Here is a 121,642-nt window from a genome sequence, read left to right as displayed (position 1 = left end):
GAGGTCAAAGGTGACCGACTCCATTTTGAAATACACAAAATATTTGTTTTAACATTAAAATCATTAACATGTAATCATAAATATACAGCAACACTTAGGTATTTTATACTTAACCACTAACAGTGTCCAGTTAAATCAAGCAACTTCTACCGTGGCTGCACTGAAAGAAGAGAAGGGATTTTTTTTTTATCCTATGTAATACAGTTCTCATTTTAAACTCTTTGGTATTAAAGGAATCATCACTCTTTTAGCAGAAATTGAAATATGCACCTATGGAATTGCTTCATTCATTTATTAAAATATGAATGATCAGGGCAGGGCTACCATATTCCAGTTATAGACATGAGAGAGATTTTCATGTTAGTGGAGGGAGATCACACAGGACTAGAGGGCGAGTTGGGTTTATCTCTTCTGATTTTCTGCTACCTTCTTCACAAACACCCTCTTATTCTTGTGCCACTTTTTCTTCTCTCTCTCTCCCCTATTTTTCATCTTCCTCAGACTCACCATCAGTAGCAGAGAATTTTACACTGAAGAATGTCCTGGAAGAAATAGCTAGGAGACAATGCTAAGAACCATCCCCCAGAAAACTGCAGGTAGAGATGAATTATTGGATTGGAATCTCACATTGATTTCAATGGAGCAGTATTTCATTCTCTGGCTCTGAGCTTGTCCACACACAAACTCACTCTGAAATAACTACATTGGATTCAATTAAAATCTCTTCTTATTTCACAGCAACTCAATGTGGACTGTTATTTCAGAATAAAAGTGTCCTATTTAAATACTGTCTTAAACTAAATGGAAATATGTCCACATAGACTTGCACTGAAATAACAAAAGGTGTAAGTTAAAATGATTTAGTTATTTCAGTGCAAGTTTGTGTGTAAACAAGACCTCTGATAAAGTTGCTCCCTCTCTAGATATTGCTAAAACTTATCTTTGATTCTTATATAATTATGCTAATGAAAAAAGTCCCATGCTTTTTTTTCTTCTTAATCTAATGGTCTTGACTGCCTCAAATATCAAACATTTCTTTTCAAAACTAAAACAAACCAAACAACCCCGCCCCCAACCTGAGGGAAGTACACGCACACTTTTCTAGTCTCTCAAATCTCCTCTCTGAGACACTCTCACCTCTGACACACAGATCTTTTAACACATACTGAAAGAAAACCATTTCCTTGGAAACCTTTACTACATTTTAACAAGATGTTACACATACACACCCTAATCCACCCCATTTGCTCCTACATTCCAATCATCAGCTTGGCCTGAAATACATGGCAGAGAGGGATTGTGGGTGCTGAACAGGGAAGCATTCACATCAGTGATTACTCCTAAAAGCCCACTTCTGCAACACTGAATATTGTGATTAATGTGCACAAGCCTTGTCAAGTAGTATCAGGCTAAGCAGTGTTAGGCCTAAAACTTCCAGAAGTTGTAAGAAGTGAGTACAGTTAAATTCTGCAAGCATAAGCATAATTTAGCTAGAAAGCTTTATAGACTAAAGAGAAAACTCTGTAGAGATAAATACAGATTTGTGGTTACTATGCTCTGCAAGCAAATACCTCTTTAAGCTAACTTAAGCATTTTTGAGTCTAGCAAATTGACCACAATTAGCCGCATAAAAAAAAAAAGATGAGCTGAGCACAGGTGCACAGTTCATAAAATCAAGACAACCACAAATACCACACTGAAACATTTGGTCACCTTCATTGGTTGACCTGTTTTGAAACACGGCTAGCAAATACCATATAAATAAGGTGTAAAGATGCAAGTGTTTGTGTGTGTGTGTTGACCTAAAAGAGATCACTCTTTATTAGGCTTACGTACACCCCCTGAACCAAAGAGACTTGTGCTTCACTGACCATCTGTACTTGGCCAATGCGGAAAACGGTCAACTAAAGGCAACATATCTTTGGAAGAACGCAGGGTAAGATTTTGGGCTGAAGAGGTCTGGTTGTGCTCGAGCTAATTAATCTTAAGTTTGTATTAATACTATAGTTTAATTATATTAGTAAATTGTTTAAGTTGCTTAAAGATAGTAGTAGTCAATAGTTAATCAATATATAGAAACTGTATATGTTTTTGTACCTTGTTATAGATGGGTACAGCACTGGTAAAGCTAGTAGTTTGTAAACAATAATAGCTTTTGTGGAAGTAGAGCAAAAACTGACAGGAATTTAAAGGGAATTTCAATGCATGACATTCTCTGTTAGCAAGAGTCAGGCTAATAACACAAGATTTGTAAAAGTAAGGATTGTGTAAGATGAATGAAAAAGAACTGTTTAAAAAGTTGTTATGACCTTGTGTTAGATATGGAATGTAGACTGTAGTCTAAATAAAAGTAAAAAAAAATAAAATATCAAAATAGCCTATGTATAAACAAAATGCAGCTGTTGCTTATTATTGTATGTAACAAAAGGTATAAATGCTGTAATTGTTTACCTGTAGAGAGACTTGCCTAGGAGGGGGAAACCCTGCATCCTAGCGCACTCTCTCCCTCTATGTAATTGCTTGAGAATAAAGTATCCGACTTTGCTGCACCCAATCAGAAAGTAAGAACTATGTTTTTCTCCAACACTTTGCATGTCGCTGTGGCTGTCTTCAGTATAAGTTGTTATTCAGTTTATTATAAAAAGCCAGTAAAAGTTTATACATTGTTAAATAAATTAATAAAAAGGTTAAAATTAGTAAACTATAGTTAATTAATGTATCAGTATTGCATATAAATTTGTGTTGGCTGGGAATGGTTACAATACATGTGAAGTCACTAGACACATTCTGTCTGTGTTGCCTTTATGTTGTAAGTCATTAAAAACCTTTCTTAAGGAATAATTAGTTGTTTAGTTTCTCTTTTGCAAACACTACTCAACCTTATTACATCTGTGTTGGGTGGTGGGAAGTAGCAATCACCCAGAGCCCCACTAGGGCCCTAACGTGAGCCCACCTAGGGCCCTAACGAGTGCCTCCTCCTTCCATTAATCTCCAGAAATATATATGTGTGTTTTATATGTAGCTGTCGGGCGTTACAAGCTTCCACAGTGCTATGGCCACTTGCTTCTCAACTGTGAGAGCTGCTCTCATTTTGGTGTCTTTGCACTTCAGGGCAGGGGACAGCAAGTCACAAAGTTCCATGAAAGTGGCCCTATGCATACGAAAGTTTTGCAGCCACTGGGAATCATCCCAGACCTGCAACACTATGCGGTCCCACAAGTCTGTGCTTGTTTCCCGGGCCCAGAATTGGCATTCCACAGCATGAACCTGGCCCAATGCCACTATGATCTCCCAATCGCCACATGCCATGCTTCTAGAAACGTCTGTGTCCATGTCCTCATCAGTATAGTAATCGCACTGTCGTCGCTTCCTCGCCCAGTTTTGCAGGTACTGCACATACTGCTGGATAATACATGAGGTATTTACAATGGTCAAAAGTGCAGCGGAGATCTGAGTGGGTCTTGCCGCGCTGTGGTGCCTGCATGGGTAATCCTGGAAAAAGAGCGTGAAATGAGATGTTCGGTTCAAGATGGCCGATAAAAGGCGGTAAATGGTTGTCTTCTGTAGCTTTCACAGAGTTGGGAAGCTCATTAGAGCTGCAAGAGCAGGAGAGCAGAGTTTGCAGCAGAAACTGTGTGGCTCTGTTCACAACGGCTGAAAAACAGCAGGGAATTGTTGCCATCTGCAGCTTCCACAGGAACCCATGACCAACAACATGGAAAAAGTGGCGGAAGCTGTGCAGCTCTGTTCATGATGGCCAAAAAACGGGGGGGAATGATTAGATGAAAGAGTAGATAGAAAGACAAGAGGACATGCGAGCTGGATTCATAGTACCAGGAGACTACCGTCTGCTGGTAGTATGGCGTCTGCTGTAGCTTTCACGGAGGGAGGAGCGAATTACGGCACACACCCAGAAACACCCACAGGAATGTTTTTGCCCCATCATGCACTGGGAGCTTAACCCACAATTCCAATGGGTGGCAGAGACTGCAGGAACTGTGGGATAGCTTCCCACAGTGCACTGCTCTGACATTCAATGCTAGCCTTGGTACTGTGGATGCACTCTGCTGAATTCACGTGCTTTAGTGAGGACACACAACACTGAATGTATAAAATTGCTTCCGAAAATTCAAATAAAATAAGTTTCAATTAATTTTGTACTGTAGACGTACCCTAACTCATTAGATTTAAACTCAGGCACTTATAATCAAAATTACATCCTTTAACTGTAACATGGCAGAAGCACTTATTTTCATGGGTTATATTATAATTTCAAAATTACACAAAACCCTTCTCCTTTTAGGTGCATTACACATCTTGTTGCCTTCACTGTATGATCCACACACTGATCATAATTCAACTTGCTCTTTACCTCATCTCTACATGCTTTGTCCCTTATTATCTAATTTGGAGTAGATAGTTTTTAAGTGTTTTCCCTCATATATTAATTGGCTTAGACATTCTGCCTTTGCCTACTGACCTATTTACTTATCTTACTCAACATCAACATTCTGGTTTCCACCTAATAATTTATTTCCTTCCCTACTCCTATCTTCAAAAATGTGGCCTTCCTCTATGTATTAATCACTTATGTCGGGCCAGGTCTTAGCTACAATCCCCGAAATTTCCCCCCCCAGCAGCACATTCCCAAAACCACAGAGAAGGTAATCATTTAAACCACCATTAAAATGCAAACCAGGGGGTGCAAGCTCACCTCCTCTTTTATGCTATTAGAAACCCCTACCCCAGTATCAAAGCTCCCAATATATCCCTTTTGTACATTTCTTGAGAACCCAGGGCCTCCACATTGCAGGGCAAGATACCCTCCCATTCCCCTACTGGTGTTACTATTTGCAAAACAACCTCTCCCAGACCTCCCTTCCCAGTGTTTGGGGTAAAATGGATTATTTCAGCCTAAAGTGAATTGGGTTTTCCCCTGGTGCTGTCCAATTAGAGATGTCAGTCCACAAATGAATACAAGGAGGTTTACAGATGGGAAAAGAACTAAAATTAAAACTAGCATTTGTCACCCATCTGTAATCCCAAAGTCCCCTATTTGTTTTCATTTTTTTTCTTCCACCAGCAGACGGTCCCTTGTTGTGGTCTCTGAGTGGGATTATTTTTGTCCCATTGATATTTAAATACTTCCAGGAAGCACTGGCAGCATTGCTCCAGGCTTTGCTGGTCACTAGGGTCAACATTAATTTCTACTGTGTCCTTCGCTTTGCACACCACTGTCAAATTTAATATCCAGAGCAGGGGAGAGACGACAACACAGCAGCCCACCATGGCAGCATTTAATTTCAGAAAGGTGAAGCACTGGCAGGGCGGGAGAGGAGTTGGTAAGCAGGACCACCAGTGGGCAAAAGGCACAGTGGGAGGGAGGAAGAGGGGGGATTTGGCAGCCGGTGGGTGCTCAGCACTCACTAATTTTTCCCCATTGGTGCTCCAGCTCCATCAGGACCAAATGGGATTCACCCAAGAGTTCTGAAGGAACTCACATGTGAAATTTCAGAACTACTAACTGTTGTATGTAACCTATCATTTAAATCAGCTTCTGTGCCAGATGACTGGAGGCTGCCTAATGTGGCACCAATTTTTTAAAAAGGTCCCAGCGGTGATCCTCGCAATTACAGGTCGGTAAGCCTGACTTCAGTACTGGTCCACTGTAGCCTTCACTGCTTCTTCAAGGCTATGCCTGTGACTGCCCAGGAAACAGTTCAAGCACTCGTTGAAGGTGTTGATGGCCAGGGAGAAAGCAGCTTCCTCCTTATTCATGAGCTGAAGAATTTCTGTATCGATAGTGACTATGGAATTGTCAACCAGCATGGTGACCCTCAAGTAGTGAATGGGAGCCCTGTCACAGGCAATACTGTGCAGATAAGTCCTCTCTCTAAGGAAGCACATGTTCCTGGGTTGGAAGAGCTTGCTGGCATATGGAAAATCATCTGTCAAGATGTAATAAATGTTTCCGTCCCCTTGTGAAGGCGGATGGCTGCTTGGTACAACTGTATAGTCATCTTCACTTCCATTCCATCCTGAGAAGTTAGAAAACCACATCAGGACAGCACAGGGCAGCTAAAGATTATTCATTATATTTTATGGTAGCACCCGTATGAGCTAGCTGCTTTTCAAACACACAAAAAGAGACCGTGCCTGCCTTGAGGAGATCACAAACTAAGGACACATCTACACTTGCAAAGTTATAGCGTCGGCAGTTACATCACCGCTCAGAGAGCACCAAAAGAAAACCACTGTTGTGTGTTCACACTGACAGCTGCCTGTGTAATAATGTGTTCACACTTGTGCCACTTGCGGTGCTATTCGGAGTGCTGCATTCTGGGCAGCTATTCCACAGAGCACCTCTTTCTCTTTTGCCGCTAAGACTTGTGAGAAGGCAGAAGGGGTCATGGGGCATCCTGGGTCCTGTCCCAATGCCCCGTGATGCATTGCTTCGCATCCCAGCAATCCCTGTCCTTCCATCCGCATTTGGGGCCATCTTTCAACAGTTCGTGTACTGCGTGCCCTGCCCTGCCACTTTCTGGCTGCAGGAATGGATCCCAAGCTGTTGATCAGAATGCTGCTGGCTCTCACCAACACGTCACAAGTGGCAGTGGAGTTATGGCAGTGGAGGGGGCCATTTGGGGAACTGGGGCAAAAAATCTGTCTGGGGATTGGTCCTGCTTTGAGCAGAGGGTTGGACTAGATGACCTCCTGAGGTCCCTTCCAACCCTAATATTCTATGATTCTATGATTCCTTAAACTACTAAGGCAAGAGGAGTGTGACATTGATCTCACCATGAGTACTAGCTACGATACAGGAATGCTTGTGGCATTCACGGAGGTGCTGACCACAGTGGAACACTGCTTTTGGACTTGGAAAACAAGCACTGAGTGGTGGGATCACATCGTGATTCATGTCTGGGATGACAAGAAGTGTGTGCAGAACTTTCGCATGAGGAAAGTCACATTCTTGGGAGTGTGTGATGAGGTCACACCAGCCCTGCGGTACAAGGACATGAGAATAAGAGCTGCCCTGCTGGTGGAGAAGCACGTGGCTATCACACTGTAGAAGCTGACTACTCCAGACTGCAACCGATCAGTTTGGAGTGGGAAGGTTGATTGTTGGACTCGTATTGACGGACATGTGCAGGGCCGTTAATCGCATCCTGCTCCAAAAGACCATGACTGTGGGCAACGTGTGTGAGATTGTGGATGGCTTGGCACAAATGGGCTTCTCTAGCTGTGGAGGGGTGATAGATGGCACACATATTCCAATTCTGGCACCAGACAACCTAGCCACCGAGTACATTAATTGCAAGGGGTATTTACTCAATGGTTCTCCAGGTGCTTGTGGATCACTGTGGGCGTTTCATGGATATTAACGCAGGTTGGTCCGGAAAGGTGCATGATGCATGCATCTTTCGGACCACTGGTCTGTTCAGGAACCTGCAAGCAGGGACTTTCTTCCCAGACCAGAAGATCACCATAAGGGAAGTCGAAATGTTCATTGTGATCCTGGGAGACCCCACCTACCCCATAATGCCATGGCTCATGAAGCCATACATGGAGCAACTTGACAGCAGACAGGAGCAGTTCAACAGCAGGTTGAGCAGTGCAGAATGACTGTGGAGTGTGCATTTGGCTGTTTAAAAGCCTGTATGGGAAGCTGAACATGGCCAATGACAATATTCCTATGCTTATAGCCGCATGCTGTACACTCCATAATATTTGTGGAGGGAAGGGTGAAAGCTTCACTCAGGGCTGGACCACAGAGGCTCAGCACCTGGAGGCTGAGTTTGAACAGCCAGAGACCAGGGCTATTAGAGGGGCACAGCGCAGGGCCATAAGGATCAGGGATGCTTTGAGGCAGCAATTTGAAGCTGAGAGCCACTAACGTTTGTTGCTATGCTTGGGATTGCAGTGCTTGTGATGCTAGGAGGTGATTGGTGCACATGATGCAAAAGGGGCTGTGACACAGTTGTATGTTGCTTTGCAGGGCTGTTTTTGCTTTCACTGAATAAAATAAAGATTGATTTCAAACAAACACAATTCTGTTATTGAAAGACAACAACCAGAGGAGAGAGTCAAACGAAAAAAATCATCAGCAGGGAGAGGGATGGGGGAATGGAAGGTCTCAAGAGGAGAAGGGGTCCCGAGACTGCTACAGATTTATATATATCCAGGGATCAGACCCAACCTTCTCCTTTGGAGTATGATGCAGCAAATACTGGACTACACCAGGGCCAAACTGCAGAGGGATGGGTGTTGGTGCAGTGGGTAATGGGAATCCACATTGCTGGCCTGTGAGGAGGGAGGAGTGGAATGCTGTGGGTAGAGAGTGGAGCCAGGAGGTTGATACAAGTGTTGGTGGTATGGGGGCCAGGGGGCAACATGGGAAATAGTTTTGCGACAGCGGCTGCAGGGGAGGATGAACACGGAGCTGGAGCGTGTCTGCTTGGTGCTCCATAACTGTTAAGAGCAGCTCCGTGGCTTCTTTCTGGAGTGCTGCATTCTCCTTTCATTTTCTCTTCTCACTATCCTGCCACTCCTTCAGTTCCTGTTTCTCAGCAGTGGAGTACATCATAACCTCATGCATAAAGTCCTCCTTAGTTTTTCTTGGATGCTTCCTAATTCTTAGCAACTGTTCTGTCACCGATGACAAAGAGAGAGGCTGCGCTCCCAAGGTCATCGCTGTGAAGTTTAAATGCAGCATTTTACAGAAGCAGTATTGTTTACAACACAGACAACACTGATTCAGTGCTTTAAAACACAGCCTGTACTCACACACCTGTCACTGACTGGCTGATCCCAGGCAAGCACATGTAAGCAGAGTCAGGATGAGCTCTACCCTGACATCTGGTGGTGAGTTATGGTGAGTGTGGAAAAGAATTTCAAGGGCTGATCTTGTTTGCATAGGCACACCCACCCCGCCTAGCATAGCCCACCACAGCCTAAAATGGTCACTTTGACAGCTGTGGGATCCTCAATTTCTCTGTTATTGGGGTAGGAGGAATAAAGTGTTGTTACCCTGATTATGTGAATGAAGGACTATGAGACTGTTTTACGACAGAGGGTCTCACCATCAACTAAGTAGCACTTGCTAGACAAGGGACATGGGTTCCAAAATGCAGTGAATTGACAGAGGGCTGGGGCTGTTAGGAATCTAGCTAAAAACTGCTGATCTGAGTTCACTTTGGGTCAATGGTGTACTAATACTTGGGCTCCCCTACTACAAGCTGAAATCATTAAAAGAGCTAAACTTACTGAGGTAAGTGCTGTGTTAACTAGTGGGGGAGCCTGAAGATATATTGCTAAGAGGCTAGCAGAGAAGTTTGCAGGACTGTTGGCCCCACAGAACAGTGAGCAGAGTGGAACTGAGCAGGTTGTGGGACAGTTGGACCGACCCATGGAACAGTGAGTGAGCAGAGCGGTTTGTGGGGATGGCTGGAGTGGCTCACAGGTCGGCTGGTGGAGTGGAGCTGTTCGTGGTGAAGGCTGCAGCAGATCTCCATGGAGAGGTGGGGCAGTTGGCCTCAGCCCACATAAGGTGCCCCTTAACACCCTGTGTGCCCCCCCCCATTTCTACCCAGGCTTGAGGGGTAAAACTCTGCAGATGAACTTTTGAACTCTGGGGCGGCACTGACCAGGGACAGAGACCTTGGGGTGATTGGACTTAAAACCCTAAGGGGAAAAGGACATTGCCAAACTTACTTGGTGGGTCTTTTGCTCATGGTTTGTTATGAATCCTATTTAGAGTGTTTCCCCAATGTGATGCCACATTGCTTCCCTCCTGGATTAAAAGGATTTTGCTACACTCAGACTCTGTGCTTGTGAGAGGGGAAGTATTGCCTCTTAGAGGCACCCAGAGGGATGGTATGTAATTGTCCCAGGTCACTGGGTGGGGGCTCAAGCTGAATTTGCATTGCATTGTTGAAATGGAACCCCTGGATACTGAACCCAGCCCTTGTTGCTGCCAACTCAGAGAGGCAGAAGGGTTACACACACATAAGCCACAAGACCCCCAAAATAGTGAGTAACCACAGGGGCAAGGTAATCACTGTCCCTGGATCCTGCTGTACACTGGGCATGTGGCTCTGGGGCAGTTGGGGAAAGCCAGCACTGTAGGGTGGGCCTGATAATCATTCCTATCTCCACACTTTCTGCAGGATGTGATCATTATGAATATCTCACTGTTGAGGGTGAGCAGGGAATCAAGTGAGGGCCTAGTTTAAGCGGCGAAATGGGCTGTTGATAGACTCCCACACTTCACAGGAATCTCCCTCAGAGCTCTCCAGGAAACTCTCGTGGAGATACTGGGCAATCCGCTACCACAGGTTCCTTGGCAGGGCTGCTTCATTTCTTGCCCCATTAACGGCAACTTTCCCGCACCACTGCACTGTCACGGGGTGGGGGACCATTGCTGCACTCAGGCGAGCCACATAGGGGTCAGGGCAGAAGCCACAAACTTGGAGAAGACCCTCCCTTGATTCCCTGCTCACCCTCAGCAGTGAGATATCTTCCATAATGATCACCTCCTGTGGAAAGTGTGGGGACAGGAATGATTATCAGGGATCCTCCAGGAGAGCGAAGAAGCTCATTGGAGGACAATGTGTAAGAATTTTGTCACGCGATCACCTGTGCTGGACCTGGCCCACGGTGAGATAAAGGAGCTGTCTAAACATCGGTAGTCTCTCTCTCATCCCCATCATGGATACATTTCTTCTGTTTGTACAATTAAATCTAAATGCATTCATGAACACTAGAGACTAGATGTGTGTCTTACTCCAGGCTTTTCTATAAAAGATAGTTCAGACCCAGATTCTCTTAATTCAAATTAAATGTAAGTTAATTAGACTAATACTTCTAAAACACTGTGTTAGATGAATGTTGAGGTAGCAAAGCCAAGCCCTCAAAAGTTAAGAAATATCAGAATTAATGTTGCTCATGCATTATGATACAACCTTTAATTACATGATCACATATTATATTTTCCACATGTCTTGTAGCAGGGTGGTCTCCTGCTCCTGCCCTGAAGGGCTTAAAACAGCCCAGGCGAGGGCTGGGGTTGGGGCAAGAAGCCTGGGCTGGTTGGGGAAAGTAGGCTCAGCTGTGGCCATGCTCCAATCAGGCCCAGCTGGCCCCTATAAGAGGCAGTGAGCCAGGAGCCCAGGCAGTCTTCCTCTGCCTGTACAGGGAGAAGGACCTGGCTGCAGGGAGCTAGAGACCGAGTACCTGAGGGGAGCAGGGCTGGGGAAAGGCAGAGGAGCTGGGGAGCTCCAGCCTGGAAAGCCCCAGGCTGCGGCCTAGCATAAGGCCAACAGATACTGGGGGTTGCAGAGGGCAGCTCAGGGGTAGGTAAAGGCAGCAGGTCCAAATCCACCCTTGCCAGTGATGAATAAGCAGATACTGCAGCCTGCCCCAGGGCATGGGGCTAGACAATGACTGGCAGTAGCCATATACTGAGGTGAGGTGGGAATAGTGGATGGGGGTTCCCTGGGGAGGGGAGACCCTAAGACTGAGCGGGTTCTGCCAGGGGGAAGTACCCCAGGTAAAAGGGCACCGAGTCTAGGGAGGGACACAGGGGCCAGAGGACAGGCAGATCACCGGCCTGCAGAGGGCGCTCCGGAGCTGGGGTAGGAGGAATAAAGTGCTGTTACCCTGATTATGTGAATGAAGGACTATGAGACTGTTTTACGACAGAGGGTCTCACCATCAACTAAGTATCACTCGCTAGACAAGGGACATGGGTTCCAAAACTCAGTGAATTGAGGGGTGGGGTGGGCATGGCACCCTCCAGGGGAGTTTGGGGGGAGCAGCCCCTGGGCACGGCTGGCTCCTGGGGTCTATAAAGGCTCATTGGGATTTGCCCCTCAATGAACTGATGTGCGGGGGGGGAGGAGGGGGCGCAAGGTGGAAGTTTCGCCTAGGGCACAAAATATGCTTGCAGCGGCCCTGCTTGTACCTCATCGTATACTTCTGTGTTCAGTCTTTTCACAGGTTTGAGAGATTACACAGTGTTAAATCTGATAGGAGAGTGAAACAAAAACTTTAAAGGGCAAACATTTACTAAATCTATATACCTATATAGAGAGACATAAATGCACAACAGGTTACTTATATAACCCTTCTGTCAGATGTTGTTGGCAGCAACAAGGGCCAGGAATTCCTTTTAAAATTACAGAACAAAAATATTTTATGCCTCCACCCAGAAACCTGGGAGAAAACAACAGTGCCTTTAATAGGCAAATCTTCCCCATTCTCAAGCACAAGTATTTAGAAAACAAAACTTTTATTAGGAAGGTTGTCAGTTGGCATATGTGTGTGTTTTCACGCTGTGCTGTCCCAGCCCTGCACAGAAAGCTGGCTCAGCAGACCTCAATAGCACTACCCAGAAAGACCAGAGGCTCGGTTCAGTGATGAAGGCTCTGGGCCAGGTTTATTGTCAATGAAGCACAGAACTAGCACACCATAGGAGCTACAGGGACACTAACATGTATGTCTGTGACAATGAACCAGTTCAATCAGCAGCAGGACTTTCTGCTGTCCCCTCAGCTAGACAAAGGTGCCCCTCCTATGACTTCCCTTCTCATACATTGATACAAACAAGTTACATGATACACTCCCGACGTGGTTAGTTACCCTACATCTGGCACCTGTTGGCTCAAACAAAACATCCCTGTGACTGGGTGCACTTACTTCTCGTGAGCGCCTCCTGTCAAACAGGTGTGAACGTGCGCTCTCTGCTTGCAGTGCCCCTTGTTGGCTGTTACTCTCATCAGCAGGTCTACAGGGGCTCAGCCCTGCCAAGTCATACACAGTCTAAACACATGAAGGACCCCTTTCCGCGGTAACCAGTCCAACAGGGCCTGTCCCTACCCCCTGGTTACCACTGTTAGCACTGTCTCTGGGCTCAGTCCTCAGCCCCTTCAGGGCTAGCTTTAAATCCCGGTCTGCCCTGCTATAGAGCCCTGCCCCCAGAAGGGCTGGAGACTCCAGGTCCTTTATTAGTTCTCTGGTGTCCTTTAAGTCCTGCCCTTCTCTGGGGCCTCTAAACAAGCCCTTATCCGCTTCCCAGGGCTTTGGCCACTCCGCCAGTGGCTGCTGCCGTGACTCCGGGTCCCGACCCAGGGACCCTATAAATAACAGCCACATGCTGCCTCTTGTGATAGTTGCTGCTGCTCTTCCTTGGGCCGCTTCCCATCTAGCCCCTTCCTCTCCTTGGGTTCTCTGTCTGTTGCTGTTTGAGCCGGTCTCGCCCAGGCCTCCTTGCCTGGAGAGTTTCCCAGTCTGTCCTGATTTCTCAGGGTCTTAGGCCTCTTCACCTGGAAAGCTGATAACAGCCTTTCCCTGCCTGTGCAGGGTTTCTCCCCAGTCCCTTTACCCGTGGAATTTCATAGCATTTGAGCTTTCCAGTCCTATCCCTTCTGTTGCCAACCAGTAACTAACATGCTCAGACCCTGGAGCTCCTTTTAACTGAGCCTTTCAGCTCTGATTGGCTGCTTTCCACCAGCCTTTCTAGGCAGGCCTGGAGCACCTACCTTTACTGTGCTCCTTTTCTGGGGTGGTAGGACAGCAAGGCCTCCAAGGCCCCAGTACACCCCATCACAATCCCTGTCCCTTATCCTGTCCTCCCATCCCTGTTTTACTTGGGTCAGTGTGTTCTGCACCATCTTCCACCATTGTGTTTATGCCCTAACACTGTGTTCGGATGTACCTGTGCTAGCTTTCTGGAATGCATTTATGGGAATACCTCGCCCCAGGTACTTCTTAGGAGTGTCTATGTTTTAGTAACACTCGTGCCTTTGCCAAGCTCATGTACCAGAGAGTGAACTTGTGAGCAGGCGTTTGCTGTATGACAGGGCCTGACTTCTGCTCATAGCCTCGCCTGGCTTTTGCTGACTTTGGTTCAGGCCTCAGGCCTTGCGCTCCAGGATCTCTCTCTCTCTCTCTCCTACTTTCCCCTGCTTTTTGTCTTTTTATGGAGAGAACGTTCCCCCGTTGTCCCAGAAAAGCATAAGGCATGGACTGAAGGATCTAGTTGGCTAAATACTATTATTCATGCCCCATCTCTCCTTGGGTCTGCATATTCCCAGGTATGACCAATAGACAGATTTTAATTTTCAATTGTTTTTAGTCCTATATAGTGGGCCTGGGAAGAAGGTCACATTCTCTCTTTCTGGCTCCTCTGGAACATTTCCCTTCTCCAACTTGCTACCAGAGAGAGAGGAGCACTTGTGTCACCAGGGCCTGAGACCGGAAACCGCAGGTAAGGTGAGTCTGCTCTCCACAAAGGCGGGGTGGGAAGTGTATTAGCTCCACAGAGCTCCTCACCTGCAATTTCCCCTGCAATTAACTAGGCAGCCGGAGCTTGACATCGTCCAGTCTGCTGGTCACTAGCTATTCACAGTACATCCTGTAGTCCCCGTAGAGATAGTTACACTGTGTGTAGCTTGCTCTGCCTGTATAGTTTGGGTCCCGTGCTGAACTTCTGGGACTTGTAGCTGTTTTTCCTTTTCACTGAGAAGAAAACACACCCCCCCCCCCAAGGAAACAGCAGCAATCACATGCAACAGTGATTTGTAGACCTAGGAAGGGCTGCGGCTCCCCAGGACACACTGCGAGCAGCCAGCCACCCTGGGACACTCTCCCTGACTCTCTCACAGCTGATGGGTGTATCTGGTCCCATCACAGCTCTGGGGAGAAGGCTGGCGTGGGAAATAGACCCATCCTTGGGTTCAGATCTCTTCAGTCCTGACAATCTCCCCTCATCTCAGTCGTACCCCCCTGTTGCTTCTAACCTTTACTGATCCTAGCCAAGAAATCTGCTGACTTGGCAGCCATTAGCTGAGACACTGAGTGCAGGAAGCAAACAAGAGGGGACACTGTGATGAAGTGGGATTGTTCTTAATGTTGCCTCTGAATATTGTGGGGGTGCCTCATGTTATATCCTTGGGGCATCCGGTGTAGGAAGCAATCACTTGAGGCCAGAGAGCAGGCAGCTAACCAAAACCTCCATTTTATTTACAGATATACAGAGAGCTCACTCAGCTGGTTGAAACCGGCTGAGCTAATCCATAATAATCTAACTCAGTTGCCATAGCAACAAAAACCATGACAACCAAATACACAACATATTCCTCCCCCCCAATAAGAACATCTCCTAAATAAAACACACACTAGACTAGAGAAGGAGGGTAGACTGCCTCCATTCCCGGCTAAACCCTGGGGATTATTTTGCCCCATAACCGTGGGTTCGCCCTAGCTAAAGATCCAGCCGATGAGGAGGCCTTCTGTCTCTAGGTGGATTACGGCGAACTTCTGGTGTTATTGCACCCGAAAGCACTAGGGGCTCAGGGTCCGCAGCACGAACAGGTGAAGAGGTGGTATCAGCTCGTGCTGGGCAAAGGGGTATCTCAGCCGCCGGCAGTAATGGAGGAGAACAGTCAGAAACAGGTGACTCGTGATTCGGTCCCTCACCAGAAGAGGTGAAGTCAGACCCCTCAACTGCAGATGGGTCCTGAGGACTGGCATGACCTGGCAACAGCTGATCTACATGTCGCCGCCAGGTAAGATTCTCTGCAGTCCAGACTGTGTAGGAAACAGGTCCTGTTTGAGTGATGACTGTGGCTGGAACCCATTTAGCTCTGGAAGTATAATTCCAAGCCAAAACTGGCTGTCCCGGGCTAACGGTTCGATCTTTCACTCTGGGTGCCCGTCTGATGACTTGATATTGCTGCTGATGTTGCACAATTTGTCGGGGTTCAGAAGGTTTCAGCAGATCAAAGCAAGTGCGCAGCTGTCGTCCCATCTTTAGAAAGGCCGGAGATGCGTGGGTCGTAGCATGAGGTGTGTTTCTGTAGGAAAGTAAAAAGGTATCCAGACGCTTTTGAATGGAGTGTTGTCCCCTTGCTGATTTCAAAGCGTTTTTCATTGTCTGCACAAATCTTTCAGCTAATCCTTTGGTGGACGGATGATATGGTGCTGACGTGATGTGGTGTATCCCATTTGCCTTCATAAAATTTTGAAACTCCTGAGAAACGAACTGCGGTCCGTTGTCGCTCACAAGTTGTTCTGGCAGACCAAAACGACTAAAGAGTCCTCGTAGTTTTTGGATAGTACTCTCTGCAGAAGTGGACTGCATTATAGAGACTTCTGGCCATTTAGAATGGGCATCTATTGCCACCAAGAACATGCTTCCTTCAAGGGGGCCAGCAAAGTCAACGTGAATACGTTGCCATGGGTTTTCAGGCCAGTCCCATGGGTGTAGGGGTGCCCACTGGGGTGCATTCCTCACACCCTGACATGACATACAAGCTTTTGCCTTCTCTTCAATAGCGCTGTCCAGTCCAGGCCACCAAAAATAGCTTCGTGCAATTTCCTTCATGCGCACTATTCCACAGTGACCGGAATGTAGCTGTTCTAACATCTGTGATCTCAGCGGTGGTGGAATAATGACACGTCTCCCCCACAACAAACAACCAGATTGGACCGATAACTCCGTCCACTTGGACATGTAGGGAACAAGGTCGGATGAGACCGGAGAGGTTTGTCGAGATTTTCCATGCATCACCAGGTCCATAACGTGGGACAATACTGGGTCAACGCGAGTTGCCTTCTTTATCTGAGTAGCAGTGATGGGTGTATTCTCTACCTGTTCAAAGTAGAAGATTTCCTTTTGGGCACTATCTTGGTGTTTGACCGGCAAAGGCAACCTTGAGAGGCCATCTGCATTGCCGTGCAGAGTGGATTTCCGATATTTGATTTCATATGTGTGTGCTGAAAGTAACAATGCCCAACGTTGCATACGACTAGCAGCTAATGGGGGAATGCCTGTGTAGGGTCCAAAAATTGATGTCAGAGGTCGATGGTCTGTGAGAAGAGTAAATTTTCGCCCAAACAGGTACTGATGAAACTTCCGAATTCCAAAAACAATTCCTAATGCCTCACGTTCGATTTGGGCGTAGTTAGTTTCTGCTTTGCTTAGAGCGCGTGAAGCAAAAGCAATAGGTCTCTCTTCTCCTGAAGGCATAATATGTGACACGACTGCTCCCACTCCATAAGGGGAGGCATCGCAGGCCAATTGCAGTGGTAAGGATGGATCAAAGTGCGTTAGAACTTCAGAATTTAGCAATTCATCCTTAGCTTTGTTAAACGCACAGGCTTCAGTCCACTTCCAGGCCTTGTTCTGCCCAAGGAGCTCATGAAGTGGTTTTAGCAGTGTGGCTAACAGTGAGATGAACTTTCCATAATAGTTCAGGAGTCCTAGAAACAAGCGCAGCTGGCTTACATTTTGAGGTGGGGGAGCCTCCACAATAGCTTTAACTTTTGCAGGGTCCTTATGAAGACCTGCAGAATCGATGATGTGTCCCAAATATTCAACAGAGGGCTTGAAGAATTCACACTTGTCTTTGCGAACTCGTAGGCCATACTCTTCCAGTCTTTGTAGGGTAGCCTCTAAATTCTGTAAGTGATCCTCTTCATTTCTTCCAGTGACCAGGATATCATCCAGATAGCACTGAACTCCTGACAAGCCACACAAGATCTGGTCCATAGCCCTCTGGAACAGGGCGGGAGCAGATGTTATTCCGAAGGGTAGGCGACAGTATCGATAAAGCCCCTTATGAGTCACTATAGTCAACAGCTCTTGGGACTTTTCATCGACGTGCATCTGTAAATATGCTTGACTCAGATCAATCTTACTGAACTTTTGTCCCCCAGCCAGGTCTGCGAAGAGGTCATCGATGCGGGGAAGCGGGTGTTGCTCTGCACACAACACTGGGTTGACAGTGACTTTAAAATCACCGCAAATCCAGAGAGAGCCATCTTTCTTCACTATTGGAACGATAGGAGTGGCCCATGAGCTATGGGTAACTGGTATTAGGACTCCATTGGTGACCAGGCGCTCCAGGTCTGCTTCAACTTTCGGCCTGATGGCATATGGCACAGTTCGGGCTTTCAGATATTTTGGTGGACTGTCAGGTTTAATGTTCAATGTCACAGTGATTCCCTTCATACTTCCCAAATCATCTCCAAAAACAGCAGCATGTTTCCTTAGAATAGGGGTTAGACTGGTTTCTTCTTTAGTCATCCGGTGCACTTCTGCCCAGTTCAGTTGAATCTTCCCAAGCCAAGACCTACCCATTAAGGCTGGGTAGTCACCTCTCACCACAAACAGTGGCAATTTAGCCACCTGTCCATTGAGCTCCACCTTAACATCAATAGTGCCCAACATGGGCACAGCTTCACCTGTATACGTCTTCAGAACAGTTTTTGTTGCCTTAAGCGGAAGATGCTGTAGCTTTTCCTTATACACAGTCTCAGGAACCAGCGAGACAGCTGCACCGGTGTCTAGTTCCATGCGTATAGGTTTGCCCTCCAATAAAGGGGTTACCCCGTATTCATGTGAGCCCGCTGCCAAAGACAAAACATGCAGTGGCACTTCCTCTTGTGAGGAGGTGTCACCTTGATCATCCTGGGTCTGCTCTAGGGTATGCAAGGTTCCTCTTTTTGTCGGCCAGACCACAGGCCTCTTTTTCTTTTGTTTACAGGCATACTCAATGTGTCCCTTTTTGCCACAGTGTCGACACACCAGGTCCTTACACCAGCATTCTGATGCCTGGTGACCCAGCTTACCACAGCGGTAACATTCTTGACTCTGCACCGTTTTGTGGGTCAGTTCTTGTGACACTTTTTGCACCCTAGGGGATGCACCGATGTATTGTGCCTCCCTTGTATCCAGTTCCATGGAGACAGCAATATCAACAGCCTTCTGTAATGTAAGCTGAGCCTCTGTCAGTAGGCGCTTCCGTATAGCTTCACTGCAGAGGCCACACACTAACCTGTCACGCAGGGCATCATTTAACATCTCCTTAAATTCACAGTGTTCTGCTAGCTTTTTTAAAATGGCTACAAATTGTACAACTGTTTCATCTTCCTTTTGTTCTCTTTTGTGGAACCTATATCTTTCAGCAATTACCAGTGGTCTTGGGGAGAAATGAGACCCCAGGATTTCCACAATGTCACTGTAAGATTTAGTCTCAGGCTTAACAGGGTGTAGTAAGCTGCGTAGCAGAGAGTAGGTTTTAGCCCCTACAACAGTTAAGAATATTGGCACCTTCTTTGCTTCTGTAATGTCATTTGCAATACCAAAAAGCTCAAAACGCTCAGTATACACATGCCACTGCTCTGTATTCTCATCAAAAGGCTCCAGGGGCCTGGTCAGAGTAGCCATGATTTTTAGTTTCACTTTCACAGTCAGTGCAAACAAGCAGCTTTTTTTGTTTGTTTGTTCTTTACCTTAACTTCTACTTCCTTCTGTTACTGGAGCAGCACTGAATCCCACCCTCGTCGCCAGTGTTATATCCTTGGGGCATCCGGTGTAGGAAACAATCACTTGAGGCCAGAGAGCAGGCAGCTAACCAAAACCTCCGTTTTATTTACAGATATACAGAGAGCTCACTCAGCTGGTTGAAACCGGCTGAGCTAACCCATAATAATCTAACTCAGTTGCCATAGCAACAAAAACCATGACAACCAAATACACAACACCTCAGTTTCCCGTATGCATTTCTTAAGCCTCTAGGTGGTGGGATAAAGGCCAGTGTGCATAAATGGCCGACACTCTGTCTTCTGGTGACTAATGGCTGGGGCCCTTCCCCCCTGCAAGGTGATAGATAAAGGTGTTGGAGGACAAAGAGATCAGGTGACCTCCTGGCCCAGAAAGGGACAAAGCAGAGGAAGAGGGGCTGTAGGGGAAGTCAGTTTGGAGCTGGCTGGGGACGAGAAGTGAGGTGCAGACTTGGTTGTCTGGCTCACTGTCCCCCCAAATTAACCTGGCTGAGGGGTCCTGTTCTCTGTACCTACAAGCTCTGTTTTAGACCCTGTTCCTGTCATCGAATAAACCTCTGTGTTACTGGCTGGCTGAGAGTCACGTCTGACTGCGAAGTGGGGAGGCAGGACCCTGTGGCTTCCCCAGGACCCCGCCTGGGTGGACTCGCTGGGGGAAGCGCATGGAGGGACAGAGGATGCTGAATGCTCTGCAGTCAGACCCACGAGGTGAAGCCGTGTGAGCTTCTTGCCCTGCAGACAGTCTGCTCCAAGGGAGAGGAGGCTCCCCAGAGTCCTGCCTGGCTTTGTGAGGAGCAGTTCCAGAGCATCGCCCGGGGACTCCGTGACAGACGCCAAATAGCCTGACCCAGAAACATGGAAAAAGACAGACTTGGATTCTTCATCATTTTGCAGTTTATGATGGAAACATTCTTTTTACTTATCTGGAAGGGGAACGTGACAGTAAACTGCTGAGAGAGTTTTCTGCTCAGGTAGAACATTATTAATTCTCATCATTTATTTTGCAGTAGCTCAAAGAATCTCATTGCACTTGGTATTGGACAGGCACAGAGAGAGACACAGCTTCCAACAGAACAAATGTTTACCTTAAACTCAGAATTCAGTGTCATTCATTTCAGGAAGATTTTAGAAACCTGTCAGCCACTGTTTAATTGACCTGGGTTTCTACTGCGAAAGAGCTAAACCCTTAGACGTTGTGAGTAATTTTTATGTGAATCTTTTAGTAAGACGCGAATTTGGTATAAATTCAGACTAGCCTTCTATACAATTGTCAAACAGGCTTTTAATTTAACCTCCTGTTGCTACAGTGGGGACTAATGAAATGGGCTTTGCTTGTTCCTGTGCTGTGCATTCCTGAGGATATTGCTGAGGAATAGAAAAGGCAGCTGACTGGTGCCACCGTGTGGCATTTGCTGTTCACACCTAAAGAGGGACTGTTTTATGCCTAAAGTAATTTAAAAGTTTGGGGTCAGATTCTGCTCTGTTTTAATCCAGTAATAACTTCACTGAAATCAGCAGTGATCATCTGAATTTGCATCAGTCTGGCTGAGGTCATGGGCCTGTATTACTGTAAAGCTCCTGTGTGATTTCAGCACTTTTTTATAGTGAAAATTCAAATTTTGAAATGAGTCTGATTAGCCAGTTTGTTTACCTGCCGTGTCCGCAGGTTCGGCCGATCGCAGCTCCCACTGGCTGTGGTTCGCCACTCCAGGCCAACGGGGCTTCAGGGAGCAGCGCGGGCTGAGGGACGTGCTGGCTGTCGCTTCCTGCAGCCCCCTGTCTGGGGATTGGTGCCCCTTTGAGCAGGGGGTTGGACTAGAGACCTCCTGAGGTCTCTTCCAACCTTGATATTCTATGATTGGCCTGGAGCGGTGAACCATGGTCAGTGGGAGCTGCAATTGGCTGAACCTGCAGACATGGCAGGTAAACAGTCCGGACTGGCCCAGCAGGGGGCTTACCCTGGAGGGTTGCATGCCAAAGGCTGCTGATCCCTGGGTTACACAATCATACCCCACCACCTTAATTGATTTACACCTAGCAAAATTAATTATGTAACAGACTGAAACAATCAAAGAATCAGACAGAGACCGTACAGACAAAACAATAAAGAAATGAAGGTTTCACAATCACAACTATTGGTAAGTGAGTTCTTGGCAGACAGAAAGCTATTGCACTATGTTTAAACATTCTAGGATCTTGTCTTTCTCTGGAGGTGTTAGATTGAATCCCCTTCTTAACAGCCTGGCATTACCTTGTTTCAGTGTGACTGGTTTGGGATGTGAGGATGTGACCGTTCACTTCCCAGCTTATGGCTGCCCCAGCTGCTTAGCCAAAGGACTGAGCCTAAGAACAAGGCCTCAGACTATCCTGGTGTGAGAAGGCCCAGATACAGGTGGACTGTGATTTTGATTCTTTGTTTTTATACCCGTGTAACTAGCTAAGTGATAAGAATGCACCTAAATTCTTAAAATTATAGGCCTTCAGGCCTGAATATCTATATTCTAACACCAGCCTGGGCTCCTCTGGCCTCAAGGGGAGAGTGGGGGTCTGGCCACAAGTGGGAGAGGGGAACCTGGGGGCCAGGGCCTCAGGTGGAAGGGGTGGGGCTGGCAGGCTAGACTCCCCAAAGGGGGTGTTCACCCACTGCCCATGGTCAGCCTGAATCCTTTTGCCACAGATGAATTCTTTAAACCCAAGACAGCCAGCAAACCCTATTGAATCGACATCTTTAGTACACAAAACATCAGAAATGTGCACTTCTACAGGTACCCCCCAACCCAAGCAGGGGCGGATTTACAATGACACAAATGGTGCTGTGGCACAGGGCTCCCAGCGACAGGGGGGCCCCCACACTGGAGCAGCAAATCAAAGAAAACAAATGCCTCGTTTTCCAGCTTTGGACTGTATGTTTATGTTTGCCCTTGTGGTAATGCCCACATGGTATTTAGCTGGCACATGAAGGTAAGGGACAAGTCCATCATGAAGTTGAATGGCCCTCTAAGGAACACTTAGCTCACAATAGACCCTGGAAAACAACCTGGCCTGTCTACATGTGACTTAATAGACTTTTGCACACACAGAAGAGGAAGGGGTGGGATAGAGATGCTTGGGGACCCCAGAAAGAAGCACCAACCAGGGAGGGGTCGGGGGGGGCAGTTCAGCCTGGCAGGGGGCTGCTTCTTTCTGGGGCTCATCTCTGATCTCTCCCACCCCAGGTGGTGTTAGAGTCCCGGTTCCTCTTGGTGAGTGACTCAGTGCCTGCCCAGGGGAGCCCCCCCCACCACCCGTCACCTTCCGCTTGCTGGGACACTTCAAGGATGGCAGCCATGGTGGAGAGGAATAAAGACCAACCATTCTACACTAATGAGGTGTATGAAAAGGCTGAGAAGCTTCCAAAAGGTAAAAGAGATGTTTTGTGAAAAAGATAAAAGACCACACTGGTGTGCAAAACAGGAGTCTGAGCTGAGAGAATGGATAGAAACACAGAAATCCTATGAGAAAAAAACAAAAAAGTCTAATTCCTGGAGTTTCTCTCTCCCAGTGCCAAGTATCTCAATGCCAAAATATCAGTGGTTCTGAAATGATGGTCACTGAGCTACATCTATTGTCTGGTTCTCCTGTGGTTTTACCAGGCTTAGTAGAGGCTCAGGAATTAGAGATGGAGAGAAAAGAACTTTTCACTCTTCTTAAGTAACATTTTCAAAGCTCCTCAGGGTGTGTCTACACAGCATTTTGGAGTGCGTGGGAGCATGTCTCTCAGCCCAGGTTGATAAAAGCCCAACCAAACCCTCAGGCTCCAGGACCTGAGCTTCAGCTCGAGCTGAAGCTTCCCAGAGCTGTCTCTAAAGCTGGTTTTAGAGCACTATTGTGAGACCTGCTAGCCCAGGCTGGGATGCTTGCTCCAACATGCTGTGCAGACGTACTCCACGTGACTTCAGAGCCTAGGTCCCATCTTCTCCAGGTCTTGGGGAACTGAAACTTTGGAGGATTGTTTCCGATAGTATCTACTCCAATGTTCCATTCCATTCAGTCTTAAACAAATCACTACTGGAAATCATCTGTTTGTTGATTAAAGCCCTTGGCCATCTGTTAAGAAAATGTCCTGCTATCGTAATTGTTCTTTTCTTCAATTTCACCTAGTTATAACTATGTATAAACCTTTGGCCCATCCTAAACAATTCAGGTCTTCCAAATGCCCAATCCGTTTTACTGCTCGTCTCCAGCACCCCTGTAATTCACCTTTTCCGGTAGAGAAATGCCAAGATCTGAAAGCACCATTCCAGGAGTGATCGATCCAAGGGTTCTAGCCAGCTCTGTCACCTTCCTGCTCTGGGACATGATGGCCCTGCAGCCCAAAGGCAGATTGGCTTTGTCTGCTAACACCTCACATGGCAAACTCATGTCTAATGTGTGTGTTTCCCTCACGTCCCATAATCTCTAAAAAGTCATTAAAGGAATTTCACTGTTCCATAGCCCTACAAATTCCTAAGTCCTACATCTCAACAGCTCATATGTCCTCACCCTATATTAGTGCAGAATGTTTATACCGAGATCAATAAGTCAAACCATTAATTAGCATTTGTTCTTTACTAATATTATGAACTGAGAAATCTGTACCAAAGACACCTTATTGTGAAAACATGTCTTAGGAGACTGCTGCAGTATAAACCTCTCAAAATTAAACAAACACTCTTTAGAGATATGTCGGAATTATTTTATATTAATGTTTTGATTTATGATGAAAATGAAATTGATCAGGTAATCTAAGCTTCTGATGTATGAAATATTAGACAGTTGTAGTGAAAAATAGATGAAATTACCATTAATTTGGTTGAGTGAGACTTTTTTTATGTTATTGATACATTGGTTGCCAAAGCTTGTAAAAGCCTGCAGAAGATTCACTTACCTTTAAAGTGAGAGAACCTAACAAGCATTCTCCTTGTTCTTCTAAAATATTAAAGAAATAATCATTTCATGGTAACAAATATTAGAATTGTACATGCAAGACTAGGTCTGGATTCTGCTTTCTCTAACTCTAAATTGATTTGTCTTTAAAAACTATGCTTACAGTTCGCACTTGTATTTCAATTAGTTACAATAAAATACTTTAATCTCTATTTTATATGTGGTTACAAATATAGGATTTTTTTTGTTTTGTTCTCTTAGGGTGAAAATCATCCTAGTGCAGAGAGTATCAGAGAGGTAGCCGTGCTAGTCTGGTTCTGTAAAAGCAGCAAAGAATCCTGTGGCACCTTATAGACTAACAGACGTTTTGCAGCATGAGCTTTCTTTTTTTAACCCTGGTTTATTATTGGCCTTCGCAACATCCCCTGGCAATGAATTCCACAGGTTGACTGTGTGCTGGTTAAGAAGTACTTCCTTTTATTTGTTTTTAAACCTGCTGCCTATTAATTTCATCAGATCACCTCTAGTTCTTGTGTTATGTGAAGAGGTTAATAACACAGCCCTATTCCCTTTCTCAGTACCATTCATAATTGTACAGACTCTATCATCGTCCCCTTAGTCGTCTGTTTTTTTAAATTGAACAATCCTTGTCTTTTCAATCTCTCCTTGCATGGAAGCTGTTCCATACATTTTTGTTAGCTTCTCTGTGCATTTTTCATTTCTAATATAGCTTTTTACAGGTGGGGTGCCCAGAACTACATGGCATGGATTTATATAGTGACAGATATCTTCATTATCAATCCCTTTCCTACTTGTTCCTGTCATTCTGTTAGGGTTTTTTGACTGCCTCTGCACATTGAGCAGACGTTTTCAGAGAACATGACTCCAACATCTCTTTCTTAGGTGATGATAGCTCATCTCAATTGATTAGACTTTTCCTGTTGTTATGCATACTTCCACCTTTTCATGTTCTTTGTATGTATAAATATCTCCTGTCTGTGTGTTCCATTCTATGCAGCCGAAGAAGTGAGCTGCAGCTCACGAAAGCTCATGCTAAAATAAATTTGTTAGTCTTTAAGGTGCCACAAGTACTCCTGTTCTTTTTGCGGATACAGACTAACACGGCTGCTACTCTGAAACCTTTCTTAGGTAGTAACAGCCAGTTTAGACCCCCTCATTTTTTATGTATATTTGGGATTATGTTTTCCAACATGCATTGCTTTGTACTTATCAATACTGAATTTCATCTGAAATGTTGTTGCCTGGTCACCCAGTTTTGTTAGATCTCTTTGTAATTCTTTGCTTTCAATTTTGGACTTAACGACCTTGAGTAATTTTGCAACATCTGCAAACTTTGCCTTCTCACACTTTACCCAGTTTTCTAGGTCACTTATGAATGTTAAAGAGCACAGGTCCCAGTACAGATTGTTGGGGGACTCCACTATTTCCCGCTTTCCATTGTGAAAACTGACCATTTATTCCTACCCTCTGTTACCGGTTAATGATCCATGAAAGAAAGGACCTGCTCTCTCATCCCATGACTGATTACTTTGCTTAGGAGCCTTTGACGTGAGACCTTGTCAAAAGCTTTCTGAAAGCCCAAGTACTCTATATCCACTGGATTCCCCTTGTCCACATGCTTGTTGACACCCTCAAAGAATTCTGATAGATTGGTGAGGCATGATTTCCCTTTACAAAAAACATGTTGGTTCTTCCCCAACAAATCGCTTTCATCTGTGTGTCTGATAATTCTGCTCTTTACTATAGTTTCAACCAATTTGCCCGATACAGAAGTCAGGCTTACTGACATGTCATTGCCAGGATCTCCACTGGAGCCTTTTAAAAAAAATTGGTGTCACCTTAGCTACCCTCCAGTCATCTGGTACAGAGGCTGCTTTAAACAATAGTTTACATACCACAGTTAGTAGTTCTGCAGGTTCATATTTGAGTTCCTCCAAAATTGCTTGGGTGATACCATCTGGTCCTGGTGACTTATTACTGTTTAAATTGATGGATTTGTTCCCAAACCACCTCTACTGACACCTCAGTCTGGGACAGTTCCTCAGATTTGTCACCTAAAAAGAATGGCTCGGGTGCAGGGATCACCTTCCCGCCTTCTGCGGTGAAGACTGATACATATTCATTAAGCTTCCCTGTAATGGCCTTGAGTGCTTCTTTAGCACCTTGACTATTCAGCGGTCCCATTGATTATTCGCCAGGCTTCCTACTTCTCATGTATTTTAAGGGGTTTTCTCTGGTCTGTCTTCTCCCGGGGTGGGGGCTGGGTGGAGGGTTGGCTGTTGTGCATGATGGAGGGGAGCTCGGGGACAAACAGCCCAGACACTCTCCTTCTTGCAGCCTGCACCCTGGGCTGTATCTCCTGCTGCTACACTGGTGTCATGTGCTCTCCAGGCCTGGCATGGGGGTGGAGTGGGGAGCTCTTGGGCACTGGGATTGGTTTCCTCATTTTGGTCCTTGTGCCCCTAGGCTGGGTGAGTCCCGACTGTCTCTAGACTGTCCCCTGCCTCAGGGGACCCTGGCACATCATCAGTTCATGCTGTGCCCCCTCTGGGGTGTGTTCATTCAATCTGGTCGGCACATGTACCCCAGGTGTCCAGCTCAGCACAGAGTAGCTGCCGGGGTGCTGATCTCCTGTCATTTCATTTCTCCAGGATGGTGCTGGCCTGGGGGTGCTGCCCAGGGGCCCCACATCCCCTCTGGATAGTTTGTCCGGCACAAGGAGAAGCAGGAGGTTCGAGTCTGTTTCAAGAGGTGACACTAAATTGCTGCTGATTGTGACTGGCAGGTGGGGTAGCCAGAGAGCCCCTCCTAAGGGCCTTAAGTAGCCAGAAACAGAGAGTTCACCAGTTGCTGTAGGATGAACAGGGGGCAAGGAGCCAATGGTCTAAGGGGCTTTGTGTACAGGGGATTCACCGAAGGAGGAGATTACCCAGGCTGAGATGCTCCACACATGCATTATGTAATCTGTTGGTGAGCCCAGCACCAAAGCACGGTCTCCTGCTGACATTGCTGGCTCGTGGCGTTTAATGGACTGCAGGCAGGTGGCAGCATTTCCCGCCTCTTTTCCCTGGCTGGTTTGGGCCACAGGTTGTGTTAGCACCACAGCAGCCAAGGCAGCGGGTCTCTGGGGGACTTGGCTTCTCTCTCCGTATCAGTGACGGTCCCTTCTGTCCCCACCATCACTATAGTAACCACATCCCTGGGGGTCTCCTGTGGGAGGGGAGAGACAGCAGCCAGGGTTACTGTCACAGCAGCCCACGCTCTGCTCTGCCCCCGAGCCGTTCTGGTGGGTGGGAGGGAGAGAGCTGCTCCGGCTGCATTTATTCCCCTCATACCAGCTGGGCTGGAGGTCCATGGGATCACACAGGCTAGAGCTGGAAAAGCCGCATTAGCTCCCAGATAGTCCAGCCCCAGGGCTCATGGCAGGGTTGCCCCTGGCTTTGTCCTCAGCTCCATACTCCAGTGGCTCAGTGGTGGGATTAGAAACATTCAGCTGGGGAAAGCTGCCCCCTCCCGTCCCAGGGAGCAGGCACCAGAGGAGGGAGCACAGGAGAAGTTCTTGTCTGGTCTCCCCTCCAGGGACAATGAATCCACCCAAACGGCACACAGCATGAGGGGTCAGAGTGTAAAGGGGGAACAAACACCCCAGACCAGGCTTGTAAAGGGCTGACTCTGACCCAGCCCCAGGCACAGGGAGTGGAGTGACAAACAGCCCAGACGTTCACCCATCCACGGCCGCTGGGCTGGGTTGTTCTTGTAACCCTTCTGCTGCCCCTCTGAGTTGGCAGCAACAAGGGCCGGGTTCAGTATCCAGAGGTTCCGTTTCAATAACACAATGCAAAACCGGCTCGAGCCCCCACCCAGTGACCTGGGACAATTACATACCACCACCCCCCGGGCGCCTCTAGGAGGCAATACTTCCCCTCTCGCAAGCACGGAGTCCGAGTGTAGCAAAATCCTTTTAATAAAGGAGGGAAACAATGCGGCATCACGTTGGGGAAACACCACAAACAGGATTCATAACACAAACCATGAGCAAAAGACCCACTTCCAAGTAAGTTTTGGCAGTGTCCTTTTCCTCTCCGGGTCTTAAGTCCAAATCACCCCAAAGTCCAACAACCCAAAAGTCTCTGTCCCTGGTCAGTGCTGCCCCAGAGTTCAAAAGTTTATCTGCAGAGTTTTCCCCCCCCCCGGTGGAAATGGGGGGGCACAGGGTGTTAAGGGGCACCTTAGGTGGGCCAAGGCCAACTGCCCCACCTCTCTGTGGAATTCTGCTGCAGCCTTCACCATGAATGGCTCTGCTCCACCAGCCACTCCACTCTGCTCCTTCAGCTGTCCCTACAAACTGCTCTGCTCGTTGTTCCATGGGCTACTCCAAACATCCAGCAAAACTGCTCTACCAGCCACTTAGTGATCTCAGCTCAGTAATTTTAGCTTGCAGTAGGGGAGCCCCAGTGCTGGTGCACCATTGGCCCAAAGCCAATCCAGTTCAACAATCTTCAGCTAGTTTCTTCATGAAATGAGTAGCTCTGCCATTCAACCCTGAAGAGAATAGAAAATGTAATTGAGAATTCAGGCTCTCCAAGAGCATTGATACCATGAGAAACACATACATAGATCCAACATTTCTCAAGTCACTGGGTTTTGGAACCCATGTCCCTTGTCTACCGAGTGTTACTTAGTTGATGGTGAGACCTTCTGTCCTAAAACAGTTTCATAGTCCCTCATTCACATAATCAGGGTAACAACACGTTATTCATCCTGCCCCAATAACAGAGAAATTTGGGATCCCACAGCTGTCAAGGTGACCATTTTGGGCTGCCGTGGGCTCATGCTAGGAGGGGTGGGTGTGCCTATGCAAACAAGATCAGCCTCTGAAATTCTTTTCCACACTTACTATAATTTGCCACCAGATGTCAGGGTAGAGCTCATCCTGACTGCTTACATCCTCATTCATTCCCAGCCATGCCACATCCCTTCCATACCTAGGGCTAAATTCTCCCCTGGGGTAACTCCCTGGAGACAATGGGGTTGTATCAGTGGGGAATTTGCCCCTGACTGTTTGGCTTTGGTTTGGTTTGGTTCCAGTGTGTCACCGTCGGGGGCAGGAATGGGTGTCCCCTGGGTTGGGTGGTGCTGGCCCAGCTTTGGGTGCGGTGAAAGAATGAGCAAGTGATGGGGGCGTTTTCAGTGAACTGCCTGGGCCCGAGGGCAGGGAAATCCTGCCAGATGCCAGTGACAGCTCCGGGGCATATGGCAGGTTGGCCCAAATGAATCCTTTGATGGCGATACACTAGCCATGACTCCGGGCCCTGCTGCGCGCGGTATGACCACAGCTCCTCTGTTTTATCGCAACTTTCACAATTTTATCATGACTCTAGCAGGTGAGGGGTTGCTTTATTATCTGTCTCAGGAAAACATGATGGCAGGGGCCACACCTCAATTTTCCCTTGGTCAAAATGGCTGCCATCTCCTATTACTGTCAGTGGGGCTAAAGGAGCAATATGGTCACCATGACCCTATGGCAAGCAGCAGAAAGGGGTGGGACTGTGTGTGGGGCTGCAGGTGGAAGAGGTCTCTCCACTTGCTCTGACCCAGGGCCCTGGGAAACCTGAATCCAGCTCTGTGTCTAACTGAGCACCCTGTGTCTTCTGGCAGCTCCAGTCCCCCAGCTGAGAAGGAGGAGGAGGAGAGGATCTTTCTAGGGGTTGACAAGCTCCAGCAGCCCTAGGGGGCTATTGAAAGCCCCCTACACCACAGTAAATGGTCAGCTCCTGGCACCCCCAGATACAGGCTGCACCAGCACTCACACCTCAGCCTCTGTAGGCTCTGCTCCCTCTGCAGGTTAGCAACAGACATGGGCCCCCAGGCATCTGAGCATCCTCAGCGGTGTCCAGCCCTGGAGCCACTGGGCACTCACAGAATTGTAGACCCGAGGTTCCGAAAGGCGCAGTACAGCACCTCTCACTAGTTACCCTGGGAACACAGCTCCGTGTAGCACTCGGCACTGAGATTCGTACATAGAGAAGGTGAGTGTACATGTATTAAACAAAGATCAGAGTCTGATGGCAGCTGGCAGCAGCACTGGAAACAATGGGTTACAGATCAAATAAAGCGATAGCCGACAGTCTAAAGCCTCAGCTTAACTCATGGGACAATATGATGTCAGAAGAGCAGAAGCTCCCCCAAAATCCTCCCCATGTGTTCCAGCCTGGCGTGGCTGTGAGCTTCCGTTCTTGGAGCAAGGCCACTGTCAGCTCACTTCCTATGTGAAATATGTCATGTGTCTCCCTGCGTTCTCCTAATAGACCTGACTAATTCGCTGATCTTAGACCTAAACCAGACCCCCTCCTGCTGCACGTTCCTTCCTTTGTGTGATCTCTGATCGACTTTGCAATCTTGATTAGCTGGTGATTCCGTGTGCAATTTGACTTCCACTGTCAGACACATAATACACAGGGGTCAGCCAGGCATTGTCTCCTGTCCCTCATCTGAACAGAACCTGTCACTCTCTGGTGACCTGTCTTGCAGACCTTGTACGTTCTCAGTGTGTGTATACACACACACACACACACACACACACACACACACACACACACACACACACACACACACAATCTCCTTACATATTGTCTGCACATACACCTTGCAATGATTATGAGGACCAGCATGACACAGGCTTGCAGTAGACACCTTGCACGGCACTCTTTGCCAAACGAGTATGTAGCTACCAGACCCAGGGGGTCCCTGTAACCCCTATGCACCCCCCTGCCAGTTGGCACCAAGAGGTCCCTCACAGCCGCCATCCTACGTGTTGTTAATTGTCTGTATTGTGGGAGCACCAAGGGACCCCAGTCTGGGCTGGGACAAGGGCCCCATTGTGCCAGGCGCTGTACAAACAGAGCAGGAAGAGGGGCCCTGCTCAGAAGGCCTCGCGCTCTAAGAGGAGACAGCAGGTGGGTATGGACAGGCAGGGACCCAAGGAGCTACTGCAACTGTTATAAGCAGCATAAGCAGCAGTCGCACCCACCAGCTGCCCAATCAGGCACCTCAGCCAGCCTTTGGAAATGACTAATGGCTGAACCACCCCCAGAGGGGAGTTGGCTGCTGGGCGATTTATCCATTCAGCGCTTTCTGCTCCATACGAAGGTCTCTCTGGTTTCCTTTCCCCCCTCCTTCCACTGTAACCCTGCTCCACACGGTACAAACCCCGTTCTCCCCAACAGCCTCATCACTGTCCACTGAGTCCTCCCAGCCAGTACCAGACAGTGACTAGAACAAGGGAGCCAGTCTCCGAATGATGGTGGGACAAACCCGTGCACAGCACACTGGGGGATACTTTGGGGTTGTACACACGTGTTTGACCCACCAGGGTTCCAAAATGTTAGTTTTGCTTTTGCAGGAAATGTGCTTTCAGGGCTCTTGCTAATGCTCTGATCCTGCCTGTCTCCTGCAATCCCAGAATGTAAGAACCAGTCACCTAACAGCTGATCTCAGTTCCCAGGGTCGGTTCCCAACATCTGCTGGGAACTGTGGGGCAGGGGGCTGCTCTTAGCTGTGGGTCAGTAGCTCGAGGCAGCTAACACACCTGTAACACTACTCCAGACTCTCCATGGAAAGTCAATAGGAGTTAGGTACCTAACAGCAATGGAGCCTGGAATTCTGCCCCAGATTGCCCAGGCAGCCTGCTCACAGCTCTGCCCCCAACCTCCAGAGCCTTCCTGCTCTGCCGGGGCACCAGGATTTCCCCAGAGTTCCCCTCTGCAGTGTATTGAAGGGAGGCTGCTGGAGCTTTGGGGCCTCAGACTGGGGTTATTTATAACGGGGTTTTGCTCTGCTGCCCCACCCCCGTCTCACCCCCCGGCACTCGCTCATTCACTCCCCTGCCCACGCCGGCGACACCTGCTCCCGGTGCTGCAGGACCAGCCTGGTTCGGAGGATCTGAACAGTGAGCTGATGAGGGCAGATCCTGTGTGCGCTGCACCCCCTGCCTGTGACGTCACCGTGGGGGTATTGCTGGCGCAGCCCCTCCTGGTGCAGGGTCCGTCCCGTGGGACTAATACTCACATGGCAGCTCTGAGTCTCCGTGTCCCGTCACTGCCCCAGTGTGGAGGCTGCAGCAGGCGCCGGGCTCACACTGTGCCCTCACGCAGGGATGTGACTCACCAGCCTGGTGCCCTAGCGCTGGCTACCGGGTGGTGACGTATGGAGCCACATGGTCCTGTCACAACATGGACTCAAACCTCCTGGGATCCTGCTTGTGTAACCCTTCTGCCAGGTGGAACCAGCAGCAACCTGGGCCAGGTTCCTTTCCATCAATACAACACAGAACCGGCTCAAGCCCCCACCCAGTAACCTGGGAAAATTACATCCCATCCCTGGGTGCCTCTGAGAGGCAACACTGCCCCACTCACAGGCAGAGTCTGAGTGTAGAAAGAAACTTTTAATAAAAGGGGAAAGTAACAGTGTTAATTTGGGAAAACACCTCAAACAGGGTTCACAAACCATGAGTATAGACCCACCCCCAAGTGGGTTGGGCAGCGTCCTTTCCCCTCAGGTTCTTAAGTCCAGCAACATAAAAGTCCCTTTCACGTGCCCGACCCTTCTCTGCACCCACTTACAGTTGTTGCCCTTGGTCAGTGCAGACCCAGAGTTCAGAGCAGTATCCGCAGAGTTCACCTCCCCCCTGGGTCGGGTAAAGAGGCACCTAACTCACTCCGCTGCTTGGGCACTTGCTCACCGCCCCTCTCTGCTGGCCGCCTGCTCGCTGCTCCCACCACCCCTCTCCACCACAGCCCTGCTGGCAGCTCACCGCACCTCCCCACCACCACCCTGATGGTCTCCGACTGTGCCCCCACCTCACCAGCTGACTGTTACTGGCCCTCTGCTGCTACCTGCCTCAACCTCTGCACATCAGTCTCTTAGTAATGTTCAACTCTCTACAGGCTGGGAAAAAACACAGCCCCCCACCTCAAGTGAATGCAGCTCTCAGTGATTTCTAGCTCTGGGTAAGCAGTGCAGAACCACAGTCCTACCACATCCAGCTTCAGTGCTGAACAAGCAATTAAAACACCAAATAGTTTCCCTATGAAACCTACTTAGCTCCCTTTTTCAACCTGTGGGTGAAAACCAATTGAACCAGTCACAGAAGGCCCCTCAGGGTGGGTAGCAGAAGCAGAGAAAGAGAAAAGGGGGGAAAAGCACACAGCCCAAGTTTTAGTCTTGTGTTCTCTCTCCACGTTCTTCCCTGCTAGGGCCACAGCGCTGGACTCGGTTTGTTTTGCTTGATAATTAATTCATTAGCCGGGCTCTGGTGTTTCCAGGTCACTCAGTGCTGCAGGGAGCAGCCTGCTCTGGAGATGGGCAGGGGGCTGGACAGGCCTTTCCCATCTCTAAGGGTTGGGACTAGAGGAAAATCTCTCTCCGCAGCGGGGAAGGCAGAGAAACCAGGTCTCTCTGTGCTGTGGGCGGCTGCTCACTCACTGCTGAGGTTTGGCGCCACTGTGTGGCCGTTTGCTTCCCCAATTGATGATGTGCGTTAATTGCCATTGTTCATCCAGGCTGCTGTTAGGATACGAACAGCGGGAAAGACCAAGGAGTTATTCACAGATTGTATCTTCCCCCCGGTTGATCTTGGGCTGTTTCACGTAACAGCAATACAGGGAGGAGACAAGGACCAAACAAGAAGCTCGGTAACTTTAGGGTCAGATTCTGCCGGCACAAGTGGCCGGGTGACTCCGAGAGCAGCCGCACACAGGAGAGCAGAACTTGGCTTCCCGGTGTCTCTTGCCTTGTGCGGCATCCGCCTGGGGGATTATCAGCAGGGACTGAACCCAGGGGGCTGACATCTAAACCCAGGAGCTGCAGCACTTCGCCAAGCAAGTAGAGACACAGCCAGTGCTCTAGGCAGGGCTGGATTTATACCTTACGCGCCCCTAGGCCCAGCATCTTCAGCGCTCCCCACCCCCAGCCGACCTTTGTGTTTTCTGTACGAAATTAAACTTTTAACCCACTTTTAACCCACAGGTGCCTCTAGAACACCAGTGCCCCAGGCAGGTGCCTACTGTGCCTAACTGGAAATCTGGCCCTGGTTCTAGGAATGTCGTGAACACACCGATACAGTCGGCAGGCAGTGGCTAGCAGTAGTTAGCGACGTAGGGCTCAGCAGTTATACCGAGGAACACGTAAATCACCAAATTTCTTATTACAGCCACTTCTGATCATTGAACCTCAGTTTCTTAGCACCTAACCCGGTGTCAGGGATTTTTCTTATCCCGGACGGCTCAGGTTTCATTGTCCAACCGCAAAGAGACAGGCAAAGACCAGCAAAGATCCAACTATCAAGTTCTTTATTGTAGCATGCCATACAACAGAGAACTGCCCATCTCACTCCATACAGAACCAGCCCCCCCCTGCAGATTTAGACTGCCTTTATTAGTTATTCCGTCACGTCACAGCCACTTTGTCGCATCATCACTGTATTTTTCCTGCTATATTTTCCCAGCATAGAAAGGAGGAACAAAGAACAACTGTTATGTCTTGATAAGCTTCATGGTTAGTACAAAAAAGTACAAGTTGCTTCAAAAAACTTCTGCAAGCATTTTCCCAGCCTTTGCAAGTATTTTCTTATCTAGCAATGTCATGCAGTCAGTAACCATGCGTCAAGTGCCTGACTATTTCAGCCAGTATATTTTTTCATTAGGCCTAGCTGGTTGCTAACCAGAACAGACCACCAAAGCCAGACTCATCACCAGTCATCACATTTCCAGGATTTCCTCCTGGAGGAAGGATGCACTTGTCTGTAAGGCACCTCTAGGAATGTGGTCCCTGCTGTCTGAATGGTTTAGCATGAAATGGACAAGCTTAAAATATCACAAGCAATTGCTTAACGTTTTCGTTCCAATCTCTCTGGGTCTGTCCACACGGCAATGTGAGGCTCAACCCTAACCCACATTGCATCCACACATCAATTGTGTTAACCGAGGGCTCAGGGTCCCAGGGTCCTGCAGGGCTGGAGGGTCTGAGCCTGTGTTAAGCTGGGACCTAGGCTGAGCCCTATTACTGTCCTGTGTGCACATGGCCCCAGCTTGACACAGGTCCCAGAAGTCTTTTGGATGTATCCCAGAGTTCCTTGGGGCAACTTCCTTAGTCCTCTCTGTGCCGGCAAGCTGGGGTTCCGTCTACTGCACTCTAGCAAAGGGAAACCACATCTCCCTGGAGGGCAGCAGCTCAGTCAGCATTAACCCATTGTCTGCTGAACACGGGTCTGCAAGCACGACACCAGAGAGCCTGCAGGGTTGCAATGGAGACCGATCAGAAGAAGCTATTTGCAAAGAGCTGCTCCCTGGTCACAAGAGCACAGCCAGATTGTGGTGCACACAGCCGGGGTGCTCCTGCATGCACAGCCCCAGCATTGGGGGTGCAGGGGGGGAGGGGTGGAGAATGGATCAGGGACTAAAGGATCCCCTGCAAAGAGGCGGAGTGGCAGAGCTCCCAACTCAACACGGCTGGGGAAGGATGACCCCCAATACTTCATCGGCCCCCGTGCAGTTTGATGGTGCATGCGAGGTCACACCAGTGGGTGGGATCACATCCGAGGGGGCAGGGTCACACCAGTCACAGAAGCACCAGAACGTCTGGTATTCCAGGAATGTGAGTGGCCCCCTTACTTGGAGCTTACATTTGAGTCACCCAACCCCAGGCACCTGACCACTCCTTGACCCTTCCCAGCTGTGTCTAGTTATCCCAAACACCTCTCTGGGGCAGCTGGGAGAGGGAGAGCATTGCCCCAGCCATGCTATGGGGCTCCTGGCTGAGCCTTTGCAGGAGCTGTGGTCTGGGTTTTTTGTACTTCGATCTCCCAGAACAGCCCCTTCCCCGGGACCAATGTCCTCTCTCCCAGTGGCTGCTTCCAGGCCTCCATCCCCTCTTCCCTGGACACATGGAATGAGTAACTACCTCCTCTGGCTTAAAGGGCCAGACCCCCATTACAGGCTGCATTGCTGGAGAGTCTTTGTGGGGCAGGAGAAAGCTGATCCAGTGTCAGTGCGAATTCCCTTCTCTGGCTTCAGCATCATCGATATTGGCTGTTTGTCAAAACCTGAACAGACCTCTAGTACCACAATCCCCCACTATTAGCTATGGTATGTTTTACAGCCGCTAGTAACCTGTGCAGAGCAAAGCCTTGAGTTGAGACCCTTTTGCCTTTTCTCTTTCTAGCTTTGTGAGGTGTCAGACAAACCAGCTGCCATGCTGTGGGATACATCACAACCTGAAACCCCAGGGGCATGTCTCTGCACTGAGCATTGTACGTGCAAAGGAGTAGCTGGGGTGCTGCTAATGGACAACAGCCTGGTCTCATCTCATCTGTAGATCTTACTTGTTTGAAAACTCCTGACCTCAGTCACAGGACCCTGTGTCCTGCGCAAGGCCAGCTGTTTGCATTTCTCTGCTATGGAAAGAACAGAGAAAACATGTGCATTGTTTGGGTTGGGTTTCTGGGTCAGGTCTGGAGCCAGGCATTTTGGTTTCTTGATCAGGGATCAGGGAAAATGATCTTTGCTCTTTTTTGCAGAGGGTGATGCTGTACGAGTGTCTGGCAGAAGGTCTGTCTGGGTCTGTCTGGGTGATGCTGTTCCCCTGTTTACACCACAGAATGTGTCGTGTAATCAGCAGAGCTGGAGTGAGCAGATGCAATTTTTTATTTGATAGTATCTCTCTGTAGAGCAGTTTGCCCTCTGCAGAAGGAGCTGCTGCCCCCTTGCCAGGGGGGCTGGCAGAGGAGGTGTCCCGAAGCTCCTTGTGTCAAAGCACTGGAGGGGTGATAGACAGAGGAGAGCTGCGCTGTGGGTTCACCTCGCTGTTATATTGCTTATCAGAGCTGAGGTGCTGAGGGGAGAAGGAGCTGGGAGCCAGTTCAGATCTGGAGTGGGGAGCTGGGAGGACCAGGAAAGGTTTCTGTTCCCAGCAACAGATGAAACCCTTAGTTTTGGGGTTTGTTTCACAATCTTCTTCTGTGAACAGACTCTTTAGGCTATCAGGTTATATAAGCTCAATAGATGTGCATGTGCACAGAAAAAGCTTTACCGGCATAGGGTGAGTTCTGTCTACAACACTGTATCCAGTTGTACTTACCTAGTTGTACTTTTTACAGTTATTCAGTAACTACTACTACCCTAGGAAGATTTCAGGGGTTGCTTGCAATGGAGTCTGGTCACGCAAAGAAAAAAAAGCAGCATCAATAGGGTTTACATCAGTGGTTCTTAACCTGGGGGTGTGAGATCCCCTTTCTGGGGGTGTGTAGTGAGGCGGCCTGGCTCCCGACCGGCCCAGAGAGAGAGGAACCAGAACAGCCACCTCAGTGGGCGGAGCCGCCTCAGTGGGCGGAGCCACCGCCGCCTGTTCCCGCCCCCCGGAAGTCAAGGGGCGGGACAGGAAGTATAAAAGCCCGGCCTCAACCCTCAGTTAGAGCCCAGCGGCCGGAGAGGACGGACGCTCCTGTTCAGGCTCCTGACCGGCCGAGCCTGCCCAGAGCCAGGTACCCGGACGCGGACGGACCAAGCCTCCCTCGAGCAAGGTACCCGGACGCGGACGGACCAAGCCTCCCTCGAGCCAGGTACCCCGAGGTGGACTGGCCGAGCCTGCCCCGAGCCCGGTACCCCGAGGAGCTGCCCGAGCGTTCCTGTGACCCGAGTCCAGAGGAGCAGCCCGACTTAGACCGCTTCCAGCTCACCGAGGAGCCCATGATATGGGACCCCGCTGCCGAGCCCAGCGACGAGCAGGTACCCGAGGAGGGGGAGATGGAATGCAGCCCGGGGGTAGCCGAACCCTGTCCGGCTGAGGGCACTGACGTGCCCATGTCAGTGTGTTGCGGCCAGGATCCCCACTGACTGCAGCGGATCCACGCCGCTGTTAGGGCCCGGGCTGGGACACAGTGGAGTGGGTGGGCCTGTGTCCCCCCTGCCACCCCACTCATGGGTGGCAGCCTCCCCCTCCTACCAGCGTTCAGGCAGAGAAGCCTGCACTTACCTGGGCTTCTTGAACTGCTGCCATAGCTCAGTTCCCGTTACAAGGCCCTGAGCCTTGAGCTATTGTTTGTTGCCCTGCCCTGACTGAGGCCTGGGCCTCCTGAGACTGATGCCGCTGCTTAGCTCCTGCTACAAGGACCTGAGCCTTGAACTATAGTTTATTGCCCCACCTTGGGGCTTACTGACTCTTGTGGCTCAGCTCCTGAGACAAGGACCTGAGCCCCTGGGACTATTGTTTGTTGCCCCACCCTGACCTAGGGCTGGGGATTACTGAACTATTGTTATTACTCAGCTCCTGATGCAAGGACCTGAGCCCTGAACTACTTTGTATTGCCCTGCCCTGATTAAGGGCCTGGGCTTCCTAAGACTATTATCGTTGCTCAGTTCCTGAGACAAGGACCTGAGCCCCTGGGACTATTGGTTGTTGCTCAGCCCTGCTGTGAGGAGCTGAGCTAGAACTGCTGTGTTGCTGCCCCGCCCTGACTGAGGGCTTGGGCTTAAACTAGTGACTTTGTGTGCTCAGCCCTGCTGTGAGGAGCTGAGCTAGAACTGCTGTGTTGCTGCCCCGCCCTGACTGAGGGCTTGGGCTTAAACTAGTGACTTTGTGTGCTCAGCCCTGCTGTGAGGAGCTGAGCTAGAACTGCTGTGTTGCTGCCCCGCCCTGACTGAGGGCTTGGGCTTAAACTAGTGACTTTGTGTGCTCAGCCCCTACCTGAGGGTCTGAGCTAGAACTGCTGTGTTGCTGCCCCGCCCTGAGCTAGGGCTTGGGCTTTACAGACGTAGACTGCTGCTCAGCCCTGTAGTGGGATCTGAGCTCCCTGGATTCTGGTGTGCTGCCCCGCCCTGACCTAGGGCTTGGGGCTTACTGACTCTATAACTGCTCAGCTCCGGCTGCCAGGACCGGAGCCTAGACCTAGTGTCTGCTGTCCCGCCCTGACTGAGGGCTGGGACTCCTAGCAGGAACTGTGTGCCTTCTGTTCTGCCCCTGCTTGAGGGGCAGAACCCCAAAAACCCTTCAGAACCCAGAGACTGATAGGGCCGTGTAGTGAGGCGGCCTGGCTCCCGACGGCCCCTGAGACGGCACGGCCCCTACCGCGGACTATTACAGGGTGTGAGATTTTTTTAGATGGTAAATCATCGAAAACACAAATTAAGCACCTGCACGTAAGTACAACTACTTTGTTTAATCAAACCAATGTATTTATTAACATTATACATTTTTAACGAGTACTGTCATATACAAACAAAAATGTAACATATTAACTAAGGGGTACGAGAACGTATTTTGAGAACCAAAGGGGTGCAGGCTGCAGTAAAGGTTAAGAACCACTGGTTTATGTGAATGAGGCTTCAGGTAGCTCAATTTAAAGCAACTTGTATAATCAAATGAACTGGGAATGTTATAATAAAAACCTGCTGGATACCTTCTAGTGTTGAAGGGCTCAGCAATACCAATAATTATACAACTTCTTCATTTCCTGGAGGGGGTGATGTTGCACTTCCCAATGGGACCATCACTGAACTCCAACAGCTGCTAATCCACCTGAGGTATTACCGCACAGCCTTGCAGTGATGTGATTCCTGAATCCAGATTTCAAACAGACGTTTTGCTTTCATTTAGGATAAATTTTCAATTCTGTGTCAGAAGAGGAAAAGACAGCATCAGGTAATCTGCACAGGTAGGATATTTATTCCCTACCAATGTGCATTGTCTGACTTGTTCTGAAGCCAGTTGGTACCATCCTCACTCCCACAAACCGAGACAAAACAGTGTCATTACTAGGGCACCATCTCATGAAACTTGAACATTTACTTAAACACACTTGATCTGTGCTGCATGTTAAAATGTGTGTAAAATCCCCATCTCCGATGGAGCAACTGGGGAAAATCTCCCCTAATTCTGCCCCAGCTTCTTCCCTCACCCCAACCCCTGCAGAACATTGATCCCCACTCTCCCACCCCACCAAAACATCCCTGTTTTCCCTTAAATCTTATGTGACTTCAGGGGACATTGTGGGAGGTTCTGTACCAGCTCTGAGGGCCTTTCCCTGTTTGCCAGAAGCTGGGATTGGGCGACAGGGGATGGATCACTTGATGATTCCCTGTTCTGTTCATTCCCTCTGGGGCATCTGGCACTGGCCAGTGGCCACTGTTGGCAGACAGGACACTGGACTAGATGGACCTTGGTCTGACCCAGTGTGGCCATTCTTATGTTCTTATGAACATGGACAAGGGGACTGGGCCAGATAAAGGGGTTTCTCCAGCCTAGGGGATGCCGGGTTTGGGAGTGGTACCGTTTGAGCAGTGGGCAGATAGTGGATAGAGCTTGTGGGGGATCCTGCTACCTGCAGCAGCAGCAGCCATGCACCAGCAAAGATGATACATTAATATTGTAACTAGCTTTCATTTGAATGCCCCATTTTATCCCCCCTATAACTTTAGCCTGGAAAATGTGTTAGGCCTAAAAAATCCCAGATTTACTTTGTTTCTGAGGAGTCTGACGATAACTCGTGAAATGGTGTTTGAGTTACTGAACATGAAAACATTCCCCCAATTTGACATTTTCACATTTGAATGTTTTTGTGTCCCTCTAGCTCAAAGAGGCATGGTTTTACGAAAGGTAGATCGTGCCAAACCAACCTGATCTCCTTCTTTGAGAAAGTAACAGATTTTTTAGACAAGGGAAATGCGGTGGAGCTAATATATCTTGATTTCAGTAAGGCGTTTGATACGGTACCGCATGAGGAATTACTGGTTAAATTGGAAAAGATGGGGATCGAAATGAAAATCCAGAGGTGGATAAGGAGCTGGTTAAAGGGGAGACTGCAGAGGGTCGTATTGAAGGGTGATCTGTCGGGTTGGAGGGGGGTTACCAGTGGAGTTCCTCAAGGTTCGGTTTTGGGTCCGATTTTATTCAATCTATTTATCGCTGACCTCGGAACCAAAAGTAGGAGTGGGCTGATAAAGTTTGTGGATGACACGAAGTTGGGAGGTATTGCCAATTCAGAAAAGGATCGGGATATCCTCCAGGGAGATTTGGATGACCTTGTAAACTGGAGTATTAGTAACAGGATGAAATACAATAGTGAGAAGTATAAGGTTATGCATTTAGGGATGACTAACAAGAATTTTAGTTATAAGCTGGGGACGCACCAGTTGGAAGTAACGGAGGAGGAGAAGGACCTAGGAGTCCTGGTTGATCGTAGGATGACTATGAGTAGGCAATGTGATGTGGCCGTTAAAAAAGCTAATGCGGTCTTGGGATGCATTAGGCAAGGTATTTCTAGTAGAGATAAGGAGGTGCTAGTCCCGTTATATAAGGCGTTGGTGAGACCTCATTTGGAGTATTGTGTGCAGTTTTGGTCTCCCATGTTTAAGAAGGATGAATTCAAACTGGAACGGGTACAAAGAAGGGCCACTAGAATGATCCGAGGAATGGAAAGCCTGACGTATGAAAGGAGACTTGAGGAGCTCGGTTTGTTTTCCTTAACCAAAAGAAGGATAAGAGGAGATATGATTGCACTCTTTAAATATATCAGAGGGATAAATACCAGGGAAGGAGAGGAATTATTTCAGCTCAGTGCTAATGTGGACACGAGGACAAACGGATATAAATTGTCAGTCAGGAAATTTAGGCTTGAAATTAGACAAAGGTTTCTAACCATCAGAGGAGTGCAATTCTGGAACAGCCTACCGAGGGAAACAGTGGGGGCAAAGGACCTTCATGACTTTAAGATTAAACTAGATAAGTTTATGGAGGGGATGGTATGATAGGATAACGGGTTTAGTCAATAGGTCAACTACATGCCACACTGGTAATTAGTACAAAGGGTCAATGATAGGGTATTGTTAGCCTTTTTCCAGAGGGTCTGGCTGAAGAGTCTTGCCCGCATGCTCAGGGTTCAGCTGACCGCCATATTTGGGGTCAGGAAGGAATTTTCCTCCAGGGTAGATTGGCAGTGGCCCTGGAGGTTTTTCGCCTTCCTCCGAAGCATGGGGCAGGGGTCGCTTGCTGGTGGATTATCTACTACTTGAAGTCTTTAAATCATGATCTGGAGCATTCAACAGCAGAGTCAAGGGAGAGAATTATTTCAGGAGTGGGTGGATCGGCTTATGTGGCCTGCATCTTGCAGGAGGTCAGGCTAGATGATCATAATGGTCCCTTCTGATCTTGAATTCTATGATTCTATGAAGAGCAGCTTGTTTGTTTTTTCAAACTTCCTGTATTGTTAAATCACCCTGAGAGCTCATGCACTGGCGATATTTGGTTAAAAATAGACTGTAATTAGGCCGTTATTTAATATTATTTTTGTTGGGGCCCAGCCTGGTTCCTGTTGGTAATGATAAGAGTGGTTTCTCCTGGGCTTCGATGTGTGTGTGCTCTGTAAGGGAGTCCCTCCTTGGTCCCCTCCACGTCTCCCTAAACACACTGTTTTTGGCTGATCTCAGGCCTGCCGACTGGGAGAGGGGGAAGGAGGCAATTGCCCTGGGGCCCGGGCAATTTCAAAGGGCCCAGGGCCCCAGCCATGCAGGAATGATTCAAGTTGGGTGACCAGATGTCCCGATTTTATAGGGGCAGTGCTGATATTCAGGGTTTTTTCTTATATAGGCTCCTATTACCCCCCACCCCCGTCCCGATTTTTCACACTTGCTGTCTGGTCACCCTAGATTCAAGTGCCACCTGGCTGATTACCAGAGCAAACCCCAAAGCACATGTTCAGTTGTGCCCCTCCCCCACATTGCCCCATCCTGCTGCTGCTCTCGGGACCCTCACCCGAGCTGTGCAGAGTGGGGTACGGGGTGCTGATGTCAGGGTGTCCCCTGCCTCTGTAGCCCATCTCCGCAGAGCAGGGGAGAGGTGACATGACACACAGGGGCAGCTCCAGGCACCAGCACACCAAGCACATGCCTGGGGTGGCAAGCCACGGGGGGCCCTCTGCTGGTCGCTGCGAGGGCGGCAGGCAGGTTGCTTTGGCAGCATGCCTGTGGAGGGTCCGCTGGTCCTGCGGCTTTGGTGGACCTCCTGCAGGAGTGCCGCCGAATCCGCGGGACCGGGGACCTCCCGCAGGCAAGCCGTGCTTGGGGCGGCAAAATACCTAGAGCCGCCCCTGACGACACAGCCTGGTTCAGGAGGACTCAGAGCTACTGCAGTCTGCTCTGTGGTAAGTGTCTGCCTTTCATAAAGAGACAGTGTGCTGATTCTGAGATTTCCCCAGCAGCCAGCTCCCAGTCTCTCTCTCTCTCTCTCTCTCACACACACACACACACACACACACACACACACACACACACACACACACACACAGAGACTGTCCTGTCCTGTCCTTGTCCCTCTCTCTGTCTCTCTCTCACACACAGAGTCTCTTTCACACTCACCTCCCAACACATACTTGTATTCTTGTTGTTGTTATTTCTTGGTACTTCCTGCAATGCACATATATTCTCTGTAATTTTATTCTTTTAAAGTGTGTTATTTTTGTATTTTAACTGGTCTGTACATTTTATAATTTTTATTTCTCTTACACTTTAAATTTACTTATTTGAGTAGTGAGTTCTAAAATGTCTAACCTGTGCTGGCTGAAGTAATTATCCTTATGGTAACTTTTTAATCTATCTATCTATCTATCTATCTATCTATCTATCTATCTATCTATCTATCTATCTATCTATCTATCTATCTATCTATCTATCTATCTATCTATCTATCTATCTATCTATCTATCTATCTATCTATCTATCTATCTATCTATCTATCTATCTATCTATCTATCTATCTATCTATCTATCTATCTATCTATCTATCTATCTATCTATCTATCTATCTATCTATCTATCTATCTATCTATCTATCTATCTATCTATCTATCTATCTATCTATCTATCTATCTATCTATCTATCTATCTATCTATCTATCTATCTATCTATCTATCTATCTATCTATCTATCTATCTATCTATCTATCTATCTATCTATCTTCATCTATCTATCTATCTATCTATCTATCTATCTATCTATCTATCTATCTATCTATCTATCTATCTATCTATCTATCTATCTATCTATCTATCTATCTATCTATCTATCTATCTATCTATCTATCTATCTATCTATCTATCTATCTATCTATCTATCTATCTATCTATCTATCTATCTCTCTATCTATCTATCTATCTATCTATCTATCTATCTATCTATCTATCTATCTATCTATCTATCTATCTATCTATCTATCTATCTATCTATCTATCTATCTATCTATCTATCTATCTATCTATCTATCTATCTATCTATCTATCTATCTATCTATCTATCTATCTATCTATCTATCTATCTATCTATCTATCTATCTATCTATCTATCTATCTATCTATCTATCTATCTATATATCTATCTATCTATCTATCTATCTATCTATCTATCTATCTATCTATCTATATCTATCTATCTATCTATATCTATCTATCTATCTATCTATCTATCTATCTATCTATCTATCTATCTATCTATCTATCTATCTATCTATCTATCTATCTATCTATCTATCTATCTATCTATCTATCTATCTATCTATCTATCTATCTATCTATCTATCTATCTATCTATCTATCTATCTATCTATCTATCTATCTATCTATCTATCTATCTATCTATCTATCTATCTATCTATCAATCTATCTATCTATCTATCTATCTATCTATCTATCTATCTATCTATCTATCTATCTATCTATCTATCTATCTATCTATCTATCTATCTATCTATCTATCTATCTATCTATCTATCTATCTATCTATCTATCTATCTATCTATCTATCTATCTATCTATCTATCTATCTATCTATCTATCTATCTATCTATCTATCTATCTATCTATCTATCTATCTATCTATCTATCTATCTATCTATCTATCTATCTATCTATCTATCTATCTATCTATTTATCTATCTATCTATCTATCTATCTATCTATCTATCTATCTATCTATCTATCTATCTATCTATCTATCTATCTATCTATCTATCTATCTATCTATCTATCTATCTATCTATCTATCTATCTATCTATCTATCTATCTATCTATCTATCTATCTATCTATCTATCTATCTATCTATCTATCTATCTATCTATCTATCTATCTATCTATCTATCTATCTATCTATCTATCTATCTATCTATCTATCTATCTATCTATCTATCTATCTATCTATAATAGCTAGGGGGGTTGTTTTTTGTTGTTGTGTCTACTGGTGGTGCACATCTGCACATACCTCGGTGCACACAACAAAATTTATTGCTCACTGAATGGAAAAAAAATAGAGGGAACATGCCAGCAGCACAGGCACAGCACCACCCAAATGTCAGGCGGCCCGTGTCGTAGGGGCCCATTGACTGTTCTGCCCTGGGGCCCAGAATTGCTGTCAGCAGCCTGGGTGATCTCATTCAGTGATCACCTCTATGCTGGCAACCTACAGACAGGCCAGAGTAGATGGCAGCTTCTCTGCCTAGGGCCCAGGAAGGAGTCCAGGGTGGAGGGAGGCCTGGGCTCCCGTACACACCTCCGCTCCACCACCTGGAGGCAGGGAACAGAAACCCCAGTGTAGTGGTGCAGTAGCCCACTCCAAAAGGGGAGGGGGAAAGCAGCCTTAGGGAGGCTTCACAAACCCCCACCCAATTAGAAAGGGCCTGTGGGGAGCCAATCAGGGCCCGTCTGGGCCCTATGAAAAGGCTGCAGAGTGAGAGGAGATGAGTCTAGGCCTGACCAGCAAGGGTGAAGGCTGGCTCCCTGTGGAAGGAGCAGCACCTCAGACAGAGCAGTGCTAGGCAGGCTCAGGGGAGCAGAGGGAGAGCTCCAGCCTATTACCTGCCAGGCTGAGACCCCTGACAAAAAGGGCTGAGAAGGTGCAAGGGCCAAGGGGAAGTGGCCTAACACGAGCCGTAGAGGGGAGAGAAGGAAGGCAGGACATGGCTACTGCCAGACAGTCCCTGGGTCGGGACCCAGCATAGTGGGCGGGCCTGGGTCCCCTGCCTTCCCCCATTGCATTGCACTTGCTATGGAGGGGTGTGGCCAAGACAGACTGTGGTTTGCCCCTGAGGTGAGGGGCTAGATCTTGAGGCTGCAGTTGGCCATGGAGGCCAGTGCAGAGACTGCGGACGGACTGCTGATACCCCCAGAAGGGGGCAGAACGGAGTTGGGGACACAGCCCGAAGCGGACGCTGTGGTCCAGGGAGCGACATGGGTCCAACTACAGGCTGCGGGGACAGAGTAGAGCAGACACCAGGCGAGACACCAGCTGAAGGCAGCGCACTCAAACTTGACTGAGATAATTCCCGGACTGACCAGCAGGAGGTGCTGCAGTGGTGAGTCTGTGCCTTGTCACACCCAGCAATCAAGGGGGCAAAGGGACTGGTTGAAGCCCCTGAGCCAAGCGGTGAAGGGGCTTGTGTGATTTGTTTACACTCTTGTTTTGTCCTGGCAGGGCAGGTGGAGGGTCAAGAATTCTTGCACTGGCCAGAGAGCTCAAAGCACCAAATTGCCACCTCATTAAAGCAGCCAATTACCAGACATGGAGAGAAGCTGAACCAGCAGTCACTCTGGGCTGAGAGTCGGGTGAGCAGCCCTGTTACGCTCAGATTCAGGAATCAGGCTTTTCTCATTTAAAAATGTCCAGATGCCTAGTGTCTTGGAGTCACCAGATCTAAAGTCAGCAACTGACAGAAACAGGCTTCCAGAATTTCAGAGTAATGCAGGATGTCCCTTGCGCTCAGGTGTGTTTAGAGACTGAGGTCTGGAAATTTTGTTAGCTCTTAAGGTATGTTTAAGTGTTTGTACAAAGTGTTCCACTAGTCCCTTTGTAGCAGGGTGGTGTGGAGCTGAACATCTGTGCTGAATTCCATTTAAAGATGTGATGCCTGTCCTTCATCCGCACAATGCCAAAATGACCTTCATGAAGAGTTTCCAAACCCTGAGATTGAAGTGATTTCAGAATGATCACTCGTATTCCCCCCTAAAACACAACTGTGATTCACAGATAATTCACACAGATGAGACACAAATGGTGTAAACTGGGGATTCTTTTGATCCAGTGCTATGCCTTGTAGTGCCATCCCATTCACCAGAGAAAGCACATCATCCTTAGTGTTTTTTTTGTTGATGTCTGTGCTAGTGGCAGGTAACCTAGCCATCAAATTGAGAGAAAGAACTTTGTCTGAAGTTTCTTTGGGTTGACAAGAGCTTGGGCATGGCAGCTGTGACTGCCCATCAGCATTGATGTGCTGAGCCCCTTTATTGAACTGAATAGTAATATAATGTAATAATTGGAGATATACCAATCTCCTGGAACTGCAAGGGAGCTTGAAAGATCATTAAGTCCAGCCCCCTGCCTTCAGTAGGACCAATTTTTGCCCCAGATCTCTAAGTGGCCCCTTCAAGGATTGAACTCACAACCCTGGGTTTAGCAGGCCAATGCTCAAACCACTGAGCTATCCTTCCCCCAGTATAGGAATGAGCTAAAGTAGCAAGGCCCATCGTTATATATGAGCAGCACTTAATGACCTAGTTCCATGTTTTGGTCCAAAAATTGAAAGTAACAAGCAGTGTTCCTTCAGCAAGGTAAAATGTCTACCCAGATAGGTATGGAACTTCCAAATTCTAAAGATAATGCTGAGAGCTTCTCAATCTATTTGTGCATACTGTAATTCTTCTCAGGCATAGTGAGTGTTCATGAAGGGAAGGCAATTAGTTTCTCCATGCCATTAGGAAAAATGTGGGGAAAAACTGCACCAACTCCAAATGGTGAAGCATCACAAGCCAACTGCAATGGTAACAAAGCACCAAAGTGTGTAAGAGCATTGGCTGATATCAACAGTTACTTTGCTTCCTTAATTGAACACTCACAATCTTTAGTCCATTTCAAGTTTTTATTTGCCCGTCACAGTTCATGCAAAGGTGCCAATACAGTTGCCAGATTAGGCAGAAATTTATTGCAGTAGTTAAGCAGTTCTAAAAAATGAATGTAACTGACATGTTCTCTCACAATTTCCTCAAGCTCGTTGCATCGGTTACATGTCCAAGGTATTCAAATGAAGGTTTGAAAATCTCACGTTTGTCTCGGCACACTTTCAGTCCATGGTCTTCCAAATGTTACAAAACAGCATCCAAATGTCAAAGATGATCCTCTTACTCCTTTCCTGTACTAAGAATGTCGTCCAAATAGCACTGAACTCTACAGTCCCTTCAGAATCAGATCCGTGGCATTCTGGAACAGGGCAGGTGCCCAGTGTGATACTGAAAGGTAATCTGTGGTAGCAAAATGTAACACACACACACACACACACCCCTCCTGGGTGTGGTGTTCTGTCCCATCGAGTGGCACTGAGACCACTTAGAGAGAGATCAAATGAGTCTGCTCTACAGCCTTACCTCAGAACCACCTGGCTTTTAGCTCCTGCAGTAGAGGCTCATGAACTAAGCACCCGTAGGCCCCAGGTTCAATCCCGCCCATCAACAACTGGGTTCTTTCAGCATTACAAAAACAAGACTTTGCAAGATGCCAGGTCAGTCTTCATTTCTACATATGCACTGAGCAAATCCAATTTACTGAAACACTGTCCTCTACTAAGAATAGCAAACAAATCCACAATATGAGGCAGTAGGCACTGCACATACAACTGGATTCAGTGTCACTTTGAAATGTCAGATGGAGCTTTCCTTCTTGATCACTGGTATCAAGGATGTAGCCCACTCACTGCTGCGATGGATGTAGCCAGGGTTGAAAGTAACTTACATTTCTTACAGAGCTGGGGGTTGGGGTGCAGGAGAGGATATGGGCTCTGGGCTGGGGTTGTGGGCTTTGGGGTGGGGCTGAGGATCAGGGGTTTGGGGTGAAGGATGGGGCTCTGGGCTTGGGAGGGCTCAGGGCTGGGGTTGGGACTTGGGCTTACCTTGGGCAGCTCCCGGTCAGTGGCGCTAAGGCAGGCTGCTTGTCTGTCTTGGCTCCGTGCTGCACTCTGGAAGCAGCCAGCACGTCTGGTTCCTTGGCAGGAGGGGGGGGGGGCGGGCAGCAGGCTCCACGGCGTGCACTCTGCTCTTGTCCACAAGCACCAGCTCCTCAGCCAGTGCTCAAGGCAGGGGCACTGTGCAGAGCCCCATGCTCTCCTGTCTAGGAGCCGGACCTGCTGGCTACTTCTGGGGTGCAGCGCGGTGCCAGGACAGGTAGGGACTAGCCTGCCTTGGCGCCACAGGACTGCTGACTGGACTTTTAATGGCCTAGTCGGCGGTGCTGACTGGAGCTGCCAGGGTCCCTTTTTGACTGGGGATTGGGGGAGTTGGGGGGCTCAGGGCAGGTGGCTGGGGGGCGTGTGTAGGGGGGCATGTGTGTGAGGGGATCAGGGCTGAGTCAGTCCTGGTTGCAGTCAGCAACCCTGCCCTGTGCTGCTCCTGTTCCCAGCCAAATGGGAGCTGTGGGGGCGGTGCCGACAGGCAAGGCAGCACGCAAAGACTGACCGCTACTCCATTCCCCCCAAGTGCAGCGCGGGGCCAGAAGGACAGGCTGGGAGCCCCACACTACCAGAAAGAGGGAGTCTGGCTGGGAGCGTGTGCACCTTCACCTGCAGTGTTAGGGCCAGTCAAGCACTGGGGCTGCCAGCCTGGCTCCCAGCCCCTGCCCAGGGAGCGCGGCTGCCAGCCCCCTGCCCCGGTGTCACTGGAATACAGAAGAAGCAGCCCCGTCTACTTCCAAATCCCCTGCAGCAGTGGGACTCTACTTCTAGCTCCCTGGCCCCAGCATCGGCACCGGCTTTGTGACCAGGGGCTGCTAACAGGGAGTTTCGCAAGGGAGTTCTCCAGGTGAAGGAGGAGCTAATACAGCATCTGTGGGGTAAGTGACTGTCTGTACTGTGTGTTTGTTTGTGTTTGGGGGTTACTTGCTGTGTGCTGAGCTTGTGTTTGTCAGTCTGTTTGGTTGGTTGGTTGTTTGAAGGACCGTGTGCTGTGGCTGGCAGTTGGAGGCCGTGAGCTTCAAAGGAAGGTTTGAAAGCTCGAAGTCTCTGGTAATTGGCTGAGCCTTAATCAGTGGGTGGGGCATTCACTCAGGCCAGGGCTTTATAAAGCCGCGCACAAGTGACCAGGGGCTGCTAACAGGGAGTTTCGCAAGGGAGTTTGGAAGGGGCGGGGGTCCCTTGCTGGTTCTATCTGTGCCTCTTTAGTCCCCTTAAAACCTGTAAACCAAACTACATTCAAAACTTCTCGCTTTAAACAACCCTTCAATTAACTAGGAGACAATGCAGGCAGAAGCCCAGCTGCAGAGTGGGGGCTATCCAGTTTATTGCGCTGAGTGTAGCATGTATGATTACCTGCCCTGTGGGCGGGTGGCGTATGTGTGCAGTCGGTGCAAGGAGCTCCTGGCCCTCAGAGACCACGTACGGACTTTGGAGGCCAGGGTGGCGGAACTGGAGGAGCTAAGGGAGGCAGAGAGGTATGTTGATGAGGCTTTCCAGGACACTGTAGAATTGTCCCACCTCTGCTCAGACAGCCCCTGTGCTGTTGAGGAGGATGAAAGGCCCAGGGAAGCAGAGCAGTCAATGGGAGCAGAGGGAAACCTTTCCATAGTTGGGACCCTCCTTCCAGATGGTGCTGGGGTTGCCTCTCGCACTGAGGTTACCTCTCCAGGGGAAGGAACTCCAGTTTCTAGGAAAAGGCAGGTGTTAGTAATGGGAGATCTGATCATTAGAAACGTAGATAGCTGGTTTGTGATGACTGGGAGAACCGTATGGTGACTTGCCTGCCTGGTGCGAAGGTTGCGGATCTCTCGAGGCATCTAGACAGACTTATGTATAGTGCTGGGAGGAGCAGGTGGTCGTGGTACATGTAGGTACCAATGACATAGGGAAGGGTAGGAGAGATGTCCTGGAAGCCAAATTTAGGCTGCTAGGTAAAAGACTGAAATCCAGGACCTCTATGGTGGCATTTTCAGAAATGCTCCCAGTCCCACGCGCAGGGCCAGGTAGGCAGGCAGAGCTTCAGAGTCTCAATGCGTGGATGAGACGATGGTGTAGAGAGGAGGGGTTCACGTTCATTAGGAACTGGGGAAACTTCTGGGATGGGAGGAGCCTATACAGGAGAGATGGGCTCCACCTAAACCAAAGTGGAACCAGACTGCTGGCACTAAACATTAAAAAGGTTGTAGAGCAGTTTTAAAACTAGGAGATGGGGGAAAGCCGACTGCTGCAGAGGAGCATGTGGATCGGACCCAGACTTCTCTTAGGGGAGAGTCTAATGATAGAGAATCTCCAAGTTATAGTCAGGAGCAGAGGATGGAAGAGGATAATGTAAGAGCCAGATCAGATGATAAACAGTCACATAAAAAAGAATCTGGCACATCAGAAAAGGGCAGACAAATAAACAGGGACAAGTTTTTAAAGTGCTTGTACACAAATGCCAGAAGTCTAAATAATAAGATGGGTGAACTAGAGTGCCTTGTGATAAAGGAGGATACTGATATAATAGGCATCACAGAAACCTGGTGGATTGAGAGCAATCAATGGGACATAATCATTCCAGGGTACAAAATATATCGGAAGGACAGAACAGGTCATGCGGGGGGGGGGGGGGAGTGGCACTATATGTGAAAGAAAATGTAGATTCAAATGAAGTAAAAATCTTAAGGGAATCCACATGTTCCATAGAATCTCTATGAATAGAAATTTCATGCTCTAATAAGAATATAACATTAGGGATCTATTATCGACCATGTCATAAACAGTTAGTTAAGGGCTAAGGTCTCTTTTACCTGTAAAGGGTTAACAAGCAGTAACCTGATGAACACCTGACGAGAGGACCAATCAAGGGACAAGATAGTTTCAAATCTCTGTGGAAGGAAGGCTTTGTCTGTGTTCTTTGTTTAAGTGTTCGTGCTCTCTTTGGATCTAAGAGAGGCCAGACATGTCTCCAAGTTCTCCTGGAGTATTTCCTACTATCCAGTATAGTGAGTATTAGTTTAAAAGGCGGATTAGTCTTTTGAGTTGCTTTCTATATTTGCAATTGGGTGTTTGCTGAAGGAATTCTTTATTTCTGTTTGCTGTTACTTTGATTATGCTGAGGAGGAGGGAGGGGAAGTCTCTCCAGTTTTTATAAGTTAGACCCTGTATTTTTGCATCCTGGTAATACAGAGAGAGTGTACTTTTTTTTCTTTCTTTAATAAAATCTTTTCTTTTTAGAACTTGATTGATTTCTTCTCTTGTTTGGATTTTCAGGGGAAGGGGAGAGGGAAAAGTGAATCCCTCTTTGGTTGATTCAAGGAGTTTGAATCAGGTATCTCTCCTAAGCACTAGGAGAGGGGAGGAGGGAAATGGTTTGTTTCCCTTTGTGTTGAGATTCAAGTTTGAATCTGTGTTCCCCAGGGGAAGTTTGGGGGACAGGCAGTGTGTTACCCACTTTAAACTTAACTGGTGGCAGCGAGAAGCAGATCTAAACTAGGATTTTAGTTTAGAGGAGTCCATGCAGGTCCCCATCTTGGAACCCAAAAGCTCCAAGTGGGGGAGAAGACCTATGACACCTGACCAGGACAGTGATAGTGATGATGAAATGCTAAGGGAGATTAGAGAGGCTATCAAAATTAAGAACTCAATAATAGTGGGGGATTTCAATTATCCCCATATTGACTGGGAACATTTCACTTCAGGATGAAATGCAGAGATAAAATTTCTCGATACTTTAAATGACTGCTTCATGGAGCAGCTGGTACAAGAACCCACAAGGGGAGAGGCAACTCTAGATTTAATCCTGAGTGGAGCGCAGGAGCTGGTCCAAGAGGTAACTATAGCAGGACCACTTGGAAATAGTGACCATAATACAATAGCATTCAACATCCCTGTGGTGGGAAGAACACCTCAACACTGTGGCATTTAATTTCCAAAGGGGGACCTATGCAAAAATGAAGGGGCTAGTTAAACAAAAGTTAAAAGGTTGGGGGGGGATAGCTCAGTGGTTTAAGCATTGGCCTGCTAAACCTAGGGTTGTGAGTTTAATCTTTGAGGGGGCCATCTGGGGCAAAAATTGGTCTGCTAGTGAAGGCAGGGGGCTGGACTCAATGACCTTTCAAGGTCCCTTCCAGTTCTAGGAGATTGGTATACTCCAATTATTATTTATTTTATATTTATAGGTACAGTGACTAAAGTGAAATCCCTGTAAGCTGCATGGGCACTTTTTAAAGACACAATAATAGAGGCTCAACTTCAATGTATACCCCAAATTAAAAAACACAGTAAAAGAACTAAAAAAGAGCCACCCTGGTTTAACAACCATGTAAAAGAAGCAGTGTGAGATTGTCAAGGTTTCCTCCCCCACTCTGAACTTTAGGGTACAGATGTGGGGACCTGCATGGACCCTTCTAAGCTTAATTCCTAGCTTAGATCTGGTAACGCTGCCACCAGTCAGAAATTCCAGTGCCTGGCACACTCCCTGTCCCCCCCAAAACCTTCCCCTTCCTGGGTTGCCTTGAGGCTTTTCCACCAAGTCCCTGGTGATACCGATCCAACCCCTTGGATCTTAACACAAGGAGAAATTAACCATTCCCCTCTCCTTTCCCCCACCAATTCCTGGTGAGTCCAGACCCAATTCCCTGAGATCTTAAAGCAAGAAAGAAAAAATCAATAGGTTCTTAAAAAGAAAGCTTTTAATTAAAGAAAGAAAGGTAAAAATTATCTCTGTAAAATCAGGATGGAAAATACTTTACAGGGTACTCAGATTTTTATGACCCAGAGGAACTCCCCCTCTAGCCTTAGGTTCAAAGTTACAGCAAACAGAGGTAAAATCCTCTCAGCAAAAAGGAACATTTACAGGCTGAGAAAATAAACATAAGACTAACACGCCTTGCCTGTGCTACTTACAAGTTTGAAACATGAGAGACTGATTCAGAAAGATTTGGAGAGCCTGGATTGATGTCTGGTCCCTCTTAGTCCCAAGAGTGAACAACCCCCAAAACAAAGAGCACAAAACAAAGAATTCCCTCCACCAAGATTTGAAAGTATCTTGTCCCCTTATTGGTCCTTTGGGTCAGGTGTCAGCCAGGTTACCTGAGCTTCTTAACCCTTTACAGGTAAAAGAGACATTAACCCTTAACTATCTGTTTATGACAGATATAAAAAGACTTCCTTTAAAAAGTGGAAGTCAAATCCTAGTGAGGCAAATAGAAAGGAGCATAAACACTGCCAACTTAAGTGCAAGAGTGTAATAAGAAAAGCCAAAGAGGAGTTTGAAGAACGGCTAGCCAAAAACTCCAAAGGTAATAACAAAAAGTTTAAGTACATCAGAAGCAGGAAGCCTGCTAAACAACCAGTGGGGCCCCTTGACGATTGAGATACAAAAGGAGCGCTTAAAGACGATATAGTCATTGCGGAGAAACTAAATGGATTCTTTGCTTCAGTCTTCACGGTTGAGGATGTTAGGGAGATTCCCAAACCTGAGCTGGCTTTTGTAGGTGACAAATCTGAGGAACTGTCACAGATTGAAGTGTCACTAGAGGAGGTTTTGGAATTAATTGATAAACTCAACATAAAAAGTAACCAGGACCAGATAGCATTCACCCAAGAGTTCTGAAAGAACTCAAATGTGAAGTTGCGGAACTATTAACTAAGGTTTGTAACCTGTTCTTTAAATCGGCTTCTATACCCAATGACTGGAAGTTAGCTAATGTAACACCAATATTTAAAAAGGGCTGTAGAGGTGATCCCAGCAATTACAGACCGGTAAGTCTAACATTGGTACCGGGCAAATTAGTTGAAACAATAGTTAAGAATAAAATTGTCAGACACATAGAAAAACAAACTGTTGAGCAATAGTCAACATGGTTTCTGTAAAGGGAAATTGTGTCTTACTAATCTATTAGAGTTCTTTGAAGGGGTCAACAAACATGTGGACAGGGGGGATACAGTGGACATAGTGTACTTAGATTTCCAGAAAGCCTTCGACAAGGTCCCTCACCAAAGGCTCTTACGTAAATTAAGCTGTCATGGGATAAAAGCGAAGATCTTTTCATGGACTGAGAACTGGTTAAAAGACAGGGAACAAAGGGTAGGAATTAATGGTAAATTCTCAGAATGGAGAGGGGTAACTAGTGGTGTTCCTCAAGGGTCAGTCCTAGGACCAATTCTATTCAACTTATTCATAAATGATCTGGAGAAAGGGGTAAACAGTGAGGTGGCAAAGTTTGCAGATGATACTAAACTGCTCAAGATAGTTAAGACCAAAGCAGACTGAAGAACTTCGAAAAGATCTCACAAAGCTAAGTGATTGGGCAACAAAATGGCAATTGAAATTTAATGTGGCTAAATGTAAAGTAATGCACATTGGAAAAAATAACCCCAACTATACATACAATATAAAGGGGGCTAATTTAGCTACAACGAGTCAGGAAAAAGATCTTGGAGTCATCGTGGATAGTTCTCTGAAGATGTCCACGCAGAGGCGGTCAAAAAAGCAAACAGGACATTAGGAATCATTAAAAAGGGGATAGAGAATAAGACTGAGAATATATTATTGCCCTTATATAAATCCATGGTACACCCACATCTCGAATACTGTGTACAGATGTGGTCTCCTCACCTCAAAAAAGATATACTGGCACTAGAAAAGGTTCAGAAAAGGGCAACTAAAATGATTAGGGGTTTGGAGAGGGTCCCATATGAGGAAGATTAAAGAGGCTAGGACTCTTCAGCTTGGAAAAGAGAAGACTAAGGGGGGGATATGATAGAGGTATATAAAATCATGAGTGATGTGGAGAAAGTGGATAAGGAAAAGTTATTTACTTATTCCCATAATACAAGAACTAGGGGTCACCAAATGAAATTAATAGGCAGCAGGTTTAAAACAAATAAAAGGAAGTTCTTCTTCACACAGCGCACAATCAACTTGTGGAATTCCTTACCTGAGGAGGTTGTGAAGGCTAGAACTATAACAGCGTTTAAAAGGGAACTGGATAAATTCATGGTGGTTAAGTCCATTAATCGCTATTAGCCAGGATGGGTAAGGAATGGTGTCCCTAGCCTCTGTTTGTCAGAGGATGGAGATGGATGGCAGGAGAGAGATCACTTGATCATTGCCTGTTAGGTTCACTCCCTCTGGGGCACCTGGCATTGGCCACTGGTCAGTAGACAGGCTACTGGGCTAGATGTACTTTTGGTCTGACCCGGTACGGCCGTTCTTATGTTATGTTCATCCTGCACTGGCTCAGGAATTTTGCAGCTGCCTATAAAGTGTATTCAATTGAGCCCTCACTGAATGCCTCAGTTATCCCTGTTACTAGAAAGCCATTCTTAGGGTCAATATTCATCTCCTTGCATCAACCCCATAACACATGTACAGCCATTATACTAATCGTAATTTCCCAAAAATATAACAATTGTTTTCCCAAATTAGTGGTTTACTCAAGAAGTACTTGACCCAGGGACTCTGGATGAGCCCCCAAAAATGTAACCCTTCTGCCAGATGGAGTCGGCAGCAACAAGGGCCAGGTTCAATATCTAGGGGTTCTTTTTTTAATAATACAACACAGAACTGGCTTGCCCTCCCACCCAGTTGTGACTGTCATGGACTCACAGATCGTGCCCACTCGTGGCCCCGTGCGGTCCGTGGGGGGTGCCCCTTCCAGTGCGACAGCCCTTCTCGGGGGTCCACTCTCTCTCAGGGTCAGGCCCCTCCACCTCCTGCAGCCGCACCTCTCGGAGCCTTAGCACACCTGTTTCTCGCCGTGGGCCCCCTCAGGGAGTCCACGCGCTCTGGACCCCCCAGGCCTCCTCACCCCTGAAGGGGTTGATGCCCCCTGTTCTCTAGACCGGAGTGACTCTCAGCCAGCATAAAACAGGAGATATATTGAGAGTTGAACACAGCACAAGAAACTCTCAGGGCCTCAGGCCTGGCCTCCCTCAGCCCAGCATATCCCAGTCCCCCTGCACCCAGGTGGGCTCTGCCTGCTCCCCTTCTCCAGCCCAGAGCCACCCTGCTTCCCAGCTGGGCCTCTGATATCCCCGGCCCCAAGCCCCCTCTGTCCATTGTCTTCTCTCCAGGTAAACAGGGTCGTAAACAGGAAGGCCTGGGTCTCCTCTCCTCTCAGCCCTCCTCTGGCTGGAACCGGCTGGTCAGGACACCGGGGTCCTCTCCCCGCAGCCCATTGTCCTCCCACTGGCCAGAACCAGCTCTCCAGGTCACCAGTCACTGGGGTCTCCATCCTCCAGGCCATCAGCCAGGGTCCCAAGTTCCCTTTCCAGTCCTCTGTAACAACAAACTCCCTCTCCCCTCACCTCGTTAAACCAGTAACACCCAAGGATACTGAGTCCCACTCCCTGTGCATGCAAACTACTGGAAAACACAGACAACCCCAAGAAAAAACCCCCACTTTGTCACAGTGACGTTGCAGTCTACATGATTTTATAAAAATATGCTAATGGGTGAATATAATGTAACTGGAGAATGCTTCATGCAAAAGGTCTCATGTAAGGTATCATTACAAAGCTTATTGTCTACTGAGTGTGGTCATCCTATTTGTATAAATGTTCCACTCTTGTATCTGAAACTAGAAATATGAAATATAACTCTGAGGGCCTATTGTAATTATGCAAAGTGTGGGCCATTAATGGTGGTTTGGAATCTTAATGACTCCCATTAACCAGGACAATTGACTGTGGATGGCTCTGTTTGCAGGCAGCCTTCCTGTGAGTCCGGCTGGGAGGAATGAAGGCTTGGAGTCTTGCAGTGACATGTGATTATGTCACGTTGTTGCCGGCTCAAAGAGCCCGAGGCGGAGCAACAGCAGGTTCGTTGCCCAGTGTGCATAGCACTAATTATCACACCAGGGTGGAGAAGCAAAACCAGGTTTATTTGAGCCCAAATAAGGTGCCAGGGAGACATAGCAATCTCAAATCCTGCACACCCGCTCGCAGGCGGGGTCCCAGCATTTATACCCCCCTTGTTTGTGTAAGCCTTTTGTTCGGTTTTCCCCCTCACCCCTCCCTTCCCAACAGCAGTTACTTAAAACATTACATTTCAGCGTGTTAGAAACGTTCTCATCCGCATGCTTATCTCTGGCCTTCACAGAACAGCACAGACGCATGTAGACTTTTCTCCCCCTCTCTCCCCCTCCTCCTGCATCTGCAAGCTGAGATTGCTGAAAGTTACACATTTTGCTTGCTGTCTCTCAGCAGCTTAGGCTGGTTAAAGTTCACAGCATGTAAGAACTCTGGTTCACTGCAGGCCCAAAGTCACAACTTTGGTTTACTCAGGCCTAGTGACACCAACAACGTGAACTGGAATCCATCTTTAACCTGGTGCTTTTCCAGTGAGAGGAGATATGGGAACCCAGAGGGACAAAGGATTCCCGCAAAAGATATCATAGAATCTCAGGGTTGGAAGTGGGTGGAACAGGAAAAAGAGGGAACCATCATGAGGAATCCCCTAGCTACCACCTGAGCTGGAACAAGGGCTCTACCAGGGGAAAGAATTGTGCCCAGGCCTGGAAGGTGTCCAGTCTGAGAACAAAAATTACTGAAGCATCTCTGAGGGTGAGATTATCTGTATTCAGTTTGACTATGACTAGACATAGATTTGCATGTTTTATTTTATTTTGCTTGGTGACTGAAGGGTTAAAATCCATGTGCATTTTATATAACAACCTGGTATATGGATTGTGCCAGCTCTTTCTCAGACCCAAAGTCCAGAGTTTGGTCAAGAGACCAGAGGCCTAGCAAATAGTGATTAGCTAAGAGAAAGCTGGGGTCAATAGATAATCTTGTTTTGCTAAAAAAGGCCTGGTCAGCAAATAGCCAGGTGCTGGAGCTAAGAACTAAATAATTGTGTCTTATTCAGAGTTTCAAATTGAACAAAGGATCCCTGTTCCTATTGTGTCAGTCTCTTCTGTAGGGAACCTTCTTCCCACAGATACAACCTTGAGTTTATGAAAAGTTGGCACATGTCAGTATAAGATACGGCATCCTCCCACCTCCCTTCCCAGGGACCAATGCCTGCCTTAAAACATAAAGGGGACAATCTTTATTGCCATATACTTTCACTGTTTCTTTGCTTTAACCTCTAGGAATGTACCTGGTGGACAATCAAAGGAGTTGCTCCATTCCTATGGACCTCAAATCAGAATTCAACATATATATTTTATACTAATAACATTTTATTAAAGTATTAATTAAATGTTAATTTGCTAACTTGAGACCATGGGCAGAGACATTATGTAACCTTTTAACCATTGGCTAATGTGCTATCTTGTCTTGCTGCAAAACCTATCCCGGGGTGTGGAACTGCCTACCCCATCACTTTCCCCCACCCATGGAAAATCTATATATTCTATAGTAATCAATTGATTGACAGTGTCTCTGAGCCTAATAAGCCAGTTGACACTCCGCCAGCGCTGTGTGTAATAAACTCCTATGCTTGGCCTCTACACGGTGTGGATTTATGTCCTTCAGTGACTTACTTTGTTCTGTCTGTTACTACTTGGAATCACTTAAATCCTACTTTCTGTATTTAATAAAATCACTTTTTACTTATTAATTAACTCAGAGTATGTGTTAATGCCTGGGTGGGCAAACAGCTGTGGATCTCTCTCTATCAGTGTTATAGAGAGCAAACAATTTATGAGTTTACTCTGTATAAGCTTTATACAGGGTAAAATGGATTTATTTGGGTTTAGACCCAGTGGTGAGCTGGAGACGCTTCGCACCGGTTTGCATGAACCGGTTGCTAAATTTAGAAGCCGGTTTAGAATGGATTGTTAGGGTTACCATACAGCCAGCAGCCCCCGCTGCTGCTGGGAGACAAGACACCTCGCTCTGTGTAGCTAGAGCATCCTTTGCCTGAGCGCTACCTTCCCCCATTTGCCCCGCAGCCCCCCGAACCTCATCACACCCAATTCCTCTCCCCACCCCCAGCCTCATCACCCCCGGATTCCTCCCCTCCCCCGACTCCTCCCCTCTGAGTCTCGTCTTACCTTGGGCTCCGGCAGGCTGATTGAATCAAACTGCAGCTCTCAGCCTGCCAGAGATGATTCAATCACTCTGCGGGAGCCCAAGGTAAGAGGAGACTTGGAGGGGAGGAATCTGGGGGTGACGAGGCTCGAGGGGGGGAGAGGAATTGGGGGTGATGAGGCTGGGGTGGAAGAAGAGGGATGGGATCCCAGGCTGACAGTGAGTTCCCTGTCTGTATGTTCTAAATAATACCAGCTGTTCCCCTAGCCAGGGGCGGCTCTAGCCATTTCACTGCCCCAAGCACAGCGGCATGCCGTGGGAGGCGCTCTGCCGGTCACCGGTCCCGCGGCTCCGGTGGACCTCCCGCAGGCGTGCGTGCGGATGCTCCACTGAAGCCGCGGGATCAGTGGACCCTCCGCAGGGACGCCTGCGGGAAGTCCACTGGAGCCGCCTGCCGCCCTCCCGGCGACCGGCAGAGCGCACCCCGTGGCATGCCGCCCCAAGCACACGCTTGGCGTACAGCCTGGAGCCGCCCTGCCCCTAGCAAAATCCTCTCCTCTACATTTCCTTTCTATTTTTGCCTCATTTTCTCCAGTTTATAGTTCTGTTTTTAAAGCCTATATTATCTATTCATGTTAATCTGTCTTTGTTTCAGACAGGGTTAAATATGTAACTTCTTTTACATAGAAAAATAGCTAGAGAGATAATGGTAAGACTATATCACCCAGCATTCTAAAGAGGATCTGTCCTTTACACTTTGTGACTAGGAAAAACAAAACTTGTCTTTGAATTTTATTAACCAATGTAATTGCTTTTAACACATCAGGAAGAAAGGCAATGACTTTAAGACCTGTTTGTATAATAATGGAAATACTCTAGTTTCTCACTGGCTAACTGTTAAAACATCATTTCTTTTGTTTACAGCCACTGGCAGTAGCTATATAGTCCCCTACCCCACGATGGTGTTCTGTAACTTTTGCCATGGCTACGGTCTAAATTCTTGCCAAGCTTTTCATCATATCCACAGAACAGAGATTAAATTAATGTAACTGCTAGCTTCAATTCATACTAGTGCTTGTAAAAACTGCTTCATCAAAGCACTTCGTTCAATTTTGCAATAAATATCAGAATCCAATAAAGACTATTAAATCTGACTTATTGGCTACATACGTATTATATTTGGAGATGCAGTCACCTATTATTCAACAGTGAGTTTCGGGGGGCAGCTGTCAGGGGGCAGGGGTGTGGAGGGGGTCAGCAGTCAGGGGACAGGGATCAGGTGAGTTTTGTAGGGGCGGGGACCTGGGGGTAGTTAGGTGGGGGATCTTGGGAGTCGGTGGTCAGGGGACAAGGAGCAGGGGTGGGGTTGATGGATTGTAGGTTCTGAGCAGGGGTGGCTCCAGGCCCCAGCACGCCAAGCGCGTGCTTGGGGCGGCATGCCACGGGGGGTGCTGCCGGTCACCGGGAGGGCAGCAGGCAGCTCCGGTGGACCTCCCGCAGGCGTGCCTGTGGAGGGTCCGCTGGTCCCGCGGCTCCGGTGGAGCATCCGCTGGCACGCCTGCGGGAGGTCCACTGGAGCCGCGGGACCGGCGACCGGCAAAGCGCTCCCCGTGTTGTGCCGCTGTGCTTGGGGCGGCGAAATGGCTAGAGCTGCTCCTGGTTCTGAGGGGGGCAGTCGGGGGCAGGATGTGGAGGGGTGTTGGATGGGGAGGACAGCTGTTTTGGGAGGCACAGCCTTCCCTACCTGGCCCCTGATACAATTTTGCAATCCCAATGTGTGGGGCCAGCTTTAGGAAGTGTGGGGCCTGATTTGAACAGTTTTGACAGGTCCCCGGCAGGGATGAACTTAAAAAAAAAAACACGTAAAAAAACACATGGGGCTTACTCACCGGGCGGCGCTCCAAGTCTTCGGCGGCACTTTGGTGGCAGGCATTCACTCGCTCTGAGTCTTCGGTGGCACTGAAGGACCCGCTGCCGAAGTGCTGCTGAAGACCCAGAGTGAATGAAGGACCGGCCGCTAAAGACCCGGTAGGGAACCGGTTGTTAAGATTTTGGCAGCTCATCACTGTTTAGACCCCATTGGGAGCTGGGCATCTGAGTGTTAAAGACAAGAACACTTCTGTTAGCTGGTTTCAGTCAAGCCTGCAGCTGTTAGGGGACGTGGTTCAGACCCGGGTCTGGGTTTGCAGCAGGCTAGTGGGTCTGACTCAAACCAGACAGGGCACTGAAGTCCCAATCTGGGAGGGCAGGGAAAGCAGGGGCAGAAATACTCTTGGCACATCAGGTGGCAGCTCCCAAGAGGGTTTCTGTGATCCAACCCGTCACACCAGTAACCTGGGAAACACCAGTAACCTCTAAGAGGCAATACTTCCCCTCTCACAAGCAGTGAGAATCTGTCTAGAAAATAAAATTTTAATAAAAATGGGAAAGTAACCCAGCATTAATTTGGGAAAACACCACAAGCATGATTCAGGAGCTTATGATCATGAGCAAAACACCCATCCCAGAGTACATTGGGCAGTGTCCTTTGGCTCAGGTTCTCAACTTGCAGTGAGAAAGTCCAACACACAAAATTTCCTTCAATGTGCCCTTCCCCTCTCCCTTCACCACACCCCACTCACAGTTGTTGTCCTTTGTCAGTGAAGACCCAGAGTTCAGAGGTGCAAACTCCCCTTCCAACCCGGGAGGAATCACATTGTGCGCTCCACTGGTCAGCTGCTTGCTCAGCCGCAGGGCTGCCCAGAGAATTCAGGGGGCCTGTGGCAAAGAAATTTGGGGCCCTTCTATAAAAAAATTGCAATGCTATATTCTTCTGGGGGCCCTTGCAGGGCCCACAGCAAATTGCCCCACTTGCTCCCCCCCACGGGCACCCCTGGGAAAAATAAACCTTCCGCATTTCGGCACAAACCGTTTTGAGAAAACTTCTTTACAAGGTATCAGTGGTTCTCAGCATCAGCTAGTGATAAAAGGCCTTAAAGCTCATTAAAAGGGTTGGACAAATATTTTCTATCAAAACTTTTTCTGGATCGAAAACTAGGGGTTTTTAAAAAGCAGAAAAAAATCACGGACAATGTCTGCTTTCCTTCAAAATTTGTTGTGGTTTTTTTGATTGGAAAGCTAAAATTAGTCTGCCAAAACCTGAACATGGTTTGAGGTTTCAGAAGTGTGCGGCCAAATATTTGCTGTTTGCTGTGTTTGATTGTTTAAAGAAACAATAAAAAAATTCTGCTTAAAAAAAATCCAAAACTTTTGAACCACCTCAGCTTGTAACCAAACATCTGAGCCCATCCAGGCAGAGATTTTTCCAGGTTTCTGATACTCTGCTGGCTTCCTTGACTCCTATCTGTCTCCATAACTTTGGCTTCATTTAGGTTAGAACATAAGAACAGCCATACTAGGTCAAACCAAAGGCCATCCAGCCTAGTATCCTGTCTACTGACAATGGTCAATGCCAAGTGCCCCAGAGGGAGTGAACCTATCAGGTAATGATTAAGTGATCTCACTCCTGCCATCCATCTCCACCCTCTGACAAACAGAGGCTAGGGACACCATTCCTTACCCATCCTGGCTAATAGCCATTAATGGACTTAATCCCCATGCATTTATCTGTTTCCTAGAGACTGGCTCCATGTAGTCCCTCACAAACTGGAGATGGTTACTGTGGGTTTGTCTTTAGTATAGCTTATGTACATACTCCACGACTGAGCATTTGAGCTTGTTCCAGAATCTGGGATGAGCCAATGTTGTCAAAACTGAAATGCTCAAAGTAGCACTTGCACGTGAATGGACACAGGGTGCTAAAATTAAATTCATCCAGAGGTTCTCAAACTGGAGGTCAGGACACCTCAGGGGGTCACGACATTATTACTGGGGGTCATGAGCTGTCAGCCTCCACCTCAAATCCCGCTTTGCCTCCAGCATTTATAATAGTGTTAAATATATAAAAAAGTGTTTTCAATTTATAAGGGGGCGGCTCTAGGAATTTCGCACTCAGAGGTTTGCTATGTGAAAGCGTCACCAGGACAAAAGTTTGAGAACCCTTGGTAGGGTTGGGAAGGGTATTGCTCTTCTCATGTGATCCCTCCCCCGAGTGGCTAATTTTAAATGAAGCTACCCTCCCCTGACATGAATCTCCCTATGGCGCTGAACATGGCCGGCTCCAGACCCCAGTGCACCAAGCGCGTGCTTGGGGCGGCGTGCCGCGGGAGGGCGGCAGGCGGCTCCAGTGGACCTCCCGCAGGCGTGTCTATGGAGGGTCCGCTGGTCCTGCGGCTCCGGTGGAGCATCCGCAGGCATGCCTGCGGGAGGTCCACCAGAGCCACGGGACCAGCGGACCCTCCGCAGGCACGTCTGCAGGAGGTCCACGGGAGCCGCGGGACCGGCGACCGCCAGAGCGCCCCCCGTGGTGTGCTGCCCTGCTTGGGGCAGTGAAATTCCTAGAGCCGCCCCTGGCACTGAAATTACATGTAGACTATAATTTGGCATTTGAGAAGTGAAAGGGATGGGAGCCCTAGTGGAAAAGCTAACAGCTTGGCTCTCCTGCAAGCCTCAAACTGCTGCATGAGCTTTAAGGTAGGGAAGGCTGTGCCTCCCAAACAGCCTGGCCCTGCCCCCTATCCGACCCCCACCCACTTCCTGCTCCCGACTGCCCACCCCCTTCAGAATCCCTGACCCATCCTGCTCCTTGTCCCCTCACTGTCCCCCAGAGACCCCCACCCCCAACCACCACCCTGGGACCCCACCCCTGCTCCCTGTCTGCCCCAACCCCTATCCACCCCCCCGCTGAGTCCTGAGTCCTCGAAACGCCCACAATCCAACTCCTCCCCATTCCCTGCCCCTGACCGCCCCCAACTCCCTGCCCCTTAGCCAACCCCTGGCCCCAGCCTCTACTCCCGGCTCCCTCCTCACCCGGAGCCTCAGCGCCTCGCCCAACAGCTGCAGCGTGTCTCCAGCGGGGCCTGAGCTGCGTCCCGCTCAGAGCCGCGTGGTGAGGGGGCGGGGCTGGGAGCTCCACGCCGAGCGGAGGCAGCTGAGCTCAGCCCAGAGCTCCCAGCCCCACCCCTCACCACGCGGCTCTGAGCGGGGCAGGGCTCAGGGGCCCCGGCGGAGACACGCTGCGGTGCTGATCTGAGGACGCCGCTTGATGCGCTGAGGCTCCAGGAGAGGGGCGGAGGCAGGAGCCTCAGCTGTTCTCTCAGGGGCCCCTTTGGAGCCCAGGGCCTGGGGAAAATTGCCCCACTTCCCCCCCCCCCCGGGCGGCCCTGTTCGCTGGCTCCTTTTCTCCAGCTCATTTACTCCTGATGTCGTCTGCTGAGGAGAGGGGACCAGAGAGCCCCATGGTGCATGAGCCAATGTGGGGAGGGGTCACATAGCAGCTTTAATTTACAGATACATGCTGTGGAGACCACAGCTCCCAGCATGCAATGCTCCTCCTCGAGCTGCATGGCCTAGCTGAGCACCCTCGCACTCAGCACCACCGTTCTGGTGGCCCCACAGCCCCATACACGGTGGGAGATTTGGTCTCAGCTCCTGGTGCCGTATCACAGACCCACCATGACAGCTGGCTCTAGGGCCTGGCTGTGCCATGGGGGGCCTCTGCTCTGACGGTGGCTCTGTAGTCAGGGCTGAGGCATGCTGTTATCTGGTGCGGAGGGGGGTGATTTGCAATGTCGCTGCCTGTGCAGCACCTATTCTTTGCATAAAGAGAGGAATTTAATTAGCTCTTTAATGAGCTGAAAATCCGAAAGGCCTCCTGCGAAAAGTGGAAACATGGACAAATTGCGAAGGAGGAGTACAAAAGAACAGTGCAAGCACCTAGGGCCCAAACCAGAAAAGCAAAGGCACAAAATGCGAGTTACACTAGCAGGGGAGATGAAAGGAACTCGAAGTGGTTCTATAAGTACATTCGCAGAAAGAGAAGGAGAAAGGAGAGTTTAGACCCACTGCTTAGTGGGGAGGGAGAGCTAGTAATGGATGCCACCAAGAAGGCTGAGGTGTTTAATGCCTCTTGTTTCTGTCCTCACTAAAAAGGTAAATTGTAGCCAGATACTTAACACAATTAATATTAACAGCAAGGGGGAAGGAATGAAAACCAAACAGGGAAAGAACAGGTGAAAGACTATTTAGATAAATTAGATGTATTCAAGGCAGCAGGGTCTGATGAAATTCACCGCAGGGTATTTCAGGAACTAGCTGAAGCTGTCTTGGAACCATTACTGATTATCTTTGACAACTCGTGGAGGATGGGTGAGATCCCAGAGAACTGGAGAACAACCATGGGATCTCTCATTAAAAGGGGAACAAATTGGCCCCGGGGGATTATAGACCAGGCAGCCTAACTTCAGTATCTGGAAAGATACTGGAACAAATGTTTAACCAATCAGCTTGTGAGCACCTGGAGGCTAACAGGGTTACACGGAATAGCCAGCAGGGATTTGTCAGAACAAATCATGCCTGACCAGCCGAATTTCCTTCGGTGACAGCGTTACTGGCCGAGCGGCTGCAGGGAAGCAGTAGATGTGGTAGGTCTTGGTTTCAGAAAGAGGCTCTTACCTTCTGCTGGCAGGGCTGCGTGGCGGTGAGGACTCTGTTAAAGGCCCTGTATCCTCCTGGTTCCTCTCAACAGAGCTGAGCTGAGGCTGACAAACAGTGGACAGTGCAGAGCTGAGGTGGTGACTTTGAGGTGCCTGACAGCACAGAGGTGGCGCGAACACACGCCCTGGTGCAGAGGTAGCTTGGGCGGAAGCTGCACAGAGCAGTAGCCTCCCCAAGGGACTCCAGTGCAGGCCCCTCTACCCAGTCATTAAAGCTGAAACTACCCCAGCTGGGTCTGGTGGTAAAGCCCCTGGAGCTGCCCAGGCAACAGGGACCTGCCAGAGCCCCGGGGCTTCCCCACTGCAGGACAACAAGCCCTGAGTGGGGGAGCTGGGGGAGGGGCCAGGGTGCACCAGCTGCTCACAAATGCCAGAGGAGGCCAGAGGCTGGAACTATTGTTGAGGTGCCCCAGGGGGTTGGCATCTTACCTAATATTATAAATTCATTAATTGCTGGTTTTCCTAAGTTTCTGTTCTCCCCGACCTCATTCCCCTCCCCAGTCATATTCTCTTTGTTTAAACCCCCGGACTCCGTACCTGCAAATGGGGAAGCATTGGCCAGCCAGGGCACTCAGGGTGGGGTCTGTAGTTTCCCAGATTTCCAGGTGGGGGCTCGCACTGGTGCTGGGGATGGATGCAGAGGAAAGCAAAGCACAGAAGGGAGAGGGGATTTGGGGACTGTGCGCAGGGGATGCAGAGGTGGAAGAGGCGGTGGGGGGGAATGTGGAGGAGAGGAGGTAGAGGTAACTCTGGTTGCTTTGCATTGCTCCAGTGACGCAAAGCAGGTGACCGGGCACCCTGTGTGCACTGTTCTGCACTGCTCCGGCACGGCACTCCAGTGACTGGGACCACACAAGTTAAAAATCAAAATAAAATTACTTACGAATGAGCGTAGTAAAAGAATAACACAGATATTTGGAGAGTGTGTGTGTGAGGGGGTGTAAAACCAGCCCCAACAGATGTTTATCCAACCTGTTCTCCAGTGATTAGTCTTTCACAACCTCCCTTGGAAGCCTGTTCCAGAGTTTAACTACCCTTATAGTCAGAAAGTTTTTCTTATTTTGGAACCTAAATCTCCACTGCTGGAGATTAAGCCCTTTGCTTCTTCTCCTACCTTTAGTGTAGAAAGAGAAAAATTGATCACTCTGCTCTTTGTAGCAGCCCTTAACATAGCTGATGACTGTTATCTTTCATTTTGATAAAAAATGCTGAACTTTTCATTCAGTGAAAGTTTTGATAGTTCAACTCTTTTAACCGGCTTTAGGCTGAAAATAAAAAGTGGAGTCGTGTGTGCAATACTGAGAAAGTTCAACACCCCACAAGTGTACCCCAAAGCCATTCAGCAGCCCCACCCCCTCATCCTACCCTGGCACCCTTTCCTGGGCAGTACTATCTGGGGTATGGTGTGGTGCTGGGCTGACATGGGAAGGATTGGCTGCCAAGCTGAAAATGACACCAGAGAGCCCTGCACCAGTGCCCCAGTGCTGATGAATCACTTCTCCACCAGGAGAGACTTGCTGAGTTCCTGCCTGGCACCAGACGGCATGATGGACCATGGCTGATGTATCCCCGTGGCAAAGAGCTGTAAGATGGGAGTGGGGAGCTGAGAACAGGCATGCTCGATGCATGGCACAGGCACTCCAGCACCGATACAGGAGGGGATGGGAACATCCATCAATAGGAATGGAGCAGCTCACACCTCTGTGAGCCTCCTGAGGCAAAGATTGTAACTTGCTAGAATGCAGTTTTAGCCACTAGAGAGCGTGTCTGGTTTGTTTTACTGTAGCCTTTCCTCTCTCTTTCACTCTTATTTGAAATTGCTCACAGGTCTGTTCGTTAATACATGTGCCCTTGTTTCATTGCAAAACCCGCTGAGTGCTGCATGCTAAGCTACCGGGTAAACCCCCCTCAGCTCACTTGCAGGCTGTGGCCACTGGCTCTCTGACATAGCCAACTTGATAACTGCTGGGACGTCCAGGGATGGGGACTGGACAGTTCTGGGGGGACGAGACTTGGAGCTGGAAGAACTGTTGGTGTCGCCCTGCGAGGAGTAATTGGGCTGGCCTACGCCAGGGTGAGGGCACTGGGCTGTGAGCAGCATGGACGCATCCAGGGTTACAGGGCAGGGGTGACACAACCCTCACTGGACTGGGTGAACCCCAGAGCATCTCCCCGTCACTGGAGATGTGTAAGAACAGGCTGGACAAACCCCAGACAGGGATGGTCTAGGACCAGGTTACCTTGGCCCTGCCTCAGCACAGGGGCAGGACTGATGACCCCTCGAGGGCCCTTCCCTCCCGATGTTTCTGTGATGCTGTGAACCAGTCTCCCCTTAACAAGGAGGTGCCAGCGTGAACACCGCCAGCCTGCGCTGTAGCTGTGAATTTCCTAGCGGGGGCAACGGGGGAAGCCAGACAAGAACCCCAGAGCTGCGATCAGAGTACACAATGTTCTGTAACAACAATAATGCAAACCCCAGAGGGAGATCGGTACCATGGGAGAGAGGAAATACACACTCCCGGCTGGGAGCTATGGGCCTATCAGAGCCAGAGAAGGTCAAAGGGGCAGGAGGAAATTCCATGGCTCTCCAGACCTGGAGGGAAAACACTGCCCTGCTATGGGCTCATGTCAGAGCCAGGGCTCAGCTCGTTCTCAGGAATGGGATGTTGACACAATGGCAGTTTGGCCTGGGAAAGGACACCGCCCGCCAGGATTTGCCCTCGTGGTTCCCTGCCCCTGTCGTGAGATGGTCCCCAGGGACACATCGGTATGTCATGGAATCTCTTCTCAAGCCAGCTCCTGCTGGCTGCTCTGGTGACCAGGCCCAGAAATCCCATCACAGAGTCAAAGTGTTTAAAGCCAGCAGGGACTCCTAGATCATCCAGTCTGATCTCCTGCATACCACAGGCCACCCTCACCCGCCAGCACCTGCATGCTGAGCCCAAGGCATTGCAGCCTCAGAGGATTAGACTGTTACGTGCCACAGGCAGAGAACAGGAGGGGCCGAGGTGCACCAGTGCCCGAGGCCCTGCCACGGCAAGGAAATGATGAGGTGAGATATACCCAGATAATGCAGGCAAGTGACCTGCACCCACATGCTGTAGAGGAAGGTGAAAATGCCCAAGGTCACTGACAGTCTGACCTGGGGAAAAATTCCTGATCCTGCATATGCTTGCAAGAGACTGGATAGACCCATAAGAACCCGACCCATCCCCTGATCTCAGTGGGGCTGGAGCCCCCACTCAGTGCCTGGCCAAGGGGCGTGTTCACTGCTCTGCCGGGCCAGGCTGTGCTGTGGGGTTTGGGGATGGGGATGGGTGTTACTGGGGAGAGCGGCTAACAGCAGCCCCTAGCACTGCAGCTCTGACAGCATCAGGCTAACAGCGCACCTGGGACTCCCTGGCTCCCATGGCCCTTCTGCAGGTCCCTCCTCAGCACAGGGCGTGTGGCAGGCAATGACCCAGCTGTACCCCCCTCTCCTGGCACGGGACAGATGGAGGGGAGCAAGGAGCAGCCAGAGAGGGGATGATGGTGCCACCCAGCCACTGAAACACAAAACAGATGCAATCAAACCCCCGACCCCAGCTACTGCCTGCAACGTGCTCCCAGAGAGCGAGCAGCCGCAGGGGGAGGAGGAACGCAGGGATGAAATGGGGAAGCAGAGGAGAATACACTGATCTCTCTCCATGTTCTCCCCTGCAAGGGCCCCAGTGCTGGGCTCAATTGGCTGGGCAATAGAGATGTAAGCAGGGTCTGAATGAATGCTTCCCTGACAGCTAGCTGGGAGGGGAGAGACTTGGGTGTGTTTATGTGTAGCCCTCTGTGCACCTAGGGGTTCCTTTTCAACCTCTTAAGCCCCCACCCAGTAACCTGGGACAATTATACATCACCCCCTGGGTGCCTCTAAGAGGCAACACTTCCCCTTTCACAAGAACAGAGTCTGAGTGTAGCAAAAGCCCTTTAATAAAGGAGGGAAACAATGCAGCATTACTTGTTGGGGAAACACCACAAACGGGATTCATAAATGTAACTCATGAGCAAAGAAAGACGTCCAGCAACCCAAAAGTCCCATTAATGTGCCCATCCTTTCCCTGCGCCTCACTCACAGCTTCTGTCCTTGGATCATGCAGACTTAGAGTTCCAAGGTGCATCCGCAGACCTGGATCTGGACAAGAAGAAACCTTACACACTCCACTCCCCAGGTACTCGCTCGCTGTGACAACACCCCCTGGCCATGCCTCTCCACCAGCTGTCCACCATGTTTTCAGGGCCCCGCACTTATCACAGCTCTCAGTGATTTCAGCTCTTAGTGGGGGAGCCTCACCGCTGATGCACAGACTGGGGCAGGGAGTTGGGGTTGGGGGGTGGGGTGAGGGCCCTTGGGTGGGGCTGGGAATGAAGGGTTGGAAGTGCAGAAGGGTGCTCTGGGTTGGGACCGAGGGGCTCAGAGGGCAGGGGGGCAGGGCGCAGGAGGGGGTCAGGGCTGCAGGCAGCGTTTACCTATGCAGAGGGGTAGCCAGGGGGCTCCACACTCTGCCCCATCCACAGGTGCCACCCCTGCAGCTCCCATTGGCCACAGAGGTTGGCCATGGGGGGGACATACCACCGCTTCCAGGAGCCATGCAGAGTCACGGCCCTGAGCCATGTATGTCCTGGACCCTGCTCCGCAGCAGGAGCTTGAGGACCATAGCTTGTCCACCCCTGCTTTAGACCTAGACCTCAGTGGCCACCCCCATCTTTTTGGGAAGGCATTGCCTTCCCTTGCCTTCGTTACCCACCGCCCATGGCCAGGTAGTTGGATACAGCTTCTAGGTTGCCATCTGCGTGTCAAAAACAGGAACACGTCTGTTAGCTGCTTTCAGGTAAACCTGCAGTTTTGGGGCAAGTAATTCAGACCCTGGGTCTTTGCTGGAGCAGACAGAAGAGTCTGGCTTAGCAAGACAGGGTGCTGGGTCCTGAGCTGGCAGGGAAAGCAGGGGTAGAAGTAGTCTGGGCACATCAGGTGGCAGCACCCAGGGGGTTTCTGTGATCCAAACCGGCACAGGTAGTTAACTGAAAAATTCCTTATGTACCCCGTGTGTTGCAGAACAATTTGAACTGCAACAAATTAAAATAGACATTGAAGTACCTGTCATGACCATCATGCACAAGAGGAAGAATATCTTGCTAAAGGTATGCTCTAAATTTTACTTTATATCACTTTGTTATGCTTTGGCAACATCAAGAAGCATTGCCCACATAGGTGTGCACAGCACATTTCATTAGGGTGTGCACCCAGGGAATTTTATTTATTTATTTTTTTAAAAAAAGGTGAACAGTCATAAAGGACATTTTTAATTCATCAAAAACTAAAGAAACAAATTTAACTAAACTTACTTTTATAAAAATTAACTAAACTTTACTTCAAAAATTAGAAAAAACACCAATTTTTTGCTGCATATACGAAGATAAAGATCATGGAAAATTGACTGTGTCTTTAACCAGAGCTAACCCAAATTGACCAAAACAGATTAAGGTTTCTTTTTCTTCCTATCCTAGAGAATGAGATGTCGCTCATCAGGTCTCATGGACTTAAATTCCTCAATCACATCATTGTAATTAACTGACGAAGTCAATTCTTGTTCAATGTACAAAATCACGAGTGAGTCGAGGCACTGTTGGGACATTGTACTTCTTAGTTTATTTTTACAAGTGCTAGTTTTTTCAAAAAGACTTTCACATGAACAGCTTGTCTGCTCCTTTTCTTATGGTTACAACGAACTGATCCATATTTTTAAATTAAAAGGTGGTATCAAAACATTGAATTCAAACAAAGCCATGGGCTTGTTATGCTATTTCAGTATAGTACATGTGACAAAGATTACAAACACTGTAGACACTGCGCTGGGCACGCCTGACACGGCCACTTATATAGATCAAAGAATTGTCTAGAATAGTAATTTGGAGGGAAGGGGAGGACCAATGGTAATGCGATGCCACAGTAGCGGGGACACATGCTACAAGCAAACACAGGCTTTCTATATAGAGCGCATCATGCTATTAAATTAAAATGCAAAGCCACTTTTTTTTGAGGGGGGAGACATTAGGGCAGGGGTGGGCAAACTTTTTGGCCCGAGGGCCATATCGAGGTTCCAAAATTGTATGAAGGGCCAGGTAGGGAAGGCTGCGCCTCCCGAAACAGCCCTGTAGAGCGAACACAGGTGAGAGTGAGCTAGACTCCATCTGTTCTTGGGTATCAGCTCAGGCCTAGACTACAGTTAAAATGGAAATGGACCTGGTTACTCCAGTCAGGGATGGGAAAAAGCCACATGCTTGAGTGTTGCTAGGAAGCCCCAACCCTGAGTGTAGCTACTGCTGGATGGGCAGCTACTGTCACTTGGGGAGGTGGAGTCCCTACAGCCCCAGAAAACCCCTAACGCTCTCGGGGTGCAGCGCAGCAGCCGTGTTAGTCTGTAGCCGCAGAAAGAACAGGAGCACGTGTGGCACCTTAGAGACTAACACGTTTATTTGGGTGACAGTTTATGCTGAAATAAACGTGTTAGTCTCTAAGGTGCCACAAGTTCTCCCCGTCTCGGGGCATGCGCTGGTCATGCCAGGCCAGCCGCCACCGGGCCAGTGCTGTGCAGTCCCCGCACAGCGAGGGGCTGCCCACGGCCCAGCTTGGCCTGCCCGGCCGGGCACCCACCTCCTAGCGGAGCTTTCGGGGCTGCAATCAGTGCCCCCCGCCCCGGGCAGGGAGAAGCTGCATTTACGAGTCAGGGGCTCCTGCCCCGCCCGCTCGGTGCAGAGGCCGGTGAGTACACGACGCTGCTTCACCGGCTGCAGTTGGAGAGAGAAACTGAGGCAGGGCAGAGCGACTTTAGCCCCGCCCCGGAGCCCGCCGGCCCCGCCCCCCACCCCGGGAGCAGGCTACGTCAGATTCACAGGCAGGGCTCCCCCCAGAGAGACATGGTATCGCCCGTACCAGACCAGGTTTCGCGGCTCCACTATTGAGAGCAGCTCGATGCTGGTTGGGAGTCTAGGACGGTCCATTTCCATCGCGGGGGGTTGGGGGAGCTTGTACTAATAGCTACTGGATTTACACGAAACGGAGTTTTACATCTGCGGAAGTGTTCCTGTGTCTCGGACCGGAGGCGGGGCAACGGGAACCCCCGCGGCCGCAATGGTTTAGTCCAACCTCTCCCTTTCTCAGGCCAACTCAATCCAGCTCCCTCCCGTGCGGGGCCGGGTGACTTGGTTCTGCCTGGGCGCGTGCGTCTGTGCCATTGGTTCCGCCCAACGAAACTCCTCTCTGGGGGAGAGCTCGTGCTGTTGGTTGCGCCCGGCCCACGGGAAAGGAAACACGACTGAGCAAACGGGCTGCACGTGTGGCTGGGGTGTGGGACACGTGTGCTGGCCTAGGGCTGCTGTTCTAGACCTGTCCGGCAGTGAGAGAGAAACCATTTCCTTCACCAGCCCTATAGCGCCCACAACGTGCATTGCAGGAGCTGGGGCTGCCCCCAGCCGCGCCAACATTTGGGAAAACCACCACAAATCAACCACTGGTTTGGACTAGTTCCCTGGGCTTTATTGTTTACATTATTTCATCTACTTTAAAAGATTCTGAAGGCACCGAGCTGAGGCTGAGACCTGGTTTCTATGTGGCAGGCTGATTCTTTGGGTGCTGTTAACTGGACTCTGCAATTTTTGGTTCAAGACAGAACCTTCATCAGGATTTTTTGGGCATCTTCTACATCACTTACCAATCTGTTCAACACGTAACGCCTGGTCAATACCCTTTGAACTTGCAGGGAACTAAGCACTGATAAAAAATTCAGAGGACGAGTGTTCACTGTATGATAGACGTAGGCCTGGCTGGAGCCCTCAACATAACTAACGATGGGAGCTAGAGTAGGCCTGGCCTTGGCAAAGTAGCCACGTACCAGGTATTAGCTCACACCAAGTGAGCACATTCCTGGCCTGAGAGAATAGTACAGGAACCCCGAGCTCTCAAGTAACGGTGTAAACACATTCCTAGAAGATGGCATAGGAGCACATGGACCATGAGTAAGACAAGGTTGGGGTGACTGGATAATGGATAAGGATGCTTTGTTCAAACCAGCAGGTACAAAGTGTAGGGTTGGTAACTAACCACATCAGGAGTGTAATATGTAACCTGTTTGTATCAATGGACAAAAGGGGATGTCATAGGAGAGGCATCCTTGGCCAACCGAGGGGGAGGCATCCTACTGCTCTGACTGAGCTGGTACCATTGTTGCGGGAATACGTGTCAGTTTACCTGTACCCATGGAGCCAGGGTGCTAGTACTGGTCTTCATTGACAATAAACCTGGCCGATTGCCTTCGCCACTGAACCCAGCCTGTGGCCTTTCTGTCTGAGTAACATGGAGGTCTGCGGAATGAACAAGCTAGTGCTGCTGCCATCGGAGCTCCAAGAACAGGAGCCACGCTGCAGCAGCAACAACAACATGCCCCAGCACTTCACAACAATATATAGACGTGGGCCCAGATTCTCAAAGGCATTTAGGCGCCCAACACCCATTGACTTCAATGGGCGTTAGGTGCCTAAATATCTTTGAAGGAGCTGGACCTTGGTTAGTAGATCCAGTACAAACTCTACTGTGATATCACTGGCTACTGAAGACTTTTTATATAACAGATTTGAGCTCAGCACCAGGCTTGCCAATCGTCACCCAAGCTACAGCCCTTGCAGCCATGCTGCATTGATGCCACCAAGATGGTGCATCACAAGCAAAAGGGAGCCCTGTACAAGGACTGGCAGCAATTACAAGTTGATACAATTGCCACTTTCCATATCTGCTTCTTCAAGAAACCCCTTTTCTTCATCGTTGTGGAGGTGTTTGGCAGGGTCAGTAAATAGAAGCTTCTCTAATCGTATGTGACGTTATGAAGTATTGTGATATGTGCTACTGAAATATGTTATAAGTTTGGAAGATGCCCACAGCCAGCCTTTCTGTAGGGACAAAGGAGTAGCCATCACTGGTCAGACAGATACTAATTGGGGGGAGGGATAGCTCAGTGGCTTGCACATTGGCCTGCCAAACCCACAGTTGTGAGTTCAATCCTTGAGGGGGCCACTTAGGGATCTGGGGCAAAAATTGGTCCTGCTAGTAAAGGCAGGGGGCTGGACTCAATAACTTTTTAAGGTCCCTTACCAGTTCTAGGAGATTGGTATATCTCCAGTTATTACCTTTAATGTCTCATCAAGAAGAATCCAGTACCCCAGAGACTTCTCAAAGACTGCACATACACAATGGAGGCTGCCTGACCAATGGGGACTGCCTGGCCCCCACATCACAGAAACAATATTTCTAGCAGCTGGAAGAAGGTCTAAAAAGAGAGACAGTGACATCATCACTAGGCCTGTTCCCCTCCACCCCCACCCCCATCTCAACACCTGGAAGATCATGTAGAAGACAAAGGTTTTGAACAGAGTAAGATTGGTCCCAGGCTGGAAGGGAGTTCAGTTCAGTCTGTGTATTGAGGAACTGCGAGCAGCCTGTAACGTCTGTTAGGGAATCCAGCCCCTTGTGGCGATTTGGGGAATCTGGCTACGTACAACTTATGAACTGTGTTTGATATTGGGGACTCTCTGTGTCAGACTGCAAACTACATTTCTATTGTCAGGCTGGTCTGTGCCTTCCTGCTGCCTTTTTACCACCATCTTGGACTAAAAATTCCTGGGAGTGGCACAGGGCTATCAGTGGAAGGTCATTAAATATTGATGATCGTCCATTTCAATGGCACACCCTTGGACAAACAGATTGTGATGGGGCGCTCCATACGCTTTATGAAAATATGCTTATGATATGAATGTCATAACTGAGAGATGCTTTATGCAAGATGGCTTATGTAACAGATCATTGGAAAGGTTTCAGAGGGGTAGCTGTGTTAGTCTGTATCAGCAAAAACAAGGAGGAATCCTTGCGGCACCTTAGAGACTAACAAATTGATTTGGGCATAAGCTTTTGTGGGCTACAACCCACTTCATCAGATGCATGGAGTGGAAAATACAGTAGGCAGGTACAATAGGAAACCTTGTGATTTACTCAATATGATTATCCCGTTTGTATGCATGTATCATTTTTGTGGATGAAGTTAGGTATATTGACCCATGTATCTGTATTGCATATTCCGCTGCTTTGGGTCACTCCCATTGCTGGCACTTCAGGGACTACAATGTAAAAGCCAGGCAGTGTTGATGGCCCATCAGCAAGAGACAATGAATGGTAAAAGAGCTTAACCTTTCTGTGAACGTGTGCGTCAGCCTGTGAAAAATGGCTACAGGAGCCCTACAGAGACATGTGACCATGTCACCTGATACTGGAACCCATCTTGAATTCTCTATTTTTCCATGAGAAGCTGGATGTGTGTGTCAAACCATGAAACAAAGGACTCCCGCCTTATGCAAATCCTACTGAAGGGTGGGGAGTGAGGTAATCCAGGTCATCAGTCCTCCCTGGCTACCCCATCCAAGATGAGTGCTGAAAACAACTCAAGCTCCACTACAAAGCTCAAAGCGCTCCCATGGCAGCGCTTTGATCTGCTTGTGTGGTCACCCCCAGGCACTTGGGAGAGAGCTCTCCCAGTGCTCCTGGTAATCCATCTCCATGAGGGAAATAGCTACCCATGCTGGAAGTGCTGCTTCCCGCGCTCGGAGCCTGTCCACACTGGCACTTTACAGTGCTCAAACTTGTTGCACTTGGGGGCGAGGGTGTTTTTTCACACCCCTGAGCAAGCAAGTTACTGCGCTGTGGCTTGCCAGTGTCGACAAGCCCTAAGACTGAACTGGGGGAAGGGACTGGGTCCAGGCTGGAAGGGCGTCTGGCCTGTGAAGAAGATTATTAGAACCACATTTAGGATAAAAACAACAAGGAGTCCTTGTGGCACCTTAGAGATTAACACATTTATTTGGGCATAAGCTTTCGTGGGCTAAAACCGGGTTTTAGCCCACGAAAGCTTATGCCCAAATAAATTTGTTAGTCTCTAAGGTATCACAAGGACTAACACGGCTACCCCTCTGAAATCTTTAGGGTAAAATCTTACATGTATCTAGTGTCTTTAGTGTCTTTAGCTTAGATTGCAAGCTTTATGTTATTGTCTTAGTAACCTGCCTTGCTCTGTTTGCTTCCTCTTTGAGCACTTAAAACACCTTTTCTTAGTTAATAAAATTATTTTTGGTTTATAATATAACACAGTTTATGTAATTTCTAATGTGGGGGCGAAGAGGCCATGTATATCTTCTTTCACATTGAGGAAGGAGGCGAGCATCATTTAAATTTGGGTTTGTACCCCAAGGGGGGGTAAACATCTGAATGCTGGAGTAAACCCCAGATCTGTTCTCAGTGTCTGTACTTCTGTAGCTGGGTGCAGCCCTGCCTGGGTACTGTGCTGGAGGAGGCTGGAGGGCCTGGCTCAGCAAGGCCAGGTAATAGGGCCCAGGCTGGCAGAGAAGGGAGGCTCAGTGGTGTCTAAGCACCTCCAATGACATCCCAGGGGTCTCGATCCATCACACAGATAGCTACCACCCAGGGCATGCCAGTCTTTCAAGTGTGAACTACAGACTTGACAGACTGACTTGCTCTGGGTGGTAGTTATCTATGTGACGGGGGAGAGTGGTAACTAAGCAACAGATCACTACATGCATCCGACAAAGTGGGTATTCACCCACGAAAGCTCATGCTCCAAAACGTGTTAGTCTATAAAGTGCCACAGGACTCTTTGCTGCTTTTACAGATCACTTAGTGTGTGTGTTTGTGTGTGTGTGTATGTGGCTTTGATCACCTAATTATGATGATCAGAGAGTCACTTGGCAAGGGGGGCTGGAGGTTATGAAAGAAAGTCTCTCTCAATGGCTATTTGAAAGAGAAGAGACTTGAGAGACTCCCTGGTCCAGAGGAGAAGCCACGTGCAGGAGGAGAGGAAGGATCCTGGACTCCTTAGAGGACTTTGGTCTAAGCTCAAAATTTCTCCAGAGTGCTGAGGAAGCTGAGGCAGGGAAGTGTGTATAGATGTGTTTATTACTTTGTCTAGATCTCTGTAGTTCTTGTGCTAGATACAGTAAAGAGAGATGGGGTTTTGGGAACCCTTACAAAGCCTGTGTCTCTTTGCTGTCGACTATCATGTGTTCTTGGAGAGGTGACCTGTAAACACTGAGCACCCACAAGGCTGGAGCTCCGGGAAGGGGTGCGCTGAGGTTACTGGGAAGACGGGGAGTGGGGTGGGGCAGCACCGGTGCTGGGAGCCTGGACAGCTGGGCCATGTGGTCCCATTTCTGTGTAGGGGTAACAGACAGTGTGCTAGAGAGGCAAAGAAGGAGAGAGCTGCAGCTTACCCAGACCGTGGGATGCTTAAGAGCACATGGGCCCAGTGTGTCAGGACACAAACAGCAGCAGCCTCCCGAGTCTCCAGGAGAGGAAGTTTTTCCAGAGCTCTAGTGAACTAGTCCTGTCCAAAGAGGAACTGCCTGAGAGGTTTCATTCAGCCATCGTAAAACATCATCAGTTTCTGTTGCATTTTCTAATGCAAAAAATATTGCACCCGTATAAAGAGTGGGGAGAGAGAGAGAGAGAGAGAGAGAGAGAGAGAGCAGCCTAAGAATGGGAGCCACAAAAGCCAGTATGCTCAGCGTGGAGCCCCCTGAGTTAACCAATGGGAGATGTTGATGTAGCCTTTTATTTGATTTAAAGTGAATTTAGTAATGGGGTATTACATCATCCTGGGTTCAGCTCTGGTTGCCACAGTGTCAAGCTCAACAGAGTGACAGTCACCTCTGCTACCTGCTTCAGATTTAGAGCCTCTAGGAACCCATGAAGACCATGGATAGTGACACACACACTCACAAGTACCATGTCTAGTCTGTATTACATGTTTTATTAGCGTCACAAGCAAGGTTACAGTTCCCCAAGCATATAGAAATCCCAAGCGTACCCATGCACAAGTTATAAATATAGTCATACTCACATCCTTAGCACTTGATGGATTCCTCGCCCATTGAACATCAGTAGAGGAACGATTCCTGATGGAGTTTTCCCATAGGTAACCCATTTTACCCAATCGGGAGCCCTCTTTTATATTGTAATTTGGACTACACTTAACACTCAACACATGTTGTCATAAACAGATAGTTAAGGGTTAATGTCTCTTTTACCTGTAAAGGGTTAAGAAGCTCAGGGAACCTGGGTGACACCTGACCAGAGGACCAATAAGGGGACAAGATACTTTCAAATCTTGGTGGGGGGAAGGCTTTTGTTTGTGCTCTTTGTTTTGGGGGTTGTTCGCTCTTGGGACTAAGAGGGACCAGACATCAACCCAGGCTCTCCAAATCTTTCTGAACCAGTCTCTCATGTTTCAAACTTGTAAGTAATAGCCAGGCAAGGCGTGTTAGTCTTATTTTTGTTTTCTCCACTTATAAATGTTCCTTTTTGCTGAGAGGATTTTACCTCTGTTTGCTGTAACTTTGAACCTAAGGCTAGAGGGGGTGCCCCTGGGCTATATAAATCTGATTACCCTGTAAAGTATTTTCCATCCTGATTTTACAGAGAATTTATACCTTTCTTTCTTTAATTAAAAGCCTTCTTTTTAAGAACCTGATTGATTTTTTTCCCTTGTGTTAAGATCCAAGGGGATTGGATCTGGACTCACCAGGAATTGGTGGGGGAAAGGAGGGGGGGAATGGTTAATTTCTCCTTGTGTTAAGATCCAAGGGGTTGGATTGGTATCACCAGGGACTTGGTGGAAAAGTCTTAAGGCTATCCAGGGAGGGGAAAGTTTTGGGGGGACAGGGAGTGTGCCAGACCCTGGAATTCTGGCTGGTGGCAGTGTTACCGGATCTAAGCTTGTAATTAAGCTTAGAAGTGTCCATGCAGGTCCCCACATCTGTACCCTAAAGTTCAGAGTCGGGGAGGAACCTTGACAATGTGAATAAACGTGTCAACCTCTTTTTCCTTTTCTGTATTTCTGCACCCCATGAATATTGAGGTGCTCTGTTTTCATAGGTTGTTTGTAGTTCTTATTTTCATTAGCATCTACACACAACATGTACCCTGCAGTCAGGACATGTGTTGGAAAAGATGTTACAACAAGGTATCTTGTGATCTCAAAGAGTATGTTGTGGTCAATTTTTCGCAACATCACCTGTAGGCACATCTTTCCAGTAGTCTTGTGGCATAGGGTCTGTGACACTACACCCCATATTTGTCATAGTAATATGATTATGACTTAATTATGATGCAATCTGTATAAGATGGGTCACGTAGGTGTCACTGGAAAAGTTATGATTTGCTGAATATAAGTATACTATTTGTATGCATGTATCATGTTTGTATCTGAAGCTATGAATATTTACTCTGTATCTGTATTTCACATGTAGCCACACCAGGGTGACACCCACTAGGCAAGATGCTTCCAGTCTAAATAGCTGGTGGTGAAGGGTCCATGCAGGGTAATGGCCCATTAGGGAAAACAATAGGCCTTAGGAGAAGCTTATCCCCCAGCCGGTGAGCCTTCCTGAGGACATTCCAGACAGCCTATGGGTAATGGCTGCTATGACTCAGTAAGGTCTGCAAGGGCATGTGACCAGGCCACATGACATGAAACTCCATCTTGAATGCCTGTATTTTTCCACAGATTGAGCTGGGAACTGTTTAGAGAACAAAGGGTTCTCGCTATATGCTAAAGCTCTATAAAACAGGAAGTGACATCATCTGTTGTTCTTCACTCCCCCACAACTAAACACTTGCAAGAAGCTCCAGAGGAAAAGGACTTGGAACGGGGGTGGAGATCCCAAGCTGCAAAACAAGTGCAGCTTGTACCTGAAGAATCTGCCAGCCTGCTTGTATCATCAGCCAGGGTGAGGAATTGCTAATTCAAATCCTATCCTTCTAGTATATTATGCTTAATTTGTGTTTTTGTTTATTTGCTAGGTAATCTGCTTTGAGCCGTTTGCTATCACTTATAATCACTTAAAATCTATCTTCTTGTAGTTAATAAACTTGTTTTATGCTTTATCTAAACCTGTAAATCTGGAGCGAAGTGCTTGGAGTGCATGGCCAGGCTTCATAGAGACCCCTATCTCGGCCAGCAATTCAAACCTGGAAGCTCCTCTCCTAATGTAAGGCGGCTTGGTGCCTAAGCCACGTTTTGTGAGAATGAGTTAGGTGTGTGCCACATTCTGCACAAAACTGCCAGGGGAGGGAGGGGGCAGTGGGGAAGACTTCCTTATATCCTTTAGCCCAGTGGTTAGGGGACCCACTCAGGATGTGGGAGACTCCGAGCTCCACAAAAGCAAGTTGTCAATGTGGAATCGTCATTGAAGAGAGGTGTTTCTAGTGAGGTTCCAGAGGGGATTGTTCTAGGTCTGACACTATTTAATATTTTTAGCAATGATCTGGAAGTAAATATAAAATCACTGCTGATAAAATCTTCAGATGACAAACACTGGCAAAGTGGTACATAATGATGAGGCCAGGGAAGATGTACAGTACAGACAGATTTGAATTGCTTGGAGAGCTGGACCCAATCAAACAATGTGTTTTTATAAGGCCAAATGCAAAGCTCTGCGACTAGGCACAGAGAATGCAGTGCCTACCTCCAGAACGGGGGACCGTATCCTGGAAAGCTGTGACCCTGAAAAGGATTTGGGTGTTGTAACAGCCCTGGTCAAGCTGCCCCTGCTGGACACTTACCAGGTTCTCCATTTGGATCCTGCACACTGGACCCCTGGGTTTTTAAGCTTCCTGAGTCTGAACAGGGTGCAAGCACTAATTCTAGCTGTGGGTGTCTGTCTAATGCCCCCTTCTGAGAGCTGAGACTCTGCAATCCAACTACATAGGCCCTTAGACTAGTACTGTACTGGCTCCCCCAGACTCCAGATGCTTAAGCACACTCTTTTCCAGAGCTCCAACCTCATGTGTTCTCTGGTTTACAGGTACCCCTTCAGGGAGATGTGATAATTAAAACAAACAGACACAGCTTTGTCTGCATTACGGAGCCTCTTCTGGCATAACCCTGTAGTGTAGACACAACTTATACCAGCAGAAGGAGCTTTTCTGTCAATATAGGAGCATCACCTCTCCAATCAATGTTAGCTAGGGCAAGAGAAGTGCTCTTCTGTCAACATAGCTGCGTCTGCACTGGGGGTTTTGTCACCATAGCTATATTAGTCATGGGTGTGGTTTTTTTCACACCCACTGATCGATATAGCTATGCTGACATAACTTTTAAGTGTAGACCAAGCCATGGGCTTTGCAAAATGAATTTCGAAAATGCCTTATTACAGTGAGACTCTTAAAGAGATTGATCTCAAACTTTACTAAAGTTTTACTAAAAAGAAAACTGGGAGGTGTTTACAGTGTATCAGGACCTTCACAGGGAAAAATACGGGGTGCTAAAGGCTCATTAATCTAACAGAGAAAGGCAGAAAAAGAATCAATGGGTGGATGTTAAAGTGAGACCAGTTCAAATTAGAATTAAGGCACAAATGTTTAACAGGGAGGGTGATTAACCATTGGAACAGGCTGCCTAGGGAAGTGGTGGAGTCTCCATCTCTTGACATCTCCAAGTCCAGACTGGCGCTTTTCTGGAAGATGCTTTAGTCAAATGTGAATTATTGGGCTCAGTACAAGAGTAACTGGGTGGGGGATTCTCCTGCCTATATTACACAGAAATCAGAGTAGATGATAATGCAGCGTCTCTCACACTGGGGGTCCCAACCCAAAAGGGGGTTGAAGGCTATTGTAGGGGAGGTTGTGAGAGCAATGGCTGTGGCTGGGCACCTTGCTCTGAAGGCAGTGCCATGCCATGCCACCCTTACTTTTGTGCTGTTGCAGGAGGCAGTGCTGCCTTCAGAGCTCGGTGGTCAGTGAGCGGCAGCAGCTGGTTTCAGGGGTGAGTACCACTTTTTTGGGGGTGGGGTGGGCTGGGAGGAGGAGTCATCACAGCCTGGAATATTTTCAAGGAGTGGCCCGGTTTAAAAAAGAAAGTTTGAGAACTCCTGATCTAATGGGCACTTCTGGCTTTAAAATCTATGACATAAAGATCCGTTTTCCAAATATCTATACAGCTGGAATGTAAAAATAGCAGAAGTCCCCATTCCTGAATAAAAGCTGAAAAATGTGCTTGTTTTACAGACTTTCATGTTTCAGGTGTGAGGGGATTCACTGCAGGCTATTTTGCACCAGACCACCAATCTCTTACCATATTATACCCTTTTTTAATCTTCTTGCCTGTTTTTTTCACGATTCCCATCTTTTGTGTTTCATGCTTCCTGTACTTTTCCATCTCTGCTGGCAGCAGTTGCTCGTTATTGGCAATCTTGGTTATTATCACGGCCTGTTCTCTCACCTCCTTCAGCGATTTTATGCGTCCCTGGTACCCAGGCTTCACTTCCTGCTCTTCTGACATGATCATGAGGTCAATGTATTCTGGAGTGGACAGTGGGTTTGGTTTTAAGGCAATTTCTTGCAGGCGTTGGAGGCTGAGAGATGATCTCTTAATGAGCTCCAGCACTATCTCTTCTACTTCAGTGTATTCCTCATACAGCCTCTGAATAACCTTCTCTGTAGTCATCACCTCATCAGAGGCCTTTTTGTACTTTTCCTGCAGTTCTGCATAGGTTTTTTTCTCTTTTTTGACTTCATATCCCCACTTGTACTTTTGATTGAAGTGAACGTTCCACACACATTTACCAGGGCAAACAATGCAATTTCCAGAGCCGTTCATAGCACAACATTTGTCCTTATCTTTATCATCAGCATATGCACAGTTACCGTGACATGTGAAGTGACACTTCTGGCAGTTTGTTAGAAACACACCTGTGCTGCTAATGTCTTCTTTCACTGGCACTGTTAGTTCTACCTCATACTCAAAGTCTTTATTGGCCTCCATATCACCCTGATGCTGTTCCAGAGCTCGCTCAGTCTGTCGTAGCTCCTCTAGCTTTGTCAGGCCAGCTTTGATTTGTGGCTGCAGCCCTTGCACAGCAACCTCGAGCTCCTTTCGTTCCCAGAGAACTTCCTGCGTTAATGTTAAACTTTTAGTCTTTAAAGATCTTAAGGACATAAAAAAAGTCTCCATGCTGCTCGCTCCCATTTCCCAGAACATTGCATCAAAATTACAATGGCCCTTGCCAGCTCCAGCATTGTTGGCAAACAGTGCGGAGTTGTTGAATTTGAAATGAACGGGGACACCCTGAGCATCTTTAGCACAAGGCACCTCAGACTCGTTAATGGCCTGTAGAACAGGGGGCGTCTGTCCATCTGCGAAGGTGATCAGGATTTGTATATTGTCTTTTATATCCTTCCCAAAGATAGAACAGAGTCAAACACGTACTTCTGGGCGTGTGTCAAACGAGCGAGTGAGGCCTGAACTACAAAGCAGACAGCGTCTATCTGATCAATGGCTCCTGGAGTGGAAAAAAATGTTCGGATCTGCTCCGTTAACTTTATGTCATGTTCAATTCCTCTGGTATCACCGAATCCTGGGGTGTCTATTATAGTCAGGGAGTAGGGGACTTTGAAGCCCTCTTTCCAATTGACCTCATAGGTTGTCACTTCAGATGTCTGGCTCTGGGCTTGGCTTCTGTTTGTAATTTCATGGATTAGTTTGAATCTGAATTCATCTTCCCATTGCACACCCAGGACATAGTTGATCATGCCATTGATGAGTGTGGTTTTCCCTGATCCAGTTGCTCCCATCACCATAATCACTTTATTAGGGAACTGATGTGTCTTTTTTCCAAGTGTGTACTTCAGATAAGATGACATAGGATCAGGGCCGGCTCCAGACCCCAGCGCGCCAAGCACACGCGTGGGGCGGCATTTTCCCGGGAGGGCGGCAGGCGGCTCCGGCGGACCTTCTGCAGTCATGCCTGCGGGAGGTCTACCGGAGCCGCGGGACCAGCGGACCGCCCGCAGGCATGACTGCGGAGGGTCCGCCGGTCCCGCGCCTCGCGTGGACCTGCCGCAGGCATGACTGTGGAGGGTCCGTTGGTCCCGCGGCTCGGGTGGACCTCCCACAGGCATGACTGCGGAAGGTCCACCAGAGCCGCGAGAGCGGAGACCGGCAGCGCCCCCCTGCGGCATGCTGCCGTGCTTGGGGCGGCCGGATTTGTAGAGCCGCCCCTGCATAGGATCCAATGCTACCTTCTTTAATGGAAGGGCATAGACTGACAGCTGCCCTTCTTTTATGAGCTTTCTCTTTGTGCAGAGAGCGCGTGCCAATTTATTTGAGTCTTCTTTTGTTTGTGTTGAAACAATAACCTCCTCACTTGGGGCACTCACAGCCCCATCCGCACACACAGCCGACACCCGGAATCTGTAGGGCGTCCCAGGCCTCAGTCCATCAATGGCACAGAACTCTGTTCTCTTGCCTGTTCTTCGTTCCAGCCATTTGTCTTTCTGCTCACCTCCAGCTTCCTCTTTGTATTCCACCTTATATGCCCTTATACTGACTCCATCTCCAATGACACTTGGACTCTCCCAGGAAAGGGCAATGGAAGATGATTCTACAGTAGCTGTTACAGGCTTCCCAGGGGGGCTGGTCAGGGGAAGAGTCTTCACAGGATCACTCACGTCGCTGCTCTCGCTGAGCCCTGGTTTGCTCACTGCAGCATATCGGAACTGGTACTCGGTGTTTGCACGGAGTCCTGTTACTGTGAATGTCTCTTGTGTGTTATTTACAGTCACAGCCGTCCAGTTCTCCTGCCCTACAATTCTGTACTCTGCCCGATAGCCGGATATCGCAGCCCTGCCATAGGCTGCTGGGTTAAATGTGAGCTGCACACGGTCATGTCTGACTCCATCAATCAGGGGAGGAAGAGGTTTTGATGGAGGCTCATAGTTAGTGCTGACCAGGTCTTCGTTTTCATAGAGGTAAATTGAAGCTCCCGGATTGTCCTTGTCTGGGACAGAGGACACAATGAATCGAGTTTTCCCATAAGATTTATTGACACGGGCAAAGTCTGAAATGGATTTTGCAGATTTTCGGGCACTTTGTTTCCTCTGTTTCTCCTCAAACCACAGTTTGGATTTCTCGCTGACAGAACTGTCTGATGCAGGATCTTGGGTATTTTTCATAACCTGGGTCTGAAGGCAGAGTTTTAAATCTGATAAATATGGTTCCTCTTCATGTAATGAAGTGAACATAAAGGCGACAACAAAGTCACTCATGGGGTCAAGTACTATTTCATCCAGTTTATTCTGGGAGGACACTACTTCCACATCCTTTAGGGCAGAAAGATAGGAATTGATGAAAGTCATTTCTCGTTCCTTTTTATCCAGAAATTCATTCAGTTGCTGGGTGTTGAACGGTGATTGTTTTTTGCAGGTTAATATGTCCACCAGGGCCCCTTCCTCTTTTCCACCTCCACGGATGGAGGGTAAGATACTTGCTAGCTGTTTCTGGAAAGTCTCTCTGTGTTGTTTACACAGATCCTTGAATTGCTGGATTTTGCTCCTGATTTCAGGGAACTTTGTGGCATTTGATTTCTTCACTGCGTCATTACATCGCATGTCTAATTCTGTCAGTTGGTCCAGAGCAGTTTGAACATCAACGATCAGTTCTGTGCTGATCTCACGCACCAGCTGAGCAGCTCTGGAATCCAGCTTCGTCAGTGGGTACAGCCAGACTCTCACTGGTACGGCCTTCTCCCCACTGTCACCCAGCAGCTTGGGGAGGGTGGAGTATGTTTTCATGGCATCTTGGTAAGTAGCTGGATTGTTCTCAAGAGCAAAATCACCATAAAATTTACAATTAAGTTTTTCAGTTTGTTTTTTTTCCATGTCATCCATTTTGAGAGCTCCTTCCCCTTTGATGGAAACCTGGGGTATCTTTTTAATGATAACCTGGAGTTTTCCCTGTATGTCTTGTACGTTCTCAGATGAAGAAACATCCTGATCAAAGACAAAAAAAGCCTGCGCCCCGTACAGCACAGCTGTGACCACGTGGGTGGCCGTGCCTTGGTCAAACACATCAGGGTAAGAGATATTATGGTGCCCTAAGTGGCTCATACTCAGCTGCTTAAACTGTGTTTGAGCTGAGTAGTGGAGAGAAACACGGGCTTGATGTTTTGATGTCTTGTTATCACTTAAATATTCTGCGGATCCATTCACCTCCACCAGGCCAGACAGGAAACTGGCCTTCAGCGATGCTGTGACATTGAGGGCAGAGGCCTTGTCATCAGTGGCATCAGATGCAACAATCTGAAATTCAGTCTTGGATTGTGGTTTTGCATCTACATGATTTTGAAGTGTCTCCAGGTCCCATAAAGTGATGCCTAGAATAGTTCAGACAGACACATGGTAAATGGCAGAGAGGGTAAGAAGCCTTTTTGTTCTGTAACTGCAAGATATTTTCCAACATTAAAATAAGAGCTGGATGTCCCTGAACAAATTATCTGATCTGGTAACATGCTTCACTCATTGTATCTGTGTGAGACTAAACATCGATTAGCATTCGTTATAAGTCTAACATAAACACACAAACCCTGACTCTGCAAAGTTACAATTAAAATGACATTTTTATGTCAGCCTGCTGCACCTAGGGCAGTTTTAGCAGCTGATAATGAGATTGTTACGTGTACGGGCACTTATAAGAACAGCAATACTGGGTCAGCCCAAAGTTCCATCTAGCCCAGTGTCCTGTCTTTCAACAGTGGCCAATGCCAGGTGCCCCAGAGGGAATGAACAGAACAGGGAATCATCAAGTGATACATCCCCTGTTGCCCATCGCCAGCTTCTGGCAAACAGAGGCTAGGGACACCTGGCTAATTGCCATTGATGGATCTGTCCTCCATGAATGTATCTAGTTCTTTTTTGAACCTCGTTATAATCTTGGCCTTCACAACATCCTCTGGCAAGGAGTTCCACAGGTTGACTGTGGATTTCAAAAGTTTATGGTAAACTAAATTGTGTTTGTAATTGAGCTTAGTTTTGGTCATGTATTTAGCTAGACATGCCCACTGTGACGTTATTGACAGAAACTGTGGATGTATAGATCATTGTTGCAACCACTGTTATATATTTGCAGCAAATATTGTACAAAGGTTGTCGTGTGAGGTGTCTATGAAAAGGTTATGATTTGCTGGATATGATTATGCTCTCTAGGTGTGTATCATTTTTGTAGCTGAAGTTATGGATATTGGCTATGTACTTGTATTTCAATATGTTTGATTCTAAGTAGACTCAGTGAAGCATTTGGTCAGCTTCTTACTATTCTCAGTAAGTGCCCAATCAAGAAACACTTTACTAATAATGAATGGTGGGAGACATCAATCCACATCTGAGCTTTCCTGGGAACATTCAAACTAACATGTAAACAATGGCGTCAGCCTGTAAAAAACTGAGTCATGCATGGACATGTGACTTGCCCATGTGACTCCAAACTCCATCTTGTTGCTGTGATTTTGCACAGGAGAACCAGGGGGTTTCCCCCCACAAGAGAGAGAATATGAAAGGCCCTGGAAACCCCTCCATTTTGTCTTCAATCCTGCTTCTTACTTCTGGAGGAACCTTGCTACAAACTGAAGCTCTGAACAGAGGACTGAATGACCCATCCCAGCTCGGGATGTACTCCAGAGAGTTATTTTGAGCCTGCAGTTTATTCCATCACTGCTACAAGCCAGACTGTGGGGCGTGCCCATGGGGAAGAGGGGATCCTGCTGGGGCTCGAGCACCACCCACCCCTCCCAGCCCTGGCTCAGTGTCCATCAGCCATGGGCGCCCCTTTCTGACAGTGCTGCATGGTGCTGCCTCGGTCTCAGGCCCCAGCGCTAGCCCCACCCAGACCCGCTCCCATGAGGCCCCCCGCCCCCCGCGGGGCTAGTGCTGGCTGGGACTGGAGACGGGGGCAGCAGCGCGTGCTGCTGGCAGGAGGGGGACACGGTTGGACTGATGGACACCGAGCTGGGGTCAGGAGTCCCAGCCTATGGATTCAGGGGGCTCCGGCCCCAGTGTGTGTGGGCCTGGATGCTAAGTGGGTGGGCCAAGGCCCATCCAGGCCCACCCGTGGCTACACCCCTGGCATAAAGGGACACAAAGGTGCCTACTGGGATTTTCAGAAGCCTGGTTCATCCTTTAAAAAGTCTGGTCCCCGGAGCCTGTGTCCAGTGATCAAACATAAAGAGGGAGAGAGCCAAGATAGTGCAACATTCAGGCTCTGTTCAGTCCTCAGTATTTACTGTGCTTTCCCCACAAGCTTCCTGAAGGTCGGGTTCTCTAAGTTCCTGTACACAGCACTTCACATGATCTTAGCCAGAAATAACACAATGAGCGGAAATTAATTCCTGGCAAAGGGGAAACCTCCTTCTGCATGGACTTTACATCACTACGCTGTTAGTGCAAATACCCTGCGAGTGCAGCACATGTTTGTTCTGCATTTCAGTCAGGGTCCTGAGCAAAGCACATGCTGTGTGCGCACTAAGGGAGGAGTTTGCTCTCTGGCCGGGCTGGTTCTGTGCACTGGCTGAAACTCAGTGGTTAGGGAACGGCCCTAAGTGCCAAGCTGAACTCTTGGGTCCATGTGGAGTGGGAGCCGCCCAGGGGCTGTGACTGCAGTTCCACGTGGCAGCGGAGATGCTGGATGTTTGCTCAGCTGCACTAGTGACCCCTGTCGTGCCAAAGGGAGCTCTGCTAACGGCTCAGCCTGCGAGGAACTGGGGAGGAGGCCGGCACATGGCCTGGCATAGGGCAGAGCCAGCACCTGGCTGGAGGTTCCAGTGGTGCACGTCGGGTGGGAGAGCTCCTCAGGGGACGGGGGGGCTGGAAAAGAGTCAGGGAGAAAGTGGCTGCCCGGCATCCAAATCAAACACAAGCTGACTTTAGTCGGACAAGTTGCTGGGATCAATACAGGGTAACAGTGAAATTTAATGGCTTGTGATATACAGACTAGTGGCTCTGATGGTTCCTTCTGGCCTTAATGTTTATGAATCTGTGAGAAGAGTCAGACTCTTGTTCCCTTCAACTGCACCACCGAGACATTTGTGATCTCCCAATATTAGCCTCCTTGTGCACAGAGCAGCTGTTGGGCGGCTGGAGCTGGGGTGGCCTCAAGCTAGATCGGGGGTGGGGGCTGGTGACAAGTTAAGAGTCCATCACAAGACAGGTTATAACTGGGTGTAAAAAAGAACTAGATCAGTTCCTGGAGGACAGGTCCATCAATGGCTATTAGCCAGGCTGGTCAGGGATCCAACCCCATGATCTGGGTGTCCCTAAACCTCTGACTGCTGGAAGCTGGGAATGGGCAACAGGGGATGGATCACTCAGTGATTGCCCTGTTCTCTTCATTCCCTCTGGGGCACCTGACATCAGCCATTGTCAGAAGACAGGACACTGGGCTAGGTGGACCATTGGTCTGACTCAGTGTGGCCGTTCTTAGGTTACTAAATGCCAGGGAGGGGACGTTTAGAGTCTCTTGGTTGGTGAGTGGAGATCTTAGGGGGCAGCCACCCGAGAAGAGATCAGGAGAATATAAACCCTCCCAAGTGGGCAGCACTTAGTTACTTCTAATCAGGCACACAAGATGTGTTAGTTCTACATGACCTAGAACGAATGGCAGCAGGTCACCAGCCCAGGGCAGGTACCTTCTGCCCCATCCCGTTACTTCAGCCCGGACCCTGGGGAATTTTCTGGGCCATTTCCATAATACCCGTAACCAGGCCGCTCACAGCGCACTTGGCTCATTCTCAGGTATGAAGGGGTTCGGACTGTGACCCTTCCCTCCTCTCACTCCTGAGTTCAGGGCTACAGCTGGGGAATTACCTGGGATGAGGGAGTCGCTGCGGCAGTCGTACAGCATCCCCAGCTGGAACGGGCGGCCCAGAGCCGGCATCTCAATGGTGTCAGCTGACCCGGCCATGGTTTAACGTCCAAACACTTTCCTCTGCGTTTCACCTGCAAGAAATAACTGTGTTACACTGACGTCCTCCAGGGGGCAGATTCAAACGCTTCTCCTTGGCTGCGGACATCACACCTCTCTGACCAGGTGAGTTTGGTTCATCGCACTGGAAGTGTGAGTTTGTGAGCATGGATCTGTGTCACTTCCTGACACACACTCAGGTGCATCGTACTGACGTCCCAGAAACCGATTCCCAACGGTAACTAGTCCATGCAGGAGCCTGGCAAAAGGGCTAGTTTTGCTCTTCTGTGCATCATTTTTGATGCTACTGACATGACTGGGGGACTTCAGTGATCTCACTGTCTAGTGTAAACACAGAGCACTGGGCAACAGTGAAGGGAAATTGTTGGTGAGCTCAGCCAGGGCAGGGTTGCTGGAAGAAGTGGGTTTAAAGGAGAAAGTTGAAGGAGAGGAGATGGTTGGACAGGATAAGGCAGACCGGGTAGGAGACGAGGGCCTGACTTTCTGCTGCTTTACACCTGGTGTGGTCACTGACACCCCTAGAAAGTGAGTATGAAACGTGTCCACTTTGATCTGGTAGCATTTTAAACCCACTTTTGCACAGGTGTCAAAAATGACGCAGACCACCAGGCTGGGGAGAATCAGGATCTAAGCAGTTAGGAACCGAAGGAAGCAGTAAGAAGAGGGGACTGGGAGACAGTGTGAGGAGAGATGTGGGCAGGAAGAGAACAAGAAGGGCCTGGAAGGTGAGGACAAGGGATCTGATTCACTGCAGCTCTGCACACTGCGGAGACACCAGAGCAAAGTGAGCTGAGAGTGGGTGTGAAATGCTGCTAGTCAGAATGGTCGTGTTTCACACCCACTTTGCACTGGTGTAAGTGACTACACAGGGTGCAGGGCAAGAGTGAATTCCAGGGCTGCCTGGGGGGAGGGGGGGGGGCAAGTGGGGCAATTTGCCCCAGGCCCTGGGCCCCACTGGGGCCCCCAAGAGAATGCTCCGGTCCCGGCCCTGCCTCCACCTTCCCCCATCCCCTGGCGCCTCAGCGTGCCACGTACAGGAGCGGCCCTGGACAAAGCTACAGCGGTGTGGCTTGCGCAGGGTCTGAGCTTCGCCTCGCTCAGAGCCACTAGGTAGCGGGGCAGGGCTGTGAGCTCCGGGGCCCCGCTGGAGTCCTGCCGCTGCAGCGCTGTTCAGGGCTGCTCCTGGACGTGGTGCACTGAGGCTCCAGGAAAGGGGGAGGCAGGGGTAAGCAGCATGGCGGGGGCCAGGGGGGTTGGCGAAGGGGCAGGGAGTCTCGGGGACAGTCAGGGCACAGAGACTGGGCAGAGGTTCTGGGGGGCAGTCAGGGGACAAGGAATGGGGGTTGGATCATGGGCATTCTGGGGGTCTGTCAGGACTCAGCAGGGGGGGATAGGAGTCGGGGCAGTCAGGGGACAGGGAACAGGGGGGTTGGTGAGGGGTGGGGTCCCGGGGTGGTGGTGAGGGGACAAGGAGCAGGATGGGTTGGGGATTCTGAGGGGGGGGGCGGGAAGTTGGGCAGGAAGTGGGTGGGGTCAGATAGGGGGCAGGGCCAGGCTGTTGGGGAGGCACAGCTTTCCCTACCCTAAAGCTCATTCAGCAGTTTGAGGCTTGCAGAAGAGCCGAGCTGTGAGCTTTTCCACTAGGGCTGCCGTCCCTTTCACTTCTCTAATGCCAAGTTATAGTCTGTATGTAATTTCAGTGCCATAGGGCGATTCATGTCAGGGGAGGGGAGCTTCATTTCAAATTAGTCACTGGGGGAAGGATCACATGAAAAGAGCAATAGCCTTCCCAACCCTACCAAGGAAGACCTCCTCCGCTACATTCCCTGAGGCTTCAGAGGGGTTAATTCAGTGGTTCTCAAACTTTTATCCTGGTGACCCTTTCACATAGCAAACCTCTGAGTGTGACCCCCCCCCCTTTATAAATTGAAAACACTTTTTTATAGATTTAACACTATTATAAATGCTGGAGGCAAAGCAGGGTTTGAGGTGAAGGCTGACAGCTCACGGCCCCCAGTAATAACCTTGTGACCCCCTGAGGGGCCCCGACCCCCAGTTTGAGAACCCCTGGGTTAATTTAATTTTAGCACCCTGTGTCCAGTCACATGCATGTGCTACTTTGAGCATTTCAGTTTTCACAACATTGGCTCATCCCAGATTCTGGAACAAGCTCAAATGCTCAGTCGTGGAGTATGTACATAAGCTACACTAAAGACAAACCCACAGTAACCATCTCCAGTTTGTGAGGGACCCCATGGAGCCAGTCCCTAGGAAACAGATAAATTCATGGAGGTTAAGTCCATTAATGGCTATTAGCCAGGGTGGGTAAGGAATGGTGTCCCTAGCCTCTGTTTGTCAGAGGGTGGAGATGGATGGCAGGGGAGAGATCACTTGATCATTGCCTGTTAGGTTTACTCCCTCTGGGGCACTTGGCATTGGCCATTGTCGGCAGACAGGATACTGGGCAGGATGGCCTTTGGTTTGACCCAGTATGGCTGTTCTTATGTTCTAAGCTAAATGAACCCAAAGTTCTGGAGACAGATATGAGTCAAGGCAGCCAGCAGTGTATCAGAAACCTGGAAAAATCTCTGACTGGATGGGCTCAGGCGTTTGGTCACAAGCTGAGGTGGTTCAAAAGTTTTGGATTTTTTTTAAGCAGAATTTTGTTATTGTTTCTTTAAACAATCAAACACAGCAAGCAGCAAATATTTAGCCACACACTTCTGAAACCCCAAACCATATTCAGATTTTGGCAGACCAATTTCAGCTTTTCAATTAAAAAAAAAAACAACAACCAATTTTGAAGGAAAGCAGACATTGTCCGTGATTTTTTCTGCTTTTTAAAAACCCCTAGTTTTCGATCCAAAAAAAGTTTTGACGGAAAATATTTGTCCAACCCTTTTAATGAGCTTTAGTGCCTTTTAGCACTAGCTGATGCCGAGAACCAGTGGGTGTTTGCCTTTGCTTTTGGGTTGTTAATTTGCCCTTCTTCAGCTGTCCGAACGACCCTGACAGTTTGGTCGGTGCCTCTCGAATGTTTGTTCCCCTTTGTTTATCCTGCCCATTTGGCGCCTCCTATTTCTTATCCGTTAGCACACCGTGCATTCCTTTTCTCACACACAGAACAGCAAATAACTTCAGCAGCAAGACTTCTTGCAGAGCAAAGGGTTTTCACAGAGCTAAACAAAAGCTAAACAAACCTTACGAAAACAATTCCTTCTTGCTACTATTAAAACTAGTTCTTTTGCTAAATTAAAATACATTATGCTTGTTACAACTTACATTAATTATCATAATTATTATTTAAACCAATTTTCTCTATTAAGCTTCTGGGCCTAAACGCTGAGGAGGAGAGGGGACAACTGAGCCCCCCCCCAAACACACTTTAAATAGTGCTCCAGAGCCCTTTACGACAGCTCCTAGCGAGCAATGTATCTTCTCTGATGGGTCTCTCCTACTGAAGCTAAAAAAAAAACCTCTGTAGTGACATATGCCCAGACAATAGCATGTAGGTTCCTAACTCCCTTTTGAAAATAAAACAGGCTTTAACCCTGAGTGCAGCAATGCCTAAATACCCTGTCAAAAATCTGAGCAAGAGAGACCTTGAAGAACAATCATTGGCTTAATTATGTTGTCATCAAGTTCTTTACAGGTATATACTGTCAGTTTCTGAATTTACTGACAAAACCAGTTGTGCATTGCTGTAATATTTACTCAGAACATGTTAGCCTACAGGACCTTAGTTTAAAATTTGCTTTAAAAATATTCCTTCGTGTGTTGCTGAAGATTATAAAATCGCTTCTCTAAAAAATCCTTGCACAGATTTTTAGATGCACAATCTGAGTATTCATTTTTAGCTTTAAATGCTTGGATCTTCAGACGTACAGTTTTTAAAATAAATCCTTCAAAAGAGCCCCCTTCTCTAACATACACGTTTTAATTTTAATTACTATAGTACAAAACACTTGCTTCCAAAGTCTTCCTGTCCTGTCCCTCCTTGTAATCTTTCTCCCTTCACCTCCTGTGGAAGACAGCCCTTAAAGGGACAACACCCCTTTTCTTCCCAATAGGGAATCGCGTTTGTTCACCTTTCTTTACTGTTCTGACAGTTTGGTGAATTTAAGAGGGCTCTTTTAAAACAATTTGGCAGTTTTAAGAGAGCCCTCCAGCAAAATCAGTACCTTAGTAGATATAAAATCCTTTGTTATGCCTAAAATCTTTGGAAAAATATTTTTTTAAAGTTGGTGAAATTTCATAAACATGTGTATTGTTATGCAGATCACACACAGTAAATTAGTGATCCCTTTTTCTAAAAGCAATGAACGTTGGTATGAACTAAACCTCTGTGACTGATTAATTTAAAATAATGTTTTTGTTTCAGTGAGTTAAATATGTAGTAACCTGGAATGATTACTTTATGAAGGCTTAAGAATACATTTAAAATATACAATCAGCTTAGAAACACTGATTAAGAAAATGTAAAACAGAAGAACTGCATCATGTATCCCATAACAGTTAATGTTGTATTCAGCAGGACAGCTGACTTGACCTTGCTACAAAGTTTTTACAAATAAATCTCTGACAAACTTCAGGGTATATCAAAAAACGTGTGACTGACATTTTTTTATTCCCAAGTTTAGTGCTTTTAATTAGGTACGTTCTGCATGTCCAGTCTTCACCATCTGACATGCAGTGGAAACATGCTCCATTTTCTTTAGAAAGAAATTGCAGAGGAATTTTTTTTCAAACATCATTTGCTTCATTTGGGTTCAGGGATTTGGCTGGAAGGAGGTGAGCAGGGAGGCGCAGGGGGAGGGAAGAGAGGAGGGAGGAAGTGGGAGGGGCGGGGTCTGGGCTGGAGCAGGTGTGGAGTATGGGCAGGGCCACAGGCAGAAAAGTTGAGCTGGGGAGATTCATTCAATCATAGGTGCCGACTTCCCCTCTGCCCAGTGGGTGCTTGACCCCCGCCCCGGCCCCACCCCTGCACTGCCCTGACCCCACCCCCATTCCACCCCTTCCCAAAAGTCCCCACCCCGCTTTTTACCACCTGCTTCCCCCCAAGTCCCCGCCCCTGCCCTGCCTCTTCTCCTCCTCCTCCCCTGAGTGCACCGCATCCCCGCTCCCCCCCCCGCCCTCCCGGCAACGCGTGGAAGCGCGGGGAGGGAGGGGGGGACCGGGGATGCTGTATTCTTGGGGGGGAGAAGGAGGCTGGAGGGGGGAGTTTGGCTGCTGGTGGGTGTGGGGCACCCGCTAATTTTTCCCTGTGGGTGCTCCAGCCCCAGAGCACCCACAGAGTCGGCACCTATGCATCCACTGCCCATGGTTTCAGACGTCACTCTGAAATCTAGACTGTCTGCGTCAGTATAAAGTGATGGAAACTCCTATGACCCTGGCTGAGAGCTTCTCTTGTTCCAAATATCACCCAGTTCAATTCTCACTGGGATTCACAGTCTGTTGCAGTCCAGTTTTTAAGTTTTCAACCATTTTGGGCTTTTTTACACGACTTTACAAATGGCACCTCTGTGACAGCCTGGGGCTTTCAGCTACTAGTATAGATTCAGCAACATTGAGATCCTCCCAACTGAGCTTACCTGATCCCTGGTCACCACTGGTGAGAGGCTGGTCTCCAAGATAACTGGGTCTGGGGTATTTCAGAGCTTTGACTAAAAGCACCAGCTTCAGCTGGTTAGGATTCATGATGTTACATTGCTCGTTACAAGTATTCAGGCAACTGCTGGTTATTTATTAAAAGGTTCACAAATCACAAAAGCTCAGTGAGTTTTAGCACAAATGAATATTCTTTGAAAACCTATTGGAATGAATAGCATTCAAAGTGAAGAGGCTGCATACACATGAACTGCTAGAGAGCACTTCATCCAGAGTATTCTGAATAGTTTACAAATCATGAATACACTTGCAGAAGTCAGGAGTGATTCACCAACCAAAAATGTGACAAGTTCATCATTCATTTGGCACATAATATCTGACCAGTTGTAGTTATCACCAGGGAATGACTTATAGACCACAAAAACCTGAACATTGCGAATTTATGGTTATAGTATCTCTAGGGAAGGGGGCATCCTCTGCAATATGATGCTAAAGATACTAAATTTATTGAGATGCTTTCAAATTAGCATGAGATTATTAACCAAGTTCAATGAAAGCTCTCAAGGATCACCTACTGGTTGATTCCATCTCTCTTGGGAATTGGTGTCAGCTGGATCTTGTACAGACAGACTTGGAGAGAGAGAGAGAGAGAGAGAGAGAGAGAGAGCTCTGCCAGTCAAATACTTTTTCTTCCTGTAACCCAGGAGCATTTTCAGTGACAGACCTTCAGTTATACACATTCTTTAGTCAGACATTGCAACCAAGTGTAGGACAATCAGCCAACAATACCTGTGTGCCTGGAGAACGAACATGTGCTCCTCCTGCAGCCTCTGGAGCCGCTTCCAGCCGCTGTGCCGTCCGGCCAGGCTACTGGGGCTCCGACAGGACTGATACCAATTTATAGGGAAGCTTCATGCTTGTGTTATGTAGCTGATAGAAAGTAAAACTGGAACAAAGTGTTTATGGAAAGACAGAGATAAAAATAAATTATTTCAGTTTCATTATTGGTCTATGTAATTTGTCTGGGGTGGTGGGGTGGAGTTGGAACCTGATTAGCAAGTGACCTCTGTCTGGAGAACAATTCCAGATGTGTTTTATAGGAACTGGGTAACCTGACCATTCTCAACCTGCCCCAGCATCGGAAACAGAGCAGTGCACGAACCGGAGAACTGAAGTGCTGGTACCTCTCTCCCATCAGGGCTGCAGTCACGTTGATCAGCTCTTTCCTCAAGGCTGCTACCAAATACCCCCCACTCTTCTGTTCTGCAGACTAAATAAGCCCAGTTCCCTCAGCCTCTCCTCGTAAGTCATGTGCCCCAGCCCCCTAATCATTTTGATTGCCCTGCGCTGGACTCTCTCCAATTTGTCAACATCCTTTCTGTAGTGGTGGGACCAAAACTGGACACAATACTCCAGGTGTGGCCTCACCAGTTCCGAACAGAGGGGAATAATCACTTCCCTCGATTCACTGAAAATGCTTCTAATAATGCAGCTCAATATGCCATTAGCCTTCTTGGCAACAAGGGCACAGCCATTTGAGTTTCAGAGGCAAACAAAAAAACACTATGAGTGCTAGGAAATGTAGATGTCATGTGATTTATAGGAGGCTTCATCTCAGGGAACACTTAGTCAAAAATCCCAAATATGGACCATTAACCCTACCCTGCACCCCCAGGAGGAACAGCAATTTTCAAGACAATCTGATTCAGCAGGTACATTTCAGAGCACTTGGAAAATTCCCTCTTACACAGTAAGTGAGTCTCAACCTTAGCTGCCGCTATAATTAAACAAGACTTCATACACCCCTGAGAACCTGCACCCAGTGGAGACAGGACCCAGATTTCTGGTGTGACAGACCCAAAGCCCAGTGTGGATGGATTCGCAGCGATGGGTTCCCGAACTGCGGGGGAGCAAAGGATGCACACACATCCCTGTTTTGGCACCAGACCACCCTGCCCCAGCTTACATCAAGAGAAAGGGATACTTTTCTCTTGGCTCCCCTGTACAATCTGCTTGTAGAGATCCACGTTTCTACGGCTGGTCGATACTGGTGTCTGCAGAGCCTCTTCTCCCCACGGGCCCAGGAGATCCCGTATCTCCTGTCTACTCCAAGCAGGAGAGCAACTGGCGTGTGGAGCCAGCAGGGTCAGCTGGGGAGCTGCACACCCAGGGTGCTCCCCAAGCTGCACAATCAGGAACAGGCCTTTCAAAAATTCACAGGGATTTAGAGAAGATGGGGGGCTTCCGGCCTCCAGTGACTCCTGGGCAGTGGAGTTCACATGATTATCTCATAAAGGGGATTATAACTAAGTAAAAAACCCACTGAACAAACCCAGCTACGTTCAGTTACAGGAAATAATGCACCACTTATAAAAACGTTTTTTTTTAAAACCCAAAAGTCTTGGCTTAGATTGTACCTAACCTTTTATTGACGTGTGATCACTGTGGGACAGCTGCTGGAGGACTCTGAGCATGGGCAATGGGTATCAAAGGAAGGGGAAAGCTGAGCCTCCCCAAATGGCCTGTGTGGCCCCACCCACACTCCACCCCCAGGCTCCCTCTGCTTCCCACCATGCTCTGCTGCGGCTCTTTCCTTCCCCTGTGGCCGGGGCCCTGGATTAGTGGTGCTGGAACCAGGGTGGGGATGGGTGGGGGAGGGCTGCACGGGCAGCTGTGGGGAGCCTGGGTCCCTCCACCTGTCCTGGGTGGGGGCCTGGGACACAGGCAGGGGGCTGATTTTGCCTCCATCTCAGGCAGGGGGGCAGGGACCAGGTGGCTGGAGGGCTCAGGTGCCCTTGCCCTGGGCTGGGGCTGACGGGGGAGGCCTGCAGACAGGGAGTCCAGGTGGCTGGAGCCGGGGCTTGCACTGCCCTCCCGCCTGGTGCTTGGGGGCTGGGGCCTGTGCTGCCCGCTGCACTCAGGCTGGGGGCTGCATTCAGCGGCCTTCCCGCCTGGTGCTCCAGACCAAGTGGGCGTGAGGGGGAGCTTTGCTGCCCCCGCCCCTCTGATTGCCACTCCTGGGCTTGGGCTGGGGGCTGATCTGCCTGCGCAGTGCTCCAGGGCTGGGGGTGGGAGGTGCTACACCCAGTACTCCAAGGCTGGAGGCGCTCAGGCAGCTGTTGGGCTACAGACTACAGCAGTGCAATCTCCTGGCAGGTGATGTTAGGGTTTCCATGTTCCGTGACCGTCAAAAGGATCTTGTCTCATTCTTCTTCATGGAAGGTGATCTTGTAGCCTGCAACAACATCGATGGTGTGATGGCAGCCCTCAACATCGTTCATGATCCAGAGGAGTGGAGACTGTTCATTGATTCATCGAAGACGAGTCTTAAAGCTGTTTTACTGCATAATGGCAATGTTTTGCCATCAATTCCAGTTGGTCATGCAGTCCATATGAAGGAAACCTATGACAACATGAAACAACTTTTGAAGTGCATAAACTATGACCAACATCAGTGGCAGCTTTGTGACAATTTGAAGGTTGTTGCTCTCTTGCTTGGTCTGCAGACTGGATACACAAAGTACTGCTGTTTTCTCTGCGAATGGGATAGTCGTGCAAGAGATTCCCACTACATCAAGAAAGATTGGCCACTCTGACAGTCATTGAAGCCTGGGAGGAAAAGTGTTCAGCATCCACCACTTGTTGAATCAAGGAAGATTTTGTTACCACCCTTACACATCAAGCTGGGTCTGATGAAGAACTTTGTCAAGGCCATTGACAAAACACAAGCAGCTTTCAAGTACCTCCGTGGAAAATTTCCAAGGTTAAGTGAAGCTAAGATAAAGGAAGGTGTCTTTGTTAGTCCTCAGATTCGTGAACTTCTTCGAGATGATGCATTTGACAAAGCACTGAATGGCAAGGAAAAGATGGCATGGAAAGCCTTCCAGTTAGTGGCAATAAATTTTCTTGGAAACAACAAGGCGGACAATTACAGGTTGTTGGTGGAAAACCTCCTCAAGGCATACAAAAGCCTTGCAACATGTCACTAAAGATACATTTTTTGCACTCTCATCTAGATTTTTTTCCACCGAACTGCGGAGCAGTGAGCGATGAGCACGGCGAGCGATTTCACCAGGACATTGCAACAATGGAGAAACGCTATCAGGGCAAATGGAGCCCATCAGTGCTTGCAGACTATTGCTGGACAGTGACAAGAGATGCTCCATTTAATGAATACAAGAGACAAGCCAAGAGGCGCCGACTAGACACTGAATAGGACTAAACTATGTAGATAATAGTTTTTTGCCTTTTGTTTCATAATAAATTTTAGTTAGATAACCCTTTTGCTGATTATTAAAGTGTTACATAAACAGGACAGGTGAAATATAATCATGTAAAGCAACCATAAACACATGAAAAGACCTAGGTTTACAATTTATGATTACAACTCTACTATCTACACAATATACATAGACATAAAATGTAAAAACTTAAATATCTTAGAAACAGTAGCCAATCAGTTGTTTTAATTGTCATATTTGAATTCAGCACATCAAAATACATAATAAATAGCACATTTTATCTCTGAAGCAGATGACTTCTCAAAAATTGTAGACCAGTGTTATGTAAATAAGGAACTATGAGACTGCTTTATGACAAAGAGTCTTACCATCAATTAAGTGGCACTCGCTAGACAAGGGACATGGGTGCCAAAACTCAGTAAATTCAGAGAGGTTGGGGATTGGTGTGTGTACTTGATGGTATGGGCCCCTTTTGAGGGCCTGGAACACCCATTGCACATTCTCCTCTCTCCCTTGTTAAAGAGAAAAGCTAATTCTAAATCCATCTAGAGGCTGTTGAGCTGAATTCACATTGGGCCAGTAGTGCACCAGCACTGGGGCTCCCCTACTACAAGCTAAAATCACTAAAAGAGCTAAGCTTACTAAGCTGAGATCACTGAGTGCTGTGTTAACTAGTGGGGGAGCCTGAAGACCTATTGCTAAGCAGCTGGCAGAGCGGAGCAGTTTGCAGCACGTTGGAGCAGCCCACGGTACAGTGAACGGAGTAGAGCGGTTTGTGGGGATGGCTGGAGCGGCTCATGGATCGGCCGGAGGAGCGGCACAGCTGGTAAAGTGGAGCCGGTCGTGGGGAAGGCTGCAGCAGAACTCCACAGAGAGGCGGAGCAGTCGTCCCCTGCCCATGTAAGGTGCCCCTTAACACCCTGTGTGCGCCGCCCCCCCATTTCCACCCAGGCTGGGGGGGTAAAACTCTGCAGATAAACTTTTGAACTCTGGGGCGGCACTGACCAGGGACAGAGACTTTTGGGTTGTTGGACTTTGGGGTAATTGGACTTAAGACCCTAAGAAAAAAGGACAGTGCCAAAACTTACTTGGTGGGTCTTTTGCTCATGATTTACGTTATAAATCCTGTTTGTGGTGTTTCCCCAATATAATGCCACATTGTTTCCCTCCTTTATTAAAAGGATTTTGCTACACTCGGACTCCGTGCTTGCGAATGGGGAAGTATTGCCTCCTAGAGGCGCTGGGGGGGGTGGTATGTAATTGTCCCAGGTCACTGGGTGGGGGCTCGAGCCAGGTTTGCATTGTGTTATTGAAACGGAACCCCTGGATACTGAACCCGGCCCTTGTTGCTGTCAACTCAAAGTGGCAAAAGGGTTACATGTCCAGCAACCCAAAAGTCCCCTTCACATGCTCAAACTTTCTCTGTACCCCACTCACAGTTGCTGCCCTTGGTCAGTGCAGACCCAGAGTTCAGAGGTGCATCTGCAGAGTTCACCTGCCTCCCTGGGTGGTGGTGGGGTAAAGAGGCATCTTACTCGCTCCACTGGCAGCTCATCACACCACTCCACCGCCACTCTTCTCGCCACTTGTCATGCTTCTCTGCCACCACAATGCTGGCAGCTTTTCATGCCTCTCTGCCGCCGTCTCTCAGCTGGCTGTCAATCACCATCCGCTGCCATCCACCTTTCGTCTGCACATCAGTCTCTTAATAACGTGCTGCTCTATTTCAGGCTGGACAGAAACAGTGCCCCATCTCAAGTGATTTCAGCTCCCAGTGATTATATCTCTTAGTTGGCCGGACAGAAACACAGCTCTACCATGACTGGTTTCAGCTCTGATCATACTGCAATTAAAATAACAAACAGGCTGCTAATGAAGACTATTTAACCCTATTGTTCGAACAGTGAGGAGAACAGGCCAAGCCCATCTAGGGAGTACCTCTGGGGAGGGTGTGAAGCCTCCTGACCAGAATACCTGCCCCCACTCTTCTTACTCTCACAAGGCTCTGACAGTTGAGACCCTGCTTAACTAGGTCCTTTCTGTGAACCATGAGCCCTTTCCTGTTTTCTGTATTCCCACAATAGTTACATATTTGTAACCATATTTCACTACCCCTGCCTTCAGTACGAACATAATTTGTGACCAAACACCATCTAAGTGAGCAAAACACCACTCCATCTGCTGAATATCTAGCAAATCTGAACAAAGCAGCAGCAAACTGCATTTACATAAACACACCAAGGGTCTCTCCCCCTTTCCAGTTAGCAGTCAGGGGAGCATTCATTCAGACCCTTCTTACACAACTGTAAGTAGAACTGTGCTCTACTCTTTTTTGACAGTGATTGAGAGCTGTTACTTAGAACTACATTCATGATTTTAAACATGATAGTCCTGGGTTTGAGCCTACAATGCTTCCTGAAGCTTCCTGAAAAGGTAGAACTCTGGCCTGAGCATCAGCAGAGTTAATCTGAGATGCAGGACAATGGAGTGTTATAGAAGCAGCATGTAATTTCCCCCCATCCCACCTGTGCAACAAGCACTAGTGGAGCTGCGCTGGTGCTTGCAGCCACTGGAATTTTTTGGAGGGAAAACCTAGTTTACCAAAAGCCAGGAAGAGGAAAGAGCCCGTTGACTGTTCTGCTGCAGGGCCTGGAATTGCTGTTGGCAGTCCTGGAGAAACATCTCCCCCCACTTTACCATATGTCACAGATTACAAACCATAACCTTTGTTCTGCCCCCCTAGAAATCCCAGGCTTCCTTCTCCTTTAAAAAACTACCCACCGCAGATAACTACAGCAAACCATCCCTGGCTAACAGTGTTGGCAGGGTGCAGTTTGGCAAAGGTTTGTGTGCACAGACTAAATGGGTGAGGAGAACAGAATTAGGGCTGTGGTGTGTGCTCAGGGATGTACAGTAGTTGCTGGAGTAGTAAAGTCTGTGCCTTTGGTGGAAGAGTAGAAGGTGTGTCCACTTCGGTGTTGTAAATTGTAATTTCCTTGATTTTTGTGTTTCGTATCAGGTGAGTTCTGTGTATGGAGAACATGACTCTGAGTCCACATTCCCTCACAAGCCAAGAACTGTCTGAATCCTGCCCATGTCCACTTACATACCTGGTGTCAAGTATCAGAGGGGTAGCCATGTTAGTCTGGTTCTGTAAAAGCAGCAAAGAGTCCTGTGGCAGCTTATAGACTAACAGACGTTTTGGAGCATGAGCTTTCGTGGGTGAATACCCACTTCGTCGGATACATACCTGGGTTATTTACATCCCTCTCAATATCCTACATGCTTACATCCCCCAATACCACATGTCATCCCATCCATAGCAGGACCCCTCCGTATCCTCCATGTTTCTCTCCACCAAAGCCAGAGATCATAAGGCAGCTGAAGAGCTGTTAGGGAGAATGTAACCTTTGGTCACATACTGAGCTGGGGCACTGGCCCAAGGACGGGGACTCATCCACAATAGATTTCTTACCTCTGGACTAGATGAATAGTAAATGATTTCATGAGTGTATCTAAATAATTGTGTCTCATTAAGTCAGGAGTTTGAACTCTAAAGAACAAAGTTCCTGGAAGGGAGCGGAGAGACATTGCCCTGCTGACAGCAGCAGACAGCTTGCAGAATTACTGGCCTTGAAAGACTTTATTGCAGCTTTTATCTTTAGTTTTACTTTCAGGTTTGCCTCTGTATATTTTATCACTAGGAGTCTCACAGGTTTTGTTCACATCTTTCCCCTTTAGATAAGCTGCAGGAATGGTGCTTAATGATTGACTTGATTTCTATTTCACAGCCATATTCCCAGAAGAGCTTATTGATTTATCAGTAACATTGTCAGTGAGATTGTGAGTGTTGGCGATGGAACTGACACTGTGTCCAGTGACCCCCTGTAGATGGGTTATCTGGCCCTGTGCACCCTCTTGTGGCTGTGGTGATCTGCCCTGGTCTGCCCTTTATTGTTTCTCGTCCAGGCCTTGTTGCAGAGACTCCGTACACTTGTTTGTACAATCACTGTCTTTATAGGAGTCTGACTTTTTCAGACAATAACTCAAAAGTAAAACCTCAGAGTCCTGAAAATCGATCCCAAGTCTTGGCTCTTACCTTATTTGGAAACAACCCCAGTGCAAATGAATCTGCAATTGTGTATCTAGTTGATAATTCTGTGTATGCCTTAGCAGCTGGTGTCCTCTGCTCCTTATTAACCAGGTGTGTTGGATCAGCCATGACCCCCAGGAAAACAAATGCTTTCTCATGTTTTCACTATTCAGGGTTATGATTTTAGCTTTTAAGTGCTTAAATATAGTAAGGGTGGTGAAGCACTGGAATGGGTTCCCTAGGGAGGTGGTGGAATCTCCTTCCTTAGAGGTTTTTAAGGTCAGGCTTGACAAAGCCCTGGCTGGGATGATTTAGTTGGGGATTGGTCCTGCTTTGAGCAGGAGGTTGGACTAGATACCTCCTGAGGTCCCTTCCAACCCTGATATTCTATGATTCTTTCTCCACAGAGGGCTAGTCACCTCCTCCCCAGTACAGTAATCTGGGAGCTGACCTTGTTCGTGAAGGCGGAGGCAAAAAAAGCATTGAGTACTTCAGCTCTTGCCACATCATCTGTCTTGGTCTGACCCATATGGACGTTCTTATGAATCTGGCAGTCATTCTGGTTATTTGCCAATCTCTTCAGAGTTTCTGCTTGAGAACCAACAAATTGAATATGACACATTAGCACAGTCCATGTGTTATTTACACGACAGGCAGAGAAGTACAAGCTCATCCACAGATGTGGCACCACAGGGGTAGGTAATTGGCAATTGGCTCTGCACGTGTCTTGCACTGTGTAAAACAAAACCTTCAACTTGTTCGCATGTTTGAAAATGGCCCCGAATCCAATGATGCAAGATTTCATGTCTTTCATTTCTTTTTTAGCAGGAGAGGCTGACAGAGCCACGTTAATCAGATGAGCAGGACAGGTAATACTTAGCAGGTCTGGTTTCTGATTGAGTTTAATCTCCTGTGCAAACTTGTAAAAGTAGGCACCAGAATCTGTGTTAGTTGTGGCCACATCTTCCCAAGTTAGTTGGTACATCTCAAACAAGTCAGTTATTGCTGCATCAACAACAGAGAGGGAATGACTGTCACATCAGCAAGAAACAATCTGCTTTGAAATAAAAAGAATTAAAACAAAAGGCCAATAATCGGACAGTCCAAAGCATGAGGAGACTCATCAAAAATCAGACTAGACGCCACATTTCCATCCAGTTGTTCCATCAGTTTAGGTACTAAAGCATCATCATTTTCTTTCAGATACTTACGAGTGAAGTTGTCTGCACTAGGAAGGGTTTTGCTGCTGGACAGTATTGTAGCACAAAGTCAGCAATAGTCCCCTCTGCAATTAATAGCAGTTGTCCAGCAAAAGAATGAACATGCACAAATTCATTGGCACAATCGTGCTGAGTCCTCTCTTTCATTAAAAGCTTGGGGAAAGTTCCTGATATCTCTCTCTGATATAATGTACTGAGGTGCTAAAGGAGACTAGATTCAGTGAAATATTTTACAAACACCCCCCTAAAAAACTGTCAAACATTTTGAGTATTTAAAAGAATCCATTATCAGTTTATATGTCTGCATAAAAATCTACTAGCACTTCACAAATTGGTCTTATCTGCTCAGGGTCAGCACCAGCCTCTTCCCGGTGGAGGGGTTGAGGTAGGCTAGACAGAAAATTGGGGGGACTGCACCCCCCCCCGCACCATGAAGTCCCGCCCCTCCATGGCCCCGTCCCTGCTGTTCCTCAGGTAAGTGCTGCCCTGCCTCCTCCTCTCCCCCCATCCCCACTGGCCTGATGGGAGGCCGGAAGCTGGAGTTGGGCTGTGTGGGGCAGATGCTGCGCTGGCTGGTGCCATGGTGCAGGTGGCCACGGTGCTGCCCCGTCTCCTCCTCCTCATGCTGTGCTAGTTGGTGCCATGGTGGGGGCAGCTTTGAAGCTCCCCCATCTCCTCTGCTGCTGGTGCCTGGGGCCACGGCTGATCGCAGCTGGTAAAAGCCTCCTGGGTTGGGGGACCCAGCTCTGGGGCTGGCAGAGCCCTTGGGAAGCAGTGACTGGGTCTGTGAGGGGAAGGGCCCAAGGGCCTAAGCCAAGGGTAGGCAACCTATGGCAGGTGTGCCGAAGGCATCACGTGAGCTGATTTTCAGTGGCACTCACATTGCCTGGGTCCTGGCCACTGGTCTGGGGGGGCTCTGCATTTTAATTGAATTTTAAATGAAGCTTCTTAAACATTTTACAAACCTTATTTACTTTACATACAATAGTTTAGATATATATTATAGACCTATATTATATTATATTTCTATATATTATAGAAAGAGACCTTCTAAAAACGTTAAAATCTATTACTGGCACGCGAAACCTTAAATTAGAGTGAATAAATGAAAACTCGGCACAGCACTTCTGAAAAGTTGCCGACCCCTGGCCTGAGATAAAGCAGGTCAATCCAGTCCACTGTGGTGAGCCCCAGACGTTTCACCTGCCCTGGGTGACACACCTCAGTGGCGACTGTCCAGGGGCTGCTCTTGGGCACTCTGGCTCCTGCCCAGACTTATTTCTTTGCTGCAGCTGGAGCTTGGCACCAGGTGTAATGTCAGAAACCACTACCAGCAGGTTTTGCTACCAGGAGCAGTCACAGATACCTGTGGATGTTCTTTTTGCTGCATTGTCACCATTTGCTACCTCTTGCCTCTCTCATTGGTCTAGGGGTATCAAATTCTGATCGGTGTGTTGTGCCTCTCACAATCTGCCACCTCTCACCTTTGTCATTCTCTGGGGGAGCAAATAATTACACAGGAACCTCACTAGCTGCATTGCTAGAGACCTTCTTCCTCCATGCTGATGGTGGGACAGGAAAAAGCATTTCCGGGGAGGGGACTGGTGCAGGGTCAGGGAAGATCATGGTGGAGGTTTTATTGTGCGTTTAAGTTGTAAGCTCTGTGAGGCAGGCACAGTCTCTTGTTGTCTCTGTGCAGGGCCGCCCAGAGGATTCCGGGGGCCCGGGGTCTTCGGCGGCGGGGGGCCCTTCCGTTCCTGTACCCGCCGCCGAAGTGCCCCGAAGACCTGCGGCGGGGGCCCCCCGCTGCCGAATTACCGCCGAAGCGGGACCCGCCGCCGAAGTGCAGCCCGGTCTTCGGTGGTAATTCGGTGGAGGGGGGCCCCGCCGCGGGTCTTCAGGGCACTTCAGCGGCGAATTACCGCCGAAGGGCCCCCCGCCGCCGAATTACCGCCGAAGACCAAGCTGAACTTCAGCGGCGGGTCCCGCTCCGTCTTCGGCGGTAATTCGCCAGTGGGGGGTCCTTCCGCCCCGGAGCGGAAGGACCTCCCCTCTGGGGAAGACCGGGAGCGGCAGAAGCTCCTGCGCCCGGCCGCACAAGAGTTTGCCGGGCACCCCGGAGCGAGTGAGGGACCCCGCTCCAGGGGCCCCGAAAAACTCTGGTGGGGGCCCCCGTGGGGCTCGGGGCCTGGGGCAAATTGCCCCTCTTGCCCCCCCCTCTGGGCGGCCCTGTCTCTGTGTAGGGCCCAGGACAATAGGTCCCCAACTGGACATTACTGGAATACAAATAATTAATAAAATGTTAGTGATGAAGGTTTGGAAGCTCCAGGAGGGGAGAGGGTGCCAGGCTCAGAATCCCACTCTAACTGTTGACCAGTTCTTTTCCCCATTACCCAGAATGCCCAGGTTCACAGACTGACTCTTGAGCTGAAGGAGTACGTCATTTCTTTGCAACTTCAGTGAGTGATCAGCCCACCGAAACAGGGCAAAGCACAGGGTTAAATGCAAGCACACTCCCACATTCAGATGCTCACCTTAAATACACTGTTACAAAGTGATTCATTACCTATTGTATAAACACTTGTGCCCAACACTGAGATTAATTTGCTAACTCAGTTGTTTACCTGATTGGACAGGTGACCAAGTTGTTTATCTGATCAGTTGCAGGCTCAGCTTTTCACCTGACTGTTCTTTTTTCTTGCCAGACAAGCAGGCACCTTTTCACATGACCCAACCCCTAAAATATACGTTCTGCATATTATATATCCTACACTCTTGCTTTCCCCCTTCTGCTTCTCTTCTCAACCCACCTCCCCCAAGCTTCCTCTTCTTGTTTTTCTAGCTTTTCCTTGTCTCTTATCTCCTTGTCTTCTCTTCCTCCTCAGTCCTCCCCAGGCTCACTCCGCACCTCTCCATTGTGCTTCTCCTCACCCCAACCCCTCTCTTATCCTCACCCTCCATTCCATGCCTGCAGAACACCTGACCCCGATGAGGAGGAGAAAGAAAAGGAATAGGGAGGACATGTTACCGAAGATCCTGCAAGGCAATGCTGTGTCAGACTGCAAACAAAGGGCAGAATGTAAAGAGAGAGAGGCCAGGAGTCCCAGCAAGAAAAGGAGCAGGTGATGCACTAGGACATAATGGGTCTTCTCAAACAGCAAACATAAATACTGCAGCTCCCAGTTGACCTACAGGCCCCCAAATCCCAGACTCCCCCCTTTGCAGTGCGTGGAGCGCTCCATGGTAGCAGCTCCTTACACTGGGGAGGAGGGATAGCTTAGTGGTTTGAGCACTCACCTGCTAAACCCAGGGTTGTGAGTTCAACCCTTGAAGGGGGCCACTTAGGGATCTGGGGCAAAAAACTGGTCTTGCTAGTGAAGGCAGGGGGCTGGACTTGATGACCTTTCAAGGTCCCTTCCAGTTCTAGGAGATTGGTATATCTCCAGTTATTACCTTTGGGCCGGATGCGCTGCATCCAAGGGTGCCAGAGGAGTTGGCGGATGAGATTGCAGAGCCATTGGCCATTATCTCTGAAAAATCATGGCGATTGGGGGAGGTCCCAGATGACTGGAAAAAGGCTAATGTAGTGCCCATCTTTAAAAAAGGGAAGAAGGAAGATCCAGGGAACTACAGGCCAGTCAGTCTCACCTCAGTCCCTGGAAAAATCATGGAACAGGTCCTCAAGGAATCCATCCTGAACCACTTAAATGAGGGGAAAGTGATCAGGAACAGTCAGCATGGATTCACCAAGGGCAAGTCATGCCTGACTAACCTAATTGCCTTCTATGACGAGATAACCGGCTCTGTGGATGAGGGGAAAGCAGTGGATGTGCTATTTCTGGACTTTAGCAAAGCTTTTGATACAGTCTCCCACAGTATTCTTGCCAGCAAGTTAAAGAAGTCTGGGCTGGATGAATATCAATATCTTCATTAACGATCTGGAGGATGGTGTGGACTGCACCCTTAGCAAGTTTGCAGATGACACTAAACTGGGAGGACTGGTTGATACGCTGGAGGGTAGGGATAGGATACAGAGGGACCTAGACAAATTAGAGGATTGGGCCAAAAGAAATATGATGAGGTTCAACAAGGACAAGTGCAGAGTCCTGCACTTAGGACGGAAGAATCCCATGCACTGCTACAGACTAGGGACCGAATGGCTGGGCAGCAGTTCTGCAGAAAAGGACCTAGGGGTTACGGTGGACGAAAAGCTGAATATGAGTCAACAGTGTGCCCTTGTTGCCAAGAAGGCTAATGGCATTTTGGGTTGTATAAGTAGGGGCATTGCCAGCACATCGAGGGATGTGATCATTCCCCTCTACTCAGCACTAGTGAGGCCTCATTTGGAGTACTGTGTCCAGTTTTGGGCCCCACACTACAAGAAGGATGTGGATAAATTGGAGAAAGTCCAGTGGAGGGCAACAAAAATGATTAGGGGGCTGGAGCACATGACTTATGAGGAGAGGCTGAGGGAACTGAGATTGTTTAGCCTGCAGAAGAGAAGAATGAGGGGGGATTTGATAGCTGCTTTCAACTACCTGAAAGAGAGTTCCAAAGAGGATGGATCTAGACTGTTCTCAGTGGTAGAAGATGACAGAACAAGGAGTAATGGTCTCAACTTGCAGAGGGAGAGGTTTAGGTTGGATATTGGGAAAAACTTTTTCACTAGTAGGGTGGTGAAGAACTGGAATGGGTTCCCTAGGGAGGTGGTGGAATCTCCTTCCTTAGAGGTTTTTAAGGTCAGGCTTGACAAAGCCCTGGATGGGATGATTTAGTTGGGATTGGTCCTGCTTTGAGCAGGGGGTTGGACTAGATACCTCCTGAGGTCCCTTCCAACCCTGAGATTCTATGATTCTATGACCCACCAATGCTCCAATGAGCACAGGAACTACAGCAACAGCTGGACATCAGAGAACAAAGACAGAGACAGAGAACAAATATTTAACTTCTGGTGCAGCCACACCCAAAGCAGCCAGCACTCTGCGCCCTGCACAGCGCTAGAGGATGAAAATTAAACCCACATGAAAACACGATCCACTCTCCTATTTATCATCTTCCCTGGGCTCAACAACCTCAAGTCCCCAAACAGCAGAGCAAACAATCAGAATCAAAAGATAGTAAAAGAACCAAAGTAAGGGAACCAAAAAAGAGCCACCCATGGCTAAACAACAAAGTAAAAGAAGCAGTGAGAGGCATAAAGGCATCCTTTAAAAAGTGGAAGTTAAATCCTAGTGAGGAAAATAAAAAGGAGCATAAACTCTGGAAAGTGATAGTTTGCTCTTGTGCCCTTAATAATGTCTCTTTGAAAAACTGCCAACTGTCTTCAGTTGTTTTCCCTCTTAGACTTGTTTCCCATGGGATCTTACCTACCAATTCCACGAGTTTGCTAAAGTGTGCCACCTTGAAATGCATTGTCTTTATTTTGCTGTTCTTCCTTCTACCATTCCTTAGAACAGAAACGTTATCATTTCATGATCACTTTCACCCAAGTTCCCTTCCACTTTCAAATTCTCAACCAGTCCCTATTTGTCACAATCTAATCTAGAACCGCCTCCCCCTAGTAGCTTTCTCCACCTTCTGGAACAAAAAATTGTCTCCAATGCATTCCAAGAACTTGTTGGATAATCTGTGCCCTGCTGTGTTATTTTCCCAAGAGATGTCTGGGTAGTTGAAATTCCCCATTATCACCAAGTCTTGTGCTTTGGATGATTTTGTTAGTTATTTAAAAAAAGCCTCATCCACCTCTTCTTCCTGGTTGGAGGTGAGAGTCTGGAAAATGGATCTCAGCTGAAGGCCAAGGATAATGTTTGGGGTACAAACCTGAGGACATTTTGCCCCCCAAAACCCACATTTTTATCTCAAACACTGTGCTTCCTTCCCCAGGCCCGAAGAAAAGCTGTGTAGCTTGAAACCTTTTACATTACACAAACAGAAGCTGGTCCAACAGATGATATTATTACCTCACCCACCTTGTCTCTCTCAGACTAACTTGATATCTTTGTTGATGAGATTACAAGTGTGATTGATAAAGGTAATAGTGTTGATGTAATTTACTTTGACCTCTGTAAAGTGTTTGAGTTGGTACCACAAAACATTTTGATTAAAAACTAGAATGATATAGAATTAACATGGCACACATTAAAATGGATTAAAAACTGGCTAGCTGGTAGGTCTCAAGAGGTACTTGTAACCAGGGAATGGTTATTGAGCAGATGTGTTTCCAGTGGGGTCCAGCAGGGATACAGCAGGCTATTTTTAATCAGTGGCCTAGAAGAAAACATAAAATCATCCCTGATAAAGTTTGCCGATGATGCAAACATTGGGGGAGTGGTAAATAATGAAAAGGACTGTTCACTGATACAGAGCAATCTGGATCACTTGGTAAACTGGGCACAAGCAAACACTATGTGTGCTAATATGGCTAAATGCAAATCTGTACATCTAGGAACAAAGAATGTAGGCCATACTTATAGGATGGGGGACCCTATCCACTGAAGCAGTTATTCTGAAAAAGATTTGGGCATCATGCTGGGTAAACAGCTGTACATGAGCTCCCAGTGGGACACTGGGGCCAAAAGGACTGGTGGGATCCTGGGATGCATAAAGAGAGAAATCCTGAGTAGGAAGAGCGAGGTTATTTTACCTCTATATGTAACACTGGTGAAACTGCTGCTGGAATACAGCGTCCAGCTATGGTGTCAACAATTCAAGAAGGATACTGATAAATTGGAGCAGGGTGAGAGAAAAGCCACAAGAATAATTACAAGATTAGAAAACCTGCCTAATAGTGATGGACTCGGAGCGCTCACTGCATTTAGCTTAACAAAGACACTGTTAAGGGGTGATCTGATTAGTCTATAAGTAGGGGTCTACCAAATTCATGGCTGTGAAAATCACATCATGGACCATGAAATCTAGTCTGACCCATGAAATCTCATCTCCAGCCACCCAGTTCTGAAGGCAGAGCAAGAGCAGTGGCTGCCAGCTGGGCACCCAGCTCTGAAGGCAGCACTGTGGCCATGGTTGCATGGTATTGCCACCCTTTCTTCTGTGCTGCTGCTGGCGGTAGCGCTGCCTTCAGATCTGGACACCTGGGCAGCAGCCATCACTCTCCCACTGCACAGTTTGAGGCAGCGTGGCTGCCAGCAGCAGCACAGAAGTAAGGGTAGAAATAGGCTTGTGACCCCCTTTTTGGTTTGAGCCCCTAGTTTAAGAAACACTATGGAGAAATCACACACTTTTCATGGGTTGCTCATAGCATAAATAGTAAATTTCACAGATGTGTAACACATCCACAAAATGTTCTGTTTATGCTGTGACCAATCTGTGAAAATTGTGATATTTCTCCATCAGTTAAGTACTCCCCATCTATAAGTACCTACATTGGGAACATATATTTAGTAATGGGCTCTTCAGTCTAGCAGAGAAAGGTATAATACAATCCAACAGCTGTAAACTGAAGCAAGACAAATTCAAACCGGAAATAAGACATAAATGATTAACAATTTAACAGGATCATAGAAATGTTGGGTTGGAAGGGACCTCAAGAGGTCATTAAGTCCTGCCCTGTACTGAGGCAGTACCAAGTACACCTAGACACTTTATGATAGGTGTTTGTTTAATATATTCTTTAAAACCTTCAGTGATGGGGATTCTACAACCTACTTAAAAGCCTATTTTAGACCTTAACTACCCATTTAGGAGAAAGATTTTTCTAATTTCTAATTTAAATCTCCCTTTATGCAATTTAAGATGATTATTTCTTGTCCTACCTTCAGTGGATATAGAATATAATTGATCCCTGACCTATTTATAACAGCTCTTAACATATTTGAAGACTATTACAAGGTCCACCTTCAGTCTTCTTTTCTCAAGACAACACATGCCCACTTTTTTTAACCTGTCTTCATAAGTCAAGTTTACTAAGCCTTTTATCATTTTTTCTCTCTCTTCTCTGGACTCTCTCCAATTTGTCCACATCTTTCCTAAAGTGTGGGTCCCAGAACTGGACACACTCATCCAGCTGGGGCCTCAACAGTATCATATACAGCAGAACAATTACTTCTCATGTTTTATATATTTCACTTGTTAATATGCCCTGGAATGATATTAACCTTTTGCACAGTTGCATGTAATTGTCAACTCATATTCAACTTGTGATTCACTATAGCCCCCAGATCCTTTCCAGCAGTGCTACCGCCCACTCACTTATTCCCCCATTTTCTAATTGTGGATTTGACTTTTCCCTTCCTAGCTGAAGTACTCTATGCTTGTCTTTTTTGACTTTCATCTTGTTGATTTCAGACCAATTCTCCAATCTGTCAAGGTTGTTTTGAATTCTAATCTTTTCCTCCAAAGTGCTGCCAATCCCTTTGGTGTCATCTGCAAATTTTATAAGCATCTGGCATTATACAAATAATTTTTAAACATATTGACTAGTACCAGACCCCAGATTGTCCCCTGCAGGACTCCACTAGATACACTCTCCCAATTTGGCAGCAAATCATTGATAATTACTCCTTGAGTATAGACTTTCAACCAGTTGTGAACCCACCTTACAGTAAATGTGGTCTAGTCATGGAATGTCAGGGTTAGAAAAGACCTCAGGAGGTATCTAGTCCAACCCCCTGCTCAAAACAGGACCAATCCCCAGACAGATTTTTGCTTCAGATCCCTAAATGGCCTCCTCAAGGATTGAGCTCACCCCCCTAGGTTTAGCAGGCCAATGCTCAAACCACTGAGCTATCCCTCCTCCCCATAATTCCAGCTAGAACACATTTCCCTAGTTTGTTTGTGCAAGTGTCATATGGCACTGTGCTAAATCAAGACATATCTTATCTACTGCTCCCCCCGCCAATCTACTGGGCCAGTAACTCTTTAAAAAAAAGAAATTAGGTCAGTTTGACATAGAAAAATCATAGAATCATAGAACTGGAAGGGCCTTCAAGAGGTCATCCAGTGCAGTCCCCTACACTCAAGGCAGGACAGCACCATCTAGACCATCCATGTCTAACCTGCGCTTAAAAATCTCCAATGATGGAGATTCCACAACCTCCCTAGGCAATTTATTCCAGTGCGTAACCACCCTGACAGTTAGGAAGTTTTTCCTAATGTCCAACCTAAACCTCCCTTGGTGCAATTTAAATCCATTGCTTCTTGTCCTGTCCTCTGAGGTTAACGAGAACAATTTTTCTCCCTGCTTCTTGTAACAACCTTTTAGGTACTTGAAAACAATCATCATGTCTGATCTCAGTCTTCTCTTTTCCAGACTAAACAAACCCAATTCTTTCAATTTTCCCTTATAGGTCATTTTTTCCAGACCCCTAATCATCCTTGTTGTTCTTCTCTGGACTCTCTCTAATTTGTCCACATCTTTCCTGAAATGTGGTGCCCAGAACTGGACACATGTCATGGTCTTACCGAAAACCATGCCTCTATCAATGGGTTCGAAACACCGCTGCCACCATGTCATGGTCTTACCCTCACTTGAAACTGGGGGGTTTCAAGTTGAGGACCAGCATGTATTCCCCCACCCTAAAATCCTAGGGTAGGTCCCCTTTTTGCTGCCACCACTCGGTCGATTCACGTGGGCCGAGACACCCCTGTATTCCCCCCTTCCTCTTTCCAAAGATGTTCCCTGGGGAAACACAGATCAACTCACAGAGAGAGAAACCTCCCCCCTCCCCTCTCTGCCCGGAGATAAGCTCATCTCACCACCGAGAGAGAGTTACTTAGCCCCTCCCCCTGTATCCACAGTAGAGGGATTTAATCAAATCTTTATAGAAAGAATTTATTAAAAGAAAAAGAAGAAAATACAGAATCTCTATGAGTCCAAGCTGGGCACTCATAGGGTATAACCTTGCTAAGTTCTGGAGAGAATCCTCCCTCCTCAGTACAAACAATACAGGCAGAATGAAGAATAATCAATAACAAACACACAGAATTGCAAACATAGGATTATTAGATGAGGACACAAAGTACCTTTCTAATACTCACTATCTTGACTAGAAGAAATTAGTTCAGAAAGGTGGAAACGGGTAGAAGACTTGATTAAAACATCTGGACCCTTGTAATTCCAAACGGCTAAGAACACACACACACACACACAGAGAAAGTTCCCTCCTAGGAATTTCAAATTCTCTTCCCTGATTGGTCCTCAGGTCAGGTGCCCACCAGGTACTATGTTTTAACCCTTTACTAACTATTTATGACAACACAATACTCCAGTTGAGATCTAATCAGCGCAGAGTAGAGCAGAAGAACATACTTCTCATGTCCTGATTACAACACTCCTACTAATACATCCCAGAATGATGTTTGCTTTTTTTGCAACAGCCTTACATTGTTGACTCATATTTAGCTTGTGGTCCACCATGACCCCTAGATCCTTTTCCGCAGTACTCCTTCCTAGGCAGTCATTTCCCATTCTGCATGTGTGCAACTGATTGTTCCTTCCTAAGTGAAGTACTTCGCATTTGTCCTTATTGAATTTCATCCTATTTACCTCAGACCATTTCTCCAGTTTGTTCAGATCCTTTTGAACTTTCATCCTATCCTCCAAAGCACTTGTAACCCCTCCTAGCCTGGTATCGTCCGCAAACTTTGTGTCCTCTTTATCCCATGATCTAAAACATTGATGAAGACTTTAAAAAGTACCCAACCCAGAACCGATCCCTGTGGGACTCCACTCAGCATGACTGTGAACCACTGATAACTACTCTCTGGGAACGGTTTTCCAACCAGTTATGCACCCACCTTATAGTAGCTCCATCTAGGTTGTATTTCCCTAGTTTGTTTATGAGAAGGTCATGTGAGACAGTATCAAAAGACTTACTAAAGTCTAGATATACCACATCTATCGTATCCCCCTTATCCACAAGGCTTGTTACCCTGTCAAAGAAAGCTATCAGGTTGGTTTGACATGATTTGTTCTTGACAGATCCATGCTGACTATCACGTATCACCTTATTATCTTCTAGGTGTTTTCAGATTGATTCCTTAATTATTTGCTCCATTATCTTACCTGGTACAGAAGTTAAGCTGGCTGGTCTGTCATTGCCTGGGTTGCCCTTGTTTCCATTTTTATAGACAGGCACTATATGTGCTCTTTTCCAGTCTTCTGGAATCTCTCCCGCCTTCCATGACTTTTCAAAGATAACAGCTAATGGCTCAGATATCTCCTCAGACAGATCCTTGAGTATTTCAGGATGCATTTTGTCAGGCCTTGCTCACTTGAAGACATCTAATGTGTCCAAGTAACTTTTAACTTGTTCTTTGCCTATTTTAGCATCTGAATCTACCCCATATTCACTGGCAACCATTTTGGTGAAAACCGAAACAAAGATGTCATTAAGCACTTCTGCCATTTCCACATTTTCTGTTATTGTTTCTCCCTCTTCATTTAGTAATGGGCCTACCCTTTCCTTGGTCTTGAAAAATCCATGCTGGATATTCCTTAAAATCCTATTATCGTCCAGTTGCTAAGAAACTGATTGATTAATAATTTGTTCCAGTATTTTTCCAGGTATCAAAGATAAGCTAGATAAGCTGGTCTAGAATTCCCAGGGTCCTCTTTGTTCCCCTTTCTAAACATAGGTACTGTGTTTCCCCTTCTCCAGCCCTCTAGGACCTCACTCAGGCTACGTCTACACTTGCAGATGTAGAGCGCCTGGAGTTAAACCAGCCCTCGGAGACAGCAGCAGGGAAAGCACTGCCGTGTGTTAACGCTGTCAGCTGCTACCGCAGTGGCGTGGCCACACTTGTGGCACTTGCAGCAGCATTCAGAGCAGTGCACTATGAGCAGCTATCCCACAGAGCACCTCTTCCTCTTCTGCCGCTGAGGCTTGTGGGAAGGCAGAGGGGGGATTACAGAGCATCCTGGGTCCTGTGCCAATGCCCCATCATGCATCACTTTGCATCCCAGCAGGCACTTTGCTTCCATTCATGTTTGGCACCTTCTTTCAATGGTTTTTGTACTATGCGCTCTGCCTGCCTCTTCGGTCTGTGGGAATGGATCCCAAACTGTTGAGGAATGTGATGATGGGTCTCACTAACACCTCACGAATGGCAGCTGTGTTACTCCTTAACTACAAAGTGACAAAGAGGAGTCCGATGATGATGTTGCCACGCTTAATAGCTGTGACACGAGATTGCTTGTGGCATTCATGGATGTGCTGACCACCATGGAATGCCACTTTTGGGCTTGGGAATCAAGCACTGAGTGGTGGGATCACATCGTCATGCAAGTCTGGGATGACGAGCAGCGGCTGCAGAACTTTTGGATGAGAAAAGCCACTTTCATGGGACTGTGTGAGGAGCTCACCTCCACCCTGCAGCACAAGGACATGAGAATGAGAGCTGCTCTGACGGTGGAGAAGGCGATCACATTGTAGAAGCTGGCTACTCCAGACAGCTACCGATCGGTTGCTAGCCAGTTTGGAGTGAGTAAGTCGACGGCTGAACTTGTGTTGATGGAAGTGTGCAAGGCCATTAATTGCATCCTGCTCAGAAAAACCATGGCTTTAGGCAACGTGCATGACATTGTGGCTGGCTTTGCACAAATGGCTTTGCATAACTGCAGAGGGGCAATAGATGGTATGCACATTCCAATTCTGGCACCAGACCACCTAGCTTCCGAGTATGTTAATTAGAAGGGATATTTCTCGATGGTTCTTCAGGTGCTTGTGGATCAACGTGGGCATTTCATGAACATTAACGCAGACTGGTCTGGAAAGGTGCATGACACACACATCTTTTGCAACATTGGCCTGTTGAGGAAGCTGCAAGCCGGGAGGAGAAGTCGAAATGCCCATTGTGATCCGTGGAGAGCCCACCAACCCCTTGATGCTGATGACAACATCCCTATGGTTACAGCTGTATGCTGTACCCTGCATAATATTTATGACGGGAAGGGTGAAAGTTTCACTCCGGCCTGGAGCGCTGAGTCTCAGTGGCTAGAGGCTGAATTTGAGCAGCCAGCGACCAGGGCTATTAGAGGAGCACATCATGGGGCCAGGAGGATTAGGGATGCCCTGAGGCAGCAATTTGATGCTGAAAGACAGTAATGTTTGGTGCCAGGCACGGGAGTGCAGTGGTTATAGTGCTAGTCTGCATCTCTGAGTGCTGCATATGTTGCACTGACTAGCAGTGCTTGTTGCTTTCCTGGGCTATGCTTGTGTTCACTTAGTGCGATAATGTTTCCAAAACAAACCAAAAAATCATGTATTGAAAAGAAGCACAACAGCTGGAAAAACACACATGGCGTGACACATCTGTACTGTGTGGGAGGAGGGAACAGCACGGGGGAGAATGGAACATTCAGGAATTTGCATATGTCCAGGTATCATATTCAGACTTACTGTCTGGAGTGCTGGCTAAACTGCACAGGAAGGGGGGTTAAGTGTAGGGGTGATGGTGGGAGTCTGCAGGGTTGGACAGTGAAGTGGCAGGTGTGGGAGGCAGCGGGTGGTGAGAGAGGAAAGGCTGGTGTCCAAACTGTGCTGGCGATAACATGGGGGCGCAAGAGAAAGTTTTGGGACACTGGCTGCAGGGGAGGGCGGGCGCAGGGCTTCTCCATATGCAGTGCTATGAGTGCCTGCATCGATTCCACTTGCCGTTCCATGATGTTTAGGAGCCATTCCGTGTTCTCCTTCTATTCCCTCATCTTGCTGTCCTGCCAATCCTGCATTTTCTAATTTTCAGCAACAGCCTGCTGCATAACTTCATGCGGCATGTCCTCCTTGATTTAGTTGGGAATTGGTCCTGGTTTGAACATGGGGTTGGACTAGATACCTCCTGAAGTCCCTTCCACCCTGATATTCTCTGATTTACTTTTTTGAGGCTGCTTCCTGAGCCTGCACAGCCGTTCAGCCGGCTATAACAATGTTGCCTCTGGGATGCCAAGGTTGCCTCTGAGAAGGCAAAATGCTACATTTTACAGAGGCGCCATTGTTAACACTAGACAGAGCAATGATATGGCCGGTCTTAAACAAAAGTACAATTCACATACCTATCACAACCGGCTGTCCCAAGGTGAGTGCACATAAGCCAAAAGACCCCCCCAAATGGTGAGTAACTTCAGGGGCCAGGGGAATTCATTGCTCAGGGACTGGATGTCATGGGGAGAGCTCACACTGCAGGGGGCCTTACACTCAACACTATCCACACATTTTCCACAGGCTGTGTTCATCATTGAAGATATCTCACTACTGAGGGTCAGCAGAGTAGCAAGTCAGGGTTTTCTGCAAGACTGCAGCTTCCGCCCTGGCCTTTATGTGGCTTCCCTTTGTGCAGCAATGGTCCCCCCACCCCTGATGGCACAATGGCTTGGGAATGTTACCCTCAATGGGACAATGAACACAGCAGCGTTGCCAAGTCACCTGTGGAATCGGATTGCCCGGTACCTGCACGAGACCTTTGATGAGATCTGAGATGCTGATTACCAATATGTGAGAGATTGCATCAACGCCCTGTTCCACCTATAGGCACCGCTCAGACCAAGCCTGCTTTCTACAACTCCTTCACCCCACCAGACCTCTCCCAACAACTCGCTTCCCAAGATCAAAGACGCTTACCAGGTGCCTCCTCTGATCTTTGTGATTCCCCAGATTCCAGCTGCTGTGACTGGGTATGCTCCTCTGGGGTACAAAAGAGCTCCTGGCTGCATGCATCTATGGATGTCGCGTCATCCTCTGGCTCTGCACCCTCTTCCTCAGTACCCTCACTC

The 121,642-nt window shown here is 48.1% G+C and overlaps 1 protein-coding gene across 1 annotated transcript; it reads right to left on the bottom strand.

The window, feature by feature from the left end:
- Positions 1 to 5,652: 5,652 nt before the first annotated feature.
- LOC120393778 lies at positions 5,653 to 91,735 on the bottom strand. Its single transcript, XM_039518272.1, is given in 7 exon segments — positions 5,653 to 6,038; positions 71,642 to 71,683; positions 73,616 to 73,682; positions 84,080 to 85,197; positions 85,200 to 85,629; positions 86,164 to 88,157; positions 91,639 to 91,735. Coding segments are annotated over 7 exon segments (4,134 nt in total).
- Between the last annotated feature and the right edge of the window lie 29,907 nt (positions 91,736 to 121,642).

The sequence above is a fragment of the Mauremys reevesii genome, unplaced genomic scaffold, assembly GCF_016161935.1.
Source record: "Mauremys reevesii isolate NIE-2019 unplaced genomic scaffold, ASM1616193v1 Contig3, whole genome shotgun sequence".
NCBI lineage: Eukaryota > Metazoa > Chordata > Testudines > Geoemydidae > Mauremys > Mauremys reevesii.
Note: the sequence above shows the minus strand (reverse complement) of the source record. Positions and strands in the feature narration are given on the sequence as shown.